Source organism: Cucurbita maxima, unplaced genomic scaffold (assembly GCF_002738345.1).
Source record: "Cucurbita maxima cultivar Rimu unplaced genomic scaffold, Cmax_1.0 Cma_Scf00001, whole genome shotgun sequence".
In the NCBI taxonomy this organism is placed as follows: domain Eukaryota; kingdom Viridiplantae; phylum Streptophyta; class Magnoliopsida; order Cucurbitales; family Cucurbitaceae; genus Cucurbita; species Cucurbita maxima.
Genome location: NW_019272017.1, coordinates 9,152,550 through 9,286,505, shown reverse-complemented (window position 1 = coordinate 9,286,505; position 133,956 = coordinate 9,152,550). Strand labels below are relative to the sequence as shown.

At 35.8% G+C, this 133,956-nt stretch overlaps 24 protein-coding genes, 3 long non-coding RNA genes, 6 other non-coding genes and 2 pseudogenes across 44 annotated transcripts in view; 17 read left to right on the top strand and 18 right to left on the bottom strand.

The window, feature by feature from the left end:
• Positions 1-890: 890 nt before the first annotated feature.
• LOC111492911 (ranBP2-type zinc finger protein At1g67325) lies at positions 891-5,406 on the bottom strand. 4 transcript variants are annotated; one of them, XR_002719940.1, is made up of 11 exons: positions 5,256-5,405; positions 4,801-4,846; positions 4,375-4,490; positions 3,357-3,630; positions 2,970-3,040; positions 2,363-2,414; positions 2,131-2,240; positions 1,926-1,950; positions 1,674-1,825; positions 1,509-1,611; positions 978-1,424 (listed from the first exon to the last, which is right to left on the bottom strand). XR_002719940.1 is itself a non-coding variant. In XM_023142421.1 (10 exons), the coding sequence occupies exons 1-10, from the start codon at positions 5,262-5,264 to the stop codon at positions 1,422-1,424; spliced, it is 1,023 nt and encodes a 340-aa protein (XP_022998189.1). In that variant the 5' UTR covers positions 5,265-5,406; the 3' UTR covers positions 891-1,421. The 4 variants fall into 4 exon arrangements, 3 of the variants coding, with proteins under 3 accessions (XP_022998189.1, XP_022998203.1, XP_022998212.1); XM_023142421.1 differs by having other exon boundaries at positions 891-1,424; positions 1,509-1,825; positions 5,256-5,406; XM_023142435.1 differs by lacking the exon at positions 1,509-1,611 and having other exon boundaries at positions 891-1,424; positions 1,665-1,825.
• Positions 5,407-6,366: 960 nt separating this feature from the next.
• On the bottom strand, positions 6,367-8,005 carry LOC111493265 (non-specific lipid transfer protein GPI-anchored 1-like). The gene is made up of 2 exons (XM_023142914.1): positions 7,625-8,005; positions 6,367-6,797 (listed from the first exon to the last, which is right to left on the bottom strand). The coding sequence occupies exons 1-2, from the start codon at positions 7,965-7,967 to the stop codon at positions 6,583-6,585; spliced, it is 558 nt and encodes a 185-aa protein (XP_022998682.1). The 5' UTR covers positions 7,968-8,005; the 3' UTR covers positions 6,367-6,582.
• A 1,814-nt stretch (positions 8,006-9,819) lies between these two features.
• Positions 9,820-11,163, top strand: LOC111493053 (probable methyltransferase At1g27930). The gene has a single exon (XM_023142651.1). It carries the CDS (start codon positions 9,898-9,900, stop codon positions 10,750-10,752), a length of 855 nt encoding a protein of 284 aa, XP_022998419.1. The 5' UTR covers positions 9,820-9,897; the 3' UTR covers positions 10,753-11,163.
• A 322-nt stretch (positions 11,164-11,485) lies between these two features.
• LOC111493214 lies at positions 11,486-16,591 on the bottom strand. The gene is made up of 5 exons (XM_023142863.1): positions 16,218-16,591; positions 15,913-16,016; positions 15,627-15,740; positions 12,190-12,273; positions 11,486-11,827 (listed from the first exon to the last, which is right to left on the bottom strand). The coding sequence occupies exons 1-5, from the start codon at positions 16,495-16,497 to the stop codon at positions 11,771-11,773; spliced, it is 639 nt and encodes a 212-aa protein (XP_022998631.1). The 5' UTR covers positions 16,498-16,591; the 3' UTR covers positions 11,486-11,770.
• A 1,222-nt stretch (positions 16,592-17,813) lies between these two features.
• Positions 17,814-17,894, bottom strand: TRNAL-AAG. The gene has a single exon. It is a non-coding gene; the product is annotated as a tRNA-Leu (tRNA).
• A 693-nt stretch (positions 17,895-18,587) lies between these two features.
• Positions 18,588-19,388, top strand: LOC111493328. Its single transcript, XM_023142994.1, has 2 exons — positions 18,588-18,985; positions 19,134-19,388. The coding sequence occupies exon 1, from the start codon at positions 18,678-18,680 to the stop codon at positions 18,975-18,977; it is 300 nt and encodes a 99-aa protein (XP_022998762.1). The 5' UTR covers positions 18,588-18,677; the 3' UTR covers positions 18,978-18,985; positions 19,134-19,388.
• A 1,251-nt stretch (positions 19,389-20,639) lies between these two features.
• LOC111493102 (chlorophyll a-b binding protein 7, chloroplastic) lies at positions 20,640-21,948 on the bottom strand. The gene is made up of 4 exons (XM_023142718.1): positions 21,799-21,948; positions 21,522-21,736; positions 20,893-21,407; positions 20,640-20,796 (listed from the first exon to the last, which is right to left on the bottom strand). The coding sequence occupies exons 1-4, from the start codon at positions 21,852-21,854 to the stop codon at positions 20,779-20,781; spliced, it is 804 nt and encodes a 267-aa protein (XP_022998486.1). The 5' UTR covers positions 21,855-21,948; the 3' UTR covers positions 20,640-20,778.
• Positions 21,949-29,260: 7,312 nt separating this feature from the next.
• On the top strand, positions 29,261-30,822 carry LOC111492842 (F-box protein At1g67340). Its single transcript, XM_023142326.1, has 3 exons — positions 29,261-29,629; positions 29,731-29,893; positions 30,049-30,822. Exons 1-3 carry the CDS (start codon positions 29,376-29,378, stop codon positions 30,778-30,780), a joined length of 1,149 nt encoding a protein of 382 aa, XP_022998094.1. The 5' UTR covers positions 29,261-29,375; the 3' UTR covers positions 30,781-30,822.
• A 2,384-nt stretch (positions 30,823-33,206) lies between these two features.
• Positions 33,207-34,258, top strand: LOC111493347. Of its 4 annotated transcripts, XM_023143044.1 has the most exons (4): positions 33,223-33,325; positions 33,423-33,450; positions 33,631-33,911; positions 34,056-34,258. In XM_023143044.1, exon 3 carries the CDS (start codon positions 33,633-33,635, stop codon positions 33,906-33,908), a length of 276 nt encoding a protein of 91 aa, XP_022998812.1. In that variant the 5' UTR covers positions 33,223-33,325; positions 33,423-33,450; positions 33,631-33,632; the 3' UTR covers positions 33,909-33,911; positions 34,056-34,258. The 4 variants fall into 4 exon arrangements, with proteins under 4 accessions (XP_022998787.1, XP_022998804.1, XP_022998795.1 ...); XM_023143019.1 differs by lacking the exon at positions 33,423-33,450 and having other exon boundaries at positions 33,207-33,325; XM_023143036.1 differs by lacking the exon at positions 33,423-33,450 and having other exon boundaries at positions 33,207-33,325; positions 33,631-33,914; positions 34,054-34,258.
• Positions 34,259-34,814: 556 nt separating this feature from the next.
• On the bottom strand, positions 34,815-36,604 carry LOC111493158 (REF/SRPP-like protein At1g67360). Its single transcript, XM_023142797.1, has 2 exons — positions 36,231-36,604; positions 34,815-35,622 (listed from the first exon to the last, which is right to left on the bottom strand). Exons 1-2 carry the CDS (start codon positions 36,459-36,461, stop codon positions 35,113-35,115), a joined length of 741 nt encoding a protein of 246 aa, XP_022998565.1. The 5' UTR covers positions 36,462-36,604; the 3' UTR covers positions 34,815-35,112.
• LOC111493093 (ELMO domain-containing protein C) lies at positions 36,229-42,489 on the bottom strand. The gene is made up of 10 exons (XM_023142703.1): positions 42,210-42,489; positions 40,385-40,494; positions 40,091-40,159; positions 39,392-39,507; positions 39,263-39,317; positions 38,667-38,787; positions 38,513-38,560; positions 38,344-38,438; positions 38,115-38,224; positions 36,229-36,461 (listed from the first exon to the last, which is right to left on the bottom strand). The coding sequence occupies exons 1-10, from the start codon at positions 42,304-42,306 to the stop codon at positions 36,437-36,439; spliced, it is 846 nt and encodes a 281-aa protein (XP_022998471.1). The 5' UTR covers positions 42,307-42,489; the 3' UTR covers positions 36,229-36,436.
• Positions 42,490-44,862: 2,373 nt separating this feature from the next.
• LOC111493274 (60S ribosomal protein L17-2) lies at positions 44,863-48,341 on the top strand. Its single transcript, XM_023142924.1, has 7 exons — positions 44,863-44,966; positions 45,090-45,126; positions 45,270-45,310; positions 47,412-47,642; positions 47,735-47,837; positions 47,924-47,991; positions 48,078-48,341. Exons 1-7 carry the CDS (start codon positions 44,964-44,966, stop codon positions 48,144-48,146), a joined length of 552 nt encoding a protein of 183 aa, XP_022998692.1. The 5' UTR covers positions 44,863-44,963; the 3' UTR covers positions 48,147-48,341.
• Positions 45,476-47,112, bottom strand: LOC111493407. Its single transcript, XR_002720006.1, has 2 exons — positions 47,049-47,112; positions 45,476-46,867 (listed from the first exon to the last, which is right to left on the bottom strand). It is a non-coding gene; the product is annotated as an uncharacterized LOC111493407 (long non-coding RNA).
• Positions 45,566-45,695, top strand: LOC111494231. The gene has a single exon (XR_002720157.1). It is a non-coding gene; the product is annotated as a small nucleolar RNA snoR74 (small nucleolar RNA).
• LOC111494237 lies at positions 45,834-45,963 on the top strand. Its single transcript, XR_002720158.1, has one exon. It is a non-coding gene; the product is annotated as a small nucleolar RNA snoR74 (small nucleolar RNA).
• Positions 46,100-46,229, top strand: LOC111494219. The gene has a single exon (XR_002720155.1). It is a non-coding gene; the product is annotated as a small nucleolar RNA snoR74 (small nucleolar RNA).
• Positions 46,366-46,495, top strand: LOC111494213. The gene has a single exon (XR_002720153.1). It is a non-coding gene; the product is annotated as a small nucleolar RNA snoR74 (small nucleolar RNA).
• Positions 46,874-46,978, top strand: LOC111494250 (annotated as a pseudogene).
• LOC111494243 lies at positions 47,055-47,182 on the top strand. The gene has a single exon (XR_002720160.1). It is a non-coding gene; the product is annotated as a small nucleolar RNA snoR74 (small nucleolar RNA).
• Positions 48,342-48,885: 544 nt separating the features above from the next.
• Positions 48,886-49,617, top strand: LOC111493339 (probable signal peptidase complex subunit 1). The gene is made up of 2 exons (XM_023143007.1): positions 48,886-48,961; positions 49,188-49,617. The coding sequence occupies exon 2, from the start codon at positions 49,188-49,190 to the stop codon at positions 49,467-49,469; it is 282 nt and encodes a 93-aa protein (XP_022998775.1). The 5' UTR covers positions 48,886-48,961; the 3' UTR covers positions 49,470-49,617.
• Positions 49,618-51,720: 2,103 nt separating this feature from the next.
• LOC111492801 (nuclear pore complex protein NUP54-like) lies at positions 51,721-55,930 on the top strand. The gene is made up of 9 exons (XM_023142265.1): positions 51,721-52,349; positions 52,444-52,497; positions 52,670-52,729; positions 52,839-52,949; positions 54,469-54,534; positions 54,599-54,685; positions 54,807-54,908; positions 55,300-55,449; positions 55,556-55,930. Exons 1-9 carry the CDS (start codon positions 51,888-51,890, stop codon positions 55,670-55,672), a joined length of 1,209 nt encoding a protein of 402 aa, XP_022998033.1. The 5' UTR covers positions 51,721-51,887; the 3' UTR covers positions 55,673-55,930.
• Positions 55,931-56,913: 983 nt separating this feature from the next.
• LOC111492274 (mannosyl-oligosaccharide glucosidase GCS1) lies at positions 56,914-66,336 on the bottom strand. The gene is made up of 22 exons (XM_023141566.1): positions 65,852-66,336; positions 65,656-65,729; positions 64,838-65,089; positions 64,171-64,345; positions 63,453-63,539; positions 63,228-63,296; positions 63,017-63,113; positions 62,612-62,694; positions 61,474-61,581; positions 60,973-61,094; positions 60,711-60,818; positions 60,551-60,624; positions 59,601-59,726; positions 59,391-59,458; positions 58,567-58,716; positions 58,440-58,490; positions 58,242-58,298; positions 57,912-58,061; positions 57,732-57,823; positions 57,523-57,632; positions 57,384-57,447; positions 56,914-57,233 (listed from the first exon to the last, which is right to left on the bottom strand). The coding sequence occupies exons 1-22, from the start codon at positions 66,149-66,151 to the stop codon at positions 57,089-57,091; spliced, it is 2,562 nt and encodes an 853-aa protein (XP_022997334.1). The 5' UTR covers positions 66,152-66,336; the 3' UTR covers positions 56,914-57,088.
• An 860-nt stretch (positions 66,337-67,196) lies between these two features.
• Positions 67,197-68,349, bottom strand: LOC111493225 (uncharacterized protein At3g27210-like). Its single transcript, XM_023142873.1, has 3 exons — positions 68,015-68,349; positions 67,830-67,907; positions 67,197-67,684 (listed from the first exon to the last, which is right to left on the bottom strand). The coding sequence occupies exons 1-3, from the start codon at positions 68,190-68,192 to the stop codon at positions 67,305-67,307; spliced, it is 636 nt and encodes a 211-aa protein (XP_022998641.1). The 5' UTR covers positions 68,193-68,349; the 3' UTR covers positions 67,197-67,304.
• Positions 68,350-72,337: 3,988 nt separating this feature from the next.
• Positions 72,338-84,928, bottom strand: LOC111493392. Of its 2 annotated transcripts, XR_002720003.1 has the most exons (4): positions 84,859-84,928; positions 83,270-83,672; positions 81,868-82,236; positions 72,338-72,347 (listed from the first exon to the last, which is right to left on the bottom strand). It is a non-coding gene; the product is annotated as an uncharacterized LOC111493392 (long non-coding RNA). The 2 variants fall into 2 exon arrangements; XR_002720002.1 differs by lacking the exons at positions 72,338-72,347; positions 81,868-82,236 and having other exon boundaries at positions 83,078-83,348; positions 83,570-83,672.
• On the bottom strand, positions 74,281-78,140 carry LOC111492381 (receptor protein kinase-like protein ZAR1). The gene is made up of 2 exons (XM_023141710.1): positions 76,352-78,140; positions 74,281-75,202 (listed from the first exon to the last, which is right to left on the bottom strand). Exons 1-2 carry the CDS (start codon positions 77,853-77,855, stop codon positions 74,565-74,567), a joined length of 2,142 nt encoding a protein of 713 aa, XP_022997478.1. The 5' UTR covers positions 77,856-78,140; the 3' UTR covers positions 74,281-74,564.
• A 4,869-nt stretch (positions 84,929-89,797) lies between the features above and the next one.
• Positions 89,798-95,042, top strand: LOC111492325 (U-box domain-containing protein 45-like). Of its 2 annotated transcripts, none has more exons than XM_023141629.1 (6): positions 89,798-90,061; positions 90,661-90,744; positions 91,472-91,657; positions 91,811-91,918; positions 92,308-93,488; positions 94,026-95,042. In XM_023141629.1, the coding sequence occupies exons 2-6, from the start codon at positions 90,694-90,696 to the stop codon at positions 94,810-94,812; spliced, it is 2,313 nt and encodes a 770-aa protein (XP_022997397.1). In that variant the 5' UTR covers positions 89,798-90,061; positions 90,661-90,693; the 3' UTR covers positions 94,813-95,042. The 2 variants fall into 2 exon arrangements, with proteins under 2 accessions (XP_022997397.1, XP_022997406.1); XM_023141638.1 differs by having other exon boundaries at positions 90,635-90,744.
• A 421-nt stretch (positions 95,043-95,463) lies between these two features.
• Positions 95,464-97,221, bottom strand: LOC111487910 (annotated as a pseudogene).
• A 906-nt stretch (positions 97,222-98,127) lies between these two features.
• On the top strand, positions 98,128-106,523 carry LOC111492303 (urease). Of its 2 annotated transcripts, none has more exons than XM_023141601.1 (18): positions 98,128-98,279; positions 98,493-98,637; positions 98,823-98,896; positions 99,013-99,058; positions 99,176-99,281; positions 100,826-100,968; positions 101,438-101,548; positions 101,888-102,051; positions 102,187-102,565; positions 102,642-102,750; positions 103,102-103,241; positions 103,477-103,614; positions 103,705-103,796; positions 103,955-104,084; positions 104,240-104,398; positions 104,826-104,981; positions 105,692-105,826; positions 106,022-106,523. In XM_023141601.1, exons 2-18 carry the CDS (start codon positions 98,512-98,514, stop codon positions 106,313-106,315), a joined length of 2,502 nt encoding a protein of 833 aa, XP_022997369.1. In that variant the 5' UTR covers positions 98,128-98,279; positions 98,493-98,511; the 3' UTR covers positions 106,316-106,523. The 2 variants fall into 2 exon arrangements, with proteins under 2 accessions (XP_022997369.1, XP_022997376.1); XM_023141608.1 differs by having other exon boundaries at positions 98,485-98,637.
• Positions 106,524-108,291: 1,768 nt separating this feature from the next.
• Positions 108,292-112,917, top strand: LOC111492257 (lipoxygenase 6, chloroplastic). The gene is made up of 9 exons (XM_023141542.1): positions 108,292-108,830; positions 109,632-109,909; positions 110,021-110,258; positions 110,353-110,685; positions 110,785-110,870; positions 110,950-111,060; positions 111,142-111,443; positions 111,562-111,828; positions 112,002-112,917. Exons 1-9 carry the CDS (start codon positions 108,428-108,430, stop codon positions 112,759-112,761), a joined length of 2,778 nt encoding a protein of 925 aa, XP_022997310.1. The 5' UTR covers positions 108,292-108,427; the 3' UTR covers positions 112,762-112,917.
• Positions 112,918-114,074: 1,157 nt separating this feature from the next.
• Positions 114,075-115,504, bottom strand: LOC111493387. The gene is made up of 2 exons (XR_002720001.1): positions 115,134-115,504; positions 114,075-114,295 (listed from the first exon to the last, which is right to left on the bottom strand). It is a non-coding gene; the product is annotated as an uncharacterized LOC111493387 (long non-coding RNA).
• A 21-nt stretch (positions 115,505-115,525) lies between these two features.
• On the bottom strand, positions 115,526-119,064 carry LOC111492354 (cyclin-dependent kinase G-2-like). Of its 2 annotated transcripts, none has more exons than XR_002719855.1 (7): positions 116,896-119,064; positions 116,567-116,702; positions 116,388-116,476; positions 116,290-116,312; positions 116,095-116,206; positions 115,913-116,019; positions 115,526-115,822 (listed from the first exon to the last, which is right to left on the bottom strand). XR_002719855.1 is itself a non-coding variant. In XM_023141670.1 (7 exons), the coding sequence occupies exons 2-7, from the start codon at positions 118,548-118,550 to the stop codon at positions 115,723-115,725; spliced, it is 2,199 nt and encodes a 732-aa protein (XP_022997438.1). In that variant the 5' UTR covers positions 118,551-118,655; positions 118,804-119,064; the 3' UTR covers positions 115,526-115,722. The 2 variants fall into 2 exon arrangements, 1 of the variants encoding a protein (XP_022997438.1); XM_023141670.1 differs by lacking the exon at positions 116,290-116,312 and having other exon boundaries at positions 116,896-118,655; positions 118,804-119,064.
• Positions 119,065-120,188: 1,124 nt separating this feature from the next.
• Positions 120,189-122,007, bottom strand: LOC111492875 (uncharacterized protein At3g61260). The gene is made up of 3 exons (XM_023142374.1): positions 120,835-122,007; positions 120,628-120,709; positions 120,189-120,544 (listed from the first exon to the last, which is right to left on the bottom strand). Exons 1-3 carry the CDS (start codon positions 121,626-121,628, stop codon positions 120,335-120,337), a joined length of 1,086 nt encoding a protein of 361 aa, XP_022998142.1. The 5' UTR covers positions 121,629-122,007; the 3' UTR covers positions 120,189-120,334.
• A 1,862-nt stretch (positions 122,008-123,869) lies between these two features.
• Positions 123,870-127,527, bottom strand: LOC111493291 (uncharacterized membrane protein YuiD-like). 2 transcript variants are annotated; one of them, XM_023142941.1, is made up of 6 exons: positions 127,117-127,527; positions 126,780-126,936; positions 126,634-126,684; positions 126,018-126,110; positions 125,222-125,566; positions 123,870-124,014 (listed from the first exon to the last, which is right to left on the bottom strand). In XM_023142941.1, exons 1-5 carry the CDS (start codon positions 127,269-127,271, stop codon positions 125,492-125,494), a joined length of 531 nt encoding a protein of 176 aa, XP_022998709.1. In that variant the 5' UTR covers positions 127,272-127,527; the 3' UTR covers positions 123,870-124,014; positions 125,222-125,491. The 2 variants fall into 2 exon arrangements, with proteins under 2 accessions (XP_022998709.1, XP_022998717.1); XM_023142949.1 differs by lacking the exon at positions 123,870-124,014 and having other exon boundaries at positions 125,479-125,566; positions 125,998-126,110.
• A 1,134-nt stretch (positions 127,528-128,661) lies between these two features.
• LOC111493150 (TLC domain-containing protein At5g14285-like) lies at positions 128,662-129,554 on the top strand. Its single transcript, XM_023142787.1, has one exon. It carries the CDS (start codon positions 128,711-128,713, stop codon positions 129,458-129,460), a length of 750 nt encoding a protein of 249 aa, XP_022998555.1. The 5' UTR covers positions 128,662-128,710; the 3' UTR covers positions 129,461-129,554.
• Positions 129,555-133,883: 4,329 nt separating this feature from the next.
• LOC111493188 (lysine histidine transporter 1-like) overlaps positions 133,884-133,956 on the bottom strand; it is a 3,326-nt gene continuing 3,253 nt past the window's right edge. The window contains exon 6 of the mRNA XM_023142835.1: positions 133,884-133,956. This exon is cut by the window's right edge and continues 208 nt beyond it. The gene's annotated coding sequence lies outside the window, so the exon portion shown is untranslated.

The following is a 133,956-nucleotide window of genomic DNA, read 5'->3' as shown; positions in this document are numbered from 1 at the left end:
TCCTTTCAAAAACATTTAAAATAACATAACGTTCTAAAACATGCTTTGTGCATAACATAGAAAGCACAAGGGAAACTTATTGAATGTACGAATAACTTTAATGATGTATCGCTTTTAAAATTGCCAACAAAAGGATAAACACCTTAGAAAAAAACCTTGTACATTTTTTTAAACCCAAAAGCAAACTACTTTATACCTTGAAAAAAAAAAAAAAAAGTTGATGAAATGAATATGAAGTACTTTAAAGAAAAAAACTAGAGCTACACCACAGACAGCCAGCAGTTATAGAAACTTAAAAACAAATAATAAAAATAAAAATAAAAGATGAACACTCGGTTGCCAAGAAAAGAATCCTTCGAGAAAAAAACAAAAGGAAACAGAAAGTGAAGCTACAAAAGAAAACCTTAATTCATGTAGGCTCCATCCTCACCCGTTTAACTTTAAGGAATTTACCAATTTCTAAAAAATAACTGTGTCTAAAATAATAAATCTAAAAGAATAATTTCCAAACAAGGGGCAATTTTAGTCAAATGACAAGAAAAATGATAGGGTAAAGCTCTCCTTGCTTTTAAAATCTGCCATTTTTAACGTTGATTTAAATACATGATCAAATTCACAGGAAATCACTTTATTACCACATTCCCCTCCCCGACCTTCAAACCCCAAAGAAAAAGAGAAGTGAAATTACCTAGTGATAAGGTAAACCCACTTCAAATAGTTGGGCAACGAAATAATCCAGTGTCATGACTACACGAACATCTCAAGACAGTCAATGAACATGCAAGGACAAATAATAAATGAGAGATAAACCATGAACAATGACAACGAAAATCGCCCTTGGGCCTTGGCAACCTAACTTCAACTTATATTTGACAGTCAACGAACATGCATGCACAACAACCATGCTAACAAAATTTATAGACCATATTAATGAAGTGACGCCACGAAAAAGGATCATAAGTTAATAGGCCATCGCAAACCCAAAAGTAAAAGCTATCTAATCCAATGCGTACTGTGAACTTTGGGACCGTCCTAAGAAAGGAAGGATCAGTTTGGCACACCCAACAGCACAAAAATAATTAAGAGATCAAACCGCAACCCAAAAGGGAGCGGTTTAGTCTACTCGCAACATATTTTAAGTGCACAAATTCACAGGCCGCCTAGACTGAATAAGTGAATTCCAAAGTTAAATGTCGAAACCAACCATTAAATCTTTTGCCAGATCATGATATGGTGCATTAAATGAGTGAAACGACCAGCACTAAAATTGAGTTAATACAACTTGACACGGATCAAGAGAGGTAGACTGACTTGACAACTGCTGCAACATGAGGACGACAAGACTGACTTTCAGACACCCATATTGAGCAACGCTGGAAGATAAATCTGGACCTTCTCAACCCTCAAACATGTTCTAGAACTCACTGGAACATTACACAATGACAAATTAATGCATGAATGGGAAAACAAATTTTAAATAAAGAAAAAGGTATACACAGCGAAAGTACCCCTGCCACCGAGAATTTACCAAAAGGGTATCCCTTTTCAAGTGGTTCATAAATTATCTTGTTAATTAAATTGTGTGAAATCCACTTCATAATGCATACATATCTGAAAAAAAGTACAATCAATTGCAAACAAAACACAAAGATACAGAAATTAACACAACAGACCTGATCATTTTCTTCCTGTGCAGGTGATGAAGATTTCTCTGAACCCGCTGGCTTGTCTGCTCCGCAATTTTGTCTATTGCACTTGTTTCGGAATGGATAATTTATGTTGTTACATTTCTCGCACTTCCAGCTACCCTCTGGCGTCTTTTGCTCTGGAAGGCATCATAGACATGTACATTAGGAATCATTTAGTCTTAAGAAATTCGAAAAGGAAACGGCTTCTAGAGGAACAGGTCCATGTATTCAACTTACTAGTAGTTTTGTCATTTTTGGAACCCTGCATTTAAAAAATATATGAACAAAATAAAATGAAAAGGTTAGACCAGAAATATGTGAAGGGATACTCAACGTTCACAAGCCTTCGAAAACAAAAGGTTTGCCAATAGTATTAGTAACTAGTGGCATCATAAAAGCATACAGGAAAATCATACATTTATGAGAAAATAGCTTAACAGACCTGTGACCCGGGCTTAGGAGTATTGCACTTTCTCATGTTACAGACAGTTCTAAATGAGAAGTTGATATTTCCACATTTTGGGCATGCCCAATCATTGTCGCGAGTAGCATCTATAGGTAAGCATAAGTAAGAAGTTAGATGATAAAAATTTTCCATCATCATTGGTCATAGGCAGAAGATAACAAGCAAGTACATCAAAGGCAGCAGATACAAGCAAGTAAAGAATAGCAACCTGCACCCTTCTTCTGAGACATATCATCTGGAAAAAAACCTGGCCTTGGACCCTGTGAAATATACTTGCTCATAAATTTTATATAAATGGTGAAATGGACAGAACAGAAATGTGAAAACTCAAATCAATCAAGAACAACACTACATAAAAAAAGAATAGAAACTACCTTAAGATAGATTCATCGAAAACCTACATATTTGAAATTCTGTGGGAGTAAGCTTTTATTCTTTGTCCACAAAAACGTTTTGTTGCTATCCTGCCTTAATATCCATTCCGATGGGCAAACATTTCTCTAGAACATTCAATCATAACTATCTTTGTAATACATTTGTTAGTGTATTATTATAACAGATTTTGAAAATCAAGGTGAATATGGCAATGTGATATGATGAAATCCTTTATTTAATTTCTTATCTTCCATAAACCAAAAAGATTTAACGATTCCCTTTCTCAATATTTCCATGGAAACTTATCATCGTCAATATCTCTATGGATGTTGAATATTGTTGTTTGAGGGGAGATTATAGCTAAAAGCACACCAAACTTAAAACTCCGGAAAAAAAGGCTGTTGAGCCACCGGGTAATAGTTGACTATCAAATGACCTACCAGGGTGCCAGGGCCCATTGGCAAAGCCATGCCATAGCGATCCATTATGGGAGGCATACCATACACTGCACCTATGAAAACAAGGAAACAAAATAAATAGATAAATAATAGATCGATCACCACAGCACAGACTTCTCATAGAGTACTTGTGGAAGACATGAAAAATGAAGTTCAACATAGACCGAACAATATGATGTAATAAATAAGAACCACGAACAAATGTGAGCATATAATGTCTAATAGTTGTTCTTTTGGAATGGAGACCATTTTTGTAGATTTGTGTACCTCTTGTGTGGGATGTCTTTTTCTATGCCCTTCTCAATGAAAGTTCGGTTCCTTATTAAAAAAATCACAAACAAATGTGAGCAAAGAAGAAATGGAACATACTATTTCCCATCATAGATCCACTTGAATAAGGTGGAGGCCCAGATAGGTGCAAGGGTCTATAGGGACTGCCTGCAGAAAACCGGCTGCCGTAGTTGTAATGATATGCTGATCCCCCAGAAAATGGCACATCATAGGGAGGTATAGATGAACCGTTGAATATGGAAGAACCATATGGTGGTACACCAGGATACATTGAAGAGGGTACACCTGAACCCATGTAAGGGGCAGAATAAGAGTAACCCTGAAGTGCTTGAACGGGCTTGGCAGCAGATTTCTGGAGAGAGAGAAAGCTCAAGTAAGGCTGTTTGTTCATCAAGAAAACTTGAATAAAGTCCAACTTGAATAAACTTGGCAGCAGAGTTCAACTTTGTGTGATTGGTGGTAATGTGGAGGGTTAATAGACGAACTTTTCTTAATGAAAGAAACGTATAAGAGGTGTCGAGACTGGCGAAGTGATGTTACATGTAACTTGAAAAAATGAACACAAAATCATAATACAAGTGCTCTTGGAGAGAGTACACCAAGAAGAACCTAAACCTAAAAAATTGAATAAAGTCCAACTTCATGAAGCTAAAGTAGTGAATAATCAGTTGTGACTCGAGAAAATGCATATCCTAAACCATAATTACAAAAATTTCTTGAATGCAATACATAATTACAACCTAAAAATGCAAAACAGAAACAATAGAACTCCAGATAAGCTGCCAAAAATAAAAAGTAAATGAAAGATGATAAGAACACTTGAAATAAAATGTTCCTTCACAAAAGACAACTAAAAGGAATAAAATGTGTGCACATTTTAGTTACAGATTGTGCATAAAAAAATTGATGAACGCATCCTCTGCCATGTATGCAGTACGTGACTGAGTGCATATAAAACACAGCGCTAAGATAAACAGAGAGAGGACGCACAATAAAGTTTCATCTCGATTATTAACTCCAAGAGTAGACAAAAATGGGTTTTGCAAATCAAAAACACGACAATTCAAGTTTCCTTAGAGGCTCATTCATGTCTTACAGAGTTATGATCAGCAGGACGTGGCTGAGTGCAATTACGCATATTGCAAGTTGTTCTAAACGAAAAATTGACGTTTCCACAACTAGGACAAGTCCAATCATCTTCCCTTCGACTACCTACAAACAAATAAACAAATAAACAGATCTAGGACAGTAAAAATTTAAAATAATAATAATGAGACAGACAGAGACAGACAGAGAGGAGAAAAAGAAGCCCCTAATCAACGGCAAATAATGCCGAATACTGGAAATCTCTCAAGACTCTGATATCGATAAAGTTAACTTCAATTATTGGTAGACCTCATGCATTCACTCAAAAGAGCTTATAATAATTAAATTTGCAAAGGCAACGTAGTTGTGAAAGCGTGCATGAGCAAATATGAAGCCATAACTAAATTACAAAGGAAAGAGTGGCGCCAATACATACCATCAGTTCTAGCACGTTTGGCTGCAGATGAATTCCTGCTATCAACCTGTATAAGACAGAGGAAACAAAAAGATAGAAGAATAAATAAATCATTTCACAACTAATGGATGCATCTGTTCAAAACGAGGAGAACTAATGTGAGCATCTCAAACTCAAATTCTCCAGAAGTATCTCGAAATTTCTGCTCGAATTCGAAACATAGCAGTCGTACGGAATAACAAAAAAAAATGCACAAATAGATCAAACAGAAGCTAAGCATCATCCAAACTGTTGAAAATTGGCCAATTTCATTCTAATTCCATATCTTAAGGAATAACGCACTGCAATTAAGCTTCCAATCATCGACATCAAATAATTAACAAAGATTTAATAGGGCTTAAGGAAGCAATGCCTCAAGATCTTACAGAAAATAAAGCAACAAACAATTAACGAGACAAAGAAGTGAGTGAACGGACCTGCGACATATTGCGACCTATCAGAAAGGCGAGGACGGGGTGATCTTGTTCTTGGACTCGGAATAGCTGCGTGAATCTTTTTTTTTTTTTTTCAGTCGGGAAGAAAGATGTTCGTCGGGTGGGAAGGAGTACGAACACCGTGTGTAGCTAGAATGGGCACACGTTTCGTTAGGCTTTTATATAGAAAGGATAAGTGGGCCTTCTTCCGGCCCAATTCGTTACTCCTCTCTTTGTTTTTACTTTTTTGGAAATTTCGTTACCCCAAAAGATTTTAGCTGTTAACGTTTTTATGGTTTTTTCTTTTTCTTTTTTCTTTTTTTTTTCAGTTTTTTTGGTCTTTTATCTTTTCATTTATTTATCTATTTTTACTTTTTTTTTTATTAAAATAATAAATTTCCCATTTATTTTAACCGATTATGATTTAATTGTTCTTTCTTTTAAGATGTAAACTATTTAACAGCTTAATGTTTAAATATTTATATTCACGTCTCTTGAACTAATGTTAAAAAAATATCAATATTTCAATTTGTAAATATTAAACGCATGCATATATCTTCCTAAATTAATAGTAATAAAAAAATTTAAAATATATTTTAAATTTTTTAAAAGTCTTAAAAAAAATACCTTTAAATTAAAAAAAAAATCAATAATACTTTACCACCCTCAATACTTTTTTCAAAATGTTTAATTATTACTTCAAAACTTTTTTAATAACTCGAAAGCCACTATTAAACTTTTTTTAAATAAATAAAATATACATTTATTAGTATTACTTTTTAAAATACTCATGAATTTTTTTTAGTCTAATTAAAATATTTTGAGTATTTTTTTAGTAAAATTAAAATATTTTTTAAATGATTTTTTAATAAATTTAATTTTTGAATCTATAAAATTTGAAATATCAAACATTTATGGTAATTACATATTATTTTACAAATATTCAATATTTTTAATATTTTAAAAATTACCATATATTCATGTCGTACATTCTTACCACTTGTAAAATAATACTATTGCGTCTTATATTGGGGTATAGTTCAATCGGTTAAGTTGACCCAATGAAAAAAATGTCAAACTCCAAAATTAAATAATAATAAAAAAAGTCAAAAAGTCAAACCCAACTTGGTCGGTGGTGAGAAGAGATGGATTTCCCTGTAAGAGCTTCTCATCTTCATTCTTCAGAAAATAAATGAAACAAACCGAAACAGACTTAAAATTTAAACATTTTGTTCTCAAATATCAACAAAACAAAACCAAAAACCAAATAAAAACAACACTCCAACACTCCACTTTATCCCATAAGAACCGCCACCCTAACAATATAGTTTTATCCTTCATACGTGATGATCGGCGGAAGGAATGCTGTGAAAACGATGACCGCCACGGCCACCGCCAACAGACCGGCGGGAGAATTGGCTACCATCCTAGTTCCGGAACTTCCGCCGGGACTCGTCCTCGTCGTCGTCGCCGCCGGTGTTGCTGGTGTCGTGATATTGCTAAAAATAGCAGCGTCGGGTGAATTTGCTGGTAAACCCAGAAGCTCTGAAAAATAAAATAAATAACTTTTAAAATGATATTTATTAAACTATCTTTAAAAAATGGTCGATTATTCCTAATTTCACCTGACATTTTTTTTAATTTATAATTTAACGAAAAAAAAAAAAAAAAAAAAAACCTCAATTTTCGAATCCCCATCTTTAAATTTTAAATTTTTGGAAAAAGTAATTACTCATTCCAAAATTATGACTAAGGGAGTTAGTTAGGTTGGATGGTAAAAAATAAACTGAAAATAATTTTTTATTCGTGAAAATGAAAAAATTAACATCCCTTTTATAACGTTTTTGTATCTGTTTGTTATGCTCTTTAATATACTCCAAGAAAACGTGGAAATAAACTTCCATTTTAAAATATAAAAAATTGTTTTTTTTTTATTTTTTTATTTTATATCTTCTTAGACTATTTTTGAAGACTAAATTAATAAAAACAACTCCAACTTTCTTTTAGTCTTAAAAATATATTTTCACTTTACAAAAATTCAATAATAATCTTAAATTTTTAAGAAAATAACAAATTCAAAACTAAATTTAAACTTTTAAGAAATAACAAATTGTTACGGATATTATTAATACTTCATTTTTTAAAAAATAATTTTTAAATTAGGTTTCAACCAAAATATATATAAACTAATATCAAAAGAAGATAAAGGGTGTTAAATGTTATTATTAAATTTTAAAAATTTAAAAATTAATTTTATTAATTTAGCCCATGGTGATAATAATAATAATAATAAACATGAAACCTACGGAAAGCTTAATTTTGTTTAAGAATTAAAAATTGGCGATTTAAATTTTAGGGAGGAGGAGTGTTACTAGGGCAATAGCTGACGCTGGAGTTCTTCAACTGACACACAGAAGGGAGCTGAAGAAGCTTGGTCTCTAGAATGCCCATACTCTTGATCTGCTGGTTCCCGTTATGCGTCTGCTGTATGAAGAAACACAGGCACTTCGGCTTCCTCTCTTTTATGCTCTCTATCGAGTCACAGCATTCCTTGCTCGGCGCAGCCGCCTTCCCCGTCGCGAATTCGAAGCAGCTCACCACCTGCTGGAAGTCATTGCTGCACTCCTCCTTCAGGTTCTCTTCTTCTGCCCCAACCAAACACAGCCCCACCAACAACAACAACAACACAACGACGCCGTTTCCACCTTTCATCATCTTCTTCTTCTTCCTCTTCTTTCGCCGCCTGCAAACTACTACAACAAAAGCCTTCACTTCTCTCTCTCTCCTTGGGTTCTTATAAAGAAAGGAGAGGGAATATCCTCCAATTAATGCCACGTCAGCGCCCCTGTATTTGATCCGACGGTTGAGATGCTGGGGGTTGAAATTTCGGGCTCATTTATGGAGTAGTTGGCCTCGACTTAAATTGCCCGTTCCGGTAGCTTTCTCCTCAAGAGTGAGGGAAGTTATTGCGCCTCTACTGGGACCGAACCGCGTGTCTGCTCTTCGTACACGTGTCCCTCTCCTTTTGCATGCGAGAGACTTTACAGGTGTGGGACCGTTATATATCAACGGCTGAGATCCTCCCCAACCTTTTTATTATTATTATTATTATTATTATTTTTTATTGCCCAGTCGGGCTGTGGCGGCCGGCAGCTGGAGGTTTCATGTAATGGGATTGGTTGGCGGGCCAACGGCCACGTCCAAAATCCCTTTCTTTGTGCTTAGAATTTAATGATTTTAATGTTATTATAATTAAATTAAGTAATAAAATAAGGGAATATGTTTGGAATAAGACTCTGAAATTACTTTATGTACAGTTAAAGTGTGATTTTAAATAACATTAAAATCCCTTGTAGATTGATGGTAATGACTCAATTATTTAAAAAAATAAATATTTTTAAAATATAAAAAACTAAAATACAAATTTTAGGACTAAAATATATATTAAAAAGTTTAAATTGTGGAGTGGTAAGTTCAGCATATTTCAAAAAAAGTAAAATATATATATATATATATATATATAGAAACGGGCTTGAACCCAAACTGGTGGCCCAGTTGGCCCAGTTGGCCCAATATTGGAGAGTGGTGCGGGCGCCCACGTGGCTCCACGATCCAAAAGACGTTAAGAAATCCCTCATATTCCCGACATCATCAACGCAATTAAGATTATCAAATTTTTAATTATTCATTATAATGCATACACAAATTCAAAGTTTTTATTTAAATATTAAAATATCTATTAGTTTATGCACTTAAAAGATATGGCTGTTTTAGTCTTGTTCGTTTCATTGTTTAATAAATAAATAATATAACATATATATCCAAAAAAAAATATAGGAAGAAATTAAAAAAAAAAAAAAAAAAAAGTGGTGAAATATTTGTCCATTAATTTAGGTATTTATAATAATTTTTTAATATTTATAATTTTTCCATAAATATCTTTATNATCAATATTTCATCTAAAGTCGAGATATCAATATTAACAACTTTTAATTAATAAAAATTTTGTTATGAATAAATTTAGATAAAAATAAATTCACATTAAAATTTTGAATTTAGTAACTAGAGAGTTATTTACCATTGAAAATTATTAATTTATTTGAATGAAGGGTATTTTATAAGAAGTTAATTAATTAAGATATTTTTTTTCAATGGCAGGTAGTTTCTTTAATGAATATCATATTTCAAATTATTTTGGAATAAGAGTAAATTGGATATATTAAAAAGGAAAAACACAGCGATTAGTTGGTATTAATTGAGATTAATTTATAGTAAATGTAAAATTAGACATGTGGATGGCTTTGGTATAAACAAGGACCAAATGCGTACACGTGGTGACCGCTAAGTGGACAAAGAATTTTGAATGGACCCCACAATGGCAAAGAGCATCCAATCATCACGTGAGTCAGCAAAACGTTGAATCGAGAGCCTATTTTACCAAAGAACCGGTCAACGATCGTTTGCTGAAGGGAAAGACGGTCCTCACAAGGAGGGTATTGATGTCATTTCGAGCACCGTTCTCTCGATACCCATCTCTCTATCCCTTTAAACGAACCGATCGCCCCCAAGAGAGGCGTTAACGACGACAGAAGAATTCTTCGATTTCTTCATTTCGAAGAGTTGATAGAATTTTTATCAACTGATAATGAAGAATCGATTTTCCGCGACGCCATGGATTCTCGGATTAGCCATCGCCGGCTTAATTGCCGGTTCACTGATGATTTCTGGATACATAGGATTTGTGGACAGTAACTTATTCTGTTCCATCTCCGGCATCAGAGCACCGACAATAACCGGATATTCAGCGGCGGAAATCCAGCTTCAGTCGATAATCCACTACGCGACGTCGAAGATTGTTCCGCAGCAATCGTTTGACGAGATCAGTATCTCATTCGACGTATTGAAGACTCGATGTCCCTGCAATTTTCTGGTGTTCGGGCTGGGCCACGATTCGTTGATGTGGGCGTCGCTCAACCCTCTCGGAACCACAATTTTTCTCGAGGAGGATCCGAAATGGGTTCAGACGGTTCTGAAAGACGCTCCGATGCTTCGAGCCTATCACGTCCAGTACCGGACGCAGCTTCAAGAAGCGGATCGCCTGCTCTCCACGTATAAATCGGAGCCGTACTGCTCGCCTTCGAAGGCGTTTCTTAAGGGCAATGAAAAGTGTAAGTTAGCGCTTCACAACCTTCCAGAAGAGATTTATGAGAAGGAATGGGACCTGATAATGATCGATGCGCCGAGGGGCTATTTTGCTGAGGCTCCTGGCCGGATGGCTGCTATATTTTCCGCCGCTGTAATGGCTAGAAATCGGAAAGGATCCGGCGTCACCGACGTGTTTCTGCACGATATTGACCGGAAAGTGGAAAGAACCTTCGCGCAGGAGTTTTTGTGCAAGAACAAGTATTACGTCAATGGAGTCGGAAGGTTATGGCACTTTAAGATTCCTCCGGCCGCTAACATGAGCAGCGCCGACCGCATTTCCGATCGATTTTGTTAGATCAAGAGGGTTTATTCGCCGGAGATTTGTCATTTCTGGAATATTTTTTTTTGTCTACAGATAGTTATCGGTCTACTGACCGGCGGTAAATGAGTTGTAGGGAATATTTTCTCAATAAAACCCGCCGGAGTCGGATCTCAGCGGGCGAATACACTGCTCACGAACAATTCGGCCGTCTTCTTCGGCTGTGTTTTCGGACGAAGGAAAAGTAAAAGGTTTCATTCAATCAACTTTTAATTGACTTTTTGTTTCTTTTTTCCTCTTTCTGTGTTCTCTTTTTCATCCTGTCGCTCCCACTCAGATGGTATTGTTCAGTTAAATTCCCATTTTCGGGTCATTACGTTTCTTTTAAGAACACAATTAGCGTTTTTGTCTGCCATAATTATGATTTTGCTTTGATTAGCGGGAGGATCTTTGAGATGATGATGACATTTTAAGCCTAATGCCCTAATTAATTAATCCAAATTAGACGAAACTTCAACAGCTTCTAAAAAGCCCACTTGAATCAGAATTGAATTCTCTGGGAAAAAGAGTTCATGAACATTCTCTTGAAGGCAATAGAAAGTTAAAGGCCCATAAATGACCATACAACAAACTGTAGAATAAAGCAAAAGCAAAATAATGTTAGATATTTGTGGCAATAAAATCCATAAAATTCAATGAATTTGAAATTTGCACCAAACGTTCAAATTGGAAGAAAAAGAAGGGTACACATAAAAGACAAGATGGTGTGTTTGTCTGGTGCTGTGGTAACCAAATGCTTTATTCAAAATTTTGAAACGAAGGCTTATCAACAACAGGCTAGCAAACAAGGCAAAGTGGGGAGCGACTAAGGGTGTAATATATTAAACACGATAAAGGGTAGTTGGGTTTGGATATTTTTAAGTATAAGATGGAAGTCAGAGAGATTAAGAAAAAATTAAGTGAAATTAGAGAGCTTTTAAGTGGAATAATCAAGGTTTCTAAAGGATAAGAGTGATTACATTACATGGAGTTGTACAAGTAGTGAACCCTAATTCTATAGAAAGTATTTCATACGGTCATCTCTCTTCATTGCGTTGTACACGGCTTGAACCTGGAACGGGAAAGCACAAAAAATCATTTTAGATTTTTTTACAAAATTTTCTTCAATCTTCGAACTTCTTTATTCTAAATCATGCCACAGTTGAATCCGAACTTAGATTTTAATAGCAACAGTTGAATCTAGGACAAGATTAAAAAAGAGGGTACATGGGTGGGAGATTCGAACTTCTTACATTTTGAATCAAAGATATATACCTTAACCAAATGAGATAGTTTATTAATTGTGAGTATGGTCGACCAAATCAAGAAGCACTGTAACCAATCGTGTTTGTGTTGGGGGTGGAGGACATGCTATGCTAACAAACTGTAAGGCATCATTGATGAACAAATTAATAAGAGAGAAAAGAGAGGCACCTGCTCACTGGAAATTACTTGAACTGGTCCTATGTTTACTGAGACGTACTTCCCTTTTGCCGATAATTTATGCCTCACCTTGCCCTGTACATGGACATGGACATTATTTTTTTTTAGCAAGCCAATCAAATACAGGAACAAATCTCCATACTATCATCCCATTGAATCGGAGCCAATCCATTTATCTATGATTGAAAATTCATTCCCAAATAACGACTTGTTGCAGATTTTTGGAGACTATTAATAAACCAGAGATGGAAAATTCTCTGTATATGATTTCATGAAAGAATTGAATATTGATGCCTATATATAAGCAATGTACAGAAATTACTGAAAACAAAGGAACTAACAATAACAAAATAAACCCCTACGCGTAAAAATTAACCTGCAGGGTAAAGATGGTGGGGGCTAATAGAACTTCATTGATTTCAAGGACAAAATAGAGTAGGTCCACTTTTTTAACGCTTCAACCATCAATATTCGCAGGGATCTACCTCGTTCCCCTAATGGAAATTTGGAGTTTTGCCGTCAGCATTTTGTTATCCTACTACATCAAGCACATACTTCTACTGTCTGATTTAGCAGTAACCCCCTGACACAGTTCACTCGCCAGAGAAATTGTGTTTGCAAAAAACTAAATGTTCAATTTCTTTCATATAATTCCTCCTCACTCCCCCCTTCTAATGATCCATTTGAGATATATAGACACTGTGTTTCTAATTCTTCAATGAAAAACCATAATGGTGTGTTCACGAAGATTACGTTAAATCACCGAAAGATAATCTGTTACTTCGTCGGCCCTTGCCGCCTGCAAGAGACTTGGTGGCAACAACCCCACGTGCCGCTTGATTACCCAAAGAACAATAGGAGGTTATTTTTTATCAGAATAAATTAAATTGATTGCCTCTGAGCAGCGCTCTATTCCTTTCGTCAAGAATCTTCCTAGTTCGTGCTAGTTTAGACTTATGAAAAAAATCTAATCATGTTAAACCTTTGCAACCAAATGAAGTAGTGGGTCTCTTTGTCACACACTAGTTACTTGGATTAGCTTTTACATACGTTCCCTCGTTCCTCCTATTCTGTCAATTTTCCTATAATTAAGTGAATGCAATGCACAAAGGGCAGCCGTCGAAGAGGAAAATAAAGAAAAGAAAAGAAACAGATCTTGAAAGTCGTACAAAGAGCAGAAAAAAGAGTAGTTGCGAGAAGGAGAGTAAAGAGCTTGATGATGAAGAAACAAAAAGCAAATCATCCTAAAACTCTTCCATTACACATTTATCAACTTCTATCAGCATCTGAAAGATTCTCCTATTCTTTTTGCAACGAAGTCTTCTAAAAGAAACCTCTAAAAGCATTACGCAGTAATATTCAACCTTATCTTTGAAAGGACTGGCATGCAATCATAGAGAAAAGAAGCCTGCTACAAACATTAAACAGACTCCAAAAAATATATTGCGAAATTAATTCTGTTTAATTTCATTTATATCTTTTATAATATTGATTGTATATTATGTATATATTCCTTCTGTATATTTGTAATATTTCTTTCCTTCTTGATTGATGGTCTTTTTTTCTATATAAGAAGGCCTTGTATTTGTTTTAGATGAATAAGAAGAAATACAATAATATTATTATTCTTCTTCTCTAAACTATATGGAAAGGTTATCAACAATTTCCTTTATCTTTTCTACATGATAAGATAAAATTAAAGGGATTCATGAGGCTGCTCAAATTAAAGGGATTCACACACTGATTCATTATGTATCCCAAAAAAGAATAGTCTTAAAACCTTTAACTTTCTAGGAGAAGTCAGTTCTCCAAATAGCAGTAAAAAACATCCTCGAATTCTCCCCTTTCCCATTCACAATCCAACGAGTCAATGAAAAAAAGTACCATCCAACCACACAAAAGAGAAATCCACTCCTGAATCTCTAAACTAACAAAACTTAATGTCATTCCCGCACTCAGAAATAGTTTTATAAGGGGATTGGAGAAGCTCACACGAAGGTATCAGCCATCAGATCTCTCATGAATCCTTGCAAAATTTGAAATTTGAAAGAAATGGCAATTGTTGGGCCTTAATTTCACCTAATTAATATTTGGTACTTGAGCAGTGTGGTTGTGAAGCATAAAATAACTGATACAACAGTTTTGAATTTTCTAAACTAAACCTACAATGATGAAGCTACACCTAGATCCAGTGTACTTAACTCCAAAGAAGAGAGCAGTTCACCTATGATGACTCATCTCGATAAATTGATTGTATGCCCGAATGGATGTTGAAAGAATTTGATGCCCTTGAATAAATTGGAGGTTTTAACGAACCAATCTTCGAGAAAAATCTAATAAAATCTCCTAACCACAAAGCCACCAAGAATACCAACTTAATTCCCTTGTACAAAGAATCTAACTAAAATAATCGATCGCCAATAAGAGAGAAGGGAAAAGGAAAGGTATGATGCGACAAGATAGACAAGCACCCAAACATCTAATCTTCTATGAGCACAGCTGAGAAATTGGCAGTAAATACTAGCACCCAAAAGAATCCAAGATATCTATTTTTTGCCAAAGCCACCATGCAATACCTTGACATAAGCCTTCTCAATAACAAGTCTTTGCTCTAGGCCCTTCTTTTTGGTTTCTTAAACAACTGCCTACAACCTCATATGGCATAAACTTGAGGAATTATGTACTCTACTTCAATAGGGACGTGGTCTTACCATAAATACCAACAATTTCCAATCTAAAATAAGATTAAAAAAAATTAAATCACCACTTAGACTCCCTCTCTTTCTTGGTGTAAACTTCACTTTGTTGTGTGTGAGTAACGGTTTCATGGATAAGATGAATGGGGAGGAAAGACAAGACCCACGCCTTCCAATTGTCAGAAAGTCATGTAAACCGTTTATGTCAAAGAATCAAACCATTTATTCTAAAAAAAGAGCTACAAAAATATAATGGTCCACAAAGCTCCTAGAGGTTTTTTGTTGTTGAAGTCCGAAGATCCTACTGTTTCTTTCAAGCCAGAGCCAAACCAAGCTCTTATAATTTGAAGTACAAGAGCTTTCTTTGTGTAAACTAGTTGCAGTTTTCAACAATTGCAGAATTAAAAATCCAATTAGATTAGGTTACGTCTTCCAATTTAGATTATCAGGTCATTTTGTGCAAGATTTTATACCTGAAATTAATCAGAAAGACTATGTTTCCCACTATCTTGCCTAATTTCGTCAATAACTGCACTGTTCCCAAACCAGCTGTCCCCAAACTAGCAAGAAAAAGACTGTTCGAGTGCTTTTCTTAAGCAAAAATGCTAGGCATGAATTTCAATTTCTTAGAAATTCCACATATATAAGGCATCATATAATGAGACATCTGCGGAATAGAGTGAATGATAGATTTTGTAATTTAAATTGACCTAAGAAACTGAAAATAATCACCTCAGGAATTGGCTTTTGGAGGACAGACTCCACAGCAACAACCATAGACTGCACAAAATCATCTCCCCCAGTTCCAATTGCCGTAAAACCTCTAACGCCCGGGTACGAGTTCACCTTTCCAATAATCAAGCAAACTATAAGGTGATGGTGAAAAGATAGAGCTATCTTCTACTTATTTCTAATTGCAGCAAAGCCAATACTAGTTTACCTACACACGCAACCATCAAAAGATTTGAAGCAGCCATTCTGTACATAAATTGGAGCTAATGGAGCAACTGTTCCATACCTTTTGATCCAAAGCGATCCACTCATTGGAAGAATCATCAGTCACTGTTCCTCCAAGTACCATATTTGTAGTATGGCCAACCCTCCCTTCTGTCTTGGATACCTCTGCGTCGAGAAACCAAACGAACTCGCAATCAATTATGTCGCGTAGATAAACAAAAGTCGTAGTGAAATATAATCATGAACAAGCAGAAGCTCACACAAGGAATTATACAGACTTGTGTATAAGAAGAGGTGATGCCTGAAATTAATTGATTTATTGCTTACAATTCCAAAGCCTTGGTAGCATAAAGGTCAGGTAGAAACCTGAAATTGCCTTCAAAACAGCCTCCTGAGGAGGGCCCTGGTCGTCCTGATTAGACGACGACGTCGATTGAGTTTCATCGTAGGAGCAAGTCAGAACAGTTCGTTTCGGAAAGAGAAATCCTCGAGCCCTAGTGTTCCACGAAATGCAATACAATCTGTGAGTGAACGTTCGCCTGGTTCCGAGCGAGAAGGAGGAAGAAGCACGGCCAACGAGAACGGGCCGCGATGGCTCCGTTAAGAATATTGTCGCAGAACGCAACACAGTCCGGCTTGCGGCCATTTCTGGTTGTCTATTTTGAATTGACCTTACAGAATAGCTTGCAGTACGCGAAATCAGGAGCAGAGATATTTTTCTTTCCACGGCCCTAATAGATGATGATACGGGGAACCAATTTACATTTCTGGTGGTTTGGGAGAAAAATGGCGGTAAAATTAGTTTTTTTCTATAATTTATTTAATGAGAACTATCATATTAATGGTTATTTGTAATTGCTACATACGTACTTCCTTAATTTTGTGTGTGGTGTAGTGATTTTGACACGCTCACAACAAGCCTTTAAGAGGGAATTTAAGCTCCGTTCACAAATTTTTTCTCGCTTTGTGGCTTTGTCGGACCTTCGACAAGGTTTACCTTCTCCAACTGAACACAACTGATGCGGAATTCAAGCTTATTCAATCACACACGTCATTTGTACATGCATGTTTAATCGTTTGCGACACAATAACGTCACATTGCATCGTCATCTCGATTCCCAACAACATGACACATATATTGTGATTTCATCCCATGTCCCAAGACACATCGACCATCCGGGTTCTCTCAAGCATCAGGCTCTCCTGTGTCCATACTAAACCATTTACGACATATGTTATGGATAGGGGGTGCATAATCTAACTTCTGGCACACGAGCTAATGCACAATACTGACACACCCGTATCTCTAGTACTGTCCTTGAAATACCCTTTTGAAAGAAAGACGCTCGCTCACACATACGTGCCACAAGGTAGCTCGCTTAGGGCACAGGGCCCAAGAGGTGGTGGAGAGCTGACACCATCATGTTTTTCCCTATAGTACATTTTTAGGTATTTTCATTCTTTCTCGAATATACGTTAATTGGCAAGTGAACATACGACTTCGTGCATAGTTCATCGAGTATCCGATTAACACCAAATTTGGTAAGCTTTCATCTTTCATATTGACGAACTTAATTCCCGATCCACATGCTGAAACTCATATTCAGACTTCTGTGGTTATGGTCTGGGGCTCTCTCCGAGCTTGTATTAACAAAGAAAAAAATATACAACATTTTTATTACTTGGAAGAAAAGATTAAAAAAATATAAATAATGTTGAGTATAGGATTTGAAACCACACCCTTTTGTATAACACCATAATTTAGGTTTGCCATCACAACATGAAAGTTAATTTTAAATAGCATGTAATAATTTTATACTTACAAAATAAAAAGAAATAATTATTATTATTTGATACAAAACTACGCTCATTTCTCATAGACCAACCGGCCATATCAACATACATGGAAATGGTTCTCAAAACATTAATTTAATATATTAAAAGAAACTAGAATAAAATAAATGTTGAGAGTGGGATTTGAACCCACGCCCTTTCGGACCAGAACCTTAATCTGGCGCCTTAGACCAACTCGGCCATCTCAACATATGAATAATCTGCAACAAATAAATTATTTGTAGGTTATAATTATCCCCTTTCAAATAAGACAAAGCACCCTAGATTTACTTCGCTGAATTTAAATTTTATTAATAATTATAGACCACATAAAGTTATAATTTACAAAAATTAAATCATCCATTAATTTTGATAAAAAAAAATCGCTACAAATTTCTAATTAAAATAGTATAAAATTTAGAAAATACCAAATACGAAAAAGGTTGTAAAAAACAACCTAATTTTTAAAAGATTGCATTAAAAAAATAATGATAATTAAAAAATAAAGCTGACAAGTTGTAAACTTGAGCAACATTTAAATCTTAAAAAAGAAAAGAAAAATTAATATTCAAATATTCAATTATCTATTTTTTAAATAGAAAAGAAAGTGGGAATAAAATAATAATAAAAAAATAAAATCTGGAGAGAGTGATTTTGAACTAAAATCTACATCCACAAAGCAATAGCGTAGTGAGAGAAGAGAGACAGAGAGGCAAAAGGAAGTCACCCACGCAAAGGCCACCGTCGTGAAATTCCAATTTTACCCCCAACAATTTGCTCTTCGCTCAAAGCCACCAACTGCACCTTCGTCTACGTGTTCCTCCTTCTCACCACTTTTATTTCCCCCATTTCCTTCTTTTCATGTTTTTTTTTTAATTAAATAAATTAAATTAATATCGTCTCGAAAAAAATCTCCAATCCATTCCCCATTTCTTCTTCTTCCATCTCTCATTTCTCTCTCTCTCTCTCTCTCTCTCTCTCTCTCCCTCAACTATGGTTCCGATCGTCCTCACCCAACTCGCCACCGGCCTCAGCGTCCTCGCCGGCGCCGTCCTCGTCAAATCCGTGATGGACAAACCCATGGCCGGCTCCTCCCCCCGCTGCCCCTCCTGCAACGGCACCGGTCGAGTCCCCTGCCTCTGCTCCCGCTGGTCCGACCGCGACATCGGCTGCCGTACCTGCTCTGGCTCCGGCCGCATGTTCTGCAGCAGCTGCGGTGGCTCTGGCACCGGCCGCCCCATCCCCGCCCAAATCTCCGTCCGCCGTACCAATTATCCCCCCTCTTCCTCCTAATTCCCAATTCCCCCCCCCCCCCCCCCCCCCCCCCCCCCCCCCCCCCCCCCCCCCCCCCCCCCCCCCCCCCCCCCCCCCCCCCCCCCCCCCCCCCCCCCCCCCCCCCCCCCCCCCCCCCCCCCCCCCCCCCCCCCCCCCCCCCCCCCCCCCCCCCCNTCCCCCCCCCCCCCCTCCGTCACTACTGTAATATTCTCTCTTCTTACCATTAATTATTAGTTCACACAAACAATAGCGTCTGTAATTTCTCTCTCTCCCTCTCTCTCCGCAAGATTATCACCGGCGATTACAGAGAGAGAGAGAGAGAGAGAGAGAGAGAGAGCTCTGAAAATTAGAGTTGTTGAGATTCACAACGAGCGAGCCATTCGACTCAATTCAGATTCGTATAGAAATCGATACTTTTCTTTATACTAATTTTTAATTCTTTCTTCATTTTCTCTGAATCTGATTTAAACTTCATTAATTTGTTCATTCTCGTTACTTTAATAAATCGGATTAAATTATTTAATATAATTACTGAATGCATTAATACTCCTAAATTTTTAATTTTTTGTCTAATAAATTTAATTAAATAATTAATGAAAAAAATGTTCCTTTCATTTGCAGGAAGAGAGAGTTGAACAACTTGCAGATATAAAATTTGTATTTTATTTATTTATAATTATTAGTTTGACTGATTTAGTTTATTTATTTTATTTTAAATTATTTTTAGACTCTATTTGCTTTTTTCCCAACTTAATTAACTTATTTATTAATCCTAGCTTATACTCCGTTAGTGTAATTTAAAATTGCTCATTGCTAACATATATTATTGCTATCGTTACGTTATCAGCTTTACGATCTTAAAACACATTTGTTAGGAAGAGGTTTCATATCTTTTATAAGGAGTGTTTAGTTTCCCTCTCCAACTAACGTGTATTCTCGCAATCCACCTGCCTAAAGGGCCCAGCATTCTCGCTGTGACACTGTCGGGTGTCTAGCCATAATACCATTTGTAACAACTCAAGTTCCCTGCTAATATATATTGTTAGGTTTGACTCGTTACTTATTGTCGTCAGGCTCACGACGTTTGTTAGGGAGAGGTTTTCATACCATTATACATAATGTTTTGTTCCCCTCTCTAACTCATGTGGGATATCACAATCTACATCCTTAGGGGGCCTAGCTTCCTCGTTGGCACACTGCCGCGTGTCTGATTTTGATACCATTTATAACAATTCAAAGCTCACCGCTAACAGATATTGTCCACTGTTAGCCCGTTACGTATGACCGTCAATCTCATGATTTTAAAACGCGTTTGTTAGGGAGAGTTTCCACACGCTTATAAGGAATGTTTCGTTATCATTTCCAATCGACGTGAGATCTCACATATTCAAAACACCATCATAAGGCTACGACAAAGAGACTTTCAATCGACGTCAACAACGAAGTAATAACATTCATCGCAACGAGATTGAATATTGAATAATTTAAATGAATAACGTAACAAAGAAAGATCAGCGTTCTTGTGAACGGTTAATGCATATAAATATATTAGAACTGGAAATGAGTGTATATCAATTAACGATTTGTTTGATCCACTAGTCAATTGTTATGTTAATGCATACAAAGTCCACATTTAATTATATGATTAAATATTCTAATAATTGGTTAATGCATCTAAACTTCCTTAATTATTTTTATAATCTCATTTTGTACATTAAATTGATAATAATGTCCATTAGACACACACCACATAACAACAAGGATATAAGATGTGATTTAATACAGACATTTTCTCTCACTCCCAATTTCTTCACGTTCCTCACTTGGGTGTGAAAGCCTGCAGAAAACGACAATAATCTCATCAATTTTGTTTCGAATATTTAAATATATAAATATTTATTTATTTTAAAGGTAAAGTTAATTAAAAACTCACGGCGAAGACAGTGGCGTGGCCGGGATCGGCAAGGTGAGCGAAAAGGTTGTCGATGGGACCGGTGCCGGTGTAAATGTGTTGGAACCACGCGCCCATCACCGCCAACATAGCCAGTCGCCCGTTCTTGATCTCTTTCGTTCTCAATTCCTTGATCTTTTCGGGTGACCCGCTACCCCAACCGAGTGGGTCGAACCACAGGCCACCAGGGTACCCGACGTCGGTTCCGGTTAGCTTGTTGTTGGGGAAGATCGGGTCAGTGTTAACGCAACCAGGTTTCAGAATGTCGGCCCACCGTCTACCCTCGGCCCAACCGATGAAAATGAGTTCCACAATGAACAGAGTGGTGGTATCGGTGAAGTATTCCAATTCTCCGGCAGTGTACCACGACGGGGTGTTAAGAATTCCGATCTTCGTCAAGAATTCCGGGATGAAAATCCCGGCGGCGCCCAACATTGCCCACCGGCAGTGCACCAGCTCTGCTTGCTGGTTCCATCTCAAGCTCTCCGGATCAGAAGCTATCAATATTCATACACGCAGACAAACATAGGTATATTCTTTCAATTTAAACTTACGATTATTAAATCCCTAAATTATTAGATGTGTGATTTTCATCGTCCAACAATACTTACAGAGACCAAGTGGATCAAAGCCAAAGTCACCGGGGAGGCTGCCGTCGAGCCATGGGGGAGGGGTGCTGCCAGGGAACCAGAGTGGTCTGTCAGGGTCGGCGGCGGCGCACACCGGAGCTGATCGAGGAGCAACAGCCGCAGCAGTGTACTTTCTCAGCCTGAGCCTCTTGCCGGTTAGGAAATTAGAAACCTTGGGGCATCCATTCTTCTGGGAACTGCAAAAAATAAAGCTCCATAAAGAACTGCAAAAAACGGCGGAGGAAGAGAAAAAACTTGCCTGGAAGAAGAAATTGCCACCGCGGCGATGGCGGAAGAAGCACAAGCGGAGGCCATTTCCGATCAAATCACTTAACGCTCTGTTTAGCTCTGCCAAAATTGTAAAAATGGTAACGAAGATTTGAATCTCAGTTTGTTATTGTACGCAAAGGCTTATCTAAATGGATAGCAGAGGGAATACGTAATTGGCTGATTCGATGCCACGTGGCATTGAGAATCTTATATCCGCCACGTCAACCTCGACTCGTTTCTGCTTACCTGGAATAATCTCAAGCTGTGGCTCTCATTTAAACTCCGTGTCAAAACATATCCATACATAACGGGTCCAACCAGTATCAATATTGAGATTTTGTAACCACGTGGCACTCTCTCAATGGCTCCTTGTCTGATATGTCAAATTTTGGGGAGTAAGCTAGGAGATATGTAAGCCCAAAGAAAAATGGGCTTATTTTCGAGTTGTATGCCCAATGGGCTTCGGAACCTGTTATTAGCCCAGCCCAGTCAAGCCCAGCAACAACTGAAAATCATTATTTTATTATTATTTTTTTTAATAGAGAGAAAGGAAAGAGTTGAAGTAAAGGGACAGAATCATTTTTATGCTTTTTTTTTTTTTCTTTTTTGTACGGTTTAATCTACCAAAATGTACGAATTTTCAATGATACTTTCTTGTCTGTTTCCGACATGTCGGGAAAATCATTCTGTTTATTAACACATGAAATTGCTAGGATGGTTTGAAATAAGTTTCTCACGAATTTCCAAATCCATTATTTTTAAAAAAAAAAAAGAAGAATAATTAATTCATTTTTGTATTTAAATTTTTTTTATTTATCAACAAAAGCACATACAATAAATAATAATAGTAAAAGAAATAGCTTTTGATTTATTATTTGAAAATTATAAAGTGAAAATAGAAATTTATTTATTTATTGACGTGAAATTGTGTTTAATTCTTGTAATTTCATTGTAGTTGCGGAGTCAAGAAGCGAACAAAAACCAGTGGCTGGCATCATGGGCTGAACTTCCATCAATTACCAACAATACGACGACCAAATTCTGCGTTTTGATCATATTATTCTCTATTTTATTTTATTTTATTTATTTTGGCTAATTTGGGGGAAATAAGGATAATTATTACACGGTTCGACTTAGGAGCAAGTACCGGTAAAAAGCTGATATTATATTGTCGGATTTTGTTTGTCAGGTTTGGCTCGCTCAAATAATGTACAAAAACGGTGCGTTTTGCTTTGTGCAGATTTTCATTTAGTCCACACTACACACTCATAATGTTTCCACATGCCATCTTTTTCCTTTTTTATTTTTTAAAATATATTATTTTTATTGCTTTGGGTTCCAAATAATGTGGGACAAAATTAAGAAATCTATCGCTAATTATTGAAGGAACCAAGTTCAAAAGTTGTATGAGTAAGTTGGATGAATTTTATCAAAAACTTTGCAATATTGGAATACAAAATAATTCGGTCGAATGAATACAATTTAATGTTTCCAATAGTTTTAGATCGTGACTACAACCATGTCCCCATTTTTTAAATGATGGAAACTGATCGGCTTGTTTGTATGGTTAGCTAGACGTAAGACGACAAAAAGCTTTTCACTTTTCTCATACGTAAGTGGAACCGTGTCTTATCAAGATGGGACTGTGATTTTCTTGAAAACGCATAAGTAAGAGAAGATAGATAGGAGTAAATAGATGTTCTATGTACTATGAAAAATATATAAGTTAAAGAGAAATTAGCTTAGTTCATGAGCGTAGTCAGGTTGCTAGCACGAGAAATTAGCTTAGTTCATGAGCGTAGTCAAGTTGCTAGCACTGTTCATGGCTGACATGTTTTGGACGGTATATTGGGAGAGGAGATATTGTGCCCATTCTTTCACCAGACACGAGTAGAAATATCAAAATGAAAAACCGAAAACACTTCCAACTTGAGAAGTTTAAAAATTAATTTTTTAATATCTTCTATTGTCGTACAATAATATAAGTGGGTCCCGCAATGCTACATAAACTAAAAAAAAAAAAAAGAAAAAAATATATATTTTACAGCTTGATTGTTTTTTTTACCTGGGTTCTCTAATTGACTTTGACCTAACATGACCTAGTACTAAAGTTAAATAATAAATTAAATATTAAAAAAAAGTTCTATTTTTTAAATTATTAAAAAAATAAGTAAATAAGAGAGGGAGCTATTTGTCATAATCGCATTCAAATTTAGATTTTGCAAACAACATCGACGTATGCTCGAGTCACGAGTCATGTTTGAAAAAAATATTTTAATAATGATTAGGCAACAACAACGATTTTGATAGCATATAATTCGAGTAAGAAAAAGTAACAACTAATACATTTTGGGGCATTTTAGTTAGAAGGGTGTAAATATAATTTTGGTGACGGGTCATACACCCATGTTTAGGCATAAAATGAAAGAATAAAACTTACCTATGATAAAAGGATGTAAAAGTAATTTAAAACGGGGATACAACCATAGACAATACGTCCTAAACAAATATGAATATGATATGATTTAAAAGAGACTCAAACGTGGTACGAATGGGGTCAGAAATAGAGATGGATGGGGCAGCCCTTTGTGCTCTGCACGGCTTACGAGGCCGCCCTATGCCATTTCCCGTTATTGCCTCCGTTTCCATTTCCCAAGCTGCCAAATGCGTTAAGCAACAAAACTCGTACACCCCATTATTGTTTATGCCCTCCACAAAGTGGTGAATTTCTCGTCATTCTTGTAAACCCAGGCATCGACGTGTCCACATATGATTGGCTCTACGTGTGCTATTGGGTGACAAGGCAGACAGGTGGGTGAAGATAATTGGGTGAGATACAGGGTTATGGAGTTGGAATGGGTTCACTTACCATGCACGTAAACCCCAAACTTGTTCTTGTCTATGAACTGGGAGGCATCAAGCAACCCTTCAGTTTTTCCCCCTTGCTTGCACGGCCAACCGGTGATGAACCTCTTTTTACTTTGAATTTCCATAAATGCCCTTCGTTCTAGGGATGTTTCTGTCATTTTAAATTGTTTTTAGATAATTGTTTCCGACGGTGACCATTTAGAAAAATTATTTTGTGAATTTTAGCTTTATATGTAAAGAGAAAATTACTTAACAAATTAAATTATTAAACAANAAATAAGAAAAAAAAAAAAAAAAAAAAAAAAAAAAAAAAGGCGCGTGAGAGGAAGGTGGCCTGCTATTTTCATTTGTCACTCCTTCATCACGTGACCAATAATACTCTCGGTCAAACATTCAGTCAACGACTCAGTTCCCATGTCACGTGCAATCAACACGTGGATGTTATATCAACGTCTCCCGTCAGTTCCACGTTAATTCTCCACCTCAGTTGCAAAATATCAAGGTTTATCCGTCAATTCGTTTTCTATTTTTGAGTTTTTTATTTTTAAAAAAATTACTTACTAATAATAAATACATACGTAAAATATTATTAATTTTCATAATACTTTTAAGAGTAGAGTAGGGTAGAGTTGGATTGCAACCTTATTTTTTTGGTTGATTCGTAAAAAAAATGTAAATTCACGAACTGACTAAACTCATCTCAAACTAAAAAAAAATGTGAAGAAACATTTTTTAAATTAAAACAAATTGATAGAGTTGGTTATTTACATTCTTGATTAATAATCAATGATAGGCACGGGCCATGGAGAACCATTGCTTGTTACGTTAAAGCNATGTTTTTTTTTTTTTTTTTTTTTTTTTTTTTTTTTTTTTTTTGTAAAAACAAGAATTAATTTAGACACAATTTAAACAAGTATGCATATTTTATATAGTTCTTAGAACAGAGACAAGCGTGGGATGGGGATCACGTGCGGCTCGTGATTAGATTTCGGACATTGGGCACTCTAAAGCAAAGCTTAATAAGCTGTTGGCTATTACGTTAAGCAACATCCTCCGACGCCGTTGCTCCATCAAATTCTCTAATTAATTTGGGTTTTTAATTATTAATTACCCCCAAATGGTTCTTTTCGTTTTTCTCAAGTTTTTTTAATTTTTTTATTTTTTTTATGAATCCCAATAAAATAGGAATGAAGAATGTGAGGTTAACTAAAAATCTAAGTTTTATTATTATTATTATTATTATTATTATTATTATTATTATTATTAGCTGCAAATCAGACAACCTTTTAAGGTACTCCATTAGTTTGCTTGCTTCCTCGTTTCTTCTTTGTTTCGATTTCGACGCACAAATTAAATTCCCACAACCCCTCTCACCCACCGAGTAGTGGGATATTTATGGTAAAAGTTTTTATGATTAAGTCGTCGAATTGATTAAAAAAAATTATTAATATTACGGATAAATAAAACCCAAAATTAAAAAAGAAATGGACATAAAATTCAACCCACTTTTTAAAATCCAAATTTATTTGTGGAAAGAAGATGGGAAAAATCAACATAGGTAGTCTCTTTCTAACTTTTATTCAATTTTTGTCTAGAAGAAAGAAACACGTTCAAACTGGGAACCCTAAACTTACCTGTCAAGGAGACCATTCTTATCAACTAGAAATCTACCATATATTCCATTTTTTTTTTTTTTTTTTTTTTTTTTTTTTTTTTTTTTTTTTTTTTTTTTTTTTTTTTTTTTTTTTTTTTTTTTTTTTTTTTTTTTTTTTTTTTTTTTTTTTTTTTTTTTTTTTTTTTTTTTTTTTTTGTTTCCACAAATAATTAAATTTCTTTTTAAAAAATTTATATTTGAAACGATAATTACCCAAAAATCCCGGCAACCGAGAGTAAAGAGGTTGATGGACAGTTCATACATCTCCACCGTTGGTTTGATAGCGTGGCTACAAAATATTTCGCCATTAATCAAGCGGGCGTCGCTATGATGCTGCCACGTGTAAGTATCATTGATCAGAGAAATAGGGAACAATGAAGCTGAGCTGTCCGTTACCCGCCTAACAAACTNGACCCCACGTAACTGCCCTCTTTCAACAAAAATAAAAAACTGTCCCCCACAAAATAATAATAATAATAATAGAAATTAAAAATAAAAATAGTCAAAGGATTCAACGGCGATCTGAGTCTCCCCCCGCCCATGCATGTGGATTGCATGATATCCCATCCCATCCCATCCCGTCCCATCCCATCATCTTATTCTCAATCACATCATTACAAAACAAATAATCCCAGTTGGCTTAAGAAAACAAAACGCCCAAAATTTAACGTAAATAATACATACAGTTACGACATGTCGTACAGAGTGTCGTGGTTTCAGTGGGGCGTTTCTCGATCGGAGTACACGAAACGACGACGACGACAACGACGACAACGACTGTGATATTATTTGGAGGACCCTTGTAATTCACTCAAAATCTGGGGGAAGCCAAAAAAGGCAACCAAAAGGAGTGGGTTTAGGGCTACGGGAATTGGGATCCCCCACACCCAGTCGTACAGTGGTTAGCGTGTGAGTGAGTCTTGTTGCTTACTTTACCATACAAATTTGCGGGACAAAGTTATCACGTGACACCCTTCACAGTCCTTTCTTTTTTTACCTTTTACGTGTCCAAGTACTTGCCTTTGCTTGGCCTGTGGTATTTAATATGGAGTAAAATTCAATCCTTATCTCCCATAAATAATTAATTACCTCTTTGTTTTTTACCCTTTCCTTCTCTTCTTTACCGCATTGAATATATTTTTCGTGTTCCTAAAGTTAAAAAAGGAAATAAATAAGAGATCCGTTGGAATTTATGAAATGCAAGCGACAGTACAAAGGTCAATGTTACGAGGGACAGATAAATACGTGCACGGAAGTAGACCAAGGGAAAACTGGCAATACTTTGTCCGACAGAAAAGCAAAAGGCTAAATTAAAAATAAAAATAAAAATAATTTATCCTTGTTATCTTTATGAGCGAGGAGGAGAAGGTATCAGTGGAGGAAGCTGTGTTGAGCTTTGCTTCGAGATGGAGAATGGATTAGCTTTGGATGCACAGTCTTACGCCACGTGTCAGTTAGTTGATGTCCTAATCCAATCCAATCCCTTGAAATAAAATCTCTCCTCATCCAAGCGCCACGTGTGTAATTTAATTATATAAAATTAAGATTTATTAGAACAAAGTCATTGAACAAACACCAGAAGCCATCCCCTCGGATAACCCAAACACTAAAAGCACGATCTCTGGAAAATCTCCTTTAGACGGGAAAGAAAGCGACTGAATTTAAATAAAATAATAATAATATTTTTGGAAATGATCAGAAAATAAAAAGGATTAGATATGCTTGTTGCCCTAAATGTCCCATCAAACGCAGCGTTTTACGTTTTACGTTTTACGTTTAACGTCCAATCAAAGTAGCAGCCATAGGGAGGATTTTTGATTAATCAAAAGCTTGGATGGTACAAGATCTTGAAATCAGGTACGTTGATTTCGGGAGACATCTACGGCGTTAAATGGTTGGCAACTCCAACACGGCCTCTTTTCGATGTGGGACCCTACGGATTAATACCCATTTCCAGCGCCCTCCAGTACTGCTAAAAAAAAGGAAAAAACTTACTCTACTTCGAGAAGCAGCCACGAGGGGGACAGGTGGGCTCCACTTGGTGTTACGTAATTGGTCAATATCACTTCAACGGATCCACGTCATTTCCCCGGATTTTATTACTTATTTTTGATCTTATTACTACTTCACCCTAACAACATTTTTTGTTTTTCTAATGTTACGGTGACCTCACTGCGGAAAGCTACATGCTAAGAACGGTGAGACAGTATTCACTGTGAAACGTCGTTTATTTTATTTATTTCCTAATTTGGAACTGATTTTTTTTTCAGATTCATTTCCTAATTTAAAATTTATTTTTTACAACGACTCCTTAGGATAATTGGTAGAAATTTATAATGCAAAATATCCTTGAGTTTCTTGGTAAAAAGTAATTAAATTTAGACTATTTTTTTTAATATTAATTAGAAAATAATTTTGAGAAATTACGCTATTTATATAAATGGGAAAATATTTAATTGACAATTATCCAAATTCTTAAATAGTTGATAATGACGCTAAGAAAAATTTTCAATTCCACTAATAGATAAAAAAGGGAATTAAAATTAAAGGAAAATTAAAAATAAATTTCGTTTTACAATAAAAACGGCCGAAGTTATCTTCGTTGTGCTTTTACTCTAAGAGCTTTCCGTACAAAATTTTAAAATGCGTCTAGAGAAGAGATTTTTCTATTCTTTTAAAATAATATCGACTCATCTAACTATTATCGGTAGGTTGACTCATTCGTTTTTTTAATTAATAAATTTTAATTTGAAAAAAAAAAGCAGCAAAATAACAATTATTAGATTTTACAGAATTATTTAGAAATAAATAAAAGGAAAAAGGAAAAGAGAAATATAAATAAAGAGCATAAAAATTCCATGTTACTGACAGCTGGGTATCATATTTTAGGATCCTTAAGCAATTGTCTTAGTTTGCTGTGGTTTATATTCGAAGAGGGGACCTATAATTTGGTCCAGACTATATAACGTTTCCCATTTGCTTTTAAAGTTTTACCGATTGAAAAAGCGAGAGAGGCGTGGATATCACCACAACAACAATCCTCCATGAGAACTCGAAGAGGCCTCTGTTATCCTCGTCTTGATGCCGCCTTCTTTTCCGACAACCGTGTTCGTAAAAGAACACACGATGCCTCCGCCGACCGCCACTTTTGCAGGAAGAGGAACAAGCTCTCTCCCGACATCAAAACACCCACTTCCGATTTGTTTGATTCCTTGCCGGACGACCTCGTCATTTCTATTCTCTCTAAACTCGGCGCCGCCGCTTCCTCTTCCTCCGAGTTCATCAACATCTTGCTAACGTATGTTCTTTTTTAATTTATTATTATTTTTTTATTTCGTTAAATGTTTTTGGATCTAACGGATTTTTTTATTTATTTTTTGATAATAATTTTGGGTTCAGATGCAAAAGATTAAACAGTTTAGGACTTAATCCCATAGTATTATCAAGAGCTTCACTGAAGATTTTTGCAATTAGCGCTCGGAACTGGACGGAATCGGCTCACCGGTTTCTGAAACAGTGCGCCGACGCCGGCAACGTCGAGGCCTGTTATACTCTCGGCATGGTTAGTTCTAATTTTGTTGTTGGTGTTTTTTTTTTTTTTTTTTAATTTATTTATTCTAATCCAATTCTGAAAGTTATAAACATTCCCTTTCTCTTCTGTATTTTAAAACCAATTAGTAATTCGGGCATTGATTTATTTATTCATATGTGACACAGATTCGTTTCTACTGTTTGCAAAACCGAGGAAGCGGGGCTTCTCTGATGGCCAAGGCGGCGATTTGTTCCCACGCGCCGGCGCTTTACTCACTCGCTGTCATTCAGTTTAACGGCAGTGGTGGCTCCAAAAATGACAAGATCCTCCGTGCCGGAGTTGCTCTTTGCGCACGTGCAGCTTTCCTCGGCCACATCGATGCCCTTAGGGAACTTGGTCATTGTCTACAAGACGGTTACGGTGTTCGTCAGAACATAACGGAGGGTCGTCGGTTTCTTGTTCAGGCTAACGCGCGTGAACTCGCCGCCGTGCTTTCGTCGGAGGCGGGTTCTTCCGTTACCGCATCGCGTACGTTCCTGACGTGGAATCCTCACCCTCATCACCGGCACGTGACGGGCTCGGCATGTCCGTTGTTAAGCGATTTTGGTTGTAATATTCCGGCGCCAGAGGCTCATCCAGCGAGTCAGTTTTTGGCGGAATGGTTCGCGGCACGTGGGGGGTCGCCGGGGGATGGTCTGAGACTATGTTCGCACGTGGGGTGTGGACGACCAGAGACAAGACGGCATGAGTTTCGTCGATGTTCCGTTTGTGGTGCCGTTAACTACTGCTCACGTGCGTGTCAAGCATTGGATTGGAAACTCCGCCACAAGATGGATTGCGTTCCTGTGGAACGTTGGCTTGATGACAACGGTGACGGTGGGGCCGATGGGGTTGTTGATATGATGGACGAAAGTTAAAAAAAAAATGGAAAAAACAAAAACAAAAACAAAATTTTAAATTAAAACGAGAAATGACAGTGACGGTAGCCGTTTCTTAACGTCGGCGGCTTCTCGTAATTTCAGTCGGAGAGACGTGAAAGTAAAGGGAGAGAATAAAGAAAAGGAAAAGAAACAACGAAAGGCAATGTTTTTATTTTTTGGTTTAATTATCTTGTAACCATGGCCGCCGTATCGGCGCGTCGCTGCGCGGCGGGGCTTTNTTGTCCTTTTGTGTACAGGGTGGCGGTGCCTTTTTTTTTTTTTTTTTTTTTTTTTTTTTTTTTTTTTTTTTTTTTTTTTTTTTTTTTTTTTTTTTTTTTTTTTTTTTTTTTAATATTTTAGAAGGGCGGGGCCTAATTTTGTACTATAGAGCAATCAGTAATTTTCCACCGGTCCCTCTTATTTAGTTAATTATAATTTCAGATTAAAAATTCCATTTCTTTTCCTGCTGAACATTGAAACGGCACCGTTTCGATTTGAAATATGGATTGCTGAAACCGGATTTTAAATAATTACCTAATTATAATTTCAGATTAAAAAATCCATTTTTTTAATTTCTTTTCCGTTTGCGAATTAAAATAATTCGTAGGCGGTTTCCTGCTGAACATTGAAACGGCACCGTTTCGATTTCAAAAACCGGATTCTGTAAATGTGGCACGACATGATGGCTACCATAAAACGCCGCATAATGAAACGTATTTAAAAGGCTAAATAAGTAGAGTAGTTTTAAATTTTGTATTTTTCTAAAAAATAACTTAATAATTAAAACATTTAACAATTTCCAAAAATACCCCGTTTCAATTTTTTTAATTAAAATGGTGTATTAAAAAATACTCATAAACTTTCCAAATTAATATTAAAAATTTTAAAGATAATCTATGAAATATAAATAAATTGAATCGGAGAGTTTTTTAAACATTTTTTTATAATGAAGAAAGATTTTAATACTATTTAAAAAAAAATTAAAGTGTATTAGTAAATTTTGTTAAACTTAATGTTAATTTTAAAATGCTATATTTAAAATTAGATAAATAAGAAAGTAATTAATAATTAAAAGAGTGTTTTATGGATGAAAAATGGGATTGAAAACGACAGCGTCTTCACAAATTTCAAAACCTCCAAAATAACAACCGCATCGCAAGAATCAAGGGTGTCTTTAAAAGGGAAAGAATTCACTGAATTGGGCATAAATATTAGGTAATGACAAATTGCAAAAACTCATTAATTATATAATTATTCTATTTTTTATTTTAAAAAATATTTTATTTTACTTTCGTGTAGTCAAAAAGGTTGAGGGCATGTAATATTTAAAATTAAAAAAAAAAAAAAAAAAAAAAAAATGGAGAGTCCAACATTTTGAAGTGGTCGACAAAGGTTGTTTGGGAATTCGTTAATGGTCTTCAAAAAGGTACCATAAACTCACAACGCCAACGGTAGATGTTNAAATAAAAAAAAAAAAAAAAAAAAAAAAGTGGAGAGTCCAACATTTTGAAGTGGTCGACAAAGGTTGTTTGGGAATTCGTTAATGGTCTTCAAAAAGGTACCATAAACTCACAACGCCAACGGTAGATGTTAAAATATTCAAAATTAAAATTAAAATATGTTTAATTAATGGGGGAAGAAATTAAAAGGTAAATTGGGAATAGAATAGGTGGCGTCTGGAAAGGGATCCACAAATCTTCAACCAAATCCTCTCATTCACATTTCAAGGAATGATCGTGTATTTATAATCAAGGAATACTCTCTTCTTTGGTATGAGACATTTTGGGGAAGCCCAAAGTAAACCCATGAGAGTTTTCGCTCGAAGTGGACAATATCATACCATTTTAAAGAGTCGTGTTCGTCTAACACCATACGAATTTTGTTTTTCAATAAATGTGGTAGAAGTATGCTAATTTGATGTGGTTGGTGATACGAGCAACCTTATCAACCCCATTATGTTTATTGGTATTAAATTAATGATTAGAAAAAAAAATTTGATGGTGAGGTGATCGGATTATATGAACATTGATTTGATTTTTATTATTCAAATTAATACAAAAGTTTGATATATATATTATTTGAAATGATAAATAGTATTTTAAGTGTAGGTAAGAAATGGAAGTCCAATTTAATTAAAATAAAAAAAAAAAGAAAAAGAAAAGAAAAACGGTTTCAAAGCAGCAGTTATGGTATTTTGTTATTTATTCAATGGTATTTAATGTTGCTACCTCATCAGCGGTGACAAGAATACTTCTGGAAATGAAAATGTGTATTAACAGGGAAGGACATTATTGGAAAATCACATTCATTAAATGGGCCTTGCCAGAGGTTGTCCAAGGTCCAGAGAATTTGGGCCTTTGGGCCTGAAGCTTAATTGAATTTGGGCCTGGTAATGTCTCTAATGAAAATACTGGGCGTTCTTGTATTCTGCTCATTCTTTCGAGTACATTCCTACGAGTACATTCCTACGGGGGGCGAACGGCGAACTGCTGGCTGATATTTACTGAGGAAGAAATCTTAATTCCTGCAATCGATTTTCGAGGTAAGCTTTCGATTCATGTTGATTTCTTATCGTAGGTGAATTGAATTCGGAAATTTTCTTCAAAATCTTTCCAATTTTTGTTGTTGAATAAACTTAGGGCTTTCACTGGAGGATTTGTCGATCGGGTTTGTTTCTTAGCTAATCTCGGAAAGAAGATTTGGAGAGATCATGATTGTATCTGATTCAGCTATGTTCTTTGATTTTCTTGAGCGGAAACCATGATATTAAGTGAATTTCATGTTCAATGATTGTTTATTCGGCGTTTTTTCCCCGTTTGATTCGTTAATATCTGTGGAATATACTAGAAATGAAGTTCATCATGGAGTTTGCTGAGAATTTGGTACTAAGACTTATGGAGGATCCAAAAGAGAGGGATCGGAAGTTCCGAGAGCACGTGTACGCGGTGAAGGATCGATGCCAAAAGACGAAGGAGATGTGGAGCTATCCGATCCGTCCTTACGGATTTTGGACATTTGAGCGCCACAATTGTCAGCTGCGGTGGGACGCACAAATTAGCCAGGTTCCTGGTAGGAGGGATCCTTACGATGATTTGCTTACGGACATCAACAATAACTCCAAGTGATAAGTAAAGGTTCTGTTTCTGTGCATTTTTCCTATCCAATTTGATTGATTTAGAGAACTGATTGAAACTTGAAAACTTCTGGGCTTTTGGAGAGATATAGCAATAGATAGATCCCCCTGATGTTGTTGTTCTTGAAATACTTTGCAGGATGTTTGGTAGCTCTGAAATCTGTGGTGGAATCTGGGAAGCTCCCAAGCAATTGTTTGAACGTTTATTTTGTTGTTGTTTAAACTGGAGAAGTACCTTGTGGTTTGTATTGTCAAACGGAGATTTTGGTGCTGGAATAAACGTGCTTTTTAGCTCATAAGATATATTTCAAGCTGGTGAATTTGAGCACATTGTTTTTCTAATGATGCATTTTTCATTATTTATATCCTTATATCACCTGATACGGTTCAAATTTGTTGCAAACTATCATAGCTCCCGAGAGCTCAACCTGATGGATTGGTGTGAGGAGGAGTACTCATTTGAGGAAAAACTTGATTCCAATGAAATGGTGGATTGCCCCACTATTAGAACCCGTGGAGGATAAGATAAAAGAAGAATGAGGCTGTCCTAGAGAGAGGCCTTCTAGTTCTTCATCAACTCCTCAACTCCTCCATTTCCACTTTTGACACGTACAGCATACCATATCGAAAATCAACCTTCAAAGGTGCGGAAAGGATGGAAAAAAATGAGAAATAGATAGTGGGAGAATATTTTGTCAAAACAACTGCCTTGTCGACACGACACTCACTCTTGATGCACTTATGATGCCGCCTTTCGTTCTACCTTCATTTTCATTTCTCTAGACTAGATGCATAAAATGTTTGTCATATTTTGAAAACGAGTCATGAGTCGAGTCACGAAAAATCTTAATTATTAAGAACAAACAATAATAGCTTTTTGTAGGGAGGGAACTAAAGGTACTGTCGTTCCTAAAAAGCCAGAAACTTCAATTTATAAATAAAGCAGATGTGGTTGAATCCCTTTGCTCACTAGTTCTTGAGGCCAGCATTGTGTTGCGTCCATCACTCGTGTCTCCACGTTTTAGCTAGACATAACTGATTTTATTATCCTTCCTCCACGCACACGGAAACTAAAACTTCAATTATTTGTCCAAACTGTATACAAACATTGAGCTAGTCCCATATCAACATCATGAACATGAACCATATAACTCTTGCAAACCAGGTGATTAGGTATTGAAACTAAAAACCCTATTCTAGTTTGGAACCGAAACCGACTCAGATTCGGATTCGGATTCAGAATCGGAATCTGAACCCGGTTTGTTCTTCGGTGGAGCTTGTTCAGGAGTAGTTGGAGGTGCTTCTTTCTTCTTGGCCTCGCCCTGCTTAAATGCCTCAGCTATCTCACTCAGAGGAACTTCAGGACAATAGTCAAAGACGTGGTAGCCCTTCTGCCTCATACCTTTCACCTTGCAGTTGTACCACTCCAACCACTGAGCCGCAGTTGGGACTGCCATGTCTGCGAACTTGTGGAACGATGGAAGCCGGTTGAGACATGCCCAAACCTTCACTCCTTGGGTTAGAACCAACTGCTTGTACCCGTTCGCTGCATAGTAAAACGCTGCGCGTGGTCCGCTTGTTTGAAACTCATTCACAAGTTCTTGCCCAGTTCGAGCAGCTTTTTGGATACAATGCTGCGTGATTTGAACGGCTTGTTTTGCCAGAGGAGGGGCACGTTTATCAAACTCATGTGTCGCTTTGTCAACCTGCAACAAACTTCCCACCATGATTAGAAATGTTCATTTCAGCCAGGAATCATTATCCCAGAGAACGCATAATGTTTACTGTAGACTCTAATAGTCCCTCGAATAAATTACGAACGAATTCACCATTTCATCTTCACTGATCTTCTTCCGTGGAAAGGACCGGGAAAAAAACGCACACTCTGCCATAAACTCATTCATTCTACACTGGTCTGAAATAGATTTAAACGCAATTTTTTCCTGTATAGATCGTTGAAACTCAAATTTCAACCGTATCTACCAGGTATGATCATATATGAATTGTACTTCAGTCGGCCAATCGGAGACACTTGGGTTTAATTAATTTTATTTCAAGGTAAAATAATTTCCCGATGATTCTCATCATATAGAAGGTTGGAGAACTAAATTCATCGTAGTAATCAAGATTCCAGAGTTGGATTTAGTGAATAAAAATCTGGAATGCAAAACATCTCCATCTAATCAATCACCAGCCAGAACGATCTTCGTCCGACAATCGATTGAATCGCAGAAAACAATCTGAAAATTAATATACATACTGATCCAAGAAAGTCATCTAAAGAGTCCAAACGATTAAAGAAAACAAAGAATACCTTCTCGTCAAGAAAAACAAGAACATCATCAGGTGCGATTCGGAGCTTCTCGTAGGCAGGAGCTACAACTGTGTTAACAGCGCTCTCCACACTTTCAACCGCAGATCTCAGAGGTCCGGAGTTCTGCTTCGCGTAATCATACAGATTCGTAACACATACAATCGTCTGAATCACAGCGATCCTAACAAAACCTAGATGCTTCAGCTCTAGATTCTGCCTTTCGTTCTCCATCTGTTAATTCCGATCGATCAAGACCGCGATTGCTTGCGTAGACAAAAAGAAAAACAAATGATAACAAAACTTTATCCGCACACACAAAGAGATTCAACAGCCTTACGGTGATGTGCTCCGGAAATTTGCTACTCCACTATTCCCTTCGCTTGCAAGAAAACGATGATCAAAAAGGCTTGAATTTGTATTTTATACAATGACCATTCGTTAGCGTAATTTGCCGCGTTCTGTTCGTTGGATTTTTCGTCGGCCGCTCATCCAACGGTTAAGGTAAGAATACGCGAATGGTGGGGCCCATGATCGCATGGTTTTAGGAGAATCTTATTCTTGGCTAAGGATTTGTTGGAGTTGGAGAAAGCAGACAGGATGGGAAGAGGTAATTTTGCGGTGATTCCATATTCCAGTAGATGTTTCCAGAAGGACACGTGGCGACAGATGAGATTCACGGTCCAAATCCGTACTGTTTATGGTCGGTTTGGACCACAGTATTTTAAATTACTTAAACCAAGTTTATAAAATTAAGAGGATCCTACATTTATTCTTTATATATTAAATATTCTTTTATGAATGAATATTCTTTAAGAATAAACGTGACGTATTTTGAAAAATATTATAATATTATAACTCCAAATCTCCGACCTCTTTATTCAATAAAGTATATCTGGGCTATTAAAAGCCCATCATACCTATCTGGGCCAGGCCCATTTACGTTTTGGGCTACTCTGTTGCATCCACATGTTCTTTAAAAACCTTAACATCAAAGACCCTTTCATGAGATCAAATTACCAAGAATTTCACCTGAAATCTTGAATATACGAGTCCCTCATTGAGAAGAGACTTCCAACCGACTCGAATCATCAAACATGATGACGAAAGTGTCGAAGTTAAATTTAGTGAAGACAATACCTCGTTTCCAAGAGTAAAGGAATTTATGAGTTCAAGATTGAACATAAATTATCAACCAAGCCAACTCATTAAGAGCAAAATCGGTTGATTCTAATCAAGAGATAACATCAACCCATAACGAGGAAGGCTTAAAATCTTCTACTCAAACAGATGTGGATACTCGTTCTATCTTTAAGAACTAGATAAATATTATTTCAAATGAGTTTTCTAAGTGACAACAAATTTCTCAGTAGAGATTTTATCTCTAAGAAAAATACTCAAAAGAGAAACTCTTTCTTCAAGGAATACCCCGAGAAAGAAAGAACGGAGTTAAAAAGTCAAGGGTACAAGGTAAATATTCCATTTTTTTACTTGAATGGTAACTTCTATAAATACCAACTTTTATTTTGTTTTATTTCAAATTATTTTTTTACTTTCTTATTTGGTACTAAAATGGGAAGTGAGAACTACTACGAAAAAGATTCATCCATCCCTTAAATATAGAAGTTGGCAATACCGAGACTAAAATTAATAATAATAACAATAGCATCAGCATAATCAGTGGCATGGCCACAACATATCATCATCTACCTATACTGAAATTTGTAACAATCCAAAGAACATCAAGTAACTTAGGCACTAGTATTTCTTAGGGTTCTACAGTTTTTTTTTTTTTTTTTTTTCTTCTATATATTTTTTAATTTTGTTCCCTCGATGCTAATATCATCAAAATAAACAAATAAGAATTAGTGTGACAGATTATTCTAACTGTAATCCAATGTTAGAAGAAGGTTGTAAGAAGGCATATCTTCAATCCGCAACACATCCTCCATTAAAAGTTCTTTCTCCAATTGAGCTCTGGTGGACTTCAACACATCCTACCACAAACAGATAATTTGATTATTTATCTCATTTTTACTAACCTCTGTTTGCAGAGTGAAATGTTTTTCTGTTTTTAAAGGCATCAAATCTTGAAGGGTATCATATTTATTCTTACATTGAACTCCATGTAGGTAGCATTTCTTTCCAGCCATTGTTTGTCCATAACAACGAAGGCCACGCAGTAAAGCAGGTCAAATGCCCATTCATTCTCTGTTTAGCAGAAAATACCATATGATAAGTAAATTCAAACTTGATATGTTGCAGGATTAAGTTTTGAGATTTACCTGATAACATCTGTAGGAAAACTGATCTGATAAAGGTCCTTGGTTTTGCTGCATTAAATTGATTAGAAATGAGAGGAGTAACGTATGTATCGTATAAAGATTGTAAGGTCTCTCGAGCTTTCGACGAGTATGCATAAATGGATTTGATACTCACAAACATCAAGATCAAGCATTTGCATTAGCATAAATGTGATGTTTACACCAGCAACAGCAAAGGGATATTCCCACACTGCTGGCTTTCCTCCTTGTTTTCTCAATAGACGTTGGAAAGATGTCTGAAATGTAAAGGGACAAGTAGGATTAGTGAAAGCATGATAAGATGTTACTAGTGTAACCGCCCAAGTCTACTGCTAGCGGATATTGTTCTCTTTGGACTTTTCTTTTCGAGCTTCCCTTCAAGGTTTTAAAACGCATCTACTCTAGAGAGGGTCTAGCCCTACTCTGACCAGTGTTTCGCACCGTTTAATGACCGGCTCTGATACCATTTGTAACAATCCAAGTTCACCTCTAGCAGATATTGTCCTCTTTTGACTTTTCCTTTCAGGCTTCCCCTCAAGATTTTTACAATGCGTTTGCTAGGGAGAGATTTTCACACCCTCATAAAAAATGCTCCATTCTCCTCCCCAACCAATGTGAGATCTCCCAATGAGACCCATGGAGAGTTTTTTACCAAGTTCATAAACTCTTTGGCCCTATCAGGTGAAAATAAACTAAAAATTTAAATGAGTGAAATGAAGTTTGAGATCTTACTGAGAACGTCTTTGCAAAGAACAACAAATTCTCCAAAGAGATAAATCCAGCTCCTCTGGGTTAGGTAAAAGCTTTTCAGAGCAATGAAAAGGAGATAACATGACAAAAGGTAATACATGAGATAACAACCTAAAATCAGTTGATGGGTCTCTTCCCTGCCATCCCATTTCTTTCCATTGATCTGATACCAACGCCTGAAGCTCTTGATCAGGGTATGCTGCATACCACAGAGCTCTTAAAGCCTCCTGTTATTGGTGAAATTTTCATAATAAGTATTCTAGAAAGCAAGGTGTACACGTAAATGTAATAACATAATGATTTTGAAAAATGACATTAGAAGCCATTAGCCGACGTGGGACTTCCTCCCAACAATTCTCTCCTCGAACAAAGTACACCATAAGCCTCCCATCAGGGCTATGGAGCTCTCGAATAGTCTCCCCTTAATTGAGGCTCGACTCCTTCTCTAGAGCCCTCGAACAAAGTACACCATTTGTTCGACACTTGAGTCAATTTTGACTACACATTTGAGGCTCATAACTTCTTTGTTCGACACTAAAGAATTTTATTGACATAGTTAAGTTAAAGGCATGGCTCTGATACCGTGCTAGTAATCACAGACCTCCACAATGGTATGATATTGTCCATTTTGAGTATAAGCTCTCATGGCTTTGCTTTTGGTTTTCTCGAAAAACCTCATACCAATAGAGATATATTTCTTACTTATAAACCTATGATCATCTCTTTAATTAGCTGACGTAGGAATCCCTCCCAACAATCTCAACAAAACTTAAACTTAGGCATCAAATTTCAGAATAGAAATAAGCAAACCTGGTGGTCGATTCTTGAACCATCAAAGTAGACCTTCATGCGCTGCTTTAATCTTCTTAACCTATCTTCCTGAGATCATGAATGTAAATGTTATTCTAAGGATATTAGCAATACAATGATTTTCATCAAGTTAAGGAACTCACAGTACAAACTAGATTCAGAATGTCAAGGATCAATATAAATTCATCAAGAATTACGCCCACGATGGAAGTGGTAACTTTGTGGTTTATTTCTCAACTATTTCCCCTTCTTACTCCAATCAATTTGGAAGTTTTTTTTTTATTATTTACTTGCCTGTACTGGAGTCAGGTTGATACAAACTCGTTCAAAAGTTCCCTTCCGCTTGAAGCAAATGCAAGTGATTCCCTTCCCAATCCAAATTGGTGTTCCACACGTCACATGATCTGCACGTTAAACCATCGAGATTCAAATTTAACCTCAGTCATGAAACTATTGTCACTATATCAGCCAATACATGCTTGATGTCCTTTAATCCTGACTGAAACAAACCATAAAATAACTTGACTTGTGAATCACACTTAGAGAAAAGCCATATATAACAGCAGCTTAAGTAGGAACCACTCCTGATGATTTTACTATGCTCGTGGAGGATGACTTCTTATTTATCAAGGTTATATGCCATGACAACAATATGGTAATTCCCAAGGCAGTAAAAAATTATATTAGCATCCAGTCTTATAGAGAAAAAACCACTATATCAGTTATGGTTGTGTTGCGTGCATCTGACTGAAACTTGCAGTAATTCCCAAAGAAGGCTAATTTTAATGCATCTTAAAACGAGTTAACCAGGGAACATACATTTAAGAATGAGAAGGGATCGTTTAGAATGGCATACATGTAAGTATATTCCTAAAGGATCCAAAATAGCAATTGCTAAATGAACATGTTGATTCCACCCTAAATAGATAATGAACCTTCTCCTATTGGTTCCATTTCTGGCACAATTGACGCCAGTGTAGAGCCAAGGGGTTGGTTAGGGAAAAGAGAGATTCATTACTCAAGCCCACTACTCGTAAATGTTGTCCGCTTTGGCCCGTTGCTTATCGTCGTCAGCCTTATGATTTTAAAATATGTTTGCTAGGGAGAGGTTTCCACACATTTATAAGGAATGTTTGTTCCCCTTTCCAATCGATGTGGGATCTCACAATCCACCCCCCTTGGAGGCCCAGCATCCTCGCTGGCACACTGCTCGGTGACTAGCTCTGATACCATAAGCTCATTGCTTGTAGATCTTGTCCACTTTGGCCTGTTACGTGTCGCCGTCAGCCTCACGATTTTAAAACACATCTGCTAGGGAGAGATTTCCACACCTTTATATGGAATATTTCATTCCCCTCTCTAACCGACATGAGATCTCACAATCCACCCCCTTGAGGGCCAGCATCCTCACTGGCACACCGCCTGGTGACTGACTTTGATACCATTTGTAATAGTCCAAGCCTACTGCTAGCAGATATTGTCTGTTTTAGCCTGTTACGTATCACCGTCAACCTCTTATAACGCTTATTAAAATCGTGAGGCTGACAACGATACGTAACGGACCAAAGCAGACAATATCTACTAGTGGTGGGTTTGAACTGTTACACTAATTGAGACAAATTATCTTCATTAGTACCAAAAATTTTGGGTGGTTAAAAAAGCAACTGTACGAGGGTTTATACCAAAGTAGATATTATCATACTAATGTAAAGATATATAGATGTCCGTTCCTCTTATCACTATGAGATATCACTGAATAACTCAGAAGTCTCATTTCATCACATTATTATCAAACCCGTGTCCTTTGTTCTTTTGTTCTACAGCGCGATGTAGTATGATCGTGATTTCTCTAATTAAGTTACGAATTAGCCACTTAACTACAGTATTCCTGAAAGACTCGAAAAATACGAAGAATGAAATACAATTTGAATCAACTTTACACATCCGTTCGGTAAAGTACTTCATGAGTTGTGATTAGGCGATTTGAGAAACGACAGCAAACGTTTTCATTCTATTCTAGCACAACTGCTTGCAGTAACGGCTAAAGATGGGACGATGACAAAGGTAAACAACAGCAAAAAGAGACCAGGCGTTGCGAGAAGGATGGAGAGAGCATTACCAGCGGAGGAAGTGTGAGCGCAGCGGGAAATGGAGGATGAAGCAGGAGAGAGTGAACGAATTGGCGCGCAGCTTCTGTGAGTGTTGACTAAGCTCATCTCAGCACCGAATAATCTCTGTAATTCTCCGATTCCTCCAACTCTCAGTTCTCTTCTCCGACGCTTATCATCCGAATCACCGCAACTGAAATGAGATTATGAGACCAAGGGTTCTCTCTTTCTCATTCTATTGCTCTCGCGGGTGAACCATTTCTATTTTGCTCTCTTAAGACCGTTTTTTTTTTCTTCCAACAATACGGGAATTTTAAATTTAAATCCGGTATTTTAAATGTTATTTTCTTTTAATATTTGTACTTTCCATAATCCAAATTTAATATAAATCTTATTGAAGTACTTCAATTAAATACTAAATTTAATTCTTTTAAATGGAATTTTTTAAAGTTAGCTAAATATTAATAATATTTTAATTCCCATGAATACAAATTTATTTTTAAAATTTATAAAGATAATACTATTGCATATTAAATTTTATTTTTCCAAAAATCAACAAATAAACTAATAAAGAGTAAATTTTAGATTTATTAAATGAACTGAATTTTAACATTTTAAAATATTAAGATAGAACTAAGTATTTAATCAAAATTAAATTTTAATCTTAAATATAATTATTGATTTCCATGATTTTATTTTCGTTCTTAGTTTTTAAAAATTTATAATTAAATACTTTCATAAAATAATAAGTTTAATGTATTTAGACAAACACTCTATTTTAGTAATAACTTTTTTAATTTTTTTTAACATAAATGTTAAAAGGGTTAATATTATTTTTAAATGTTTATGATATTTTATAATCATGGTATTGGTAACAATACTTTTTAAACAAAATGCTATAGGTTTCCATTTAAGATTAACGATAACATAATTTTTTTAATTATTTTTTAAATTAAAATTTATAAAAGTTTATATATATATTTGATAAAATACAAGTATTTATAAATTTAGGCTAATATTTTTAATTTTTATGTGAAATTTAAATGGATTATTATTGATGGGAAAAGATGTTGAATTATTGGGTGATTTTTTACCCACCACAAGGGAATCTGTCCGAAAAATGCCCCGACCGGAAGCATCCAAGGAGACATGAAAAACGGAGGTATAACAAAACACGAGAACACAGCGACGGTAGTTATGTACTCATGAATGCCACCGACGCCACGTGGCCTTGCTCCCTGTTCACGTGCACGTGACCGCTGTGACCCTTTTGTTAATGGTTGTTAGTTGATACGTATCATCCAATTGAGATTCCAAATCGTTTGGAATTATGTGTTTTATGTTTTCTAACCTTACGAAATTCGTATAAATTAAAAAATTGTTTTTAGTATCTAAAATATAATTTTAATTTTATAACAAATTTTATTTTAAATTGGGCCATATTTAATTTTAATCCCAAGAAAATATGTCATGAATTAAATTATTTGTATGATATTTTTATAGACTACCGAGTAGTTATATAAAAAAAACTTAACACAAATTTTTAATAAAAAAAATTTCAATTAAATTATTTCGATCAAATCAAAATATATTTAACTTATTTTTAATTATTCTCTACAATTTTAAAAATATGTATGAAAATTTATTAAGTATAATATTGGAAGTTACAAATTTGAAGATATTTTAAATTATTGTTTGACTTCTAATGAATTATAATTATTATAAATTGTGAATTATTACCCGTCAATACTAACATTGATTTAAGAGGCAAAGAGTGATATGTGTTGGATATTGTCTGTCATAATCAATTAAATAATTAGACAGGCTACCTACTGGTCAAACAATGTTGGCATCAAATTTGGAAAGAAAAAAAAAACATTTAATTTACCATTTTTCCAAATAAGATAAATACCTAGAAGTCGACTCGATGCATTTGAGAATCTAGGAATAGTTTAAATTGAACGTGCAAGAGCGTTGCATACGCTTAGTGTCCGATTGATAGGATTGCACCATTTAAATGAATTGTCGGAATTTGATGGGTATTGGGATTAACTTTGAGAATATTTAGGTGCACCAAAAATACTTAGAAGGTGTTCATGTTCAACGATAGGTTTGGTTATTTCAATGCACACAAGGTGTAGTTGAATGAGTCAATGCTATCACTGAATCATACACAATTAACTTATCGAGCTCAAACAAAGTTGGCTTGAGTTGAATTTTTGAAAAAACGAAAATGTGATTTGATGTAAGGAATGACATGTTTTGATTAAGTCAACTCAATCGACCAAAAAAAATAGAGTTACCATTTAACATTACTTTAATTATAAAAATATTAAAATATTTAGATGGTAACTCGTATTAATGATACATATTAATAATATGTTTTAATCCGTAAATATTTAAAATTTAAAATTTATTAGATATTAGTTATTAATTTAATATGTATAATAAATAAGTAATTTCACATGTAATCTAGAAGTTGAGGGTCAAAAGCAGTCATTTGCCATAATACAAACTCAAAAGGGGCTATTTTTGTCAATAACCCCACAAATTATAATTTTTATAAAATATTGGACAGAGGAAAGATGATAGTGGGCCTTTTAAGCCCAGCCCAAATAAGAAGTCCACATGGTTCAGTGGTTCAATGGTTCAAGATTAGGGTTTCCTTTTTACTATAAGTGACTCGAAACTCTTCTACCCAATTCTCTTGTCGCTGGCGGTACTCAAGTCGGCATCAGAACAACAAAGAATTAGCATCACCCGCCATGGTACCGTGCCTCTTCTAGATCTTCGACCTCATTTTTCACCTCTTAATATCTGTTCAATGCTTATGATTCTTCACTCTCAGTAAGTATCTGAATTCAGTTGGATATTCATGTTCTTTTTAACAGGTTAAGTACTCAAGGGAGCCGGACAACCACACTGAGTGTAAGTTTATTCTTCTCTTATTGTATTCTTGTTTGTATCATATGATTTTTTCGTCATGCAGTTCTTAGTTTTTCACTAGTTTGAAGTTTTCGAGTGATGTTATAAGTACGTAATCTAATACTTGTCTTCTTATTTCTGCTCAGCTTGCAAAGCACGAGGCTCCGATCTCAGAGTCCATTTCAAGGTAGCTTAGGAGCTTTATCTGTTTTATCCTTTCATTGATTTTTCCATTTCGCCAAGCCCGTCAGCTTAGTGCAAAGTTTATAGGTTTTCAATGCGTTACTCATTTAATTGACATTTCATTGAATCTGTATAATTTGTAAATATTTTGTGGTTACTTTTTTTATTTATTGTGAGTAATGCCGTACACACTACTTAATTGTGTACTTAAGTAACTAGTTGTGCTGATCATACAAGACTGCCTGTGAACAACCTGATGAAAAAAGCAGGGCTCTGTTGCCTATTTTATGAACAGTGCTCTCGTAAACTTCAGGAAAATCGAATGAATCATTATTGGGTGAACCTATGTACAGATAATTGCTGATGGTTCAGTAAATGATGCTATATAATCTTTGTAGTTCCTGTGTTAATATATATTTGATTGTTTATTTTTGGATTGCGCATGCAAGATAGATAATTTACAGTAATATATAACTTGACGTAATGAGTGTTGTGATTATATGAGATTTATTGTTCCGAACCTGATGAAAAAAGCAGGGTTTTGTTGCCTATATCGTGAATATTGCCCTTGTAAATTTCAGGAATATCGAATGTATCATTATTGGGTGAACCTATGTATAGATAATTGCTGATGGTTCAGTAAATGATGCTACATAATCTTTGTAGTTCCTATGTTAATATATATTTGATTGTTTATTTTTGGATTGTGCATGCAAGATAGATAATTTACAGTAATATAAATTGACATCGTGAGTGTAGTGATTATATGAGATTTCTTGTTACGAACCTGATGAAAAAAGCAGGGTTCTGTTGCCTATATAGTGAATAGTGCCCTTGTAAACTTCAGGAATATCGAATGTATCATTATTGGGTGAACCTATGTATAGATAATTGCTGATGGTTCAGTAAATGATGCCACATAATTTGTAGTTTTCTGTGATAATATATATCTGATTGGTTATTTTTGGATTGGACGTGCAAGATAGATAATTTACAGTAATGTAACTTGGATGGTGTGAATGTGGTGATTATATGAGATTTCTTGTTACCAACCTGATGTAAAAAGCAGGGTTCTGTTGGTTATTTTGTGAATAGTACTCTCGTAAACGTCAGGGAAACTGATTGTATTGTTATTGGGTGAACCTCTGTAGAACTATTTGCTGAAGGTTCAGTAAATGATGCTACATAGTCTGTAGTATTTTTCATATACTATCAGTAAGTTCATATAAAGAAAGATTGATGGTCCTTAGAGAGTCTGCTATTGCTTATGTGCTTTCATCATGGTCAGTAAGTTCATATAAAGAAAGATTGATGGTCCTTAGAGAGTCTGCTATTGCTTATGTGCTTTCATCGTGGTCAGTAAGTTCATATAAAGAAAGATTGATGGTCCTTAGAGAGTCTGCTATTGCTTATGTGCTTTCATCATGGTCAGTGTGATTAATTTTTTTTTTTGGAGTAACTTTTTATTAGTAATATATATTCCGTTCTCCATAATATGTGGAGAATAGTATTCCATTGCTTCATTTAAGTGTGATTTTCTGAATCTGCCCTTGTCTGTAACCTGTTGAAAAAAGCAGGGCTCTCGTAAACTTCAGGGAAACAAAGTGCATTGTTATTGGGTGAACCTCTGTAGAAATAGTTGCTTGACGGTTGAGTAAATGGTGCCACATTTGTGTTATAGCATGTTCTATTGTTATTGTTTCATTTACTTGGAATTATAAGAAAGGTTGTGGTTAAATTACCTGATTAAAAAAGCAGGGCTCTCTTGCCTTCTGTGAATGGTGTCCTCGTTAAATTCAGGGAAACTGAGTGCATCGTTATTGGGTGAACCTCTGTAAAGCTGGTTGCTAAAGGTTCAGTAAATGATGCTACACAAACATAATATATCTAGTGTAACAAATGTAGATCAAAGTTTAAATGTCAGCGTCCCCATTTTTCAAATTATTTTATTGTAAAAGATTATAGTCTCTGGCATCTGAATTGCTTTACTAATTTGTTTGAAATATAGTATTTAAGTCTTGGTCTATCAAATGGTTCAGTTGGCTCTTTCAAAGGGTTCATCATTGTTAAATTACTGAATTGATGATCTGTTTTCGTGTTTATAGAATACACGAGAGACTGCACATGCCCTCAGAAAGCTGCCCTTGGTCAAGGCAAAAAGGTACTTGGAGGATGTTCTTGCCCACAAGCAGGCTATTCCGTTCCGACGTTTCTGTGGAGGTGTCGGACGAACTGCACAGGCAAAAAATAGGCATTCAAATGGACAAGGACGCTGGCCTGTTAAATCTGCAAAATTTATTCTAGATCTTCTCAGGAATGCTGAGAGTAACGCTGAAGTATGTATTACCACCCCACCCCTACTTAGTTGCTTATGGATCTCCTGAGTTTAAGTCTCGTTGAATTCTGAACATGGTAAATCTTCATTCAGGTGAAAGGACTGGACGTCGATTCTCTCATCATATCCCACATTCAGGTGAACCAAGCACAGAAGCAAAGGCGTCGCACATACCGAGCTCACGGAAGAATTAACCGTATGGTTTCTAAGATTCCAAATAAAACTCTATTCGTTAGAACATTACAGACCATACGTTATTGAATTTGATATTTTGTTTTGCAGCCTATATGTCATCCCCATGCCACATTGAGCTTATTTTATCAGAAAAGAAAGAGCCCGTCAAGAAAGAGGTAAAATCTGGATCAGAATTTAACGCAATTTATATTATATATACGGTTTTGAGCTTCTTGTTGAACTCTTCTTTATCTTGTTGCAGCCTGAGACCCAGTTGGCAACGAGTAAATCCAAAAAATCTCAAGCTCTCCGCAGTGGTGCTTCATCCTGATCAATATAATTACTGCATTATTTGTTTTTAAAACAGAATTTTGATACTCATCATTCTATAGATGAATTCTTCCGTATCCATTCCCCCCTAATCTTGTAGTTTATGGTATCATCGGGATCGTGTTCGTTATGTTGGGAATTCTTTTATAAATTTTGGATATTCATTCCTTTTAAGTAAATCGAGACTTCTTTAACTTTCTGTGTCGGGTTCAATTTACCTACGGTAGTTGTGGTTCGAACCGGGGATGGCAGTTAATAATTTTTTAATAATTTATTTATCAGTTTCTAGTATTGAATTTGGTTTGGTTATGTTAGGTTATGGTTTTAGATCGAACGGCGGTCTTTGTTGCTATAAATTTTAATACCAATACATAACCAACTTGGAAAGAGATTGAATTAATGATATATATAAATTTATTCTAATTTATATTAATAAGTGAATCATGAATCAAGCTAGTATGAGATATGGAAGAACACGAAATCCTTCAATTTTACAAAATTATAAAACCAAATGCTATTTTTCCTTAGTTGTTATTTAATTAAAGTAATCGTAATTTTGAAATATTTATGAAATATAAAAGTAATTATAATTATTTTTGTTATCCATCCTAATTAATTACTATTATTTACTGTTTGTACGGTCGTGTAGATGCGGGGATCGATTGGACGGCCGAGATCTTACGTCTCAATTCTTCCGAATCAGAACCGGTAAATACATACCGCTCTGCGTTCTTCGTCTGATTCCTCAAAGCAATTGTCATATTCTAATTTCCTCCCGCTAGTCATTCCCCATCGGTCAACAAATTCGCCTTCAGGTTACTGCTCTCTCTCATCTCTCAGTTCTCGAATTCATTCTTGCTTTATTTTTATATTTTTAAATCTTTGTTCATAGCGCCAAGGATTTCCAATTTTCAGTATATGTAGGGCTTTTCATTATAGTTAAATCTTTCTATGGAGTACTCACTGATCTTTGTTCATTGATGTTCTTACGCCTCCTGCCGATTTGGATCTGACGATTATCTTCTAATCTTCCATGTTTTAGATGGATTGGCAAGGGCAAAAGCTAGCGGAGCAGATGATGCAGATTATGTTGGTTGCTTTTGCGGTGGTGGCCTTTTTGACAGGCTATGTTATGGAATCGTTTCGGATGATGATGTTGGTTTATGCTTGCGGTGTGGTTCTTACCACACTAATCACTGTTCCGAATTGGCCTTTCTTTAATCGCCACCCCCTCAAATGGCTGGATCCTAGCGTGGCTGAAAAATACCCTAAGCCGCAGCCGCAAGAGCCGGTGGTTTTGAAGAAGAAACCCACGAAGAAGTAGGTCAGTTTGATTGATCTTGTTCTTGGATTAGCATACAGTTCGAATCTTTGGATTTCTGAATGTCCCGGAAATGATAATACATACGCTCTTTATAAGAATTATAATTTTGAAGTTTTTGTGAAAGACATTTCTTTCATGCCCTTGGCTATTGCTTGACTTTGGTTTCTTGGAGAGGGCTCCCTTGCGTTTTTCTGTTGATGGTCAAAATAGATTAAATCATAATTAACATGTCCATATCGTCATAATTATAAGTTCTTGTTTGCTGTTCTTCCCCGTGGGGAAGAGTCTTTCCCAATGAGAATCCAGAAAGTTTTTGGGCAGCGCTCACCCTGGAGAACTCCCTTTAGATCCTTTCGAAAAGTGGTTTTTCTCCGCTAGAAGAATTTTTCTACGTTAACTCATGGAGATAAATGGCCCGGAATTTCTTTCATTTGTTGAGTCGTTCTCTTTTTTACCAATTGAAAGAAAAGAGACCGAGTTTACGAGGTTTAGGCAATAGAATTGCTTTACCGGGTTATCAATTTTTTTTGTTATTCTAAATTTTGTAATGTACACGTGAAGAGCCTTAGACTAGACCAAATTAAGTTACCACACACCATATCCAGGGAGGCACAGAAATTTACATTATTCCTATGCAGTTGCTATGAAGTTAGTCTACATTACTGTGAAATTAGGCATTCTTGTACTCTCTTATGCGCTTGAGTTTTTGAAGCTATTCTGCAACATGTTTTGTGTGAATTAGGAGTTCTTCGAAGGACTGAAGGCCTTTGGATTCATTCAGGAGATTGTGTATTTATCTCACTTGAGTTACATAGCTAGAACATTAGGTAGTTAATGGCTTTACTAGCAATATGATACGAAAGTTGCAGGTCTTTTGGCTAGGACTATGAGGAAGGGATTTCTCATACAGAAATTATTATTTGGACGTGACTTTTTTTCGTTTTGCTTTGAACAATTACCTCTTTGTGAGGTTTTTGTAGAATACCACAGTGGTTAGTACAGGAGGTTGTAATAGTGTTTGATATTGGCAGTTCGAGCAGGTAACGGTCTTGACGTGTTACGATGAACTATGTTTCTAATGCTATAATTGAATCGTGCACTGAACATTCATTAAAAATTCTCTCTGTTGGAAATCTTTTGGTGTTCGTACTCCATATCCCTCCCCACGAACAATGATAACGAGACCTGTGAGTAGAATTCATCCATGGTCATTGTATTAAGGTGACAAGACTTTGTGGCTTGGGATCTAATTTTGAGTACAGAGTGGAATGAATTACTAGATTTATGAAGTAATTTAGTTATTCAGCTTTACGTTGTAACGGTTCAAAGATTTTATTTATTTTTATTTTTTTCTAAATTGTAACAATTTATTCCATCCTTCTAGACTTTATATTTGTAATTAATTTATGAAATTGATTTCGTCGAAAAGGTTTCAGAGACTAAATTGTTAGGTTACAAAAGTTTAGAGTTTTACGTTGTTAGTTTGATGTATCCCAAGTTTCTGTTTGTTCTATATCACAGTCATGCTTGTCCAAAGCGTGTTATCTTTGGCTACATGTCGGATTTGTCTAAGACGTGTTGTCAATGGATGCATGTTCGTTTCTAACCCCTTTTACATGCTTTCATCTTAGACATGTCATTAGTATTTCATGTTGTGTCTATATGAAGGTGAATGACAGTCTACCAAAATCATACCTACAATTTTAACTATATTATAGGGGATACGACTAGTGGTTTCTTTCTCCTCCCTAAGTTATATGCTATCAAAGCCGCGGTTGCCTAATTGCTTTTAACTTATAACATTGTTTTTTTTCAAATTGTTTTCCACGTATTTAATTGCTCACATTTTTCAAAACATTTCTCTCAAATATGACTCTGCGTACGCCGACGTTGTCCATGAAGTGTAGAATTTTTACGGCTGACTTATTCGTTGGATTATAACAAGTGTAGCATAACTATTGTTCCGCTGGCAATTGTGACATTCTGTGGGCAATATGCATCACCCGTGCAATGTTATCGATCTTGTTCTAATTATTTAACAACAATTCTTAATTCTTAAAGCTTCTTTGGAAGTCTTGTGGAAACTAAATTTATTTTCAGAAATAGAAATACTTTTAAGCACAACCGTCGGATCATTTTATTGTTTCAAAGCAATTGCCAAATGAGTTCCAAAATTTCTTATAAATTGAAAATGGGGCGGGTCGTCGGGTCGCCCCGATCATTTTTAAACCTTTTGAATCAGTTCCCAATTAGTTCGCGGCAAAATGATTCAATGCCCTAGACTACTTCCCATCCTCACTTAAACCCAACTCTGAAAACCTGAGAGAGGCATTTCCCTCGAGCTCAAGTTTCGACTCTCAAATGGCGATTTCGGTTTGAGACGTTAGGGTTCCTCTTCGACGCTTCACTGCATATACAATGTTCGGAGCTCAACAGTCCTCATCCGCCTTTGGCACTCCACAATCAACTCCGGCCTTTGGCACTCCGCAGACAACTCCGGCATTTGGCACTCCACAATCGACTCCAGCATTTGGCACTCCACAATCGACTCCAGCATTTGGCACGCCGTCGTCCACTCCTGCCTTCGGAACTCCATCGGCATCTCCCGCATTTGGAAACCTTTCAACTCCTGCGTTCGGAACTCCATCTACATCGTCTTTTGCCACCGGCTTCGGTTCGTCTCTCTTCTCCACTCCATTCTCTTCTCAGCCTTCACAACAGCAGCAATCGCCGCTGTTTCAGCAGCGAGGCGCCACAGGATTCGGTTTCCAGACTCCGTTTGCAGCGCCTCAGTCCAGTCCATTTCCAAATGCTCAACTGATCACTCAGATGGCGCCGGTGGCACCGCTTCCTTTCTGCCTGGCTGATCGAGATATTCAAGTACGTTTCTGAAACTAATCGGCAAGAACTAGTAATATCTCCTATATCTTACTGCATCCTCGCCTATTTATTTTATTTTGATTGTCTGCATCAGGCAATTGTTGAGGCATACAAGGACGACGCAGGAAACCCTAAGTATGCTTTCAAGGTTCGTTTCCCTGCTCTCGACTGGAAACGGAATGTCTTTGTTTTTATCCTCGCCAACCCTTGAGTGTTGATAATCGTGAGGAAGAATATGATAAGCTTTCAATGAGCTCTAGGAAGTCACGTATTCATCATCTCCCGTTGTTCCTAAGTTGATACTTGTGTTTGTTTTGCAGCATTTGTTGTTCAGTGTAACTGATCCTCAATATAGGGCGAAGCCTGCAGGTGTATCGGATGTGAGTTCGATATATAGCATTTCTTACGTCTGAAGAATTTTTTTATCTCTTTGTATGAAATTTTTGCGTCGGATTTACACTTAGTATGGATAGTAGTTTGCATTGCCAGACAATGTGGGCTGAGGCAATGGCAAAACTAGAAGGCATGGAAAGTGCGGATAGAGAGCGATTGTGGCCACAGCTTGTTCAAGGTTTTAAGGATTTATCTCAGCGCTTGAAGGTATTTCAAATTACTTACACATGTGCGTGAAATTCTTTGATAATTCAATTTCCTGCCGTGTGCCGTGAAATTCTTTGATAATTCAATTTCCTGCCGAATGTGCCGTGAAATTCTTTGATATTTCAATTTCCTGCCAAATGCGTCGTGAAATTCTTGGATTTTGCATATCTTTTGTTATAGATTCAAAATTTGTCATTATCTCCATCAGCGGTAGTGGATTTGCAGGCGTGTTCTTAAAAAACCTTAACCATATATTTATAACTATGAGCTTCTTTTTCACCTTGTGGATCTGATTCGATACTTCGAGTTCTGGATATATGGATATGAGTTACATTTGAGAAATGGCACTGATGAATATTGAATTATATGCTTAGTCCACCTGTTTCTCAATATTAAGAATATTCTTATTTCAATTTCAATTATTATATTCGCTGTATTATATTTATTTGAATTTTATTGAATTTTAAGTGAAGAAATATTTGTCTATTTACACAATATTCTAATGTTTAATATTGAAAAATGGTGCGTTTGAAATTAATATTAAGTTTGATGATTATAGCTTCCCTTAAAAAGTTATTTTTGATGATTTTTAATGTAAGTAATAACTATTAAATAAAATAAAAACGATTTTGTAGGAACTAACTGAACGATTTGTTAGAACTAGGCTTAAATTTTATAGTTTATTTAAATACGTAATATCTCTTCTTTTATTGTTTTTTAAATGAAACTATACTTTTGGTTGTGACGATGAAGAAAAAATAAATTCATTAAAACTATACACTAAAGAGTAAGCATTACTAGAAAAATATACTTCCAACAGTGAGCAAGATTTTCGTAAATGTTCTTAGATATATTTTTTTTTTCCTTTCTATATATAATGGTGAATTTCAAATGTCTCCAGTGCACGGCCTCATATGTGCCTGTACTTAATGCACGACAAGTAGTTTTTTTCTTTCCCCTTCCAAATAGTGATAATGCAGGGTGTGGAAGCTTGTGTTCATATGTTATTGACATTTAAAACTATGATGTAAGAAAACACAAGTTATATTTGATAGGATGCCAGTTATGTTTTTGATTCCATCCATCAATGTTGGTGAAACAAGAGCAATAGCCTATTGACTAGTTTTATGTTTTCATTTAAGATTGTTAATATGTTCTTGGATAAATACTATCTTTATGTTCAAGTTGTGGAGAGCGTAAATTTAAAATATTCATGAGTTATCAATGTCGCATAATCTGCATGTGCTTCCAGCATTCCTTGTGAAAGTCCTTGGTAACCAGTGAAATGTCCTTGAAAGCAGTCAAATAGAGAATTTGTTTTGTTGTAGTTATGGTTTATAAAAATAATTTATGCAACTAAAGGTATCTGAAATTTTAATGACATTAGTTTTTTTTTTAAACTATTTTGTTGTGCATACTTTTCTACTCATTTTAAGTAATGTTCCTTTTCACACGTCCTTGTGTTTGCTGAATGAAGTAGCCTGGTTTGTTGCACTGACTTCCAGTGGGGTTAATGCAGATTCAAGATGAAGTCATTCTCGCTGATGCTGAGAGGCTGCGGATGACTCAAAGCAATGTCAAAATGGTAATCTTATGCTTCCTTAATGATTTATTTCAAATTTCCTTTTTCTAATAGATACTGGATACAGCTTCAGAGGCACTTTCTAGCTGATACTCTACCATGGGTTCAAAGATTGAAACAGAAGGAGCAAGGTCTTCAAAGGCGTCTTTTGAGAGTATGTGATCTTCATGTTTTCCTTCCCTCCCACCTTCTCAACCCCAAAAAATAAAGTAAGTTTACAAGGCTACTGATGCTAAATTGCTTCTGTATTAATTTGTCCTTTTCTTCAATTAAAGGTCATGAGAATTGTGGAGGCACTAGAAAGTAAGGGTTGCCGAGTGCCTGTAATGAAAGGAGAGGCTGAATTGGCAGAGAAGTTAAGTTTGATAACGAGGCAGGTAGGTATCATTCACCCCTTTTACTTTATATGCGAAAAGAGATATTGATTGTCCTTCCCATGGGAAGTTCGTGGGACATTTCTTTCTAGGTATACCAAATTCAAGTTAATCCTAATTGTTGAACGTATAAATTATTTCAAAATATAAGATGTTAGTAATCAAGGCCGTATTTTTCATTTTAAAGATGTTAGTAATCACATAACGATTATCTTTCACTTTTTTTAATGTTTATTATAATATGGCATTATTGTCATTATTCTGTAATGAAATTTGAAAGATATCATTTAAAGGCCATGCCCCTACATTATTATCAATGGGGCATCATAAATTATAATTACAACTATAACTAGGGAAAAGTTGCATCGTAATGATATCCTTGGACACTTTTCAGTTCAAAGAATCTGGGGCAGAGCTTTCAAGAAGGGTGCAAAATTTGCTTATGATTACTCGTGGCCAACCAAATGGCTCCGGTGCTGGTAATTCCATCTATCTTCAAGGATCTGCAAAAATACACGAACAGAGTCTTGCTGATATGCAGGAGGTGAGAACATATTTGTATTTGAAGTCTGCTTTCTCACTTGTAGTTTTGCTGGAAATTATTGTAAATTTAGTAACCAACTTTATCTATATTTACTTTTTTGTGTCAGGTTTTGCAGCAGCAGACGGAGGCCATTGCTAGACTTGGAACTGTGTTAAAGCGAGACGTTAGAGACATGAAAATCATAATGGCTGAAGACAAAGAGATGACAGATGATCCGAGTTAAAGGGGGGAATTGAATTCACATTTCTAGCCATTGTTTTGCTTTGTCATATACTTTGCATGATTTTTCCATCCAAAATGCAAAATTAAAATCCGTTTTCAAAATTCTTATGTACTGCCCAAGTAATTTTGGAACTGCTGGCCGACATCTGTTTTGAGAGATGCTGGTTGGTCAGTACCTTGTTAAGGTAGGTTCAACTTGAACTGCTTAATACCCATGCGATTTTGAATCAATGCAGTGTTGAAGGCTGAGAACTGTAATCGTTATGCAGCGTGAAACAGTTGCTATGTTGGGTCTCTTAACGTTGCCAGCATTATCATCGTCAAGGCCTTGGATTCATCTATTCCTTTGTCAGGTGAGGTGACTGACTCTCACATTCATCAAATATAACTTTTAAAATCTCTTGCATTTGGGGATGTTAGGCCTCTTATTATTTCAAACTTAGGTTGTTCATAGTTGTTAGGTATAATACTTATGTGACTAACCCCAACCCTTCGAGGTCAGGTATGTTTATATGCGAGGGACTTTGGTGGGAATGAAATTTGCTTGGTCACAAACTGGCCAAGGATTTGGGGGCTGGGGCAAAATCTAGAGAAAGTGCAAACATCACGAATGCTGAGGGACCTTGATATAGGCCAGACTTAAATTAAAGGGACATCAAAATTTTTATGTGAATTGAATTCGCATCTCACGTAATATTGAAATTTTTGTTTTCCAAAGGACGTATTTCTTTTTCCCGTTCGTTAAAAAATCCATCATAATTTTAAGCTTTTTTTAAAGAAACAAAGCTTTACAAAATATATATATATTTTAATTTTAAAATTGAAAACTCTATTTAGTATTCAATAGCAATACAAACTATAATACAAGTTATATTACATGTTCTAAAAGGGTTTAGTTTCATTTTTCGTTCTAAATATAAGAAACTAAATTCAATAATATACAAGAATCAATATGAAAATTTGTTGAAAGTAAAGTTTTCAATAAGTTCCCGTATAATAAACAAGAGTCGTTAAGATTAGATGACACAACAGATGGCATCAGCTTTCTTTTTATATTGAAAGAAAAAGTAATCGAATTTTAAATCGGAAATCTAGTATTTATGATTTAAAGAGTTCGAATTTCATCTTAATAAATTAATTAAATAGTCCAAAGATATTTGAGACCTTTATCAAATTATAGTAATGAATTTGAACTTTTAAACCATAAAATTAAATTCCTAACTTCAAATTTAAATCAATTTGTAACTTAACTTTAAATATTTGGATGATTTATGTATACCATTTATCAAAAATGTTACCTGCAACCAGTTGAGTTAATGTGCTCCAAGCCGTGTGTACGTAAATTATGTTTGAGTGAAAGGAAGAGGAGGGATTAAACAATAATATATATGAACCTATCTGAAGCTCCCCTTTATCTTTAACTTTCTGCATAAGCTTCTGCCATGATTAAGAGCACCAGAGATGTCCAACCAGTAAATGGGTGTGCGCCTTTTCCCTTCCCCGTCTTTTGATTATACTGTTCCCAGACGAATCCAGTCTTGTGATAATTGCCAACCACATTTCTGCTCCAACAATGAATGAAGCTATAAGCTTTCTATATCTATGAAACGAATACATACAGCGGCTAACGAAGGAAAATGATAGTAAAAAAGCATGATCTTTCGAAAACAACATTAAAAGGAAGATTAATTGTACGGGCTCATAATAGTTACCTAATTAAATTGCTTCTCAACTCGTCACGAATATCTTTGGCTCTTTCTCTATACGGACCATCCTCTGTTATTCAGGTCACAGTCAGGACATTAAAGAAAAAAACAAAGAGGTTGATAAAAGGTGAAGGAATGAAAATACCTGTGGCATAGTGGTTGAGTGCTGAAAGAATTAAGTAATTCATGTTCATCCAAATTGTACCTCTCCAATATGGTGCATCATGCTCTGTATTGTACTTCATGTATAATGAGCTACAACATGCAGTTTTGAAGACCCCAAATTAGTCCCACATAAAACACAGCAGAGCTTGGGTCCGTCAACAAACAGAATTTATGATACAGTACAGGTACCTCGTCTTAGATAGGGAACGGAGTCCATAATTTGTCCAGAATACGCTTCGATTTGAAATAAGATCAAGTTGCTTTTCAAGAATCCAGGATTCCTGTTGGGGAGAAGAAACAGAAAAATTCAAGCCTTTCCAGCGTTGGAAAAAATAAACACAGAAATGGCTCCATGTTACCAAATCTTACAGGTGGAATGATTCTCCCCATGAGTGGAAAAAGACTGACGTAACCGATATGAGGAACCATTCTCAGTCGTGGCGTTCCCGATACTTCCCGAATTAGTTGTCGGGTTGTATATCCCTGCTCTACCATCACCTCTTTCCAACTTAAACGAACCTACATGAAACCAATCCTTGCATTAAGCACCACAAGAATGGACTCAAACACACAGTATCACAAGAGAACATTTTTAAGAGTTCGTATTTACACAGCCATTCCACCTATTAAGAGTTGATTTCTAGGAGATAACTTAATTGAAGTCATATTGTGAAGGCAATGATAGTACAGAGGCAATACCTTTTCAGTGTGATTTCCAAAATCTAAATAAGTTCCATGGGCATCATCGAAGTGCATCTGGTCAGGCATCAATCATAGTTAAATTTAATAGTTATTCCTATTTTAAATTTTCTTAAGAAAAAGACAACCAGCATAAGTAATTATCTTTATATATACATTTTAAATACATTTCCAGCATAGATGAAAGTGACGACCAACCTGATTCAGAAGCTCAAAATCCGAAAGAGTTTTTGCTGCTAAACTATAAACCTGCATAATATGAATTCATTGGTATATTAAAAAAAGAAAATATGAGATACTAAATTAATATCTGTTAATAACTTACCATTCCAACTTCCTTTCCCTTCACGATTAGCTCCGAGATAGAATGCATGCAATCCGCAGCAAGAAGCATCCAGCATCGGAGGTCCACATGACGCTCATCATCAGTTGGGTGCGAAGCACGAGGATAATCATCCAACCCAGACATCAATGTCTACAGGTGTGGAAAATTTTAGATAAACCTTTGTTGGTTAAGTCTAGCATATTGTTGACTAAGGCATAAAAGAGAAATTTCAAAGTCATTATTTGATACAGCCTAGAGAAATATGTTTCTGCAACACTGACAAAGATTCAGAGAAATTTCCACACTCTTATAAGACCTGCAAATTGTTTCCCTAATGCGGAGCTCCAATTTTGATGGTCTTCTCTGAATGAGTACAGATGTACTTAACTCACCTTCACAACTAATCTACTTTAGTACACTTTATTTACTCTACTTTTGTATAATTGAACTAAAAATGAACTCCCTAGTTCTTCCCAGAACCAATGGTGAAACAGAATTATGACAACCACAAAATCCATAACCACGTAGAAGAAGAGATGTTTTCACCTCACCACATACCGACACGAGAATCCAAATCACCCCAGATTATTTATGAAGACCAAGCTCCTTTTTCTCGGGTAGGAAAAAATTTTATTGATTAAATGAAAGAGGAGGCCTCAAGGACTTCTTGTGGGGATCATCCAAATAACTGACCTTCTGATGTATAGCCTTACTAAAGATCAATCATTAATGATGGAAAAATTCATAAATCGACATTCGTGTTGGTAAGATAAAGAAGACCAACAGAGTAGCGCAAAGGAAGAGGAGTTCAGAATGACAAAAACCTTAGGGTTAAGTTCACGAATTGTAGAGCTGTCTCTTCCATGCCAGTAATAGCTGCTTGCCTCTTTCCCTGTGTTCCTCAAAATGATATTTCAGTCAATCAGGAGGATAAAAAGTGAAATTTCAAATGGCTCGATAACTAATATGTTCTCAAGCATAGTTAAAGGACCATTGAATGCCTGAAAAAACAATAAAACACAAGATGCAGACACCTGGCTGTGTAGTATTGAACCACTGGAACCAAGCTTCTAAGCGGACAAAAGCTCTCTCTAAGAATGAAGAGATCTCAGAGCTTTCTGTCGTTGTAAATGCATTTTTCTTTAGGCCATGAACCAATTCTACAAGAAGAAATAAACCTGATCACCAACATCGCAGCTAGAGATTCCACCAAATTATTTGATAATTTATGTTATAGACCACAAGAATATACTATAACCAGTGTACAGTAAGTTCATATTCACTGGTTACAAGATTACATACAGAAGCAGAACATGTAGAGTTTGTTAAACAATCACAGCACCCACGCATGCCAGATTTCTGAATACACAGCAAGTGTTAATGGGAATGTGCAACCATATGACGATGAGATATGATTCCAAGAAATAAGCAAGCCAAGAATTGCTAGCAAGGTTCGCATTATGTCACTTCTACAAACCCTTCGATCAATGATCATTAACATTTCTCGTCTCTTATTTAGATAAATAAACAAGAAAGAAGAATTCCAGAGTTTTGTGCTTAATCTACAAAACAATGTATCTTTTTGTGCTTAATCTACAAAACAATGTATCTTTATGTAGCAGACATAGTAGGAATTCTCAGCATCGTTAACAAATTTTCCTCCATCAGAAATACATTTAAAAATTATTGGAGTTTGAAACTTTAATTACATCTTACTATGTCCCTCAACACCCTTGGCACTATCACAATTTCTGTTTTTCTATTCTATTGCCCAAATATTATATATATATATATATATATATATATTTTTTTTTTAAACTCCTAGCAGTATACCCATGGTCTATCTCACTAATTCTGGAAAGAAAGTCTCTTCTTTTAATATCTATAGATGTGACAATAAGATGATGGAGGCAGGAGAGGGCTGGGGAGCGAGATAAAATAACCATACACAGAATACCATGACAGGGAATTGAGATATAAATACCACGCAAGACTAGAAATAGTGCTGGTGGGTTTGCATTGCTTGGATACTGAGGAATAAATTCTTCCGGGACCTTACTGCAATGAGATTAGGAAAGAAAGTGGAAGATACTTCAGTAGAGGTTCACTGTAATTTAGCATCACGCATTTGAACATGCAATCACCTGACAGCTTCGGCCCCTAATATTTGTTCACGTGGAATCCATCCATCGATATTCATTAGATCCAACCAGTGACCAAGAATATCTAAGCTAATATGAATATCCCATCGCCTGTTCAACAGTGGAAAGAATAGGGGTCAATAATGAAACCTCAGCTCAGTAAAATTCCATAACATGTGAATTTTTCTTTATCCAAAAAGCAAATAATCTATCTGCAGTTGTAAATGTAAAATGAACTGCACATCTAAAAACAATAAGCACCTACCAGATCAGCAGCTGATGAAAGCCTTCATCCCACAAAAATCCCCTAGGAAATACAGGACGGCATGGAACAGCAGTGTAAAGCTCAGCAGGCCAATAATAAAGAAAACTATCACGACTTCCGGGCTGCAATAAATGTAGTGCTGTATTTCCTCAGTTGTCAAAGTGGTATTACAACAAAAAATTCACATTTTTTTTTTTTTTTTTTTTTTACACCAGCATCTGTTCTTTTGTATCATCCAGTATCTAAATCCAATCCTTAAATTTGATACTTTGGGAGATTTCATAAGAGCTCTAGAAATAAATATGGAAAATGATGGAGCTACTTAAGGCAAGTAAACTTTGCGATGAGAGGTATATTACAAAAAGGGAAGGGGACAAAAAATACTCCAGCATGAAATAACATCTATATCTGAGGGGGTGGGGCTTCTATAATAATCATATGATATTACAAAAATCTCCAAGACAAGCCAACAAGGAATGAGGAAAAGCTTCAACTACTTACATGGGAGGCATCTGGGAGTGCAATTTTTGACTGGCCGTAGAAATAACCAATGCCACCTAATAAGTTTGCAACGGCAGCCTTACCAACAGTTGTGGATTCTAAATCAAACTGATCATAATTGCAAAATTAGATCGATCAAAGAATAATTACAAGATTAAGAACTTTAACAGAATATAATCTAAAATCAAAGAAGCAAATATCACTTAGTTGGAAATCTGTCATTGCCTTAGCGACCTTTTTGAGACAGACTCAATACATGTTGTATTGAACACAAACTAAGCAAAAGATTACCTAACATGTATTTTCTCTTATGGAATAAGCATCCGACTTTTGATACTTTGCTTTAAGTGTGTATAGGTATGTGTCAGAAATATATCTGACATAATTCTGATGCCTGTTTAGAGTGTCACTATTCTTATAACTTTTTTTTTTTTTTTCAAACATGAAAGACATTTTTTGAGGGAATTTATCATACATTTTTACCAAAACAACATGTATTTACAATAAAGAACTACAGAAATTGGTGTAAAAAAAGCCCTACTGGGTAATATGAAAAGATGCAGAAATTTTCGTTTAAGATGAGAGATTATTATTTGATGAAAGGGTCATATGTCGTTTGGGTTACTGAACTTCAACTTGTTGGGAAATGTTGCATTATTTGGGAATAGAATTTGCTTAATGATATACAAATTTACTTAGCTAAATGAGATTGTGAGTGTACAACCTTTATATCGTATAATTCGTAATGTTCTAAAGTACACTGTTTCTTGCTTAAAAGGAATATCAAAAGCATTGACATGCTTAGAATATAGTAATATATTTTTTAAATTTACATACAGCAACCTCGGTCACCATAATATTTTTCTTCTTTTCCGTTTTTTAAATGATATCTAGAGTCAGGGCATCCAAATGGCATCTAGCTACGCACTATATCCAACAGTTCTAGTTACTCAGTTCAACCAAATCTTATTTTAAATTAGTTTACACTGGTAATTTAATAAATCATGCATTGATTTGCCCTTATCCAGTTCCACCATCAAGAGAGAAATATTGCATATAAACTACAAAAGATGTGAAATTTTCTTGCAAAATATAAATGATAAAATGATGAAGAGAGAGATCTCAAAATTATAAATACCTTGTTCCCCAAACCAAAGCGCTCCTCAAATCTTGTATCAAATTCTAACTCTTTCTCTTTTAATCGATCAGTTAATGATGAACCTAATTGAAGTGACATGCCCAAACATTGTAAGCACACAAAAGCAGAAACACGAATTAGACTCTCCATCCCATAAAGAAAATGAAAAGATTTTTTTATAGAGATACACACAAAACTTCAAATCAATTCAATAGTTTTTCTTTATTCTTCTCCAGTTTCCCAACTTTTTATACTGTACAGTTGTTTCTTATCAACACACGAGCACACAAAAGCTTTATATCCTTTCTCAATTCTAAATTTGGGTCATGACAACTACTGCCAACTACAAACTGGATCTTGTGGGAACCAGTTCTGGAAATGAAAGCCAAACATAAGCATAAACACCTGTAAGACTGTTCACACGTTCCTCTTCTCTAGAACTTGGAAAACCAGTTCCGGAGATGAAAGCCAAATCTGTTCTAAATGGAATTCTTCCGGAGATCTGTAAAATAAAAATGAGTTACACAGAACAAAACAAGAAATGGTGCCACTCGTATGATTTAGATATTCCCAATTTCTACATGATAAGAAAAGTTTTATCAACATGGAAGCATACCTGGAAAACTAAAATATTTGAAGAGTCATCAGATGTGTCAGAGAGCTGCAGTCGACCAAATTTTCTTGCCTGGTAGAACAGATAGTGCAAAGACATGTCGGTTCAGTGAACATTAAAGACGCAGATATGTAAAGCCAAAAAAAAGTATTCAAGGTGAAAAAAATCAGACATCACGATGCATCCACATTTATTTTAAACTAGTACGAAAAAGAAAAGTTAACCTACTTGTGCACCAAGATTGTCCTGGACAAGTTCAGATAAATTGTGAAAATGCCCGGTCCTAAAACCACTAAAATGGACTTGCACATCATCCTGCAGGGGCAACCATAAGAAAAAAATGATGTCACCAGATTTACCACAGTGGTTAAGTAAAAAAAAATTCAAGTAGTTTGAGTAAAGAAAGAAAATTATGCAAGTGGCAATTCCTACTACATAATCACACACATTTCAAGATATTCAGGAGGTAATTCAATAATTGAAGAACTTTACTTCAACAAGCAATTATGAAAAAGAGAAATCAGAAAGAAAAGGATGGAGTAGCAGATGTTCCATTAAAATGTTTGATTGAGCTGTGAGGGGCTGGGGGAAGAGAGTTACAGAAGAAACAGATGATCATGGAGATTTGTCCTCTCGTGGTCCCATAGAAAGTGCAGAAAATAGATAGGTGGGTGATTAAAACAATATGTTAAGAGAGTCAGCAGATATGGGATGGGCCAAATTTACTATGTGCAAGTGCAGTGGTAGTAAATGTCAACAGCATCCCATAAGAGTTCATATAAATCTAACACAGATATTCTCTTGAACTTTAATCATGGAGAAAAACAATAATTCCTCATTTAAAAAGAATCCAAAGAAAGAAACTGAGAGAACTAATTTTTTTAGAGAAGACATTTCAAAAAAGAATCTATGGAGAGGCATCACACTTTTGCTTTCAGGAATTTACCCTAGATTCTAAATGTAACTGCCAATTTCCTATATCTCTTCGTGAACCTGATGCTAGGAGTGAAGTCTCATGAATGTTCATGGCATCTCTACTCAAACTTAAAGCATTTCCATCTTCATCTGCCAAGTAGAAAAAATGATGTCCAGTTTTCAACAATTCCTTGGCCTCCTCAGATCTGCAAATCCAGCAAGAAATAATAAGAGCATGTTTATCCTCACAAAAGAAGCATGATAAAATTAAACATATTCTCAAAAGAGAGAAAAAAAAAACCATTTCCGGCCTTAAGCCTATGTCTCATTTAAGAAACAAGTTAAATGGGAATGAAAAAAAAAATTATTCGCATAGTTTGTGACTCAATTAAACTAAAAGTCAAATTTTGAAACCTGCAGGAAACCTTCTAGTACAGGTGGCTCAGTAGAAGACAGACTATGCACTAAAAGAATGTGCTAGATATCGACTTTGTTCATCAGGAATAACTTTAGATGCAAAGCTAGATCTTTGATCAGGCTAACAACAACCACTGTGCCACAAAATAAGTTCGAACTTACTAAAAAATCCAGTCCAATTATCCTACTTTCTCAAGATAATATTTCTGGACAGTCCTTCAATATTAAATCCACATTAATGGAAAAAATGCTTAAAATATTCGTCTACTAAGTCCATTTACTTTTTGCTATTAACTTCAATGCGAACAGCCCAATCTCCACCATAGCCACTACCACTCTCCTTTGTTTTCAGAAAACTTGTTGTCAAAGTCATATCGTGGTCAACAAGAACTTGATGCCCAAAATCACGTGCATTATGATGTGTCCAGCCATATGAGCTTAGTTCATCGGAACCTTGGCACACATGCCTCATGACATATCTTCCATTCTGAACACCTATCCACATCAAGCCAGCAAGCAATGAAAGTGGAGTCCTGAGAGATAAGAGAACTATTCATTGGCTAAAGAACTAGATATTCGTATAAATCATTTGATAAAGTGAGAGAAGAACAAAATCTGTGTTTATTTGACGCAGAATAATTGGCTTTAGTCAAGACTATCATTACAGTGACCAAAGTTACATATCGGATATTGAACTCTAAATACTAAGAAAATATGAAACTCAGTATCAGAACTCACCACAGAAAGAATGCACTGCCTAGCGAGGTTTGAATCATAGAAATTCATTCATATATTATAATCCAACAATATATACCAACTATTTACAGTGATTTGGACAGCATAAATCTACTTCCAGAACACAACCAAAGAATCGAACCGCCGAGAACGTTAAGCTTATTAGTACAGAGTTTGAATTCTTGGTAATACACATTTTCTAAATGGACCAAAAGAATATGTGGTAGCATAATAAAGTGTTTCCTACGTAATCGTTGAATAATTAAGAATCCTGTACGTTCGAAAACTTAAGTTCAATTGTTGAAAAACATCGTAGAGCGTACAAATATACGACGAAACATTATTTTCAAACTCGATGAAGTACCTCGCTCGTATTCCAAGATAAAGCTGAGGTCGATAAGTTCCCCAATACAAGCTCTCTTTATGTTCACCTTGAAACTGTCTCGAAAACCAGCAAATGCAGGACGGCATAAGAATTATAACTAAAAAAAAAAAAAAAAAACAGCGAAACAGAAATGATGGAAGATAAAAATTAACAAATAGTTCAATTAACTCTCTACCTGAGGAAGGTCGATAACCTTTGGAGCAGGAAATGGCGTAATAACCCTAGGAGTGCGATGATCTCCAACTACTATCAGGCTTCTGATCAAATACAAGATGACGAAGAATGCGACGAAGCTAAAACCTACCAAGACCTTGAGATTAACATCGAAAATGCGAATCCAAGGACGCAATGTATTTCTATCTCTGTGGCGTCTGGAAATATCCGGAGCTTGACGAACCGCGCCGTCGCCACCGCCGTCAACAGCGGAGGAGGATTTAATTCGGCTTCGAGGATTCCGTCGACTATGTCCAGTCATATTGAATTCAACACCGGCATAAATGGAAGGAGGAAGAGGAGCAGCGCCTTTCCTAGTATCTCTACCAGAAGGGGGAGTGAAGTGAAGCAAAGAGAGAAAAGTCTTTGAGTACGAGATTCCAAATTCTGACTTCTGAAACTCGTCCGGCGACGCCTTCACTTGAGGCGCGCGTGGGGTGGAAATTATATAAATACTTTCTTTTCGCGCTAAATACTTAATTGAGAAATAAGTGTGTCTTCATGTCTTGGTTGTTGGGCCGTTCATTCATGCGGCCCAAGTATCCAGGCCCATATAATCAGCGTCAATATCCTGTAACCAGGCTCGTTATGAAATGAAAATAAAAATTATATATTTATTTTATAAGAATAATTAAATTTGTCGATAAATTCTTTTTACATAAACAAAAACAATAAATAAATAATATATATATATATATATTCCTGTATTGCTAATTCTTAATTCATTTTGGGATATTTCTTTTCAAAATTTATAATAAATTGATAGCTCAATATATTTTGACTGGAAAGAGTTTTTTTTTAAGCCATTTAATTAATAAAAATATTTAACAGTGTATTTGTCTAAAAACATGTATATCTTTAAATTTTTTAAAATTTCAATAATACACTTAAATTAAAAATAAGTTAAAATATAACCATTAATATTTTATTTCAAAAATACAATTTTCAAAAGTTTTGGATAAAAACGTTAATATTTGTTTTAAAGATACCCTCAAACTTTCAAAAATAATTTGTAATAAATTTTGTTTGTGAATTTTTTCTCTATAAATTTAAAAAATATTAATACTACTCTCTATAAATTTTGGGAATTTTTTTTAAACATGGTACTAACTATAAAGGTAATTTTGAATTTTTTTAAAAACTTTGGTACAAAATAAATTTATTTTGAGATAAATAGCGTATAAATATATATTTTTTTATTAATTTAGTGTTTTTTAAAATTTAAAGAATGTTTTAAAACAACAATTATTTATTATTTAATGTTAACAAGTACAATTTAATTGGACCAAAATTAAAGAGCAAGAAAAGAGATAAAAGATAAATCAAATTAAAACCATTTGAAAAAAAACATAAATCGTTCAAAACCATTCCCAGTCCAGTAGTTTACATACAGCTTCACAAGGAAAACAATGGGCTCAAGGGTGCACTGGTCCACCGCCGCGGCAAGGGCTGAGCAGCCTCTTCTTTTTGTCGCTAAGGCTGAGACTCCGCGCCAATTTCGGAACCGGAATGCACCACGCCGTGGACTGCGCCGATTTCCCTTTCACCGATCTTGAACGCCCGCTACAATTTGGCTTGCTATTATTATTATTATTATTATTACCTTCCATAATCACCACCCCAATGTGACCATTACTCGTTGCAGTCCCAATTGTTCTTCCATGCTCGCTATCGAAGCTCTCGCGAAACAGCTCAATTAGCAGTTTCTTCGTTCCTTCCGGCGATGGCTCCACCGCCGGCGTCTCGATGGCGTTTGGACGCCATATCGGAGTGCTGCTGCACGACGGCGTGTTATCTGCTCGTAAACAACAAGCCAAGATCTGAATTGTTGAAGATTGTTGGTATGAATCTTACAATAGCTTATACTAAAAATGACAGTCGATGATTATTAATATAAATTTCATAGAAATCGAACTCATCCAAGTTTTTAAAATTCTAACCTCCATTAACGCTGAAGAAATCATCGTTATCAGAATCCAACCAAGCCTGAGAATCGAAGAACATCTCATCGCCCTTACCTGCATTAATTTTAATCCATATTTCAAAATCACTTAAAATCAAGAACAAAATTGCATTAATCACTTAAAATCAAGAACAAAAATCAAAGACGGGGCTGGAATCGAACCGAATTCAGGCGAGCTGGGAAGATGAGAAGACGGTGGACTGGAACAGAGCCTGCCGTTGGCTTGGTCGAGCTCAGTCGGCATCGGCACACGGACATTGACGAGCGCACCGGAACCGACCGACCACTTGAATTTAGGGTCAGATTTTTGGTCTCGACGAATAAGAACACAATTCCCCATTTTTGGTCGCCAGAAACTGTCCCCTACCGATCGTCTAACATGGCGATGACAAGAGGAACACAGAAATTTGTTCAAGAAAGGGAAAGGATCTGGCGATATGGGTCAGGTCCTGTTGGCAGGGAGCTGTTGATTGGTCTTCAAAGTGAAGTAATGGCATTTACTGGGAGTGGGGCCTTTGTATATATATATATATTTATGCAATAAAAGGATGCTTTAGGGGCTGTAAAATTTCGACAATATATTTATATATTAATTAAATTTATATAATATTCTATTATCATTAAATATTGTTTTTTATTTTTATTTCAGAACACAATTGTATGGTTGATAGTATTTATGTTAAATAGAAATACATTAAAAAAACTTAGAGAAATGATATCAATTTGTGATATATTTATTTATTTAATATTGGATTATCAATGTTGAAAAATTAAAATAAATTGAGATATGTTATTACTATTGGATGATAAAAGTCCCACATTGGCTAATTTAGAGAATGATCATGGGTTTATTGGATGATAAAAGTCCCACATTGGCTAATTTAGAGAATGATCATACGTTTATAAATGAGAAATACTAATTCCATTGGTATGAGGCCTTTTGGGAATCCCAAAACAAAGCTCATGAGAGCTTAATACTTAAAGTGGACAGTATCATACCATTGTGTATTTTGTCTTAAAATATCTTTAAACTTTTAAACTTATTAAATAACTCTAAAAAACACTATTATCATTAATTTTGGAGGAACACTGTTAATTTAGTAGACGACTTTGCTCCGAATCCAAGACAGCATCATTGCTTAGTCTAATCAAAATTTTCTTACCCACTTTACCTTTTCACCTCACATATTACTGTTGCTTTTTCTACACTCTGATTTTTTACAGCACATGGATTCAACTTTGGAGGATTATGTAATAAACTATTGGGCAAACCAGTGAGAAGTTAAGGCATATGTACTATTAAAGATTCAAATTTTCGTACTAATATAACATACAGAAACTAATATTTATTAATGAATAAGATTGTCACATGATACACCATGTGATCAAGTCGCCAAAGATTTTTTTGTCGTGTCAAAGTCTCACATAGTTATGGTTTGACAAACAGACGAATAAGTAAAAGGTTAAAGTGCACATACATACCCACAAGTTAAAAGTTGAGATTCTTGCATCCCAAATAGCGTCGAACCAAAAAAAATTTACCAGACGAATTATAACACTACTATGTGTGCAGATGCCAAATACTCTGAAATGTCATAGTATTTGGTTTGTCATTATGAAAGGGAGTACAATGCTTTAACATGCGCAAATAAGTGAATCGTTACGTATTAACATTTAACCAACCGGTAAAATGAAGAGTAAATACTAATTATGACATGTGAAAAATGGGGAAGTGGAGGGTTATTTGAAGGTAAAAAGAGGATGTTACAAAGGAATCCACTGTTTAAATTTACTACTCATGGTTTAACATGAGTGATAATCAGGCCATGGTCCTACCAAAAGAAAGACAAATCTATTACATAAACCAATAGTAAAAAAATGATTTAAACATTCTTCTAAAAACCTCATCAATTGCATTTACATACCTTGAATTTCACGTCTTACAAATGCAAGCGCAAGCTATAGCATTTAAAGAGTAGGAGATTCCATCTCACACACGCCATTGGCCCGTCAATCTTCACTACCAACAGGGGCAAACCAAGTGGCTGTCTATATATGTCCAAGCCATTCCTCCACAAAAAAAATATCCAATACCATCATAATCAAAATTAGCTAAGTTATAAACACAATATAATAAAATAACATCTCATTGAATCAACCAAATTATGCTCCGTGTGTCTCTACTTTGTCTACAACCCAAAAACGTTTGTACCAATAGAACTCATATACCATGGATCTCTAGCTTTCCTAGCCCGGGAAAGAATTTATTTACACCGAACATCAATATACGATGGAACTGTAATTTACCTGTCTTCCTCGCTCGGTCACTCTCTATGAAGTCTCAACTATCAAAGAACGATTTCATACATGTCACTTCAAGGGCCTCAAGGGAACCACCACATTAAAAACAAGCCTCCATAATAAATGCAGAGGAGGTTTCAACCAAAAAGATAAATAAACATTCCCATTTTCCATTGTAAATTGTAAGGCATCCCGAAACTACCAAGGGCTCAATAATTCACCTGTTCCACCAGCCATAGTACGGCGAGTCGGATTGTAATGAATGCTGGGATAAGGAGGAAAGCACAGTTGCCGTCCATCAGAAATAACTCAGGAACATGTGGGCATCATCCTTGAAGTTAAATGAGCTTTGACCATCAAATGAATGAGTAATGGCTTCCCACAAAATGTGTAATCCATAAGGTTACACTTGAATAAATCACATCATATGAGTTTCCACCGACGAGTAACCTGCATATACAAACACTTGACAAACGAAGTTAAACGAACTAGAACTGTTTTCAGAATTGTGTCAATTGAGAAAGGCAACTAAGATAAGAATCCTTCCAGAAAATGCAAGAAACCTGCCGGCAGCAGACACGAGAGCAATTCAAGGTTAACAATGACTGTCACTGCTAACAGAAAAAATATAACAGTCCAAGCTCACCGCTAGAAAATATTGTCCTTTTTGAACTTTCTCTTTCAAACTTCTCCTCAAGGTTTTTAAAACGCGTCTACTAGGAGAGGTTTCCACACCCTTATAAAGAATATTTTGTTCCCCTCTCCAACCGGTGGGATCTCACAAAAAAACAGGAGCAATTATCGTTAATAATGAAAACATTGCCTTCCCTAAAACAATAAAAACCAACATCATGATAAATTATTGAAGTTAATTCTAGATGAAAATGAATAATGGAAAGAGATGGAAACAATATATTCTTAGATATTTATCAAATAAAATTGGGCCACGATTTCTCTATCTTCGAGTGAAAAGAAAATAAATAGAGCAAAAATGAGATGGACAGGCAAGTGCCAACTGCCATGAGTGCAGCCGTTCTACAGGAAAAAGAAAATTGTCATTAAGGATAAAGAAAATTCAGAAGCTCTCCCAAGAGTCAAGAACAAAGGCACCCTAGAAAGCTTTGAACACAGCTATCAGCATGGCTGCTACAATCATACAGTCAACAATTAGAAGTACAAAATCTCATTGCAGCTTTCAAAGTTCATTAGCATCAGATCCAGTCTGTTACTCTAGCCTTATCAGCAGGCTAAGAGCTATTATCCTTAGTCAACAAAAGCCAGAAGGATAGGTACAGCTTCAAGTCAAATTACTCATACGAGTCTAGAACAGATAAAAGAGAGATAATTTTGGTCTAGTTCAAAGTATATATAGAAAAAAACGTTTTCTCATGATGGCAATTTAATGCACTCAATAATAGAATGGTGTAACGGGACCATTGATGAGAGTTAAGAGCTCATCAGTTATATATTCAGCTTCCACCATGATTGATCAACCAGATTGAGGAATAGGAACAGTATATGCCCAGTTCTTTATTCAAGAATGTCCGGAAGTGGAATCTTCACAAGAGTACATACTTATATTCCCAATGATTCAATGGTAAGAAATTGAAGAGGCCTAACTAAAATTGTGACAGTTCAAGCCTACTGCTATCAGATATTGTCTTTTTTGAGCTTTCCCAGTCAGGATTCTCCTCAAGGTTTTCAAAATGTATCTACTAGGGAGAAGTTTCCACATTCTTATAAAGAATGTTTTGTTCTCCTCAACCGATGTGAGGATCTCACAATCCACCCCCTTCAGGGCCCAACATCCTCACTAGCACTCATTCCCTTCTCCAACGATGTGGGCACCTAATCCACCTCCCTTCGAGACCCAACGTCCTTGCTGACACACCGCCTCGTGTCCACCTCTTACAGAACTCAGCCTTCTCGCTGGCACATCGCCCGTGTCTGCCTTTGATACAATTTGTAATAGCTCAAACTCACTGCTAGTAAATATTGTCCGTTTTGGCCCGTTACGTATCGCCGTCAGCCTCATGGTTTTAAAACACGTCTGCGTTTCCACACACTTATAAGAAATGTTTTGTTCCTCTCTCCAACCGACGTGGGATCTCACAAAAATCCAAACACACTCAATGTGGGAAGAATTCCATTAGTACAGGAGTACCTACTACCTTTGTTCACACCATGTTTTTGCCTTCGTAAATAATTATTTAATCTAGTGTACAAACGTGGCGTGCAGTGAATGAATGGAGTATTCATGCTCCAGTAGCAGCAGAAATTTTCCACCGGCCAGTATCAAACAAGGCAATCATTTTAACTGCAATCCAAAACGAAATTGAACTGAACAGATGGGAACTTTACCATGCTCACCTGAAATGAATGGCTATATTTGTTTGGTGATTAAAAATGTAAAAGATCTTGAACATATAAACAAAGATAAGAGCTCCATAGGTACAAAAATTTTTGTGCAGAATCCAAGTAGAGTGAACAAAATCAAGAGAACAAGATGCTTCTAAAACTAGCATAATACAAAGGGAAAATCAAAGCACAATGGTTATGAACATGCCCACCGTATATTTGTATAGTCCATTCCTAAATTAAAATTCATGGTGGGGACAGGTGAAGTGGAAACTAACTTCAAACATCAAGGCAACAAACAGAGTGTCTAATTTGTTACAGTACAGAAACCAAATGCAACAAGCATAAACTTCCAATCCGGATTCCGGTCAGCAATTTTTGTTTGTTTGTTTATTTGTATTACTTACGGCATTAGATACGTCGTAGAATCCGAAAGTTAAATCAAAACCCTAGAAGTTGAGACGTCGAATCGTGCATCTCCCAGAGTCCAACGGGAAATTCAGAACGGAGAATGCTGGAAAGAATCAAACGCATGCAGATACAGATACTGTTAGGAACATAACTTGTGAGCCCTATGTAGCTAAAAGCAGAAGAACAATGGCGGAAAAGAAAGAAAAGGAAAGAGAAGAACCAGTCGGACTGAGAGAGAGCTTTCTTTCTCCTTTTCCCCAACTTTCGATCGGATTTGGATCGTTAACTCAAGCAGAGCTGCCGCTTTGCTCCGCGCCAAATTGGGACAATTTTGCTATTTTGTATATTTGCTCCATAAATTACTTTTCCTAATAAATTTCTAAAATATAAAAAATATAAACTAACTAAATCTCGAAAATCTTAACTCATTAACTTATTAATCAAATCATAAAATATACAAATATTGAGATATATTTTATAATTAATTATTATAATTATTCTCCAAATATTATATTTTAATAAAACCAATTTAAAGGTTTCACCTTTGATTTTTTAAAAAATTAGTCAAATTCTGGAAAACATAAATAAAAAATGGATAATAAAATATAAAAACTTCAGGGGGAGATAACGGTCTCTAAAGTTAATTTTTAAAAATAAAAACAAAAAAAATCCAAAACTAAATTTATAATTTTAAAACTATAAGTGCGAAATAAATAAACTTCAAAACTTAAATACCAAATCTATACTAAATAAATCATAACGGAAAATTGTATTAGATATGAAATTCATCTTAACCCGATCATAAAAATTGTTGGATTTCCTTAGTTGGAGTTGTTCGGATCATCTATTCATATTTTTTTTTATTAATAAAAGTAAAATGTTAGAATATCTATTTATTTAATTAATAATTACACATCACTATCAATATATATTTGAAAAAAAATTAAGTTAAAAAATAAATTCTAAACATATAGATTTCAAATCTAAAACAGGTAAGATTGGTTTGGGTTTGGTGGATCAAAATTTCCAATTATTGAGTTTTTTTTTAACACCTATGGTCTTGTTATTTAGCATAGGGTGTGCTAAATCAGCTGATTTGGAACTGCCATCATTAGTTGGGCAGTCGTTATCAAAGGCTTTTCTATTTAAAGGCTTCTGTGCAGAATATGAACATCGATGATACTTGTAATTTCTCACAAATGGATGAAAGATTTCACTTCACAGAAAGAAAAAAAAAATGGCATGTAATTGTGACAATGCATCTTAATTTTGTTTGTTTTTCTATTAATCAACATCTTATCTTTTATATAACCATTTTCAAGAACAGTTTTAATTTGTGACCCGATCCATATTCAAAATTTTCAAATTGTAGAACATTGATACTTACTTTCCTCATTTGAAATTGCAAAATGTAAAATAAGAACAAATTATAGCATAAAGATGAGAGAAGAAAAATAGCAATTACAAAATCGAAAGGGGAGAAAAGAAGAAACCCTATCTCCATGGACAATTTTGTGCCCAATCTAATCTTTCTTGGCGTAAAAATTGATTGGCTCCTGCGAGAGTACATGATGCTCGCAATTACAGCAGCAGCTTGACTGGTACAACAATGGCGGCCATGTTCATAAATCACGATCATTTCTTACGATCCCATCCTGTCGAAACTCTCTGACACTGTTTTCATTCTAGGCCGGAGTTCCGGGTCGCTCTCTGTACAAGCGAGCGCCACGTGGAATACGGCGAGGACCTCTTTCTTGGCATGTACTTCTTGTAGCAGAGCAGGGTCAACCAAATCCGACAATGGCTTTGCTTCTTCAAATCCTTTTCTGACCCATCTCACCAAATCTGGAATCTCCAAAGAAGTCGACGTGTTGGGAGAAAGCTCCGGTGACTTTCCGGTGAGCAATTCGAGGACCATGACTCCGAAGGAATAAACGTCCCATTTTTGGGTGGGACGACCGCCAGGGGTACGGGCCTCCGGCGCGCAGTAGTTGTTGGTGCGTTCGGTTTGGACGGACTTGAGGTATGAGAAGGCGCCGCCAATGAGGCCGCCGGAGGAGGAGGGGTTGTCGCCGGTGATGCTGATCAAACGGTTGAGGCCGAAGTCAGAGATGTGGGGCTGGAAATCGTTGTCGAGGAGAATGTTGGAGGGCTTGATGTCGCCATGGACGAATTTTCTTGGACTGCATTCGTGTAGATAAGCCAACCCCCTTGCGGTTCCCTTGGCAATTCTCAGTCTCGTTGACCATGAAAGCACTGAAGATGGCTGCCCGTTTCTCCCTGTTTCGTTGACAACGTCAGTGCGACATCAGAAAGATATATGCATCACACCAATTAGGTTTCACCAATTGTTTTCAATTTTCATTTGAACTTTGGTAAAACCCAGCTAAGTTGCATAACCTAAAAGACATAAACTAAGTTATTATGAGAGTTATTTTCACTCATCCATCATCCTTAATACCCTTATTAAGAGGGGGTGGGGAGGTAATTATTGGTATAGGTAAGAGTTATTTCCATTTTGAGCTTCCACCCTAAAAGGCTGTTAGGTAAAGATTTTCACACCCTTTAAATAGAGTTTTGTTATCCTCTCCAATAGATGTGTGGGATGTGGGAGATCTCACAATCCACCTCCTTAGGGATGAGGTCTTCATTGGCACTAGCCAGAAGTCCACACCCTTGTAAATATTACTTTATTCCCCTCTTCAACCTTGCTGACACTCATTCGGTGTTTAGCTCCTATGCCATTTGTAACAACCGAAATCCATGAGCACTCGTCCACTGTTTTGGCTCCTAATATCATTTGTAACATCTAAACCCACACTCCAATCCATAGACGGTTCCACCAAGAGTCTCTGGCTAGTAAGAAGTTTCCTTCAATCTACGTGTATCCTATGGACTGTTACACAAAAAATGGGAATGGGTAAGGAGCAGCGCCTGCAATTCAGGGCTGCGTGGAAAGTGGAGTGAGGGCGGGGGATAGGGACAGCCATCGTTGGATCCCACGCTTGGCAATGGCATTAGGCAACCAACCATTATATGCCCAAAACTAAAAAACAAATATCCTATACGGGAATTTTCTCCCCCACTCCAACCAGATAAAAGTTAAAAAGAGCTTTGCATTAATTATGTCTACGCCGTCGAGAGATCATCGATGAAGGGCCCAAAATCATCAAACAGTAGGCCGGGTGGAACCCACGTTTCAAAAAGCTATCACGGGTAGGAGAGTTAGTTGACTAATGTAATAACTACTGGTATTTTGTGTTGTAGAGAGCTAAATTTCAGCAATGTGATCATGAAGAGTGAAATAAAATTAATCCCAAAAGAGAAAGGCAAGATTGAGGGAGGAGTTTTGGGTCGCCGTTCAACCAGCAGATTCAGATAAGAACAGAGCAATCAGTAATGAAGTGCAAAGGAATTATGGGGACTAACCGTGAAGTGCAGAGGCCAAGTTTCCATTGGAGATAAAATCACTGATCAGAAGCTTCTCATCCGGCGCCCAATAATAAGCTCTCAGTTTCACGATATTGGGATGCTTTACCCTTCCAATGGCCTGCACCTCCGCCACGAACTCTTTATACCTCTGTTCTCCGCCTTCGCCCACCCGCCGTACGGCCACCGGAATCCCATTTCCAAGGACCACTTTGTACACAATCCCTAGTCCACTCTTTCCCAGCACATAGGCTGATGCTCTCAGTAGCTCGTCGAGCTCGAACGTAAAGCCTTTGTCTATGGCCACAAGCCCTCCTTCTTCTTTGCTTCTGTCACTGTTCTCCGGCTCCTCCATTTCGGACTCCTCATTCTTATCTTGTCCATTCATACAAGGAAAACTGCAGAGATCTTTCTGGTTCCCACCGAATTTTCTTTTGGCCGTACAGCTACAGCCGTTCGAATCGTCCTTCCTTCGCCAATATATGTATACTATTATCAGACCGATAAACGCTACTCCGGCGGCGTCGGCGGCTGAGATGAGAACGATTAGTCCGGCGCTCAATCCTTTTCTAGGAGCAGTGTAAGATGGCTTAGTATCCGGATTACCCGGTGAGCCACGTTCTGAATTCCCACAAGATTTCTGAAGAGGAAATCCGCACAAGTCAGGATTATTGAGAAATGCAGTCGGTCCCTGATTCGCGAAGGAACCCGTCTGTGGTATGCTTCCGCTCAGATTGTTGCTCCGAAGGTCGAAACTCACAGTCACCGGCAAATCTCCAAGAGTCTTCGGAATTTTACCCGATAAATGATTGAAGGACAGGTTCAGCGTACCGGTTAGTGTCTTCAGTTCCCCCAAATCCTCCGGAATCGATCCACTGAAATCGTTGGATGAGAGATCGAGTTGAAGTAAATTATCCATCCTTGACCACATACCAGACGGGATTTCTCCGTCAAATTGATTTCTGGCGAGTATTAAATGCTGCAACTGTTTACAATTCTTCAATTCGTCGGGAATTGGTCCGGCGAGAGAATTATTGGAGAGATCGAGGTTCTGAAGCCTCGGAATGTTGCAGATCGAAGGGGGAAAAGAACCAGATAGATTATTGCTATAGAGAAATAAGCTATGCAATGAGGTAGCATTAAACAACTGCTCAGGTATGGAGCCGTAGAAATTATTGTTATGGAGGTTCAATCGCCGGAGATAGACAAGCGACCCAAGCTCAGAAGGAATATAGCCATGGAGATTCTTACCAGAGAGAGCAATCCCAACGACACGCGGGTCGCCAGAAACATTCATACAAGAAATGCCAGACCATCGACAAGGCGTAGAGTCATCCTCGTTCCAATCGGAGAAAACAGAGGAATCAGGCGACTGGTCGACCGCCGACTTGAGAGAAAGAAGCGAGAGACCGTCCGGCGAGAGGGAAAATGCCCTAAAAGAGACCTGAAAGTGCAAAAACAAAACCAAATCGAGGACAAGAAACAGCAGATTATTCTCCATCATCACCACTGTCGTTCTCCCTCTAGAAAGAGGCAGCAACGGCGACCGGCGGCGAAGGAAGCAGTAACCAGAAAAAAAGGAACGGATATGGGGAAGAAGATCGGAGGTGAGAGTGGAGGTTGAGTAGTAGAGTGAAGAAGAGAAAACTAGAAATGTTGTTGAGGAAGAGCAGAGGTGGTTGGCTATGGATGTCTATTAAAGGGGAGAGAGAGAGAGAGAGAGAGAGAGAGAGAGAGAGAGATTTTGATGGCTGCCATCTTCCTCCCGCCATCTACAAATAAACAAGAGGATAAACTAACGCAGAAAATTACTCTTTTCATCTCTATCATTTCATTTCAACCTAATTTTAATTATTAATAAAATTAACTTTTAACTTACGGAAAATATTTATCACCATTTGAGATTTAATAAAATTATTTTAACCAAAAAATGTCAATTTACCAAATACTCTTCAATTGTATTGTAAATGTTTTACGCTAAATCCACCAATCAAATATTAAATTATATTAATATTGGTTAGAAATCACGACTATCCAAGATATGATATTTATAATTCTATGATCATTTTTAAAATTAGTCAATGTAGACTTCCTCCCAACAATCATCACTAATCTTCCCCATAATCGAGGCTCGACTCATAATCAACTCCTAAACTAAGAGCATAACTCTGATCATGACTCTCCATAATATTATTATATTATCCAATTTTAGCATAAGTTCTTGTAAAAAGCTCTTGTAGGTTTGTTTTAAGCTTCCCTAAAAAAGAATCTCGTACCAATGGAGACATGATTGTTCCCAAAATTAGCCAATTATTACTCTCTTCCAACTATTTTCAACCATATCTATTTATTTATTTTCAAACATCTAATTAAAATTTGCAAATTCAACCATAAAAAAAAACAAAATTAAATAAAATTAAATAAAATTATAGTAAATTTATGTTAATTATGTTGAACCAAAACTAATAGAGGTGATCTAATTATTAAATTAATGGATGAATTTCTGATAAATCTAATTACAGTTTGGCCTAAAATAATTATTATAAAAGAAAAGGAGACAATTTTATTTGAACAAAAAGGATTAAGGGAAGTAGAAGAAAAGCAAAGGGGAGAGAGATGCTTTATGAATGTCGGCCTTTTTATCATTATCTTTAGGCATAATGTTGGATGTTTCGTGTCCTAATAAGCCGAAATTCTAGAAATAGCAATCCAACAAAAAAAATTAAATTAAATTAAATTAAATTAAAAAAATTAAATTAAATTACAAGTTTACTCCCTCAATTTTCAAATATTTATTTATTTGGTCCTTGACATAAAATTCACTCATCCACTTAATACAAAATTGAAAATTTTGGATAATATTTAACATAAAATTTATATTTATATTTAAATTAGTTTTTAAAAAATTATAAATATGTGGAGAAAAATATTTTAAACATTTTAAAACAAGTAATTTTTTTTTTTTTTTTTTTAATCTACGAATATGGATGGAGTCCCTTGGAATGGGATTTATTTCAATTCCCAAGGGTGGATTTATTGCATGCATTAATAATTTGAAAACATTTATCAATTTATTATCATTTAACTAAATTTACGAAGAATCTATGCAGACAGGGATGTAGCTAATATAAATATTAATTTTCTAAAAAATAGAATCACTCTTGAAATATATAGATGAAATTAATACAAAATCGAAATTAAAATTGATCATAATTAAAAATAATCAGGTACGTGAGTGAGCACAGTAAGAAAATAGACAACATGAGAATCAACCATCTATTAAAGGCAATCATTATTCTTCAGCTAACAATAATAAATATCTAACGTTCCACAATCACTCCTCCATTTCAGACCTTTAATTGCAGCCTCTCGTGTGGGCCACTTGTTATATATATATATATATATAAAAGAAGCACTTGTATTAAATGCATTATGATATGGTTGAGTGGGAAGATGTAGAGGATGATTGTATCTTATTCACAATCATGAAATCATGCTTAGAAGCTAAATAACAAACAAATATGCTCTATTTTATACCCTCTACACTCCCAACTTTGTTTTTAGCTTATTCTAATATCGATCTCTTTTTAATATTATTAACTAAATTAAATATATGTATTCACGATTTGATACGATAGGGAACAAAATATTTTTTATAAGGGTATAGAAACCTCTCCTTAACAAAAGTGTTTTAACATTTTAAGGGGAAGTTTGAAAGAAAAATTAAAAAAAAAAAAGACAATATTTGCTAGTGACGAACTTGAGTTATTATAAATGATATCAAAACTAGACACCAAACGATGTGCCATCGAAGATACTGAACCTTGAAGAGAGATGACACTGAATGGTGTGCCAATAAGAACGCTAAGCCCCAAATGAGGGTGAATTGTGAAATCCCACATCAATTCCCAAATGAGGGGAAGTATGAAAAGAAAAATTCAAAAAGACAAAATCTACTAGAGGTGAGCTTAAGTTGTTGAAAATGGTATCAAAGCCCGACACCAAACGATGTGCCAGCGAAAATGCTGAGCCTCGACACGGGAGGACACCGATTGGTGTGCCAACAAGGACGCTGAGCCCCAAATGATGGTGGATTGTCAAATTCCACATCAATTGGAGGGAGAACAAAATATTATGGAAACTTATCACAATCACCTCAAGGGGAGGCTCAAAGAAGACAACATCAGCTAATAGTAGGCTTGGACTACTACATATTCGATTTCTCGCAGTTTGAATTTTTAAATCTTAAATACGTACTAAACACGGATTAAAAACTTTAAATAGTGCTTAAAACATGCTTTATTTGCCATGGTTAAACCCAATATCACCTGAAGACCTAGTTTTAACCATTTCAAAATTACTTCCAAAATGCCTAATTCATTTAGTAATAAACAAATGCCACGACAAATGTTCGAGTCTCCTTATACCACAAGTTCGTGAACAAAATACTAACAATAATAATTAATTAATCACTGTAATTATTCGGAATATGTCTTTAATTGTTTCTGAAGCTCACCTATTAATGAATCATTCACATAATTTAATTAATGAAACTATTGTTGCCACAGCGGTAACAAATTATTACAGTTTTACAACAAAAGAGGATCAAATATAAACAGACATTTGCAAATCCAATGCATAGCAACATTGAAGAATAATAATTTAGTTCAACCTAACATATAAAAACAAGCAACAGAATTAGGGATAATAAAATAATATAGAAGGTAGAATTAGAAGTTTAATTTTTACATTGTGTATTGCTTAATCTAAACTTGAATGATTATAGTTGGAGTAGTTGGAAAGGTTGGGTCTACAATTTATGTAATTTATTACCCATGTCTTTCTTCTTTCATTTATAAGAGGCTGGTCAGCATGCATGTGATTTTACATTAAAACATCTATATACTCCTTAATGGGGCATTCCCCAAATCATATAAACACTCGCAATTCCTTTTATCCAACATAGTAATACCATTTATTCAACACTTCCTCTCTAAATTAATGTTTTAAACAATCATTCCAGCTATTTGAGTAAACCATATTTCAAAGAACTAATCTTCTCAAAATATCATCTAAAATATGGGTCATTATCAACCTTGCAAAAAAAAAAGTTGTGTATCCATTCTAAAGTACGAAAAAAAATCTAAGTTCTCAGCAAGTACGGTAGCAAAACTGATTATAAAAGAGGGTACATTAGCTATATTAAATGGACTTGTTGAGAATGATTCTTGATCTAGTTCATGGCTTATTAGAAGTAGAAAGTGCTCTGTTGGGATTGAGATCATCACGGACAGAAAAAGATTGCAGTCGATTTGGTAATGATCGAGTGACATTACTTTTTCGGCTCGAACGATTCCTAAAGATGATACAAAATGGATCTTGTTCTATCGTTGATCAGAGATTTCTCTATGAATAATACGAATCAAAGTTTGAAGAAGGGGAAGGAGGAGTCCTCGACCCGCAACAGATAGAGGAGGATTTATTCAACCACATAGTTTGGGCTCTTAGAATATGACGCCCTTGAGACTTTCTATTTGATTGTATCAAAAAGTCCAATGAATTGAGATTTTCCTATTGGGCTAGGTCATTTCGGGATAAGCGGATCATTTTTGACGAAGGAGAGGTCTGATTGACATCCAAAAATTGCTCAACAACAATCGAACCAGTGGAGAATGCTAGGGTAAACAAAAAAAGTTTGAATAAAGACAAATCTAAACATTGGCTAGGTAATCGTCATGTGGTAAGAGGAGTAGTTATGAAACCGCAAAATTAATCAATAATTCTAAACTTTCAATTTCTTCAAAAGTTCAAGAAAATTACCTCCAAGTCCCTATTTTATGAGTCCTCAAGACCTCAACAGTACGATAAAATGATTGTTCCTGAGACTAAAAAGTGAAGACAGCTGTAAAATAAGAATGAATAGCTTGGTGTCCAAGAGATCAGATTAAATCTCAAACAATGATGTGATATACTATACAAGTCTATGTCCTACATTTTAACCAAATAAGCTCAAATTCCCAATCTGCATTGCACAATGGGATCAACGGTCATGACCAAATAAAAGAGATCAAATGACCTGTTGGATTCAAATTTTCAAGCAAAAAACTGCTACATTCTTAAATTTTTAATTATTGAATACATTTTCAATAGTAAGCTAGATTAATTATTGCATTTTCATATAAATGTAGGTCCAAAGAATAAGAAAATGATTTGGAATTTATCTCTCAGATCATACTTTCCTAAGTTGTGCATATGCCAGAATGATTAGGGGATGGAATAAACATAATACCAGCCAACATGGAGTAACGTTGACTCAGGAATTTATTATTATTATTTTAATATTCTACATGTTCTGAATAATATTTTTAAGAATAATGATATTTTTTTTATAATAAAAATATTATAGTTTATGTTAGTGTGTCAGGTTAGACTTTTGCATAGTAAAGCTGGAAGTATAGTTCAAGAAAGAAATCGAAGGAATAATTTGTTGAATAGGCAACTCTGTTGAAATTTTGTCTTGCTTTCAAATGGGACCATACAGTACCCCTCCCATGTCCTCTTTGGACCTTTTTTTATGGACTTTCCCTCAACCTTTTAAATCGTGTCTATTAGGGAGAGGTTCGACTATATAAAGAATGTTTTGTTCCATCTCCAACCAATAGATATTGTCTTTTTTGGGCTTTCCCTTTCGAGCTTTCTCTCAAGATTTTAAAACGCGTTTGTTAGGGGAGGTTTCCACACCCTTATAAAAGAATGCTTCGTTTCCCTCTCAAACAAATATGGAATCTCACAAGCTGAACAAAAACCCAATTTCAGATAAAACTATGCTTAGAAACGAGAAATGGATATACGATATGCATGTCGACATGAAAAGGAGAGGAGTAATCAGGAGATACCAATAGTAACTCTATTACTGACCTCGTCTCAGAATGTTGCATGATAAATTGCTCTTCTAGACAGTTCAGCAGCTTCTTCAACTGATAAATCGTACCGGTAGCTGCAGACACGTTGGAAATCAGAATACCTCAAATCCAAATTGAAGTTAGGCATAGTCAAGAATTACCAATTGTACATGAAGGAATGAAGCACAGCAGTGTGTTAAGAAGTAAATTTCTCTACCTTTCTCAGGGGTATGCTAAGATTTTTGTACCAAGGATGTTGGGTTACAAGTTTCTATTTCGATGAAGATGAAGGACAAGTAAAAGCAAAGATGAATACCCATTGTCCAGGACACCATACACATAAGGTGAACCAGATTCAACTGACATTCCAGTTCCTTTCAATTTTCCTCCTTCACTGTCAAATAATACAATCCAGGTCGCTGCAACTTCATAAGATATGGTTAGGAACCATGGATCTCCACACAATAGTATTAAACATAAACTCTAATGATTTTGATTTTGGACTTTTCCAAGAAACCTCCTACAAATGGAGATGTATTTTTTACTTATAAACTCAGGATCATTCTCTTAACTAGCTTATTAGTTAATGTGGAACTCCCTCCCAATAATCCTCAACATGGTTCATCATGAAAAACATGTGAATCCACCCAAACACTCGGGTCACCGATTGTTCGGAGGAAGACCAAGGGGATTCTTGGAATGGCAAAATCAAAATGGAATGGTTACCAACTAGTTTATGCGGTCGGAAAAGATATCTCTTGAGTTTCTTTGGTTAAGTATCAAGAGAGTTAATTGTCCAAAATCTTCGGTTCCAATTCCTTCAATTAAAACAAAGTGGACCAGACCTTTCTAATTGTTACTAAGAGAAAAGGAAAGCTTGGAATCAATAGGAATCCAAAAACTAACCTTGTTCGAGACGGTCCCCTATCAAGTATCTTTTTTAACTAAAATTACAGTTAACTTTCTCCATTTGCAACCTCTCCTCTAAGTCAGGCACACCTGAGATATACTTCGGGTGCAACCTGAACTGCACCCATATTTTTGCTGTCTAACCACAGTTTGCCACATGATAAACTCTTTTTTTGTTTTTTCTACTGTGGGTGGATTTGGCTACAAAAAAAAAAAAAAATGAGTGTAACCCAAGATGCACTCAAGTATTTCTCGATCACACCGCCCCTTACTAATTGCCAAAATTATTAGGTGTTGTACTCTCTCGATTTTTCCTTTTTCCTTTCTGAGTTTTTCCTTACGGTCCAAGCCCATATTGTCCTCTCTAGACTTTTTTTTTTTTTGTCTTCTCCTTAAGATTTTAAAACACGTCTCTTAAGAAGAAGTTCCTACACCCTTATAAAAAAGATTCATTCTCCTCTTTCCTTTTTTTTTCTCTTTCTTGTTATGTCCCAACTATTCATACCCCTCAAATAGAAGTAGGTGCAAAATGACCGTTTTTCCTCTATATTGACTTTGACCTTTTTTTTTTATATTACCACCATCCCGAACATAATTTCTTTCTTCATCGACTTGATCGGTATCCACGGCCTACAATAAAATCTCATGACCTACGTGTATACGAATCTTAGGAAGGAAAGCAAAGGTCATTGATACCTCGTAAGCTCGGGTGTTACACATGTTCACTCACATAAGCAGAAATTGGAATATCAAAAGACGTCATCGAGGATAAACCATCGAGTAGCTTAGTACTAGCCGTCCCAGAGAAAAAATTGGCTGATTCAAGACCGGTAGTGTCCATCTTCATTATCAAAATCTTGTGGAGAATAAACAACAAAAATCGAAATAAAACATTTGTTATTAACAAGCACAACTGAATATAGCACACACAAGAAGAAAGCTCCTCCGTCGCCATCGAGCGATCAATTATAAACAACGAAGGCGAAAACTGTACACATAGTAATAAACCCAAAAATCAGAGTCTCAGCTAACAATATCATCCTCTTTCTGCATCGTCTCAGTAACCAAACAGATTCCACAACTATTGCTACAAATCATATTTGTAACGTGATTCAAGAAAGGAAATGATCATAATGAAATACAACAAAACTTTAGGCAATCGCCATTATTTAAAGAAGAAAACTGAGAAGTACAAGTCGATTAGAGAATAAGCTGTCAACGATACCGTTTCAAGGATGATGCAGAGACGATTGCAGGCGTATATCGAGGACGACGAACAATGAAGTGAACTAAACGAGGGTTATTGTAAAAAATGGCGCCTTCTTTGAAAAAATCAGTATTTCTCCACTCCTTTTAAACTTTTAGTTCATGTGCAGTTACCGTTTTACCCTTATGGATTTATAACACATTATTCCCTAAATTTAATGTTTCAATCGATTTTATGTCATTCGTTTCTACGTGTTTGTAACGTATTTAATGTCTTGCTTTTATTTGTTTAATTTTTTTAATATTTTTTATTGATTTTTTAATTTATTTATGTTATTTGAATTATTTTGTTTTACCAATATCATTGATTTAATTATTAATTTATTTATAAACAGAACGTGAAACAAAAATTTAAAACAAGTTGGTTCAACTCCTAATTAATCATTAAAAAATAAAATTTACAAATTACAAAAATTCTTTAAAATAACTATTTTTAATAATAATAAATGGAAATAAATTTTAGAACCTTATGATATATGGGGAGAATTTTCATTCTCATTCCCACAAAAATAAATGGATAAATTCGTAGAAATATATAATTAAAAAAATAGAGTGTAGATGAAAAATAGATCTCTGTCCCCATCTCAGCTAATGGATACCTTTATGTATACAGAAAGGTTCGAGCGTGGAAGGCAATGGTACCCTCTCAAAAAATAATGTTTATGGAACACGGGCGAGGAACCCAAATTAAATGCTTATAAGTCAATTATAGCCAACGTTCGATCCTCTTATTAAATTATTTTACTTTTTGAGTTAAAATACGAGTTTATTTTTAAAAAATTACGATTACCCAATTCATAATTAATTTGAGTGAATTATATGAAGATATCGAAGTCATGTCGAGCAAGTAAGTAAAATTTCATTTTCTCAACAAATCTTTCATATTCTTATTCAGCCGTTCAAAATATGTAGTCGCTAAAAGGTCAAGAGTTGGATTGGATGAAACTGTATTTTAGACCAGCGAAATCTAATCGGGTCGAATATAGTTTTTTTAGATTTAATTTTTTCAATTAAAAATATATATTATATAATAGCTTGTAAATCTTATTAGGATATCAAATTAAAAAAAAAAAATCATCGGAAAAACAATCAAAATTATACGTATGCATAATTCAACTGACTAAGGTATATATCATCGAGAGATTATATCTCTTAATTCCACTTCTAAAAAACGTTAAATAGTTTTCCTCTTTAAAACTCACATATTTTATTATATTTTAAGGGATTTATATTAAAATAATTAGAGATAAAAATAAAAATGTAATTTAAGTTTTTTAGCAATAAATAATTAAAGCACCTGCAAAATGTGGACTGTCATACAACATTTATCTCAAAGGATAAAATATTCAAATTTTTACTATTGGTAGTAAAATGAATTTGGTAAAAATTAAATTTAAAGGAAATAGTTAAGTCTATTATGAATTGAGTTTATAAATTAAGTAGGTAAAGTCACACGATTGGATAAGTGATTTCAAAATGAGAAATTTCTAAAAATTAATTAATTATTTTGATACACTAACAAACGATGACGTTTAATCGAACTCCGAAAATGACGGAATTATTCATTTTTTTAATAGATTTTGGATTTTATTTAATTATATCATAAGGTATGTTTCAACATGAATTTTCGCACCCAATTATTAAAAAAGGTTATTTTATTTATTTATTTTTGAAGCAGCTTTTAAAAATTACTAATACTAACATGTCTTTAAAAATATTATTTTAATATCAAATAGATTATTAATAAATTATATTTTAGACACCAATTTAAATTTTATATCTAACCATTTTCTTAAAGTAAATTTATAAATTGTATTCAAATTAATAATTAAATTTTAATTGGTTGAAATGACTATTTATTGGACACTATGGTAATTATTATTGTTTATTTATTTTTTAAATCTATAAAAATTAGGATTTTTTTTTTAATACTATAATATTGCAGTCTTTTCATTTCTACATGTTACACGTAATTTTATTTTATTTTAGAAGTCTTCTTAAATTATTAAAACCATCTAAATATTATAAATTTTTTGCACACCTTGGAGCCACGTCACTGGTAAACCACGTGTATGGTTTTATTTCTTTCATTGTCTGTTCAAAGGACGCGTGGGCTTATTATGACGTAAGAAGAGATATTTTCTTTAGGAAATTCAGGCGAGCCTTTATGAGACAACGCAATAATTCAACTCGTTATAGGGATTAAAAAATATATAAAATAATCAGACGTGTAAAGCCACGTGGTGACGACGATATCTCCGGGAATTACTCGTTGACAACGTGGACACAGATGGGAAAAGGAGTCCACCTTGGAAATTAATATAAAGGAGTTTACTTTATTTAAATTAATTATTATTTTGGTTTCAAAATTTAACGAATAGATTTTCCTTTTTCCTTTTTGGTCAACTTGACCACGCTATTAACGGATCTAGTAGCCGACATGCCAAGGTTTCAGCCACTGTCTTGAAAACTCCATTTTCATCAGAAAAATCTATAATTACAAAAGTTATATATTGTAATTAATTCTTTTTTTAATTAAATTTATAAACAAAAAAAAAATTATAAATTGAAACTATATTAAATTTAATCGAACCAATTCACTACTTACACTACTATATTTATTATTTAATTTTATATATTATTTGTCAATATCTTCGCTGGCACACCCAAATAAGGTGGATATTGTAAGTGTTAAAAATATTTAATACTAAATTATAATTTACCATATTTATCATATTTAATATTTTATTATATGCAAATATCTATGTATCTTTTACCTATTGTTCTTTTCATTTATTACTATTTTCATATCCTTATAATTTATTTAATTATAAATAAATAATTTTCTCACACCATTTAAGTGGAATGGATTAAACAAAACTCATCAGTTAGACCTCTTGATAAATAGAACGGGTCATAGTGGATAATATTTATTAAATGTGAGCTTAAAATAATTTTAAACTTTTTAATTTTTATTTAAAAAATTGAATAAATGATCCAAACCATTCAACTCATCTAATTTATATTAATTTTTTCTCGAGGGAATAAACATAAATTAGAGGGTTATTTTGCAAAAAAATTATAAGAAATTAATAATATAAAAAATGTATTTTTTTTTCATTAAAAATCACAATTATAAGTAGAAGGTAAATGTGTGGAGGTGGGGCTCAAACTGCTCTAGGTTACATAGATTAATTGAAAATACTTTTATTGAAAAAAAAAATTAAAGTATAATTTTTTTAGTTAATATAATTTCTACGCGTGGTTCTCATAATTTCAATAAATTTAAACTTAGTCATATAAAATTAATTTCTATCAAATTTGATTAATAACAACAATATTCAAATAAAAAGATTCATGTAAATATATTTTAATAATTTATAAATGAATTCTTAATCGATTTAATTATTAATGCATGAACTACAAATATTAAATTAAATTAAAAATCTTATTTGTTATTATTATTTATTAAAAAAAATGGCATAATAAAAGTTTACAGTTTAAGCACAAATTGGTCCTAGGATCCACGTGGAAAAGAATTATTTTCAATTGAATAATTTAAACTTTAAACGAAAAAAAGGCACACTTCCCACTGTTGACTAAGAAAATTGTTGTCATTCCATTAAGACAGCACATGATAGTAGTTTGAATATATTTTCAAAATAAAATTTTAATCAATTTATCCTGATTTTTTTTAATAAAATATGACGTTATCATACTTTTATAAAATGGTAATGTACGTTTAAACCTAACGACCCCATTTTTTTAAACCATATTAATTTATAATAAAGTCTATAAAAAATTAGAATTTCTAGTATTTTAGTCAAGGATTTTTAGTTATCAATATACTCGGAGTATAAATTATATTACGTAGAATATATTATTAAAAAAGATTGGAGTGATGTATAAAACGAAGCGAATAACAAAGGTGTCGTATGATTTGTGAACTCGACCAACTTGAACTATCAATTCAAATCATAAACATTGGGTTAAGTTAATTTTTTTTTAAAGTTTGAATTGGATTGAAATTTTGTAAAATCAACACCGAGTTTGACTTTTTTTTTTGGTCAACTGGACCAACTAAAAATAGATGTACAAAAATATGAATATGTCTTAAAAAAAAAAAAAAATTCAACCCAAATTTACTTACCAATTATATTTTACAAAATTAAAAATGTTTTTTTTTGGTTATTAATTAATTTAAAATCCCAAAGATCCGAGACCCAATCGACGCGATTTGTTTAAAATACTACAGAGTTATCCCCATCACCAACAGGCTGCCACATCGGAAAGGGTAAAAGAGGAAAAAAAATTAAAAACCCTAATTTATTTGATCCTGCTGCTCATAAATAAATTGGGATTTAAAAATTAAAACCATTTTCCATGACAATAATAGTCACTTGCCACTCACGCGCATCTCTCTCCTCTCAAATCTGTTTGAGTTGATATTGCGCTTTCGAACAACTCTCTCTTTCAAGAGTTTCGATCTCCGATTTGATGCATCAACTGCAAGGAGATGAAAGTCTACAGAAGATGCAGCAGCGCTTGAGCTTCCGTTTGATTCCTCCGAGTTTCTCTATTGCTGTTTTATGAAGCTTCCTTGGTCGATTCTGCCTGCCCTTCTTCTCTTCTGGTAATTTTCAATCTCAAATCTGTCTCCCTTTGAATTTGTCATCGTTGCTAGTGATTCTTCACTCATGTTTGTTGATTGAGCTGTTCGGTTGTACGGATATATGATTGTTCGTTTCTCGAATCATTCTGAAAATGGAAGGCCAGTTGGCTGCAACGGGTTCTTTTTTCCGGATTATTTCCGCTTGGAATCTCCGGATAGAGTGTCGTTTTCAAATTTTTTAAGAAATTATTTCCACTGAAGTGAGACGGTAAGAAATTGGAAGCAATTCGAATGTTTTGGGATTTCAATGGGAATACGAATAGACGTCTGTCAACATCTAAGTGGGCGTAGTATGATTACTTGGTTTGAGTTGAGGAACCATGAGTATATTCAACAACTGAAGGTTGATGTTGGAAGTTCAAGATTTAATCTGTTTTTCTTGCAAAACTCTTTAGTGGACATTTAAGGATATATTTTAATTTTTTAATATTTGTAGTGTAATGTAATTTTTTTTTAAAAACTCTCAAACAGGAACTTGCTATTACTTGTTAATTGAAGTTTCAGCTGCCCTTTTTTTTTTTCCATTTTATTCAGACAGTTTCATCTTTTTGGCAACTCAGATGACATAGATTTTCATTGATGATCATAAAACCATGGATGTTCCGGAGGTTGAAGAAATATTTTTTGCTGCCGGTGATGCCAAGGTATGAGCTGAAAGTTATTTTCTGTTTCTTCCCAGGTGGTTGTGAATGAATATGCCTTTGTATCTAGCTTCATGGGAGGGAGGGGTGGGTTCTTTCTTCCTCTGACCTTTGCCTGTTTTCTTTTGGTTCATCAATATATAACCAGGTTTATTATTAAAATAGAAAAACACGAAAGAAAAAGAACTTTGATGCGTCTGTTCTGCATATCAGTTCCAGAGGATTTCCTATCAAGTGTTTCTTTGTTCAACTCACAGAAGTTATGAACTGAAGGCTTTTTGTTGTAGGAAGTAGCTATTTTCATTTGATACTGAAAAGTTTTCAAATTACTAATGAAGAACTTTTTGTTAACTCAAAATTATTTGAGAAATCAAACTGCGTATGTAATTTTTAATGTCATGACCGAAGTACATGACACTGCTTTCTTAGATTGATGTAAAGGAAAAGCAGTGATATCAATATATAGTGTTGGATTTTGTTGGAAGTTTTACTCTGTTTGTTTGCTTGGCTGTGACTTGGGGTGCTGGGACATGTGAGGATTCAAGTTTCCTTGTAAAAGTTATCTGTTAATAGATTGAATTCTTAAGTTGTAGTATGTTTATATTGGATTTTACCGCCGTTTAAGTATTTACAATCAGTCAAACTACTTCAGTCTAGAGATATCTGTTTTTACTGGATGCATGTTATCTTTCCTTGGTATGAATTAATTTTTTTTTCTCACATCTTGCAGTTGCATGGAGAAATGTACAAGAAGCTCGCTGCAATTTATGGTCAAGTTATGTCAATTTTCCCTTCCTTGGAAGCAGCACGACCTAGAAGCAAAACTGGTATTCAGGCTTTATGTTCGTTACATGTTGCTCTTGAGAAGGCCAAGAATACTCTTCGGCATTGCTCGGAGTCCAGTAAACTCTACTTGGTAGGACAACAATGATCATTGTTCCAACAATTTTCTTATACAACTTTAGATTTCATCACGAGTAGCCAACCAATGTATACAACCATTATGCTCTACTTCCTTTTTCTTCTTCTAAAAGTCACCAATGCTAGTGGGTTTGCATTTGTACGACAGGCTATAACTGGAGACGCTGTTCTAGCCAAATTTGAGAAGGCAAGATGTTCTCTTGAAGCTAGTCTTATATGCGTTGAAGATATTGTCTCACAATCAATTGGATTTCAGGTGAAAATTGTTCTGTTTTATTTCTTCTTTTCCTTTCTTTTGTCATGCTTTTAACTGAACCTGTCTCCTGAATTGATGATTGGAATGCTGTATTTATCCCCTTTCATCGGGCAGAGTTTTGGAAGCAGCATAGTGAAAGTTCATGATTTTGATTTTAAAAGCAAAGTAATCTTAATTACGTATTCATTCTTCACTTATTCAATCAGGTAATGAACTCAATGACGTCTAGAATCTTGGACACTTCGATCTCTTGCATTTGGAATGTGTTAAAAAAGACTCAATAGGCTTATAGATGGATTTTAGTATGTTCATAACTGACTATCTAGTGTTTCGTTTGACTGCAAATGTATGGTATCATCAATGGCTTATGTTAATGTTACTTTTTCCAGATTCAGCCAATAGTGAACGAACTCAAGGACACTGTTTTCTTACTCGATCCACTCGAGAAACAGGTTGGTGATGATATCATTGCACTACTCTTGCAAGAAAGAAAATTTGATGATTCCAATGGCCACAATGAGCTAGAGCATTTTCATATGGCTGCCACGAAACTTGGAATTACCTCATCCAAAGCAGCCCTCACAGAGAGGAGAGCTCTTAAGAGACTTGTAGAACGAGCTCGCTTAGAAGAAGACAAGCGAAAGGAATCAATTGTAGCTTATCTTTTGCATCTCATGAGGAAGTATTCTAAGTTATTTAGAAGTGAGGTATTGGATGACACCGACTCACAGGGTGGATCAACTCCTTGTTCTCCTACTGTTCGGTGTTCTCTTGAGGACAATGGACTTACAGCAAACGGTCAAGCTTTTGAACAGCAGCTTTCAAAGCTCAGTTCCTTTAATTTCAAGCCAAATTATAGGACATCAGGGAAAATGCCTCTTCCACCCGAGGAGTTGAGGTGTCCAATATCATTGCAGCTAATGTACGACCCTGTAATAATTGATTCTGGGCAAACATATGAAAGGATTTGCATAGAAAAGTGGTTCAGTGATGGTCATAAAACCTGCCCGAAGACCCAACAGAGGCTCTCCCACCTGTCCATGACGCCTAATTATTCTGTGAAGGGTCTCATTGCTAATTGGTGTGAACATAACGGTGTTCCGATCCCTGATGGTCCACCAACGTCACTTGATCTGAATTATTGGAGGCTTGCATTGTCTGATTCTGAATCTGGAACATCAAGATCTGTGGACAATGTTGTTGGCTCTCACACGTTGAAGGAAGTTAAGGTAGTTCCTTTGGAAGAAAGTGGATCAATTAAAGTTGATGAAGAAAATGAAGCAGATGATAATACACGCACGGAGGAGTCGTCTAATTTCATTACACTGGAGAGTTGTGTAAATTTTATGACAGTATTGACTGAAGAGGGAGACTTGAGAACAAAATGTAGGGTTGTGGAACAGATAAGACTTTCACTGAAGGATGATGATGAAGCTCGAATTTTGATGGGAGCCAATGGCTTTGCTGAAGCACTTATGGAATTCCTAACTTTAGCTCTTATTGAAGAAAACGCTGATGCTCAGGAAAGTGGAGCCATGGCTCTCTTCAATCTTTCTGTCAACAACAACAGGTCTGTACTCTTCATCTAGACCTACTATTGACAATGAAAGTACATTTCGGCATGAGGTAGTCTGAATCGTGGCCAATCTGGCATCTTATTTGGATAATTGTCTGCATATTTCATATTTGTGCCAAGGAAATCATGATGAAAGAGATAGCATGTCCTTGAATTGATTGTGCCAAGGAAACTAGGATTTTATGTCCTTGAATTTATAGTTGTCTGCCCATTTTCTCTTCATATAAACCCAATCTTCGAATGAGACTTTGTTTTCGTGGATCTCTCTCGGTCAGGGGCAAAGAAAAAAAAACGTGTATGTTTGTTCTTGTATCTCGATTGCATCATGCATTTCAATTATTTTCTTCTCATATTTCTTGCTACTAATTATGTGGTCTGGTTATAGTTCTTGCAAAGTTAGTGACATGGGATATAAAATAGGTAGGAACTATTGGTTTATTTGATGCTGGTTGAACCCCTGGCCCGCTCTTTCTCCCTTGTGAATTGATGGCTTAAGCCGCCCAATGACGTAGCTGTGATTTTTTCTTTCAGAAACAGGGAAATGATGATTGCAGCGGGTGTAATCTCGTTGTTGGAGAACATGATTTTGAAAGCCAATTTACATGGACCTGCAACAGCTCTGTATTTGAATCTTTCCTGCCTAGAAGATGCCAAACCCATCATTAGTTCGAGTAGAGCCGTTCCTTTCCTGATCCAGCTGCTTACTCATAACGGCGAATCCCAAACCAAGCTCGATGCTCTTCATACCCTCTATAACCTTTCAACCACGCCCTCCATCGTTCCTGTTCTCCTCTCCGCTGGTATTATCGCTGGACTTCAATCCTTCATCGCAGCTCCAAGCGACAGTACATGGACAGAGACTTCCTTAGCTATCTTAATAAACATAGCTTCAAGCCAGTTGGGTATAGAACAAGTAACTTCGGCTCCAGAGCTTATCAGTGGGTTGGCAGCAATCGTGGACGCCGGCGAACGTGCCGAGCAGGAGCAAGCTGTCTCGTGTTTGTTGACTTTGTGTAGAGGGAGTGAAAGATGCAGTCAAATGGTGTTACAAGAAGGAGTGATTCCGGGATTGGTGGCAGTTACAGTAAATGGGAGTTCGAGAGGGAAAATAAAAGCTCAAAAACTTCTGATGTTGTTTAGGGAGCAGAGGCAAAAAGACACAGCCGATACCATTCAGCAGCGAGATGGAAATAGTGACGCTGCAGCCATGGGTGCTCCAGATTATAAGCCATTATGCAAATCAGTGTCCAAGAAAAAGATGGGGAAAGCTTTAAGCTTTTTTGCGAAGAGCAAACGATTTTCACTCTACCAATGTTGAGCCCATCATCCTTGTATATTCTGCTGTTACCATATATATATATGTATGTATGTATGTATGTATATTTCTTTCTAGTCCCCTTTGTATCCTATCGCTATCATCCTTCCTTTGGTTTCCTTTTCTAGTAGGACTAGAATTGTACAGTTTTCTGTAATTAATTATTTTGTTTCCTTCTTTTTGTATTAAAGCATGATATAAACTAAATGTGTTTTTTTTTTTCTTCGCTTAAATTAATAACAATACTCTTATTTTGTCTAAAAAAATATTTCTAAAATTTTTAAAACTTTTAATAGCATTCTAACCGTAGAACTACATTATGTTTGAATTATCTTTTTGGTCTATTTAAAGGCATGTAATACTCAATTTTGAAATAATGGTGGAATACAAAAACGTTATGACTTTAGATTTGATGATGTTAAAATCGAAGATTTGATGATGTTAAAATCGATTCATTAGATCAGTTATGATTAAACTATTTCTGGAGTGAATTGTCTTGGAATCTAAGGGTAAGCATCATATGTTTCAAGTTCAATAGTTATTCATCATTCTAACCTACTCTTAGTTGAAAGTTTGTAAAGATACTAAAAACTTCTAGCATCATTGGCGCTTATCATAATAGAATACATACAGTCCATTGCACTACACAAAATTAGAATAATTTATACCAATTATATGAAGTAAGAATAAAAACCATATAATCATCATCGACCCTGTCGCTTTCGCCTTCTTTTGGATCTCTCTTTCTCACTAGGTTCCTGTTGGGGAATCTGTCCTGTCTTTTCAATCACTTCAGAACCACACTCTTTGCCCATCTTCTTCCTCTTCTTGTCGTTGACGAATTCAACGACAGATTCAAGTGCCACGTCAACGTCGTCACTTTTCATGATATGTTCTGCAATTTCTGCGGCGTGACCTCCACCTCGATTATAAGGTCTTGGATGTGTTTGAAACGGCGATGGTGAGTGATGTGCAGATAGTTTGAGGTCAGAGTATCGAAGCCAGAAGGAGTCAGGTAAGTCATGTACATGTGCTTGTCCATGCGCCCTGGTCTCTGTTAAATAAAAGTCATGTTCCTTATTTAGTTAGGTTTCTCTAAACATCTGAATTCACGCAAATTGAAGAGCGTAATTCTTAGGTGCCATTCTTTGGCCTTTCGGCGAAATCTTCGTCCAATTTTCCATTCAACGGGAGGAAAATAAACATATTGAGTCTTCAAAATCTCAGCAGATCTCTCTCCCTCTCTCCTTTTACTTCCGCTAATTTTTTCTTTCGAAAGAAACCTTCGGCCAATTTTTTGTCGACATTGTCCTCCGAAATCAAAGCCAGGTTGAAGCCATTGGTGTATATCATTGCAGAAGAGCCAACCTATCAACAAATAAGTTGAATATCTTAAGTGGTTAGAGCATCAACCTAACAACACATAGGTCTCAGGTTCAAGTAGTGTGAAAACACACACTTTGTGGGGCTCAGTAATTAGGGAGACAACGACTTGAACATCCTATCAAGCTCGTGAGCCTCGACGGGAAGTATAGGTATTTTTTTAAAATATAATTAAGAAATAACAATTTTTTTTAAAAAAATTCATAAATACTTTTAATATTTTAGGGGTATTTTTTTAAGAATATTTATAATTGTTCTTAAAATTTAACGGTAATTTTAAAATACCATTTATTTTAAAAATATTTTTTTAAGTGTACAAGTATTATTAAAAATTTATAAATTCTAAGAATATATATATATTATTATTATTTATTTAGCCTATTTTTATTAATCTATAAATGTCATTTATAAAATCCAAGAATATTAATAATTTAAAAGTAGGTTTAAAATACTACTAAATGTTAAAAGATTATTTTTGAAATAAATTAGAAGCTATTTACTTTTATAGGTTTAAAAGTATTATTAAAAATTTATAAAATCGAAGAATTTTTTATTTTATTTTATTAATTCAGCCTATTTTGATTCTGTATGAAGTAAAATTCGATGTTTGGTGTGAATCAATACGGCTCACCTGGCTGTTACCGCCGTCATATCCGCCATTTTTCCGATCCTGAAGCTCAGCGCTGCAATCAATATCTTCAATAACAATGATGGACCTATGAGTAGTGGATAACAACATGGTCCTAAGCGCGGAGTTGGTCTGAACACTGGTCAGCTCCAAGTCATAAATATTCAACTTCAGATACTCCGCCATGGCCGCCACCGAGCTCGATTTCCCAGTTCCCGGTGGCCCATATAGAAGATACCCTCTTTTCCACGCCTTCCCAATCCTCTTGTAAAACTCCCTTTGAGAGGAGATGGAGCCGAAGAGGGCGTTGAATTTGGAGGCGATTTGGTCGCCGAGTTTTTGGGGAATGATTTGGGAGATGATTGTATGGGATTCCGACATCATTGTTCGAGCTACCATTGTTGAAGCTGCGAAGGATGTGCGAGGTTGTTAAAAACGACGTCGTTTTTGTTCCTTTTTTTCTGTGGGGTTTTGAAGTTCAAATTTGAGATGGCTTTATAAGGTGAGGGAGAGGGGAGTTTCTTGCGGTGGAAGCTTTAGCTTGGAGAAGAGTTGAGGCTTCCATGGTTGTTTAGTTTGACTGAATCAAACGACGACGTTTCGTATTTGACTTCCATGAGAAGCGTCGGTGGGGGCTGACAAAAAGGAGACTTCCGTTCAACTCTACCATACTTTTCAACGGATTGAAAGTAGTTGATATTTGTAATCAATGTTAGTGATGGTGTTGTGACTTATAAATGTTTGATATTTAAATTTGATAAGATTTTAGTTACAAATATAATGGATAGGGAGGATAAATAAGATTCTTTTAAAGTAATTAAAAAAAAATTAGACAACTCAACTCAATTTCCAACACAAAAATTAAGGGTTGAGATGAATTGAATTGTGAACTCTATTTCAGTTGTTTGAGTTAACTCACTCAAATTTCTAGAGATTTTTCTAACTTAATCCAATCCTTATTCTACCTTATTTTATTAATATTAAATAATAATAATAATAATAATAAAGAAAAAAATATATTTATTTTTATTAGTGATAAAAAATAAGTGAAAGAAGTTAATTTGAGGACGAAATTATTGAAAAATGAAGGATAAAAATGTAAATTTACGAAGTGAAAATAAAATTAAAATTTAATGGTATTATTATATTATTATTTCTTTTTTGCAAATGAGATTCTGAACTTTTCAATATAAGAATCTTCTTATTTTATTCCATTAAATAATTGGTTAGTATTTGCAGTATCGGTGGAGGTGACAATTGATATGACAATTAATAATATAAAAAGGTCGATTACAGGCCCAATGTATCTAATTGTTTTAGTGCAAGTCTACAACACTTTCTGTAGTTATCTCGCTCCACTTGCGTGAATCAACGAGCTCGCGCTTCAAAATCGCGAAGAGAGCACCATTCCGGAGCTTTGCTTCTGAAACAGATCGAACGAACGACGTTCTTCGACATTGTAAGTTTACAATTCTGATAAGTTTATATGGATTGAAATTAATGTAATCCCATTTCTAAACATCGATGTAGTTAAAATTTCACGATCTAAGCTATTAATGTAGGGTCGTTAATCGTAATGAGGTTAAGAGATGGATTCGGCTTTATCGGGATTGATTTTGATCGTTAAGGTTTCAGCTAACGAATTTTGTTTTGTTATGATTTGGAATTTGAGCTGCGGGCGTGCGAAAAGAATGAAGTTGACTCCAAAGGAGGTGGACAAACTAAATCTGCATAATGCGGGATTTCTAGCACAGAAGCGTCTTGCGCGTGGCTTGAGGCTGAATTACGCTGAAGCTGTAGCACTTATTGCCACACAGGTTCGTAATCAGCGTGTTCAGTCATGTTGAACTGTTCCTAAACTAGATAGATTATATTAAAAAAGGTCTGCAGAAGTATTCCTGGACTTTTTTTTTTTTTTGTTCCTTTTCATTTTAGTAAGTATACGACCATACGGGTTCAGGTTGATCCTAAAGGATTATTACTATTATTATTTCCCCCATAGATTCTGGAGTTTGCTCGCAATGGTGATAAGAGCGTGGCAGAATTGATGGAATTGGGACCAAAACTCTTAGGAAGGTTTGATAAAATTCTTTTATTTTGTTTTGCTATGATACTGTTGAATATTGTATTGCTTTTAAATCATCCTTTGTTAATAACAACTGCAGAATTTTCATTAACTTTCTTCATGACAGGAGACAAGTTCTTCCGGCTGTTCCACATCTTGTGGATTCTGTGCAGGTATTGTACTTCCAAGTATTGTTTTCAAGTTTTCCACAAATTCAGGTTCCAAATTGTCTATAAAAGTCTCCCAAAATCTTTAAACATCATGTATGATGCCAAAGATTGATATTGTAGGTTGAAGGAACTTTTCGTGATGGGACGAAGTTAGTCACAGTTCATAAGCCCTTTGAAGAAGAAAATGGGAACCTAGAGCTAGCATTGGACGGTTCTTTCCTTCCAGGTGGATCTCATCTTCACAATTTTTTTTAGTTACATTATATGGGATAAATTTACTATTCTATTTAAGGGGATGCAATAAAGATTCCCATGATTGCTAATTTCTTGGTTCAAATCTTTGCTCTTAATTCCCTGCTAAAAAATAATTGTTTTTTTTGGTTAAACTACTTTTTTGACCTTTCAGGATTGTATTTAATAGGCCCTTAAAATTTTAAAAATATGTAATAGATTTGTGAGTTTTTCACCTTTTCTCCTTTGTTACAAGTGTGAAGAGTCCATCAATCACCTTTTTCTCCATTGTGAGTTTGCTCATGAAGGTTGGATGTACAGTACATTATCTATTGTTTTAATTTGGTATGGTGCACTCTGAAGAAAGTGGAAGATGGTCTTTTTGAATGGCTGTCCAGTTTGTGGTTCAAAGAAAAGACTAGAATCTTGTGGAGTAATGCAAGTAGAGTCTTTGGGTTCTCTTGAAGGAAATAAATAGAGGAATGTTCTCTGATAAGACCTCTACTTTCAATGTATTTTTGTGAAATTGTACAAATTTCTTTTTGCAACGTACAATGTTCTCTCATTTACTTAGGTGGGAGGTCCTTCCTCTTTTGATCCCCTATTGTAGCCCTAGGGATCCCTCATCCTTAAGCCCTTTTGGCCGTGGTTTGCTCTCTTTTGGTTAATACGAGGTCTCTTTATTTCTTTTATATATATAAAAATAATTATGTGAGATTTCACATTTGTAAGTGCCAAACTTATTAACATTTTTTAAAGATTCCCGTATGTATTAAACACAAAGTTGACAGGCTAGAAAGGTTTCTTTTAGAGTACAACTCAGTTTTGTTTCTCATAGGTTCATCGATTATAAAATGACGAATAGATCAAGAATCTTTTAGACACATAATTGAAAGTTCAGTGACTTATGAGACACAAAATTGAAGGTTTAGATATCTATTGGACACTTTTAAACTTTAGAGACTTTTTGGACATAAAATTCAATCTCAATGACTTAGTAGACACAATTATGAAAGTCTAGAACTAAATATGTAATTTAACAATTTAATTTTTATGCCCAATTTAATATTTTTTTTCTTTCTGTAACCCAGTATATTTAATTTCTTTCTTTCTGAATTATTCAAATAAACTTCCGGTTCTTTATTATTATTGACACGTCCCAGCCTTGTTTCCTGCCTGTCCTTTATCACTAAATTGCTGTATTTTCTTCGTTCTTTTAGTTTTATCAGCTTTTACAAACAAACAATATTAGTGGAAATTCTTACTAAAAATTGAACCATGGTATGACATTTTAACAACACTCTTGATTTTTGCTTCTCACATGTCATCAAAAGGTTCAAACGTTCTTTGTAAACTTTTAATGTTCTCAAGTGTTACTCATTTGAGTGTTGCTTATTGTCTGTATTATCTAAAACTGCTTCCGAGAGAAGTCCTTGCACTTTCGTTATGCTTAACGTTTTAAGTGGTTTTCTTTATGAAAAAATGATTTTTCTCTCCGTTTAGTATCGTTGGTTTAATTGCAAGAGAATTGTCTTGCAGTGCCTTCGCCAGAAAAGTTCCCTTTGATGGAAAATAGTGCGGTGCCTGGTGAGATTATCTGTCCAGATGAAAAGATTGCTATTAATGTTGGACGGAAAGCTGTAATACTCAGTGTCGTCAATAAGGGAGACAGACCAATTCAGGTGTTTCCTGTGTTCTTATTTTTTCAATGCAAACTAGTCAAGCCTAAACTTAACCACAGTCCATGGCAATAATCAGCTGCTGATTTAGTTGTTAGAGACTAATTCAGGTGTCCGTCGTGCCCTTTTGTAAATGTAGTTCAATCTAGGCTAACTAATTTATTGCCATCATTCTCTATAGCGGGGCTTTGGGTTTGATGATGAACATGTGTGATTCCGGGTTAAAATGCTAAAAGCCACGTGTACCTTTTGATATCTTGGAGAACATAGAGCCTCAGACAAATTTCGCGCTCTCTTGGGTTGTTAATTTAGTTTTGAGTTGAAGCTATCAATTGAATTTTAAATTGCTTTCTATTTGTTCCAATCGTTTTCCAGATATGCGTCCTCTGGATATGGGCTCTATTACAGAAATCTGTTTTTTTTTTTTTATCAAACGTCAGTTTCTAACATTCTAAAGGCAATATCGTCTTAGGTTGGCAGTCACTATCACTTTATTGAGGTGAATCATTCCTTGGTTTTTGATCGAGCAAAAGCTTATGGCATGCGTCTCAACATTTCAGCAGGATCAGCTACACGATTTGAGGTTGGAAATTTTGATCTTGTTGGGAGCTTTTTGTTATAGATTATTGTTGAATTAACTTATTTTTCACTGGTTCTCTCGTTACCATATATGTTCCAATTTCTTGCTTCCCCAAATGATTTGACTGATGTGGGAATTAACTTGTTTATCTCTCCATTTGTTCATTATAATCTGATGACATGTTTTTAGGTGTAATTAATCTGCCTCTTTACTTTGTCCAAGATATTATTACGTGATAGAAAAATGTTGCTTTGGTACACTTATTGATGGATGTTCAACTCTTTAATATAACCTCATAGGCCCTATCAGGCACTTTGTTGATTTGTTCTTTTTCCCTAGTAGCCAGGGGATTCAAAATCTGTCATACTTGTAGCTATTGGTGGTAACCAAGTTATCAGAGGGGGAAATGACATATGTGATGGTCCGGTTGATAGTTCTAAATTAAAAGATGTGATGGAAGCTGTGCATTCTAGAGGATTTGGAGATGTGGAAGAAAGCAATGCTAGGTCTACACTATCTGATATGCAAGATTGTTGATTGTATTGTTTTTAATTTTCTAGGTCATTTGCATTTCCCCCTTTATGATTAGAGCATTGTAAATCCAGGAAAATGGAAGCCTTATCTTAGTTATCATTTTGCAGAGAAGGCATCACTGGAACGGATGATGAATTCACCACCAGACTTTCTCGTGAGGATTATGCCAACCGGTATGGTCCTACCACTGGTGACAAAGTTCGACTTGGTGACACAGATTTATATGCCGAAATCGAACATGATTTCACTGTTTATGGAGATGAGTGTGTATTTGGAGGTGGAAAGGTAATTAGAGAGGGAATGGGCCAATCCTGCGGGTTTCCGCCAGCTTTATCCCTTGACACTGTAATAACCAATGCAGTCATCATTGATTACTGCGGAATTTTCAAGACAGATATTGGTATCAAAGATGGCTTAATTATGACCCTTGGAAAAGCTGGCAATCCTGATGTCATGGATGGTGTTTGTCCTGATCTGATTATTGGGGTAAAATTTGTCTCAGTTCAGCATTATTTTGAAGGTATATCCATACTGCTGACTCCTTTTATTTCAATGTGATCAGGCCAATACTGAGGTTATTTCTGCAGAAGGATTACTGGTTACTGCAGGTGCTATAGATTGTCATGTGCACTTCATATGCCCTCAACTGGCATATGAAGCAATATCAAGCGGTACGCTTACTTATCATGTTAAAAGAAAATTTATAGATGTCAATTGGTGAAAGCATCATCAGTTGAGGTTGTGAGACTTCATTGGCTTTCTGCACTCTCATAATTTGTTGGAAATTAGTATTCTGTAGTATCTGAAATGAAATGCATAGTAATTTATTTTTTGAAGGTCTTGGGTTCATAAATCTGTATTGGATCACATAATTCGATATATCATCTTTCACTTAACGCTACACACAGTGAACACAGTTGAAACAACACGGAAGATTTGAAGTGTTTTGATATGTTATGCAAGTTCTATTTTATTTTTTTTTGTTATTTAGATTTTTGGACATGAACTCTGCATTTAACTAGGCATCACAACGATGGTGGGAGGTGGAACTGGGCCTGCCGCAGGAACTTGTGCTACCACTTGTACGCCATCTCCAGTGCAGATGAGGATGATGCTGCAATCAACTGATGACCTCCCCTTGAATTTCGGCTTTACAGGAAAAGTATGTAAACTTATTTTTTGATGTGTCGAATTTTCTTTTCTCTGCATACCCTTCAAGATGGTTCTTCCAGTTGTCCATATAAAATTTGGAAGTATTTAAATTACTATTTCAAATGTCTTTTATTTTTTTTCGCACTCTTATGAAAACTTGGAGCAGCTAGGTGCTTGCTCATTTCACCCTTTCTGGATATTACCTACTTCGAAGTTCTAATGGACCACCTTTTTGTCTGTCTCAGGGGAACAGTTCGAAGCCAGATGAGCTATATGAAATAGTACGCGCAGGAGCAATGGGGCTGAAGTTACATGAAGATTGGGGAACTACTCCTGCTGCAATTGACAATTGCTTAACTGTGGCAGAAAAATATGACATTCAGGCACAATCATCCAAAATTTCTCTCCCAGCGTTTGAAGAAGTTTAAATCATGGTTTCTGAAGTTGCCTTATTGACCTTTTGATTTTATTAGGTGAATATTCACACCGACACGTTGAATGAATCTGGATTTGTCGAACAAACAATCGCAGCTTTTAAGGGAAGAACCATACACACTTACCACAGGTAAAAGGTTCATCCTGTTCTTACTATTGACATTTTATGTGTAGTGAAAAAGGTTCTTTCTTTTTGGTTCTTATCTTAAGCTATCTCTCCTGGAAGTTCCTTTGACTTTAATGATGGACTAGACAATTATATAAATGTCGTAATTTTTGTTTCGACAGTGAAGGAGCTGGAGGTGGTCATGCTCCAGATATCATTCGAGTGTGTGGTGTGAAAAATGTTCTGCCTTCATCAACTAATCCTACACGACCATTCACGATCAACACTGTAGATGAACACCTTGACATGCTGGTATAAAAAACAAATGAAATTAGTTTCTGTGACGAACACTCTCTTCCTAATCTGAATTTCCCAGCGCAGTTTCTACTTGCTGAATTCTGTGCATCGAAGAACTGTTAAAGAAAAAATGGTAGAGAAAAGATTGAATCGGGTTTTATCACTTACAGATGGTGTGCCATCATCTCGATCGCAATATTAAGGAAGATGTAGCTTTTGCGGAATCAAGGATAAGGAAGGAAACCATTGCTGCAGAAGATATTTTGCATGATATGGGGGCAATCAGTATCATATCTTCTGATTCACAGGCGATGGGTCGCATAGGAGAGGTTCTTAATGCATTTGTGTTCCTTTCTTTTTCTCCATATTACACTATAAGTGCATTAGAAGGTAGTCCAGTTTCCATTTTAATGTCGTTGTCGTCTGTTTCCCATCAATGATGATTTATTTCTTAGGACAGGAAAGCTGGTTACTGAATTTTTACCGACGGGCAGTTAAGTGAAAATTAATCCTAAACAGAGAACATGAGAATTGAAACTAAGTAGAGTATCATGTTAGCACAGAGAAGCCCTGATAGACATGGTAATCATATTGTCAGCTCATGGTAATAGGTGTTAGCTTTATAGGAGAGCATTCATCTCAGGGATTGCAAATCGTACACTAACTAGGAGAGCATTCGTGTTGTGATTCCTCAATGAAGAATGGGATGTTCTGATCCATAATCTAATTCATTTATCTATGGTGTGCTATCCTCAGGTTATCTCAAGAACGTGGCAAACTGCACATAAAATGAAGTTGGCAAGGCCGTCTCCATCAGACAATGACAACTTTCGGATCAAGCGATACATATCCAAATATACCATAAATCCAGCCATAGCAAACGGGTTTTCTCAGTACGTTGGTTCAATAGAGGTATTATAATTTTTACTGTTTTAGTTGATTAGATTTTACATGATGAGCTAGACATTACCATTAATGTGAGATCCTACCTCGGTTGGAGAGGAGAATGAAGCATTCTTTATAAGAGTGTGGAAACCTTTCTCTAGCAGATGCGTTTTAAAAATCTTGAGGGGAAGCCTGAAAGGAAAAGCTCAAAGAAGACAATATCTGCTACTGGTGGACTTGGACTGTTACAAATGATATCAGAGTCAGACACCAGGCAATGTACCAGCGAGGACGCCTAACCCCGAAGGGAGGTGGATTGTGAGATCCTACATTGATTGGAGAGAGGAACAAATGCTAGCGAGGATGCTGGGCCTCGAAGGGGGGTGGATTGTGAGATCCCACATCAGTTGAAGAGGGGAACGAAACAGTCTTTATTAAGGTGTAAAAACCTCTTTCTAGCAAACGCGTTTTAAAAACCTCTTTCTAGCAAACGCGTTTTAAAAACCTTGAGGAGAAACTCGAAATGGAAAGCCCAAAGAAAAACAATATCTGCTAGTAGTGAGCTTGTTGCCATTAATATCAGCGACGCCTATAGATTTATTAATTTTATGCTGACAGTTCGTTTGCCAGTTTGCTTTGAACATGGAAAATGCTTCCAACATTTTTATAACTTGTTCATCGACTAATTTATATTCCTTTGTATTTGATAATTAAATTTTCGGAATGATCTTATTCAGGCAGGGAAGTTGGCTGATCTTGTTCTCTGGAAGCCATCCTTTTTTGGGGCAAAACCAGAAATGGTGATCAAAGGTGGTGTAATTGCATGGGCAAACATGGGTGATCCGAATGCAAGTATTCCTACTCCCGAACCGGTAATGGGAAATTCAACGTTTGGATTCCATTTTTAAACAAGGATTACAACCATTTGGTTGCAGTTGAACCCAATTTATCATTTTTGAACTGGAATTTAATGCATTTCCCAACATCATTTCATGCGAGTTCCATCTCAATTTCAAGTCTTTTTGGAGCCATGTTTCCATAATTGATGGTTTAATCACCTTCTGCAGGTACTGATGAGGCCAATGTTTGGATCCTTTGGAAAGGCTGCAAGTACCCACTCAATTGCCTTTGTCAGCAAGGCAGCTGTTAACGTAGGAGTTAAAGCCATGTACGGACTAAAAAAGAGAGTTGAAGCTGTAGACAACATTAGGAAACTGACTAAACTTGACATGAAGTGGAATGACGCCCTTCCGCTCATCGAAGTAGATCCCGAAACGTACACGGTGAAAGCCGATGGCGAGGTTCTTACCTGCCAGCCCGCCGCTTCTGTTCCTCTTTCTCAAAATTACTTCTTTTTCTAGACTTCCCTTTTAACTCTCCATTGTCATAACTTTCCTTCTGCATTTCCAATTTTGAAGTAGGTGGTACTTTCAGAATAAGGCCACATATAAGCTTTCTGATATGGAGGAATGCCAATGGCCTCGGTTCTTTACCTCTCTCTTCAAACTATTTGTTTCTAAATAACATTACGTTTGAAACCCACAATTCTGTGTGTTTCTAATCAATTCATGCTTAGAGGCTAAACATCTCTTGAGTTGTTTGTGGATCTGTGTTTGGGCTAGCTTTTGAGTGCATTTTCTTTTAACCATTTTCTTTTTATAAAAATTGGTTAAAATAAAAACACATCGGTTAATTTGGTTTGTTATTCACTCAACATGATCAAATTATTGTTGAAGGAAGACTCTTGAACATAAAGAAATTAATAACTTAGAACCAACTTGAACCATTTTTAGAAACCTTTCTTTAATAGACGTGTTCTAAAATTATGAGGCTCACGGCGATATGTAATGGGCCCAAGTGGTAAGCTTGAGCTGTTACAAATGATATCATCTCGCTAGGTATATGTGAGTGATGGACTTGGACTGTTACAAATGGTATCAGAGCAAGATAGTATCAGAACAAGACATGGATCTCATTGGGTATATGTGAGTGGTGGAGACATTGGGCAGTGTGCCAGTGAGGACAATAGTTCGTAATGGGGTGGATCTCGCTAGGTATCTGTGAGTGGTGGGCTTGGACCATTAAAAATGGTATCAAAGCCAAATATCAGGCGGGGTGTTAGTGAGGACACTAGGTCCCTAATGGGGGGTGGATCTCGTTGGGTATCTACAAGTGGTGGACTTGGACTATTACAAATGGCATAAAAGCCAGACATCGGGTAGTATGCCAACGAGAACGTTGACCCCTAAGGAAGTGGAATGTAAGATCTCACTTCAGTTGAAGAGGGGAACAAAACATTTAATATAAGGGTACAAAAACCTCTCTCTAACAAATGCGTTTTAAAAATCATGAGATTGACGGCGCGAGTTATATGTTGTTAAAGTCGTTATTGCTTACTCTTTTTACCTTATAATATATCTTTCTTTAAAATTGCTTTCAATATATTTCTATTGCCAATATTTTTTTCAAATATTTCTTGCAAACATGACTTGAGGCTCAAGTACACACAGATATTATCTGCAAAGTCTGAACGACTGATCATTGAATTAGAACAAATATCGCACAATCGTTGTTCCGCTACTAGAGTGCGATTATAACACTGAGTGTTAATTTGATTTAATGCTACTAAACAAATTGTTGAAGAGTCTGGCGGCAGAAAATGTTGAAAAAATATATATATATTTAAATCCTTCATTTTCATCAATTAATTTAAACCATCATATTTTACAACTATTTTTTTGTTTCAGTCTATTTAAAATCAATTTACATTATCTTAGTACAATTATTTTTCGCCCCAAGTCCTAATTAAACAGCTAGCAAAAATTATCACATTTATTTCCTAATTATGTTAGACAAAAATAGAAAGAGAAAATAAGCTGAAAATTCATTTATAGTAATAAAAAATATATATTATGGTTAAATAATTTGATTTCAACAGCTTTTGATAATTAATATCTATATATATATATATAAGTTAATTAAAACCTATTCAATTAAATAAATGAGAGTAGATAAAGTTTAAAGAATAAAATATTGAAAAAATGTTGACTTAAATATTAGAAAGCTAAATTTGGAGGGCAAAGATTCACATTTCTGAATAAATAAATTATAATTTTTCGCACGCTTGGATGGCACGCTCGGTACTATCGTTTTTTTTTTTTTTTTTTTTTTTTAATTTAAAGGATTAAAATAACTTCACTTCTAGCTCTCGAACGTGAAAACACGCGCTTAAAAGCCGCGTTCTATTGGTTCAATTCGCCCAATTATTCAGCGTGACTTCACGCGCTCATTCGGGGACAGGTATAGCAGAGCTCACGAATTACGAACTAGGCAGTCAACAATAATGCATTTCTCTTCAGTATTGCACTGATCGCTTCAGTCCCCCATCTTTATTCTCCATTTTCTTCGCCAGTCGAGTTCGCCGTCGCCTTCTCCGTCGAGTCTCCGTCGCCATATCTCCACATACACTTCAAATGTTTGCAGTTTCGCCGAGCAATCATTTATACTTACAGAAAGACTTAGAGTCTTCCAGACGGCGATTTTTCTCGGTCTCCGGCGCAAGGAGCAAGTTCCGTGTCCGGAAAGCTAGGGATTCGCGATGTAGATCTTTGTTCGGCGGGAATGGATCTTCTGGACTGGTGATAAGTTGCCTGAAGAGAACTGTGGAAGCTGCTTCTCCATCGAAGAAAAGAGATGGCAATGAGTCTAAGATTTCTTCTTCTTTTTCTGGAGGAATCGAAGTCAGGGCGATGATAAAGGTCAGGAAGAAGATGAAGGAGAAGTTGACAGAGAAGATCGATGATCAGTGGGAGTATTTTATCAATGGAATTGGCCAAGGAATTTTGATTCGTCTAATTAGCGAAGAAATCGATCCTGGTTTGTGTTCGTCATGAATCAACTATTCATCTTTCTCTAATTGATTTTCCTCTTGGTTTTATGAGTTTTTATTTATTATTTTCTCTAAAAAGGATTCTGTTATGACTAATCTTGTTTATAAACGTGTGGTTTATCTCTACAATGAAACATACTTTGATCCACAATATTGTCAAAAAATATATCCTCATTTGAATTCGAGATTCGATCAAGGCCTCTTGATCCAATATTTTGATCCATAATACGTGAAAGAAATTGATTTTTGAAATTGTTTGGAATTTTTGTTTTCTGCTTTTTGTCTTTTAATTTCTTGACTTGCATCTAGTTCTTTTCTGTTGTATATTTAATTTTTTAAAATCAGATATTTTAAATATAATATTTTGATTTAATACTCTACAAGAAACAAAAGCCAATGAAAAGGGCCAAAATTAACTCCTTATGGGAACTTTTTATAAAGCAAACGTTAGAGCAAGAAGAATCGATATGAACAAAACTTTATAGGGCGATATTTTATTCAGATTTATTTTTTGTTTTCCAAATCATTTGAGAATCAAAATAAAAAATGTAGGTTGATTTTTAAAAACCGAATAAAATTTTGTTTGTTAGAATTTTTTTTAACAATAGCTGAAATTTGTTCATCTCTGTTGGCTCGGATTAGCATTTGATATGATTGTTTCTCTAATTTATGGCGCCATTTTTGTGTCTTCCGGTCGATCTTTCCCAACATTTTTCATTGATTTGAATTCTCATTTATGAACATGATCGACTGAGTTTCCTCATAATTTTCGCTTTGCTGTTGTGCAGAAACCAATTCGGCAAGAAGCATAGAATCTTCTGTGAAAGGATGGTTGCCGAAACCTGTCAACGGTGTTCACGTTTTGGACTACGCTGCTAATTTCACTGTGCCGCGTGACTTCGGCAGTCTTGGGGCTGTTCTTATCACCAATCTTCACGCGAAAGAGTTCTATCTCGTGGAAGTTGTAGTTCATGGCCTTGATGTTGACCCCATTTACTTTCCGGCGAACACCTGGATTCATTCACGGAATGATAATTCGGATAGTAGAATTATCTTCAAAAATCACGTACAATCCAAGTTTTTATTTCGATTACCAATTCCTTTCTACTTTTCATTTTGTTGAATTTGAACTGTCCTGTTCAAGAGCCGCAAATTGAATCATACTGCTATTCGACAGGCCTACTTGCCATCACAAACGCCGCCGGGCCTTCAAGATCTTCGCAGTAAAGACTTGTCGAGCATTCGGGGCAATGGACGAGGTGAAAGGAAGCCATTCGATAGAATTTATGACTACGATGTTTACAACGATTTGGGTAATCCTGATAAGAGTAAAGATTTTGCTAGGCCTGTTCTGGGTGTTGAAAATAGGCCTTATCCTCGCCGCTGTAGAACTGGTCGGCCTCCAAGTGCTTCAGGTATGATTGGGTACTTTTTAGTTTATGGAGTTTAGGATAATTCTCTAACTGCAGAATCCAAATTTTGTATTTTCTTGAATTGGCTTCCAAATAGATCCGCTTACTGAGAGAAGAATTGAAAAGCCACATCCAGTTTATGTTCCACGGGATGAAACTTTTGAGGAGATAAAGCAAAATACATTCTCTGCTGGGAGATTGAAGGCTCTGGTCCACAATCTTGTACCTTCTATTGCAGCTACATTGTCAAAATCAGACATATCCTTTAAGTGTTTTTCAGAAATTGATAAGTTGTATATCGATGGCGTTGTCTTGAACGATGAAAACCACCAAGAGAACTCTCAAAAGTTGTTTCTTAGCAATATTATGAAGCAAGTTGTTAACGCTGGTCAGACATTGTTGAAGTATGAGATCCCAGCTGTGATCAAAAGTACACTCGGTTTTCCCTTATATGTTCTGTTAACAATCTTGAAATTACTGATACTATCCAACTAGAACTTTCAATGTTCTTGTGGCTTTCAACTTGCAGGTGATAGATTTTCTTGGCTGAGGGACAACGAGTTTGCACGACAGACTCTGGCTGGTGTCAACCCAGTAAACATCGAGTGTTTGAGGGTATGGAGGATTTTTCAGGCTTTTTGTTGCACAAAACAAATCTTTTAAGTTGTTATTGATTATGAGGTGTACATCTTAGGAATTTCCAATCCGCAGCAAACTTGACCCTAATGTTTATGGGCCTCCAGAATCAGCCATTACGAAAGAATTGATAGAGAAGGAGCTTTACAATGGCATGAGTTTAGAACAGGTATTGCTATCTGCATTTTGTTGCAGTCAATGAATAGCTATCCCTACATAATTGTAACTTTCCTCTTATTCTTTAATACAGGCTATAGAAGAAAAGAGATTATTTGTACTTGATTATCATGACATTCTTTTGCCATTTATCAAGAAGATCAACGCATTGCCAGGGAGAAAAGTCTATGCCTCTAGAACAGTGTTCTTCTATTCCCAGACTGGTATCTTGAGGCCTATCGCAATTGAGCTCACACTGCCTCCAACACCTTACTCAAAAACCAATAAACATGTGTACACTCATGGCCATGATGCTACAACCCATTGGATTTGGAAGCTAGCAAAAGCTCATGTGTGCTCTGTTGACGCCGGAATCCATCAACTTGTGAATCATTGGTATTAGAAAGATGCATTTTTTTTTTTGTTCATAGCTACGTATGAGCTTTATATTGCGACTTGATCTGATTACGAACTTCACCAGTAATTTAATGAGTTTATTATCTGCATCATCCAGGTTAAGGACTCACGCAAGCATGGAGCCTTATATAATTGCAACTCATAGGCAACTGAGTTCCATGCACCCTATTTACAAGCTGCTTCATCCTCATATGCGCTACACACTGGAAATTAATGCATTGGCTCGTCAAAATCTTATAAATGGTGGGGGAATTATTGAGGCCAGTTTCCTTGGGGGTAAGTATTCCATGGAGCTAAGCTCTGCAGCATACAAGAACATGTGGCGATTTGACATGGAAGCATTACCGGCTGATCTTATTAGAAGGTAAAGGTTAAATTCACATTTATGAGCATGACATTTGTTCTAAGCACCCACAATCCCAAGTCTCAACAAGACCCAATAGGCTAGATTGATGATGATGTCATGTATCTCTTCGTTATTTCCCTATTGTCTCTTCTTAGCCACTGAATAATTTAAGCTGGGCTTAAAACTTTTAGGGGTATGGCTGTGGAGGATCCTGCAATGCCAAATGGTGTGAGACTTGTAATTGAAGATTACCCATATGCAGCAGATGGTCTCCTTATATGGTCAGCCATAAAAGAATGGGTAGAATCCTATGTTGAACACTTCTACTCGGAGCCAAATTCCATCACAAACGATGTTGAACTCCAAGCTTGGTGGAGTGAGATTAAGAACAAAGGCCATCCTGAGAAACGAAATGAACCTTGGTGGCCTATACTCAGTACTAAAGAGGACCTATCCGGCATACTCACAACAATGATTTGGGTGGCATCGGGACAGCATGCTGCAATAAACTTTGGGCAGTACCCTTTCGGAAGTTACGTGCCGAATCGTCCGACGCTAATGCGAAAGCTCATACCACAGGAGGGTGATCCCGATTATGAGAATTTTATCTCCAACCCCCAACGGAGTTTCCTATCTTCTTTGCCAACTAAACTTCAAGCAACAAAAGTGATGGCAGTTCAGGACACATTGTCAACTCATTCACCAGATGAGGAGTACTTGGGTCAAGTGAACCAAATACACAGCCACTGGATCGACGATAGAAGGGTGTTGGGGTTATTTACCAAGTTCTCATCAAGATTGGAGGAGATAGAAGAGATTATAAACAGTAGAAACAAGGATGCCCGTCTTAAAAACAGAAGTGGTGCAGGTGTTCCTCCATATGAGCTACTTCTCCCCACATCTGGTCCAGGGGTAACTGGTCGTGGAATCCCCAACAGCATATCTATCTAAAAACAGTTTTCAGATTTATGATCTGGGTTTTGTTTATCCAACTATATGCTTCCCTATGGTGCTTGGAATTCAGAGATATTTAGTTCATTATAAATTTGTAGAGTGAGGGTAACATAATGATAATAAGAGGAGGATTTACACGCCATTAAACCTTAATCTCCATAGTTAGAAGATAAATGTGATATTTGTTTTGAAATTTTCAGGTGAGGTGAATTGGTAAGACAAGGAATCTCTTGTTAACAGGAGTCATTTCACCCCACCATCCTTGGAAGTTGTATTTATAATTTGAATTGTGACAGTGAATCGGACAAGAAAACCGACCATCACGGGTTAAGAGTTTCTTGGACTTTTAAAGAAGAGGGACATAAGAACATAATTTTTTTTTTATCTTTGTTTATAAATTTTCGCCCTCGATGGACTAAACAAATAATACTGATGCCCATAATAATAATAATAATACACTTTATAGAATATGTTTTAAAAAGAGACTTACATGAAGGATAAATTCTAAATTTATTCTCTTAATATCAATTTAGACTCAAAATGTTCAATGTCATTAAGCTACTAGGCCAATCAACTTATTCGGTTTCTGTTTTTGTATTGTAGAACTTCGGATACTAAACGAAAAGAAGTCAGTGGCTCGTTGAGACAACCAATTATATTTACGAAAATAAGATAGCATATGCAATTGGTGTGTCATTCACGAACTTCATCAATACATCAATTTACTAAACAGATGTAGATGCAAAACAACGCGAATAAAATAAGATCACATATTAAATAGAATAAGATCACATCATCTGTATAAAAAACCTCTTCAATTGTAGATTGGGATAGCATTTTTTTTTATTTTTATACCAAACATATGGATTGTAGATTGGTCCTTCGGAAAATATTCACCGGTGCCTTCATCTTGGTGTTAGAACTTAGAAGGAAAGTGAAAATACTGAATATAGAAGTTGTAGGAACAGTACCTTAAAGGAAGAAAATACTTAAGCTACAAATCATTTTAATAAAGCCTTAATCTCTAGTATCAGATAAATGATCAATTTACCATAACAATCAATTTGCATTCCCCAGCAACATTATATAACCAGTCAGTAATTATTATTATTATTTTTTTTTACCACACCAGAGACGGGTCTGTAAAGCCAAAATTTTGGTTGGGGTAAGTCTAAATCCAATTTTCCACCCATGACGTCCGACAATAGAATGATCTTAACTAAGGCAGACAGCCATGGCAAATTTCAACACTTGTAAGCCAACGATTAAAATGCTTGCTTGTAAGAAAACCTCTTCCAAACAGCACAATCAGCTTAATAGTGTCTGGTTAGCCATACTTTTCAGTATTACAGATCCAAATAACCTCTTCCATTCAAAGAAGAAAACTGTCGAGAAAATATTTAGGAACTTGAAAAACATGCAAACAAAAACAAACTTTGCATTTAGTACCTCAAGTGTGCGAATCAACAACTAAGTTAATAACTTCAAGAGCAATGCAGGTAAGCTCCTCAACCTGCTGTTAGCTTTGATACTGCAGTGACATTTGCAGAAAAATCACCACATTTCTTTGAAGTGTGGTGATACTTCTCAACAAGCTAATATGCATACTAATCTTTCAACACACAAACAAACAACTTGAAGCTTCTTGTATCCATGTGGCCACAACCAAATAATTACATCAAGAGGCAGTATGCAACAGCAACGCCCATGCAGATCATAAACAAACATCTATTTCTTGACTAGTAGTAAAGATTATATAACATACCAAAATGCACGTTCTTGTCCCTGCACTAACAGATGATATACATCATAGAGCATACAGGCTGAATAAAATTTCTCTGTTTATCCAGGGGAGACATTTTTTTTTTCCAAAAGCAAACTGTTAAGAATTTCAATGATAACGGTTGGGTAGTTTGGTGCCACAGATAGATTGATACATGATCTTCAGTGGCTTTCTTTTAGCATTGAAATTTTCCTCCAATGGCACCCACCAATAATTTTTACTTTAACATACCCAGAGGAAATCGTCACTTAAATCACCAATGACCAAGCACTAATTATATTTTGAAAGAACATCTCCATAAAAAAAAGGTTGGAGCCATTCAGGGATTTCTTCTAAAACTATCAACAGTCCTAGCTATAGAACCCAGATAAAATAAACCAATGGGGGGAGAAGAACAAAATAAACCAGACTTAAAAAGAAAGGCCTACTTGGTTGATCAAAGAATTTAGCCTAAGCAATGAAGTTGAAATGACCAACAACACTACGAGATGAATTTACCAAAAACATGCACACAACAAGAGACTGATAAAGAAAGCTTCAAAACATAATCCTCATCCTTGTAAGGCTTTTGCAATTAATTAATTACCTTTGAAAAACTATCGTAACTGTCAAACTCTTCATCAACGAGAAGCAAAGACCGCCCTCCCCTTCCCACCAACCATCTTTTGCAAACACAATTCAAATATTAAAAGGAGATAAATTTGAACTATGTAGGCAGTAAAAATCCAAGGAAATTTAATATTGCAAATAAAATTTATGGCCAACAGCCTAATTTTCAATAGGAATATGTTACACAATTAGTTTCTGCTGAATCTGATTTTTTCAAGAAAACAACAATGTTCCACACCTTGCCATGCAAGCCGTGTCAATGAAGCATTTTCTATATGATGACCAGAGGAGAAGAATTGACGTTAAGCTGCAATTGATCTTCTTGACAGAAGCAAAAAAAAAAAAAAAAAAAAAAAAAAAAAAAAAAAAAAAAAAAAAAAAAAAAAAAAAAAAAATACATATCTTGAACCAAATAACCGTGAATGCCCTCTGCTAAAATAGCACTGGCAATCATCTGTCAAACACAATTCACAGCCCTCTTCCCTAACCTTAATCAGGTCCAATGGTCAAGAGTGATCAGAAAAATAACTTCAGGCAGCCTGAGCCAAATTACCAGATCCATTCTCTTAGCCAAACAAACCAGATGTGCCCAATTCCCCTTGCTGCAACTCCTTTCTGCGTTGTTCTTCTAAGGGGTCTGGACTCTTCATTACTCTCCGCAAACGCCTACAGAGATGTAAATTAACATGTCTATTGTTTAGATTAAGTTTGACAAGAAGTTAAACCACAAACTCATAAGTCTAACAGTTGTCATACCTATCCTGAGCATGTTGAGCAGGGAAAGTAGGCATGAACTCTTTCGACTTTGGAAGAGGAACTTCTGAGAACCATTCATGATTAAGAGCGGCCTCAGCTGTAATTCTCTGCATTAAGACAACAAATCTTAGTAAATAACGAAATTGGATGAGAAAATCACAAGCAGCTGATCAGATAATTACCTTCTCAGGATCGTAAGTTAGAAGTTTGTTCAACAAATCAAATCCTGAATCAGAAAGAACTGGCGAACCGGTAAATGATGTCGCCGGGAATTTCTTACGCAATAAGTTGTACCTGAAAGGAACATGTCCGTGGTTAAAACGTACTATGAAAGAAAAGTAACTGGAAGGTCCCCAAATGAGGCCAGATAGCCAGACCAGAATCACCCAAAGCTGGAAGCCTGGGAAAACAGTGGAAAAAAAATAAGAAAAATGTGATAGATAAACACAGATTAAGTAACATCAACAATACTTACTGGTGCTTAACAAAGTTGACCCTTACTCCTGGAAGTTTCGAAAACCCAGGCCAAATCGTTTCATTGGGTGTGCCTAGAGTTCGAAATATCTGCAAGGTTCAAGGTAAGGGCATAATAAGCTTGCAAGCATAGCAACTATCTAGAATGTGCATTCGCTGTAATATAATATATAATTTTACCTTGTCAAGCTGATCAACTTCAGTTTTTCCATTAAACAGTGGTTGCTTTGATAATAGTTCAGCCATAATACAACCTAACGACCACATGTCAATAGCTGTTGAATACTGTCTTGTTCCCAATAGAAGTTCAGGTGCCCTGACAATATGCATGAAAAAGTTAAAGAAAATAAAACATAGAACATTCTTTTGTTTACCGGACAGCAAATTTTAACAAGCCTTGTGCCATACATCTCTAACATACTCCGGTATATTAATGCCTCCAATGGTATAAAGGAGAATAGGAGAGTTGATGTTAGAATAGTCATGAATGCAAGAAAAATGCAACTAACCTGTACCAAAGAGTAACAACCATATGTGTATATGTTTTCAAGGGGCTCCCATATTGCCGAGCTAGTCCAAAATCGCAGATCTTCAATTCTCCCTGATTATTCAAAAGTAAATTTGATGTCTTTAAGTCCCTATGAAGCACCCAATTATCGTGAAGGTATTTAACACCCTCCAGTAACTGAAGCATCAGACATTTTACTTCACTTTGACTATATGGCTGTTTTATTGTCTCCATGAGTGCTTTTAGATCATGCTCCATGTACTCCATTACCATAAAAATGCTATCAAGACTACTGCCCACCACCACTTCTTTTACATCAACAATTGAAGGGTGATGAAAAGACAGGAGAATGTTTATTTCCCTCAAAGAAGTCATGGGAAAACCTTCTCGTTCCTTTTCCATTTTCACCTTCTTCAATGCAACTATTTCCCCCGACTTTTTGTCTCTAGCTCTATATACAACACCATAAGTTCCTTCATCAATCTTGTTCAATCTTTCAAATTCATCAACACTTCTACAGCCTTGAAGCATATTTACACTTCGGGGAGGAGGGACACTAGGCTCGGCTTCCTCGGGAGCTTCTATCTCATCCTCAGAATCAGTATCTAACCGGCTACTGCTAGTATCCATTCTACGAATTTCATCACCAAGATCCGTGCCTTCATCTTTCTCAGAATCATTACCAAGGTAATGATTTGCACTTGATGATCGAGACCGATCACCACGTTCTGCCGATTCAGATGATCTTGTCCCTGCTTCAGAGCCTTGTCTCATTATCTCCCCAATCTCTGGAGTTAATGATTTTCTTTGTACTCTGATGCCTTCCAATGACTCAGAAATTGGTGTTGTCTTCCGCCTTTTAGGCATTTCTTCGTCTAAAATTTCACCTACATTGCCAGGAGAGTTATTACCAGCAGCCCATCTCGAGGATGAAATGTTTCTTGTTGGAACATAATCATCATCCCCAAAATTTTCTGCTTCAAGATCAGCCTGCCATGGTTTCCTATGTGAATCAGAAGAAGGCATCATTGGTGAACCACTTGCGGGGAATTCATCTGATCCAAGGCCCCCAACAGAAGGTTCAACAAGAGAGGAAGGTAGCAAGCACTCGGGATCACTACTCCTACCAGCCTCAGCAGGTATGGCATCAAGAGTATCCAACATTGCATTAGGAGATTCCCTCTTCTCCTTCGGTGGCGACAGAGGTGAAGCTGTCACAGCCTTGGCGACCTTATTTCTTGTGGAAATAGTCTCTTCCTTTTCGTCTCTGTCCCAAACTATTGGTGAAAACTTCCTCTTCTTCTCTGGTGGAGAACGAATCCCATTCTCCACCACCTTTGCAGACTCGTTAATTTTAAATGGCAATCCGGACTCAGTGGCATCATCGGATCCACTCTCACTGGATAACTCGCCCGGCTCCCTATCCATTGTCCTGACAAGCAAAACCTTTTGCTTCACTCCGTGAGAAATAATACCACCACCGCTGCTGCCAGAGACCCTAATTCTGTCTCTAACATCCCGGCCTCGACTCTTATTGTTTTCAGGGTTACCGCTCCGCCCTCGTTCATATCCTTCTTTCCCATTCACAACGTCAACACTAGAATCCCGGTCCTTCATATCATAGTCGCGATAACCCCCCATTCTCCCCGCTGCCATCGAAATACCAAACCCCACCCCGATGGTTCCTAAAGTAAACCCTAAATCCCCAATTTTTACAATAAGAACATCTAGAAACCGGCCAGAAAAAATCGAGTCGAAACCCTAAATCCAAAAAAAAAATTCAGATCGCGAATAGAATCGCGAAGTGAACAAAAAACGAAGTAAACCCCATAAAAGACTCGTAAAATTTTCAACGAATCTCGCAGTATAAACGAAAAGTCGAAGAGCGATTCGAGGTTGAGAAATATACCCTTCAAATCGATTGCGCGAACTAAAAATTGACCTAGAGGCTATTGAACCCTAGCCTCAACCTCTAATCTGGACAGTCGTATTGGATGAACAGCGGAATCAATCGAAGAGAAATCCTGCAAGCGAGCGAAGTCCTAGATGAGCGCGCAGAGAACCCTAGTCAATCGAAGACGAAACGACCATGGAGTCAGATGGAGAAATGGGGAAAGTGGTGATTCCGAGTATACAATACACGTAACCACATGGACGGTCTGGTTCAGTGCATTTGGTGGCTTTTTTATATATTATTAATTTATTAATGGATCTATGAAATCGGATTTCAAATGTAAATTCATTTCATTAAATTTTAGCCGCGAAAATTTGTTTTCCAAAAATAAAAACGAGACATTTTTTTAAATTATTTTCAAACGCTTAATTAAAATTTATAACTTAATATTTTAGAAAATTAACTTATAAATAGTTTTTGACCGGGTGGAGGGAAAATAATTATGAAATTAAATATAAATAAAATAAGGTAAATATAGGTATATGTAATTGTATCAGGATAAATATATATACTTCATAATTAATATTAAATTTGAATTCGTTTGCTGTATATGATATAATTCTATGAGATATTTGAACTAATTAAATTCATAAAATTTTTATTATTTCAACCGAATTTTCACGTAATAAACTAATATATTCTCACAATTTATCCGATCATTTTTATTGTGTTTGGCAAATAAATATAAAATATTTATAATAGATGGATGTCAAATTTTAGGAGTGACTATAATTTTTTTTAGAGTAATTTCGGATCTATGGGATAATTTCAAACAAAAACCAAGGCAAACCGGGCCAACCATGCAAGCTCGAGAACTTGAAACCAAAACACGACACCGGACCCAAGCACAATTAGGTAACACCCGACAGAGTGTGTTTATATGATCGATAATCCAACTAAATTAAACTATCCAATCCAAATCATAAAGATTAGACGAGTTAGTTTTTTTTTTTTTTTCTTTCCTTGTATTGGCAAAAGTTCGATGGATTCTAATTTTGAAGGATGGTAGTCTAACGGGCTTTCGTCTTTCAAAGCAGCTAAAGGTCGTTGGTCAGGTAAAGGCTGACCAAGCCAATGATGCCTTCAGGTGTGTTAAGAGTCAGGTGAACGCCACCGCCACTGTTACCAATTGTACTAAGATATTGATCATTAAACACTGAAGTAAGAATTTAATACTCTAATCTTTTGATTAAGAATATAATGTTTTTAATTATTTGCATTATGCTTAGGTTAATCAGAACATTCATAAGATACATTTTTTTCCTAACCCCACATATGATATAAACTATGGATATGACACCAATTTTGTTGGGTCGATCTCGGGCTCAACAAACAATCTAATCGAACCAACAATACGTACATTCAATCGGTTCGTTCGGTTCGATTTAGTTCGGTTTGGTCGGCTTTAATAAGCAGGGCGAGGTGGGGCGAGGGCGACGGCTAGAGCTAGATACAGCAGGCGGCGACTACTCAATGGTGAGTGCTGCTACCAACAGAGAGAAGGTAGCTTGAAGGAGAAGGAAGAAGGCAAATGACCAGTGCGCCTCACATAATCAGCTTTCTCCGAAGTCTTTACGGCCTTTTCGTTCAGTTTGGCCTCTGCATTTGCTCGCTTCTCCTCCGCCATTCTTCTCGTGGCCGCAAGCTTATTCCTCAGCTTCTCCTGCGCTCGACTCTTCATTCTCTCCGCTTTCACCTGTCATCGGTAAATTTTGTTTCCACATTCAAATTCATTCATTATTTCTATCACCGATTTATGGAGTTTTTGCACTTAATTACCTCCATTTTTCTCATCTCCGTCTCTGCTTTTCGCTTCTCGTGGTTTTCCCACGCTTGTATCTTCACTTCTTCGCGCTTAAATCTGCCATTGTTGGATGTTTGAATGGATGGGAGTTTAGATGATAATATGTAAGATTCTAGGACCAAATTTTTAGCTTAATTTGATTGAAAATTTCTCGGCGGAATAGAGTCGTGGAGGAAGATTACCTGGCCATGTATTTGGCTCGTTCCGCTTCGTCCCAAGCCATTGCTCGGGTTTCTAGCGAGTTCATCTTTTTCGATTCATCAGAATCCCGATTATTCTCAACTAATTTTCCGGCATTCGATTCTTCTCCACTTTGATTTGCGTTCGATTCCTCTCTGCCATCACTAGACTGAATCCTCGATCGAGAGATTTCAGTAGCTTGCTTCACTCGATCGTAACTCGCTGGAGTTGACGATCCAGACGATATAGGGCTACGCACTGCCGGTGTCGTGGCTCGAATCGGCGTCGCTGTTCTCGAAGGTTCTTGGCTCGCAATCGGAGTCATCTCTGTTCCCATATCCCTCACGCATATGGACCTTAAGCCCGGCGGCGCTGGATTCGCAATCTGTTTATTTATTCGCCAAATTGAATCCTCATAATCGACCTTTTTTGTTTCTTCTTCGTATCGATTCGCCATTGCAGAAACGGAGCATCCGCGTTTCTGTTGTTCTTCTTCTTCATCGTTGCTCGAATAGTCCTGCTCCTTCTGTGGCACCGGAGCTATAAGCCTCAAATCGTCTGCGTTCGAGTTTCTCGGCGTGGTTTTCGCTGGATTCTTTTCTCCCCCTTTTGATAATCCAACAAGCCATTTTTGGGCGTCGTCCCATTTCGATGGTGTTGGTTTTCCTAACGCTGTACGGTGATGTGAAGCTCGTTTGCCTCCATTTCCTTTCTGAAACTCGAAGCTTATTGCGCTGCCCGAGAACTCCCGAATTGGCTCGTGATTGTAGCAGATTTTATCCTCAACAGGCTTCATTATCTGTCTCTTTTCTTAGCTAACTGCGCTTCTAATCTAGAAAACTTCTGCAAAATCTGCACAGGTTCCGATCTTCTGCTTAGATCTAAACCCTAATTTAAGATCCATTTTCTTTCCCCATAGTGTAGAAACAGAGCAAAAGGGGCAGAAGATTAGATACAGAATGGGTACTGAAAATTGAAGCTTCAAAAATGGAGTAAAGCTTCAAATGGCAATAATGTCAGGTGAGTTTGTATAGCTAAAGAAAGCAAATAGAGAGAAAGCGATTTCTCAAAAGCCATGGGAGTTCGGGAAGTTGCAGAGTTGAAGTTGATGAAGATAATGTTTTGAGATCCCCATTGAAGGTATTAAAAAAAAAAAAAAACTGTATGGATCAATGGAAAATATGGTAAAAAAAAAAGAAAATTAATAAAATATTTTTGTGGAAATCAATGGAATTTTATATACGGTTGTCCTAACGGTTACTAGCAGAAGATGGAACTATGGTTGACACGTGGACGGTGGAGATTGACAACGTGTCAGTTGTTCAGAAGAGTGAAATTTGATAATTGAAGTTTAATGTGGTGGTGGGGGGAGTTTCTGACCCTTTCACATGGCCGTGATGGGCCAAACTTATGAGATCTGAGCCGTACATTTCTTTTTGTAACTTTCTGGATTAAGAATTTATTAAATTACGACTTAACTAGATCTTTTATGGGAATAAGAGCGAATCAAATGATGCCACGTCGTATTATTGTCACGTTTCTGAGCTTTAAAGGAATTGGGCCGGACCAGAAATGGACCATATAGGTAATGGGCTTTGTTAGGAAACTGAAAGCCCAAATATGCATTGCATCGGGTCGGACAGTATTCCTCTAAACGGATTTGAACGACTTGTCGTTCAATTACAATAGTACTCAAGCAAATCAAATTCCTCGTACGGCGACTTGTTTCGTTTCATATTCTTATTTATTTTGGTTATTAACTTTAATGACATGCACGACAATTTTATCTCATATTTTTATTTATTTGATTTATATATGAGAATTAAAATTATTATATCTATATAAACACTTATCTAACATTGTTTGTTATTATCATTTTGTATTTATCGAAAGATAATTGGGATGAATTTTGTAAGAGAGACTGTGTAAACACTCTGATGATTAGCTACTACCTGTGGTGTGGATGTAGAAGAATTTCTTCTCTCCAAATCATCTTTATGTCACTTTGTTGAATTTTTATTTGTAGGTGTGTGAGTGCAATCGATCTTACTTCCGCTTCCGCTACAACAATTAGGTAGCAGAACATTTTAGTTGTGGCATTTGAGTACAACCAGTGGTATCAAAACATTTTGATTGTGGCATTAGGGTACAACAAGCGATATCAGAGTATTTTTTGGCGGTGGCATTTCAAGAGGATGAAGGCTGCCTAACATGAATGTGAGGTCCGGGGTTGAGTCAAGCAGCAATGAAGAACTTCATTGATGTTCAAGAAACTCGGCAATTACCAACATCACCATTGTGGTGGAACGTCTGTCAGATGACCGACAAAGGAGCGATCCTAGTTTGGCCCAATGAGCGTATTGGTTGGAGAGTTCAGTCTGGTATTTCTGGTGATCCGAGCACATAATTGAGAAGAGTTTGATTATTCTTTTCTATTCTTTAGGGGGTTTTACTTTGTTGTCTTCCACAACATGACTGGTTTTGGGACTCTCATAGAAAGTGCAGTACCTTTTACCATTGGCGTATTTTATTGGGAACTTGAGGGTCGTTGCAGAATGAAATAAACTATACTCTTCATAAAGTTCACCATTGTACCATTTTAACTTTAACAATAAAGATCACTAGTTATACGATTCGTAGACATGATAACGTTCTTTAAGTACACATATTATTGTGAATGATCGCTTCCACAATTTGCTGTTGGATGCTAATAGACCTCAATTAAATGGAATAAGATATGATCATTATACCAGCGACTTATTGCAACCGTCTAGAATGGTCATACATCCTAAAACCTTATTCACACAGCGAATAAAGGCCGCATGGAAGGGGCAGTCAGCTGGATCAGCCTAGACATCCAAGGATGCACACTACGCAAGACTTGTGCGAGTCGACAAGTGAAGTACATTTAGTTTGTCTTTTGGCAGAACCTAGAAAATTAGCTGGTGACAAACGATGGACTTTCTATCCATAAAGTAATAATATAATCATGAATTATGTTATTGTGGGAACGGAGAAGTAAGATTGAGAAGGGTAATGACAGTCACAGAAATGAATTTTTTCTTGAACATTCTAGTAGAAAATAGCCTTCTCCCTTTTCATCCAGAATTAGTCGAGTAGTAACCAGAGTTGGAAGACTACATGAATCAGAATTGAGTCGAAGCAAATGCTATTAGAGCTATCTGTTAAGGATATTTAGTAATAAATTATAGTTTACCATGTATACTATATTTGATATTTTATTATAAGGCAAATAAATATTTGCCTTATTATTATAGGTATCTTTCCATTTATTGTTATTTCCATTTATTACTATTTCCATATCCTTGTAATTCATTTGATTATAAATAAGATAACTTTCACACCATTTAGGTGGTGTGGTGGATTAATCAAACATTCACATGGTATCAGAGCCCTCTCCGTTTCTTTTCAATGGCTTTTGAATCCTCTAATATTCTTCTCCACCACCCCTGCTGGTTTTGACGCCGCAGGGGCAGTCTTCATGGCTGCCGTAGTCGGAGCCGATTGATTACTCTTCGGCTCCACCCTATTGACCTCCAAATCACCTTTCGTCATACTCTGTACATACAACCTCACCTTTTCCAATTCATCGGTTTTCCCCTTGGCCAATATAGTCTCTCTCATTTTCTTCTCAATCAACCTTCATCCTTCACATATCGGTTTTCCCCTTGGCCAATATAGTCTCTCTCATTTTCTTCTCAATCAACCTTCATCCTTCACATAAACCCTAACCTAAACCTATCAACCTTTTGCAGAGATTTACCTTCGGAATCTGGGTGCCGCACTGGACTATTCGCCAACCAAGTTGCCGCCGCCCTTCCTGCCAAAATTGGCTTCTTCGCCCGATGAGGCGACTCTTCCGACTGCCCTTCTCGCCAAAATTGGCTCCTTCGCCCAATGTGGCGACTCTTCCGGCTTCAACATTGTCTTTGTCCCTTGCTCTAGGTTTCCCCTTCTACTTCTTGGGGTTAGAAATATTCTCACCAGAGCCAAGGCAGCATCGCCGCTGAGCGGCGATCCCTCTGCAATTTTTGATGGCCAAGAACCGAGTTGTTAGCATCTTCATGAAAAGTGTTTCTCAACCTCTTTGAATTTTTCAGATTCAAGCTTCACGTTCGTTTAAATCCGACGCTTAGCTTGCGGTGGGGTGTTAAGGATATTTAGTAATAAATTATAGTTTACCATGTATACTATATTTGATATTTTATTATAAGGCAAATAAATATTTGCCTTATTATTATAGGTATCTTTCCATTTATTGTTATTTCCATTTATTACTATTTCCATATCCTTGTAATTCATTTGATTATAAATAAGATAACTTTCACACCATTTAGGTGGTGTGGTGGATTAATCAAACATTCACACTATCTAACACTTGAGTGCTAAGAGCTAAATGTTTGTTTTCTGATATACTGCAGATGTGGCTGCAGCGTATTGGTCCTTCCTATTGCACTAAATACAGCAATCAATCAATCAATCAAACAATGATTCTGAAATATCTCATTGATCAAAGGTTATGTGCAGACCATATTCACAAGAATAATTTCATACTCAAGTTTCCATCAAACAGCCTTCATTAATGATGAGATCAGAGCAACACCTGGTTTATCCGCTCGATCTTCTTCAGCACAATGATCAAGGCCTAGTCATTATGATCATCAAATGGCCAATAGAAGAGGTGACAATACCAAGCAATCCTCCAGCTACAACCTGTTGGAATCAAATAGAATTTAGCCGCACGTTAGAAAGAATGGCCTCAAATCTTTCTTCAATGAAAGTGAATCCTGAATAAGCTATTCTCGTACTATACTTTAAGGCAATTCATTGGAATCCTGACTTCTTTTGTAGATAACGTCAAAAAGCTACAAATGAATATCCTTTACTTGTTTTAGCTGCTCTTTGAAACCGTCCCAGCCAAAAACCAGAAGGTTCCAACACATTGAGAAAGCATTCAAAAACTCAGTTATTCAAAGGGCACTCCATGTGTCCACATCATTTCCAGTTCCACAATATACCAAAAGTGATGGTAAAAACTAACAATCTCCCATTTTATCACAAAGTTAATTTCATAGTCTTCAACATGCATATGAAGGTCATGGAAGTCTGAATTTGCAGTGAAATAAAAATGATATTTCATTAACAGTGTCATCCTAATGGAAACCTGGGGAGGGGTGTGGCCAAGAAGTTCTCGCAATGGTCTGCTCTCAGCCAAAGGATGTTCAGCAGGAAGTTCATAAACTATTTGATTCAAAACCTAAAAAAAGAAAACTAGTTAAGAGTATATTAAACAGTCAATAAAAAAGATAAGCTTTAAGATATAACAGTAATGTCCAAATAAAAGCAATTGAGTAGAAAAGGAAAAAGAAAAGGAGGAAGAGTCTTTTTCTTGGGAGTATTATGAGATCCAACGTCGATTGGAGAGGGGAAAAAGTGCCAGCAAGAATATTGGGCCTCGAAGATGGGTGTATTGTGAGAACCCCACATCGATTGGAGAGGGGAACGAGTGCCAGCAAGGACGCTGGTCCTCAAAAGGAGTGTTTTGTGAGATACCACATTGATTGGAGAGGGAAACGAGTGTAAGCAAGGACACTAAGCCTCAAAGGGGGAGTGGATTGTGAGATCCACGTAGGTTGGAGAGAGAACGAAACATTATTTATAAGGGTGTTTTAAAAATATTGAGTAGAAGCCCGAAAATAAAAGCCAAAAGAGACCATATCTTTTAAGGGTGGGTGGGCTTGGGCAAGCTGTTACAGGTATAGAACAAAGAAGCATATAACCTCTGCTTGGCGTCCAGCATGTAATCTCACACCAGTTGCATCGTACATTACCTGCCACCATTTTTTTTTTTTCTTAGAATCGTTCCAGGAAATTTACAACAACTTGAATCAGAATGGTAGGCATAAAATGAATAAGGAGACCATACAATACATGCTAAGATCAATGCAACAGCAAAGACTGATGCTCCAAAGCCTTCTTGGAGGCCAATGGCTACAGCAAGAGCAGAAACAGTGGAAGAATGAGATGAAGGCATTCCCCCCGATCCAACTAGTCTCTTAAAATCCCATCGTCGTTCCTTATACCTGAAATGTAACAAGAAATTGATTGGTTCTTCAATGCCGTGATCAAGTCTTAAGGAAGAAAAACAGAATCCAGATTTCATGGGAACATCGGTTATCATAACAAACAAGAACGCTCGTACGATATTCATATGCAGTGAAAACCTAAGAATTGAATCGGATCCGAAGGAAATGAGAAAATACCAGGAGGTGAAGAACTTGATGAACTGGGCAACCGCGAAAGAAATGAGAGCAGAAATGAGAGGGAAATTCGTAAAAGCCGTAGATGAAAAGGAGGACGGCGCCCTAGAAGGAGGCCCGTTGATCGACGAACCTGATGAAGCCGTCACATGACCCATTCCTCGATTCAATCGGCTTCGCAGACGAAATTGTTCTCAATTCTGGTGGGTAAATTCAAATTCTTGTTGTTATTACAGAAAGAATGGGATTGTTCTTCGGATTTTGTTGTAATTACAGAGAGAAATGGTTAGTTGGAAATCGGGCAGCTTCAATTTGGTGGGTTCTTTTTCTACGTTCTTATTCAACCAACGCTTTCCGCTCTTTCTCTCTCTTACCCGTTCCAATTGGATCTCCAATTTCTCTCCAAACCCAAATATTGAATATGCCGTTCCCTCGAATATGCTCTTTTTATCCCAAAGTTTATTTTTTATTTTTTATTTTTTAATTTTCAAATTTACCAACAGATACAAAATTAAATATTTAATTATTTATTAAATCTCAAAGCTAAAAGAAATTTTAATCCAAATTTAATCTTATTATTAAGTTATACCCATTTAAAAATACTTTTCACAGGCTGATAAAAAAAAAAAAAAATTAGAAGTTCAAATTTTCTCCAAATTAAAAATAATAATAATAATTCTAAACCCACTTTGTAAAATAAAAATATATTAAAGAAAGAACATAAATATAGTTTAATAATTAAAATATATTTAATTTTAGTCCCTAAAATTTTAAAATTGGTATTTTAATCCCTAAATTTTTCTAAATGAACCCTAACTTGACTTTAACCTAAAAAAATATTAATTAAACCATCATAAATTAATCAAGTTGCAACATTAACAACTACTAGACAAGTAATCGAATACAATTAACATGGTGTCTCTTCTATATCAATATAACGACTAAGTCAACATTCTATTAAATTAATGTTATGAACCGTTTTGAATATAAAGCGAGAACTTGATGTAAAACTTGAGAGACCAAATAACAAAATTTACCCACAAATCATAATATAATATCATAATATAATGTTATAAAGTAAAATATTTGATTGGAATGAAAAAGAAAAAATAGAAAAATTTAAGATTATTTTTATTTCCTTAATGGGTGTGATCCTAGGCATCCAAAGACTGAGTCAAAATTTTAATGTTTATCTAATTTCCACCAATTAAACACAAATTTGAAATTCGAATAAATAACACACATACTTAATTAAGATAATTAATCGTGCACGAAACTTAAAAAGCCTAATCCACATAGGACTCGATAATAAGGCCTAATCCACACAGGATTTGGTTATGGTTGCAGCAAATAAGACTGCCCCGCCGCCAGCCCCGCCACACAGCCAAGCCAATGGAGAGGTTGCTTTAATTTGAAGAAGTGGTATAAGAAGAAAAGGAAGACCCGACTTGTAGAGGCCAATTCCCTTCCACTTGAAAGACTTGGAATATTCCATTTAAAAGCATAACTTCTCTACCCATTAGAATTTATACCCACTTTCTTTTTTGTTTCTCCTCAGTCATTGGCAGAGCTTTTTGGAGTTTGAATATCGATCTCGATGGAGTTTCAAATGCCCGAGAGCCCATCATCATTGGCCTTGTTCTTCTTCTTCTTCTTCATGTTTCTATTTGTATATGTATTCGCTTACTTGGTTGTGCTCCAGAACTGGGGGCCCAAGCACAGGCTAGAGGCCTCAAGCTGCTTCATATCACTCGCCCATGGCAGTCCCGTCGTCATCATGGCCATCATTGCAATTCTCCAAGCTCCAAACATGGCTGATTTCGCCGCTCTCAATACCAAATACCAGGGCCTTGTCCTCCAGTACAGCATGGCTTATTTCTTGATGGATCTTCTTCACTTCATACTGTTTTATCCACGAGATTTCGTCTTTATATGTCATCATCTGGCAGTGCTTTACGTGTTCGCTACATGCAATTACTTGGTTCGTCGTGGTGCTCTGCCCATTCTGGTGCTTTTGGTGCTTGCGGAGTTCAGCAGTGGGTGCCAGAATGTTTGGACCCTAGCGGGTTACAGAAGGGCTGATGTGCCGGCCGCCGCTAAGTTTCAGGACTTCGTGTCTCCATATTTCTTCACCTTTTACAGCATTCTCAGAGGGGGCTTCGCGCCTGTCTTTCTGCATAAGATGGGAGAATTTTATGTCAGCAGAGCAGCAGAAAATTTGATTCCTAAGTGGGCTTGGATTTCATGGATGGGTGTAATTGGAACTGCCATTTTAGTTAGCATATTGTGGGTCGGAAATCATTGGGTTCTCTGGTTTCGATGTAAAAAGCATGGGAAAGCAGTGTGAACATATTTTAGACTTTAATTCTTATTTAGCTTAGGCTTAGGGATAAGGATGACAACAGGTGGTTGAATTGTTTAATTTTTAAAATTTCTACTAATATGCATATCTCACGATCAAATTAGTTCCTTTTTTTTCTTCAGTTTCTTAGTATAACAATTCCAACATGAGTAGTGAAAGACTCAAACTTACTATTTTTGAAAAGCTACTAGTGACTAATACACTGACCAATTGAGTTATGCTAAACTAAACAATGAATTCTTTACCAAGGTATGCTACAAATGGGTTTACTTTTCATGTTTGAGTGCATAACCGCCCTGCTCTCCTCTTTCACAAGGACAATAATATACACTATAGTATTCTATTGAAAATCTCATATCTATTTGATAATTTAATGAATTAAACTACAACCAATTGTGTTACCTGTAACTTAAGGGTCGTGTTGAAACTGAAACTGAACAAGATTTGGCAGGTCCATCGTATGAGTCAAACAGAGAGGGCTAGACAGCAAGTCCACTATTCATATGCTGACAACTGAAGAATTTATCTGGTCAGGCGTGCCGAATAGCTTTACAAAAGTACTCCTTCATCCTTGGCTAATGTTTCGGGATTCACACATACGCAGCTCACTTGCTCTTCCTCTGAACCTCCTTCATTGAGGGATATAACCTGACGAAGTGGAAGGTCAGTGAAGCTCTTACAAACATGTACGTTTTATCTGCTTAAAGGCAAAATATGAGGTTGAGCTCTAGTCGCTGGTCTACTATAACATGTATCAAAATTGTCACACTTTGCTTTCATCACAGACGAAGTTTTGACAATAAATAATTGATGTAAGATAAAAGGCAAAACTGACAGTAATGCGTAAATTGTACTGTAAAACAATGAAATAACGTGGACAATCCCTTACCTTCCCCGAGCGTTTCATGTTGGATGGAAGAATGAGAACATTGGGTGAAAGTTATCGCTCTTGAAATGTCTCATGGAAGGTTAAAGACTTTCATTTTGTGGCTATACAAAGGCAAGTATGTTATCTTTGTAAAGTAGACTTCAAAAATGTAGGTACTAAGTTTCTTTACAATTCTATATAGTTTAGGTTGAATGTTTAGAATCATTCAAGCTTGACATGGTCGATCTTGCTTGTAGAGTGATTTGAATCTCAAATAAGTGATCTTGCCTTGAGGTATTCGATCAACAAGATGACCGGGGTCATTATTTCCCCTTGAGGTGATTCCTTATCATTTTGAGGTTCTTGGATATATTTAGATCTAAAATTCTTATTCTTCAACAAAGTTGTTAGATCAAATTTCCAAGAATTGCAATCATCTAAACAAAAAAAAAAAAAAAAAAAATCAAATTGATTTGTTTATGAACTAAGGATTTGCATATCCAGAGCGTTTATGAGGGTTCTTAGATTCAACTTACTAGGATTACCGTAGTCCCGCTCTTTGTCTGAGAATATCCTATCCATGGTGCAGCAGGTTATCTTTGCCAGAAATCCATTATCGATAGAAATATCAGAATTCGTTCTGTATTAGTATGCATCAGACATAAGTTCTGTATGCTTTGAAAATGTACAACCATCGTGTCATTTNAAAAAAAAAAAAAAAAAAAAAAAAAAAAAAAAAAAAAAAAAAAAAAAAAAAAAAAAAAAAAAAAAAAAAAAAAAAAAAAATCAAATTGATTTGTTTATGAACTAAGGATTTGCATATCCAGAGCGTTTATGAGGGTTCTTAGATTCAACTTACTAGGATTACCGTAGTCCCGCTCTTTGTCTGAGAATATCCTATCCATGGTGCAGCAGGTTATCTTTGCCAGAAATCCATTATCGATAGAAATATCAGAATTCGTTCTGTATTAGTATGCATCAGACATAAGTTCTGTATGCTTTGAAAATGTACAACCATCGTGTCATTTCATTGCAACAACGAAGAAAACTAGGTAGTCTGGGTTTCAAAAACTGAAGACCGTCAATATTTGATAATCTTCCCTACTCTGGTGTAGGGGCGTTACATCAGCTAAAACAGGCTTGACCAACAGAGTTCACAGAAAACCATTGCATGGTTTATTTCCTGAGTTTTTTAGAATTATATTATGTGGGTAGGGAGGAATGGCTTTTTTGTTCATAATTTAGAACTCTCTTACATTTCCGATCAATCTTTCTTTCCAATCCCTTCTCCCTCAAATTAAAATAACAAAAGAATAAAAATCAAATCAAGTGCAGAAGGGAACTCAGGTAGCAAATCAAAAGGATCATCCCCCCAGGGAGTCCCCCATTTGTCAGATATCCAAAAAGAAGCGCAAGAACAACGAATGTTCAAAAGTCCTTTTCCCTCTTTTGTTTTTCTGATAAGAATTAAGAACTAAAAAATTATCTCATGGTATAAACTAAGCAAGTGTAGGTGCACGATACCCTAAACTAATGTAATTCTTCACTTGTAAGCAATAGAATACCGATGGACGGTTATTGTTATTCCTACTCCAGAATAAACACACATCCCGTACAAACTAAAGGCCAAGATGATCGTAGTGGGATAAAAATTTTTTTTTTTGTTTCGCTTCGTTATATGTTGATGTCTTTTTTTTACAATGGAGCATCCAGCGCTCATTTTTCCCTCTTTCTTTCTTTCTTGTCATAGTATCAAAACAACCAGCTATTAATTGATAAACAGTGATAGCAAACTTCAAACGTCCAACATAGAAAATCTGGATGAAAATAAGATATTCATAAAAAACTTGTTTGGAAATGCAAAGTTGTATCCATGTTTTACCTGATTTCCTTCCAAAAAGCCTGGGTTGGGAGACTGGATATCTGAACCAAAACCAACATAGTTCAACAGTAAGCATTACTCAACATAATCAAGCTCCAGATTTGGAAGTAACTCAAATCCTAAGAATAAGTTACCAGAAGTCTAAGATCAGATGAAATGTCAAAAGCAGGCTGCAGAATAAGGCGATCTTTAATAATTTAATCATTAAAGAACTGATGGATCTACCTCATCAATTTATAAACAGTCATCTCTTGAGAATCTATATCTGAAGGCTTTAGATTGTAATGAACACACAACGAAAGATCCAATACAGAAGAGGGAGGAATCGCGCGTCAATGCTACCCAATCATGAACTTAAACCAAACAAAAATGAGAAGTAGAGCTTACATTTCTTGAGAATCTCTTCCTCTTCGTCAAACGTGAAACCACTCCTCTCGAACTCTTCTCCTATCTCGTCATCCATGACACTGCCAATTCTTAGGGTTACTCGTTTGAAATCTCTTCCTCTTCATCAAACGACAACCTCACCAATTCATATGGAAAAGGATATAAGTCGGTTCGGTTTTATTCAAAAATATAAACCGACCGGGTCATTTCATTTAAGTCGGTTCGGTTTTAAAAATATTTTATAATTTGTTGAAAACAATAGGAATTTAAAACTATTTTCCTTTTCGGAATTTTCTTTTTATTTAATGTGATTTGTTTTAATTATGCAGACATAAATAGAATAAAATTTAAAATCGTCTATTAAAAAATTGCACGAGAAAATCGAAAAATTATTATCGAATATTTTTGTTTTTATTTTAGTTTATCAATATTATGATATAATATTTTCTTTAATATCATACTATAAGTTCCAAGAGTTAAGATAGAAAACAAGTTCATATTATTCATGGGACGAGTACGAGAATTAAATTTCGTAGACCTAATTTATCGTTGTTCATAGTAGCTAAGCAAGCTCAAGGGTAGAGCGATCGATAGCTATTAACTGATTGGTCGTAGGTTTAAATCCTACTCATGATTTGCTTTGACCATTAAAAGTAGGTAACTCGTTTCCTATCTCTAACAATCCACCAAGCCCACTGCTAGCAGATATTATCAACTTTGAGCAATTACGAGTGGATTGTGAAATCCTACATCAGTTGGAGAGGGGAACAAAACAATCATTACAAGGGAATGAAAATCACTCCTTAATAAATGCATTTTAAAATAATGAGGCTAACGGTGTTACATAACGAGCCAAAATAGCATTACATAACGAGCCAAAATAGCAATATTTACTAGTAGTGGACTTGTGCTATTACAAATGATATCATATGTACTAGGGAAGACGTTGAAGAGGGGAATGAAGCTTGCTAGTCCTCAAAGGGGTTAGATTGTGAGATTCTACATTAATTAGAGAGGGAAATGAAGCATCACTGATAAGGGTGTGAAAACCTCTCCCTAAGTATAACACATGTTAAAATCGTGAGACTTACAACTATATATAACGAGCTGAAGCAAACAATATCTGCTCGAACAAAGTAACGTAGAAATATTTGATATAATAGTATATATTATTATAATAGTAGTAGAAATGAAAGCAACAAACATAAGATAACCCTATCAGTATTTCTAACCTAATGAAATAAAAAGGCATTCCATTGCAGGTAGAAACACACAATTCCATCTCTTTTTGGGGATTATTCTAGCCTCCTTACGTTTCTTGAGCTCCTATTGAAGTACAAACTG

Excerpts from the sequence above, each read along its gene's own strand:
- LOC111493328 (XM_023142994.1), top strand. The coding sequence starts at position 18,678 with ATGGTTCCGATCGTCCTCACCCAACTCGCCACCGGCCTCAGCGTCCTC.
- LOC111493102 (XM_023142718.1), bottom strand. The coding sequence starts at position 21,854 with ATGGCCTCCGCTTGTGCTTCTTCCGCCATCGCCGCGGTGGCAATTTCT. Across the intron at positions 21,737-21,798 it reads GTGGCAATTTCTTCTTCCAG|TTCCCAGAAGAATGGATGCC; the intron begins GCAAGTTTTTTC and ends TATTTTTTGCAG. Across the intron at positions 21,408-21,521 it reads CTTTGATCCACTTGGTCTCT|CTTCTGATCCGGAGAGCTTG; the intron begins GTAAGTATTGTT and ends GAATATTGATAG.
- LOC111493225 (XM_023142873.1), bottom strand. The coding sequence starts at position 68,192 with ATGGGGAATTGTGTTCTTATTCGTCGAGACCAAAAATCTGACCCTAAA. Across the intron at positions 67,908-68,014 it reads TCCCAGCTCGCCTGAATTCG|GTAAGGGCGATGAGATGTTC; the intron begins GTTCGATTCCAG and ends AAATTAATGCAG. Across the intron at positions 67,685-67,829 it reads TTTCTTCAGCGTTAATGGAG|ATAACACGCCGTCGTGCAGC; the intron begins GTTAGAATTTTA and ends GTTTACGAGCAG.
- LOC111492801 (XM_023142265.1), top strand. The coding sequence starts at position 51,888 with ATGTTCGGAGCTCAACAGTCCTCATCCGCCTTTGGCACTCCACAATCA. Across the intron at positions 52,350-52,443 it reads TGGCTGATCGAGATATTCAA|GCAATTGTTGAGGCATACAA; the intron begins GTACGTTTCTGA and ends TGTCTGCATCAG. Across the intron at positions 54,909-55,299 it reads TAAGTTTGATAACGAGGCAG|TTCAAAGAATCTGGGGCAGA; the intron begins GTAGGTATCATT and ends GACACTTTTCAG.
- LOC111492303 (XM_023141601.1), top strand. The coding sequence starts at position 98,512 with ATGAAGTTGACTCCAAAGGAGGTGGACAAACTAAATCTGCATAATGCG. Across the intron at positions 98,897-99,012 it reads GGACCAAAACTCTTAGGAAG|GAGACAAGTTCTTCCGGCTG; the intron begins GTTTGATAAAAT and ends TCTTCATGACAG. Across the intron at positions 102,566-102,641 it reads GTCCTGATCTGATTATTGGG|GCCAATACTGAGGTTATTTC; the intron begins GTAAAATTTGTC and ends CAATGTGATCAG.
- LOC111493214 (XM_023142863.1), bottom strand. The coding sequence starts at position 16,497 with ATGGCCGCAAGCCGGACTGTGTTGCGTTCTGCGACAATATTCTTAACG. Across the intron at positions 15,741-15,912 it reads GGATCGCTTTGGATCAAAAG|GTGAACTCGTACCCGGGCGT; the intron begins GTATGGAACAGT and ends ATTATTGGAAAG. Across the intron at positions 11,828-12,189 it reads AAGTAATTTCCAGTGAGCAG|GTTCAAGCCGTGTACAACGC; the intron begins GTGCCTCTCTTT and ends TTCCCGTTCCAG.
- LOC111493158 (XM_023142797.1), bottom strand. The coding sequence starts at position 36,461 with ATGGAGAACGAAAGGCAGAATCTAGAGCTGAAGCATCTAGGTTTTGTT. Across the intron at positions 35,623-36,230 it reads TTGTTTTTCTTGACGAGAAG|GTTGACAAAGCGACACATGA; the intron begins GTATTCTTTGTT and ends AGTTTGTTGCAG.
- LOC111493093 (XM_023142703.1), bottom strand. The coding sequence starts at position 42,306 with ATGAGCTTAGTCAACACTCACAGAAGCTGCGCGCCAATTCGTTCACTC. Across the intron at positions 39,508-40,090 it reads GTTCAAGAATCGACCACCAG|GAGGCTTTAAGAGCTCTGTG; the intron begins GTTTGCTTATTT and ends CACCAATAACAG. Across the intron at positions 38,788-39,262 it reads TCTTTGCAAAGACGTTCTCA|ACATCTTTCCAACGTCTATT; the intron begins GTAAGATCTCAA and ends TTTACATTTCAG.
- LOC111493150 (XM_023142787.1), top strand. The coding sequence starts at position 128,711 with ATGGAGTTTCAAATGCCCGAGAGCCCATCATCATTGGCCTTGTTCTTC.
- LOC111493053 (XM_023142651.1), top strand. The coding sequence starts at position 9,898 with ATGAAGAATCGATTTTCCGCGACGCCATGGATTCTCGGATTAGCCATC.
- LOC111492274 (XM_023141566.1), bottom strand. The coding sequence starts at position 66,151 with ATGACTGGACATAGTCGACGGAATCCTCGAAGCCGAATTAAATCCTCC. Across the intron at positions 62,695-63,016 it reads ACGTGTGAACAGTCTTACAG|GTTCATCATTAACTGATCGA; the intron begins GTGTTTATGCTT and ends CACTTCAATTAG. Across the intron at positions 57,824-57,911 it reads TGGGGAGAATCATTCCACCT|GAATCCTGGATTCTTGAAAA; the intron begins GTAAGATTTGGT and ends TCTCCCCAACAG.
- LOC111493347 (XM_023143019.1), top strand. The coding sequence starts at position 33,633 with ATGAAGTTCATCATGGAGTTTGCTGAGAATTTGGTACTAAGACTTATG.
- LOC111493265 (XM_023142914.1), bottom strand. The coding sequence starts at position 7,967 with ATGATGAAAGGTGGAAACGGCGTCGTTGTGTTGTTGTTGTTGTTGGTG. Across the intron at positions 6,798-7,624 it reads CAGCGTCAGCTATTGCCCTA|AGCTTCTGGGTTTACCAGCA; the intron begins GTAACACTCCTC and ends TTTATTTTTCAG.
- LOC111493274 (XM_023142924.1), top strand. Across the intron at positions 45,311-47,411 it reads ATCTCAGAGTCCATTTCAAG|AATACACGAGAGACTGCACA; the intron begins GTAGCTTAGGAG and ends TCGTGTTTATAG. Across the intron at positions 47,838-47,923 it reads AGCTCACGGAAGAATTAACC|CCTATATGTCATCCCCATGC; the intron begins GTATGGTTTCTA and ends TTTGTTTTGCAG.
- LOC111492875 (XM_023142374.1), bottom strand. The coding sequence starts at position 121,628 with ATGAAGCCTGTTGAGGATAAAATCTGCTACAATCACGAGCCAATTCGG. Across the intron at positions 120,710-120,834 it reads CGAGCCAAATACATGGCCAG|ATTTAAGCGCGAAGAAGTGA; the intron begins GTAATCTTCCTC and ends CAACAATGGCAG. Across the intron at positions 120,545-120,627 it reads CGGAGATGAGAAAAATGGAG|GTGAAAGCGGAGAGAATGAA; the intron begins GTAATTAAGTGC and ends TACCGATGACAG.
- LOC111493291 (XM_023142941.1), bottom strand. The coding sequence starts at position 127,271 with ATGGGTCATGTGACGGCTTCATCAGGTTCGTCGATCAACGGGCCTCCT. Across the intron at positions 126,937-127,116 it reads ATCAAGTTCTTCACCTCCTG|GTATAAGGAACGACGATGGG; the intron begins GTATTTTCTCAT and ends GTTACATTTCAG. Across the intron at positions 125,567-126,017 it reads TTGGCCACACCCCTCCCCAG|GTTGTAGCTGGAGGATTGCT; the intron begins GTTTCCATTAGG and ends TGATTCCAACAG.
- LOC111492325 (XM_023141629.1), top strand. The coding sequence starts at position 90,694 with ATGGATGTTCCGGAGGTTGAAGAAATATTTTTTGCTGCCGGTGATGCC. Across the intron at positions 91,658-91,810 it reads AGTCCAGTAAACTCTACTTG|GCTATAACTGGAGACGCTGT; the intron begins GTAGGACAACAA and ends TTTGTACGACAG. Across the intron at positions 93,489-94,025 it reads CTTTCTGTCAACAACAACAG|AAACAGGGAAATGATGATTG; the intron begins GTCTGTACTCTT and ends TTTTTCTTTCAG.
- LOC111492354 (XM_023141670.1), bottom strand. The coding sequence starts at position 118,550 with ATGGCAGCGGGGAGAATGGGGGGTTATCGCGACTATGATATGAAGGAC. Across the intron at positions 116,703-116,895 it reads GTTGTTACTCTTTGGTACAG|GGCACCTGAACTTCTATTGG; the intron begins GTTAGTTGCATT and ends GCATATTGTCAG. Across the intron at positions 116,207-116,387 it reads GTCAACTTTGTTAAGCACCA|GTACAACTTATTGCGTAAGA; the intron begins GTAAGTATTGTT and ends TGTTCCTTTCAG.
- LOC111492257 (XM_023141542.1), top strand. The coding sequence starts at position 108,428 with ATGTTTGCAGTTTCGCCGAGCAATCATTTATACTTACAGAAAGACTTA. Across the intron at positions 108,831-109,631 it reads TAGCGAAGAAATCGATCCTG|AAACCAATTCGGCAAGAAGC; the intron begins GTTTGTGTTCGT and ends GCTGTTGTGCAG. Across the intron at positions 111,829-112,001 it reads CCGGCTGATCTTATTAGAAG|GGGTATGGCTGTGGAGGATC; the intron begins GTAAAGGTTAAA and ends TAAAACTTTTAG.
- LOC111493339 (XM_023143007.1), top strand. The coding sequence starts at position 49,188 with ATGGATTGGCAAGGGCAAAAGCTAGCGGAGCAGATGATGCAGATTATG.
- LOC111492911 (XM_023142421.1), bottom strand. Across the intron at positions 2,415-2,969 it reads CAATGGGCCCTGGCACCCTG|GGTCCAAGGCCAGGTTTTTT; the intron begins GTAGGTCATTTG and ends TATATTTCACAG. Across the intron at positions 1,951-2,130 it reads CTCCTAAGCCCGGGTCACAG|GGTTCCAAAAATGACAAAAC; the intron begins GTCTGTTAAGCT and ends TTTTAAATGCAG.
- LOC111492842 (XM_023142326.1), top strand. The coding sequence starts at position 29,376 with ATGAGAACTCGAAGAGGCCTCTGTTATCCTCGTCTTGATGCCGCCTTC. Across the intron at positions 29,630-29,730 it reads TTCATCAACATCTTGCTAAC|ATGCAAAAGATTAAACAGTT; the intron begins GTATGTTCTTTT and ends TTTTGGGTTCAG. Across the intron at positions 29,894-30,048 it reads CCTGTTATACTCTCGGCATG|ATTCGTTTCTACTGTTTGCA; the intron begins GTTAGTTCTAAT and ends TATGTGACACAG.
- LOC111492381 (XM_023141710.1), bottom strand. The coding sequence starts at position 77,855 with ATGATGGAGAATAATCTGCTGTTTCTTGTCCTCGATTTGGTTTTGTTT. Across the intron at positions 75,203-76,351 it reads CTTGGCCTCTGCACTTCACG|GGAGAAACGGGCAGCCATCT; the intron begins GTTAGTCCCCAT and ends TCAACGAAACAG.